The sequence below is a fragment of the Pinus tabuliformis genome, chromosome 1_1 (genome assembly GCF_031772625.1).
Source record: "Pinus tabuliformis cultivar Carrire ecotype Pingquan chromosome 1_1, CPIR1, whole genome shotgun sequence".
In the NCBI taxonomy this organism is placed as follows: Eukaryota; Viridiplantae; Streptophyta; class Pinopsida; order Pinales; family Pinaceae; genus Pinus; species Pinus tabuliformis.
Window position 1 is genome coordinate 597,475,765 of NC_142297.1, and position 144,179 is coordinate 597,619,943.

A 144,179-nucleotide genomic window follows, 5' to 3' on the forward strand; every position below is an offset into this window, starting at 1 on the left:
AATGTTGTATTAATTATTAGTTGATAAAAATTGGCATTGGCAATTTTTATTTTGTCTCTATGGCTCTTGATTCATTATGCTAATGTTTAATGCATTAATTATTAGTTGATAAAAATTGGCATTGGCAGTTTTTATTTTGTCTCTATGGCTCTTGATTCATTATGCTAATGTTTAATAAATTGGCATCTTTATCTGTTATATATTTGATTTTATGTAGAAAACCAATGTTAAAATTCAATTTGAACAAGTTCCATAAATATAAATTACTATATGCTATATTTAGTTACTTGAAATCATTTATCTAATATTTGGGTTTGTTTGTTTCTAATATTTGATAGCCATGTTGCTCATGCTTTACCATCATTCACCATTTTCTATGTACTATATTTAGTTACTTGAACTCATTTCTTTAATAGTTGGATTTGTTTATTTTTAATATTTGTTAACTACATTGAGCATGCTTCACCATCATTCACCATTTTAATGATGATTCACCATTTTGACCATGGATTAGCGAGATGCCCATGCATTAGCATCACAACCATGTTAATTATGATAAACACTTTTTACTATTATTAATCATGATAAACATGCCAATTATAATTAAATTTCAATATCTCTGATCCAATATAAAAATATTGTTATTATTTATTTTTATTTAATTATAATATCACACTCTATCTTTGATGTTTAAATAAATAATGCATTTTATAATTTAAATTAGCGATATAATATTAAATATTGCTTATCCATTCATATTTAATTATAACTAGGTAAACTATTTATAGTTTTAACTAACTATAAATTTCCTATAATATTCTTATTATTCAGTATTCATAATGCAAAGATTACACTTCCAATCACAAAGAAATAAAATTCCTTGAATAAAAAGATTCCCACATTGAAATGAACTCTTATCTATTTTTTAAAACAGTATTAATTGAATATGACTTTCATAATTTATAACATGTAATATCATTTCTCCCAGTTGTGTTAACATGCAATAATTAGCTTATGCCAAGGTAAGCCTTTCTTGTCACCACGTATAAACTTTAATAACATAATAACTTTTAAAAAATCAAGCTGCCAAAACATTATTTCTAACTAAAAAATAGAGTAATTTGAAGTGGTATAGTCAATCTCCATTCTTTTATTATTTTCAATTATCCCAATTTTCATCATTCTATATGTCATCATACCTCCTATGCTTATGCTATGCCAAATAAATGAATTATATTAAACTATACCCCCTTATTAAAATAATCACAAAATAGAAAAACAACTATGTTTAATGGCATCTGTTTATCTGTGATGTAAGTCCTTTCATTATACTTCGGAAAAAATTCAATAAAAAACTAACTTACTTAAATGGAAAACAGATATTACAGAAAGCAAGAGTACACAACACCAAAAGATAATGAATTTTTTCTTGCAGATCATGATCAATTTACATTTCAACTCGTAGAGTTTGAATGTTTTTTTAATTTTAATCTGTTTATTTTAGTTTTTAATTTATAAAATAAACTTATCAAAATTACTTTGTTATTGTACTTAGATCCTATATTTACTAACCCAAAACTATAAAAAAGACCAAAAGTCATGTCCTTTTGCATCACAACAAATTATTAATTAAATGCAACAAATTACTAATTAGAAATTAGATACAGGGTTTATTTTCTTTGCTAATTAGTAATTGGAGAAATTTAAAATTCACACTAAAGTTATGATAAACAATATTTTTAAATAAATATATCTTTTGTTCTTTTGACCATGGAATAATTCCCCAATCATTGACATTAACCTGAATGGTATCACTTATGTCCAAACATGTTACTAGATATCTAATCTTTCAATCATGGGTCCAAGACTCCATAATTTTTAAATGCTTAAGTTCTTCTTTGACTTCCGACAATCGTTTATCTAAATATTGAACACTCTCCACCACGGATTTAATTAACAAATTTATATTCATAATAATGTTTATTTGTTCATTATAATTTTATGAATATTTCCATAATATTCAAATGTAAAAAAATAACAAAATTCTATATTTTGTGCACCATGAATTCATTATTATGCATTTAAATATATTTTATACCCCATGCTTATTAAAATACATAACTTACTTTAACACTCTTTAATTCTTCATACATTATAATGCATTATTATTACCTTTTATAGTTTTTTCCCGTCAAGGTTTCCATGATTCACTCTTAAATTTTATTACATTTTAATTATTAATCTAAACATTTTCTAAATCATGACACATTGGAAAATTACATCTAAAACTAATCTTACATTTATCACAATTCTTACTTAACAAACGCAAAGTTCATTATATTTCACTCTTTGCATAAAGTCAAAAAGTCCATACAACAATTCGCTATTCAATTCACTAAATCTTAATACAAGTAAACATGCCTAAAACACACTAGTAATGCAAACCAACTCTGAAGATAATGCAAATTAAACACAAATTAAATCTCAACCGGCAGGGACTAGCGCCACAACAGTGGCTCCTTGTTTTATATAACTATGTTAAAGATGAACCACACTTTTTAAAAAGTCAACAATATACCACTTATTCATAAAACAAAATATTTCCTTATACCACCGCTTGTCATGAAACAATGAGCCCCAATGATACCTAGATCCTCCGCCCCTTTCTCGGCGTTTTTATATTATATTAGTTTTAATTTTATATTAAAATAATATTTAAAATATTATTATTAATATTAGTAATTGCCCCAAAAAATGTAAGGTGAGGTCAATAAAATTGTTAAATTGAAAAAATTGTATCTAATTTCCATAATCAAGCAATTAATAACTAATATATTAAATTAAGTTTTTTTTAGTGTTCTTTAATTATTATTTTTAAATATATATATATATATATATATATATATATATATATTTAAAGTCCATATGTTTTGTAATATCTACAAGTAAGAAGAGTGGTTTTGTGATGTCTATAAGCAAGAAAAGTTTTAAGAAATATCTATGCAGAAAGAGACCATGTAAAAATATTCAAGAAACCAAATTAACACCTCTTGTTTAAATCTCTAGATTGGAGATTGAATATCAAGTCCACAAATTTCCATCTTCTATCACTACCCCTCTTCAAAAAATACTTTATGTGATATATGTTGTATTGGCCCAAAACATAAATGGCTACAAATCCTATAAGGCTAAAGCTCAAACTATTAATGTCATTTTGTATTTTGATGACTCCTAAAATGCTAAAAATCACTTAACTCTTAGAATACAATACACTAACATATAGTAATTTGGATTTTTGAGCTGAAACTCGTCAACAAATTCAGCGATTTCTTCCAATATTGAATGAAGGAGTAAAAATATCCAAAAGCATGAACTTGATTTGGTTGATTTTTTCCTAGCTTGCCATTATGACATCATAAATGCCCAAATTACAAAGTTGTAAGAAAAAACTAGAACAAAATAATGGTTCTATTACTGAAAAGATGAAGGAACAGAAGAAGACCCTATGGACCATGGAAGTTGAATACCATCGCATGTGGTTGGAAGTGGAAAAATCAAAATGATTACTTTTTCCCTAAGAAGGGGATGATGATGCAAGAACATCCAATTAGAGTAATTAGAGTGTATGTAGAATTGAAATTTAATAAGGAAGAATTGAGGGACTTTATACTTTTGTTTTGAAAAAAGATAGAAGTTGCATATTTCAGCAATATTGGGGACAAAATAAATTGATCATTCCTTCTATTTCTGGATATGTTGTTGTACATTTGGTTGTTTCTTTGGACAACCCTTGATTCAACATCACATATAAAAATAATGTAGATTGTTTCTTTGCGTCAAATTAAAATTAAATAAAATCAACCTTACCTGTGCATGTCACCTAGCCTGCATAATTCTTTCAACAACCAAATAAATCTCTTCCTATCTTTCAAGGAACCATGGAATGTGTACACAATGGAGAAGGTCTAAAACAAATGTTGAAATGGTTCTACAATGTCAACCCTTAAAAAAGGAAAGATCTATCCAATGGCCAATACATAGTAGGTTTATTCTAACAAGTTATCCTTCAAGACTTGTAGATCTTTAAACATTTTCTTAATATAGAAAGCCTTGGTAAACATTAACATTAAAAAGTAGTAACTGCATTTGCATTAAAGAAACTGGATAGCAATTCCATTATCTAGGGGCACTGTAAATTTTATTTTTTTCAATTATGGTTGTTTATTGGCGTAGCTTGCATTTGTTTTCTTTTAAACCTCAATATTTCCACATAGCCACGAAACTAGATTTTTCAAATCAAACCTAGAAAAAATTGGCTTTGTTATATTGGCTCTTTTGTTAACCATGTGGTCGTACATACCATGATGATGTTTCCTTGTTTTCTCCATTGGCTCTTTTGTTAACCATGTGGTCATACATACCATGATGATGTTTCCTTGTTTTCTCCAAAGTTAGAGAGTTGTGCCATATTTCAACATTACTTTTCAATTATCACTACAAAACCACCTCCCGTTGTGATAAAAATGCTCCCTACTGCATTCATTGTTTTTTTCTTTAACCTCTCATTAACTGTTCTTTTTGTTTTTGTATCTCAACAATTTGTGCTTTCAAATAATTTATCCAAGGTTAATGTTCTTGGTAAAGTCAGGAAATCTATTTTTAAATTTTAACTAAAATGATTTACAAAGTTTTTGCAACATCCAAAGCATTTTCAGCCATCAAGGAGAATATTGTTCCAAGAAACTAGGGATAATTCAAAATGGAACATGTATTTGAGATTGACCGAAAAAACATTCATGTATTCAAGAATGATGGAAAATATTTTATGGGGTTTATAGTTCTAAGAAATATAACGTGTCAAATGTATTTGATAAAAATTCATCCAGATCAATCCAATAAATTATAGAAAACAAACCAACAATTGATTGTGTTCATCATCAAAAAAATTGTAACTTATTAAACAATCCCAAAAAATAGTTTTCCGAAGTTGTTATGTAAAAAGAGAACAATTCATATTCCTAGTGGCTTCCAATCTCAAGTTGAAAAGAAAATTTAGAAAATTTCAGGTAATTTTGCATATAAAGTGCATAGCTTAAATTTGTAATTTTCACATACACATTTCATCATTTCTCCTTGCAATAACTTAACTAAATATAGAAGCGATATTCTAGATGGGTATTACCCACAAAAGCTATACAACAATGTCTTCTTGTGCAATAATAACAAAAAAATGGGAAAACTTGTTTCTTCTCCTAAAAGACTGGTAAAGAACATAACAAAAGTACCAGTGAGATGTTTCATAATGGCCATTATTTGATGTGGAGACATTCGTGGTAATGCGTTAAAATAAAACCTACAAAATCTCTAAGATCTAAATAACAAGCCTTGCTTTCTCAAAAACGTCCATGAGTTATCCATTAAACCTTCAGCAACAAAGTTAGGATCTTTCTTAGTTAACCGGACCACTTACTGATATCAGCTCTTCTAGACCATTTGTGATGATTGTCATCCAATTGAATAACCATCTGAGGTTAACATCGGTTATAAAAAGGCTTTTTGTTATGTTGTCTAAAAACCATGCTACACAAAAAAAAATATCGTAATGTAAGAAATCAAGTAACATTACCAATTTTTTCACTTTCAAGTGCGGAGATTAGTAATAAAAAGAATTTTGATTATCAAAATGAGTTATTTCTTCCAAAGAACTAATTTTGTCCCCTTGTTAAAACAACAAGGAGGTCACGAGCTCACAATACCTATTAAATCTATGTATCTGCATAAGTCACATTTGTTGAAATTTGGGGTAGCTATGGGATAAATTTCCCCATGAGAATCCCAATTTCCCCTAGGAAAATTCCTCTTTCTCAAAAGAGAATTCAAATTGGACAAAAGAAATATTATTATTTGATGTGTCAATTTTACTTGGGCAAGTAATCATCAAAGCATGTGGAAAATATATTTAAAGCAAATTTGAATTTATGTTTTCCCTCCATTTATAAATCAATCCCATAATATTCAAGCCGGTCTACCCCAAAGGTCGTGACCTTTTGCATATGGAAACAACTATAAATTGGAATGTATCCTTCTTCATTTTGGCACTGAAAATTCGGACATCTATATGGAATCTTTTGTGGCCTAGAAAGGGTATATTTTGCTACCTAGTATGGCATCTAATGTGGCCTATAGTGGCACACATATGCGGCCTATTTTGTCCATCATTTGTGACCTAACAAAGGCTATCTCTACAACTTTATGGAGGCTTTCTCTGTGGCATAATGGAGGCAATATATGTGGCATATTCTTTGTCTCTATTATGACCTATCCATGTGGATCTAATGTGGCTACCTCTATCTTATTTGCGGCCTATTCTCTATGGCATATGTGGCCTATTCTATGTGGCTTCTGTGGGAAATATCTACGGATATAATGTGGCCTATCTTAGTCTTCACCACTCAAACCAACATGGACCTAAAGGGGTTCCTAAGAGGGAAACTATGGAGACTTAGCCCATTGTCACCACAACTAAGTCTCCCCACTCTTTACGGACTTTCACCAATGGGAGGAGTGTCGGTAGTGTAGGTATTCACTTGTAAAGTATATGTCAATGGATAGGAGAGAAGTGACCCTGAAAACCCTTTCCCACGAATGGAGTGAACGATGGAGCTTGCTTGCTCTTTAATCAAGGGACTTGGTCCACCAGGGATATGGGTTGAGGCTTCAAGGGTTCAGGGAGAAAGAATAGGCTTATGAACAAGTTTCTCAATCCCTATAATCCTTGGGAAACTTGGACTCGCAAATTGTCCTTAACATATAGTATTTATTGAGAAGTGGGAACACATGGGGCCAAGTGGACCTAACCCAGGTTCGGGGATAGAATGTAGCAACCAATGATATTCCTATCCTGGACAAGGTGAAGGGAAAGGACCAAACAAGAATACTTTCTTCAAAAGGTTGAATTGATGCTACTGAGGTCTAGCCTTGGGTATGCTTGGGCATAATTCAATCCTAAAGATAGGGCTTGATATTCCGTGAGACTCGACCATTAGAATTGCCTCAAATTTGGAGGATAGGGAGGGGAACCACCAACGTAGTATCCTATTGGAGATCAAATTTTTTCCTTGGGTCAATTCCTGGGAAATTGATGCCATGGGTGACCTAATGGGGCTAGACTTGGGGAGAAGGGGGAAAATGGTTAAAAGAGGTTTGAAATTATCACCATTTTTTATGGATCGGTGCCTAGTTCACCTGGGGATATGGAGTCAAGGATAATGATGAGTAAGAACTTGGTTTCTTGATCAAGGAGGCCCAGAAATTCAACTTCGTCCAATGTTGAGAGAAAGAAAAGAAAAGTGACCTTCAAGAATCTATAATTCAAAGAAAATGATGCAAACTTCTCAAGATAAATAAATCTATAGGACATTTCATTCATATAACATTGACCCATACATTAAATTAGCTATTTATGCTCAATTCCACATTTCGATAATGCAACAACTAGCCCTAATTTTAGCAGTATGCAACAACAAGAATAATGGCATCAAAATTTACTTACAACATTATAGAGTATATCCAACCATCATTTTGTTTTCTTAATAAAGCTCTAAGACAAGAGAAGTATCCCAAATCCATATATCAAAATTGATCCATCTCCAAAAATATCCACCAAGGAAAAAGTGCGAAAATTCTCTATGATTAGAGAGATCCCAAGTCAAGTGATGATACAAATGAATGTATCTAACATCAATATATAGCCTCCTAAGGAGTTCAAATTAGCCTATAGGCCCCTAATAATGTGCAAATAATAACCCCTAATGGTGACAAGCCCACCATACTAGCTCTTAATGTAAAAACAAGCCTCGCAAGGGGCGAAATAATGATGTATGTATTTCGTAGGGCCCTCCAAAGGCTCAATAACATCTTGAAGTTCCATATTGATGAATAAATTCCTCGGAATATGATGGACAAGGGGGTGACCCCTTGTTCTCCAAGTAATAGACCTATGGTGCTCTCAGTGGATCTAAGGGCACATCAATGACCCCATGGGTCTCCATATGAATTGAAGACGTTTGTAGATCCTCTGCAATGGTCCAGGTGGTGGAATGAATGTTTCCATGAAATTGGACAAGTGTTGGGACACCTGCCAAGGGTGTGGAGCTCCTGTGGGGGCATGTTGGGCATAGTGTACCAATCATGTCACCATGTTCCCAAAAGTGGATCTCTAGTAGTCTCTGAAAATCCATGAAGATCTGTGGAGTGTTGTCTATTGTTGTGGAGGCCCATGGATCTCTATGCACAACTTACATGTGCCAATTTGGACCTCTGGGGGTCAGGATCCCATATAGGCAAGCCAAACCCAAATGGAAACCACCTGCAATCATGCATAAGATCTAATGTGTCCCCTAGGCTTCCAGTACAACCAGTCATTAAAATAATTGAGTAAAAGAGCTGACAAATCATGGATAACAAAGTGGGCACTTCATAACGACATGCCCTTTCATAGTGGGATTTGGTGTGTGCTGGTGTCTCCAGGCTCCAAAGGGGGTTAGCCAAGTACCTTATTAGGTGGTTCAAACCCTTAAAGGGGATAGTATGTCCAAGATAGATCCTTCTAATGGGGGTGGAAAGTGACAAATAGGTGATATGGAATATGGAATGAGAGGGGCAACCCTGGGCCACATAATGGGGCATAGGGGTAGCTAGATAAGGGTAATCCCACACATGGGTATATAATGTATAGGAGGGAGAATTCGTGGTACATGAGGTGCCTCAGCCTTGATTTTTCCACCCTTCTTTATATGCCTTTTTCATTTTATGAATTTTCTTTAATTAACTACTCTGGGTTGAAAGGACAAGAACACGATGTGTATAATATAGAAGTGATTACCCCTTTTGAGGTAGGGTGGTTCATTTCCCTCTAGGGGTTGGGACAATCATGGGTTATTGAATAATAGAGGAGGCTCATCTAAGGCTTATGGAACCAGGATGATGGCCAATTATTGGGGTAGAGCTCATGTAATGGTTTTTACCCACGTGCTAATTATTTTTGTCCCAACCATCTTTTTCATTTTGTGGTATAATTTCCTGTTAAATGTGGTCAATTATGCTTTTCACTTTTTCTTTTAATTGTTTCAACCTTCGGGGCATCATTCTAGGCCTAGCCCAAGGTGTGGGCAAGGGGATAGGGAGGCTAGCCCTTTGTGGACCCAGAATGGGAATGTGGACCAAGTGGGAGAAAATATGAATGGGGCTATAGTGAGTGGAAAGGGAGTAATATGTGTGGGTAAAGGAGCGGGACCATCCACCCAAAGTCAGGGTTTCCCAAGTAGTACCACCCTAGAACCGAATGGTCAATAAAAGAGATCCCAAGGGACTAAGATCTAAGAGTAACAATCAAAATAGATCAAGGGGATAGGAGCACAAACTAAGCCCACTCTTTCCGCCAAATCCCCCATCAATCCATACCCAATAGTATCCATGATCAGTAAACCTAATACTCAATTACAAAATGACAAGATATACCTCTAGATTTGGGAGGCCCACCTTCAAACATACGATCAATACAGGTGGGTGAGGGACCACATGCTTGGCTCAGGTGTAGAGAAATGGCACAACGAGCTAGTAGGAGGCATCAAGGGGTTGTTAGCTACCAGCTGAGGCTCATTAAGGAGAAAAAAATCTCCTAGGGATATCACCCACAAAGTGGTGGGTAACATCTGGCTCCAACTGGGATGTGATCTCTCGAAGAAGTGGAAAAGGCTACTCAAACAGAAGGTCACGAGAACTCCAGCAATCTCTTGGTCACCGTAGACCTGTTATCTACACATATCAATGGCCAGAGCCACAAGGCAACATGCTTTTCACGGTGTCTTATGATCACCCATGCTTAATGTTAGCCCATAAACCACCAAGAAATAAAATATGCAATATATATATATATATATATATTAAATGCAATCTAATCTATCATGAGAAACATCATATATGGTTAGTTCTGATGCAAATATTATCATGTAATGGATCCTACCCTAACATGCATATGATAATGCTAATGCTAAGTGTAATTATAAATCCAATGCAACCAATATATCATTGTATCAATATACATATGCCTACCAGTATGATTACTCATGAAACAAAACCCAAAGTGAATACAGACATAATCAGATGGAGGGTGACGTGGGTGGGAGGTGGGAAAACATCTTGTAGAAATTTTGAATAATTTAACACATATTCACAGAGATTATCCTGATCATACAATTATAAGCGGAACATGTATAATATATAATCTCCTCTACGTTGATCATCAACAATTTACTGAAGAATAAACAAAAACATGAGCACATAGAAGCATCAATCAAACTCATTAACACAGTATGTATCCTCGGGAAAGCATCTCACTAAAAACCCAAACTATCTGTATATTATATTGATTGAATCATGTAACATTACAAATTACAATGCTTATCACAAGCAATCCAGTACCAGCTCCACCTGTTACACACAATACAGCTCAAATCTGCTCTCCAAATCTACCCCACTACTTGCCTGCCTCTATTGCACAATCCTGCAAGAAGAATGAATGAGAATGGTTGAACCAAACTCGTTTTTACCTCAAGAGAATCACCCACACTGGGAATCACGTGAGCAGAGGCTATAATTACATGTTATTGGCCCCATACTGCGCAATTGTCATTGGCATACTCAATCTTGTGCAAATCCCATGCACAACTGATAGTACAACTCACCCTTTCACTTATCTCTACCACATGTCTCCACTAAACTCTGCATGCACTAAGTTAACTAATGTATTCTTCAGTTGCATTATGAGTTAATAACTTGTGAATTAATTAATAACTAATTCACCCAACTCATCTCTAGTCTATTTGTCAGTTAGACTAAATACAACCAGTTTAACAAAGCTAAACTGAACACAACTCCATCAACTGCACCTCTAGTCCATTAAACTCAACTCACTTGAGTTCTAACTGAAGTCCTGCATGCAATAGCTTAGTCACACATAATGAAACTCTTATTTCCTTCTGTCAGCTACATGTGCCACATCTGTAGCTCATCCTGAAGTGCTCCAAGAGAATAAGACAAAATTTATAGTCTAAATATTATTAAGGGCTAATAATATTTGATTGTTCTATATTTAGACTGAGCAGTCACTCCGTTGTGATCTAAAAATAGAAGTCCATCTATTTTTCCCAACATGACCAATCATCCATAAACAGCAATCTGCAATTCATCGACCATGATCCATATGTCTAAAAATAGACTTGCGCCAAAAATAGCCTGTGGGCCCCCTTAGTGAAGGCGACTTCATTTCACTAAGCTCCATCATCTTGTTGCAATCTCAACACTCCCTCTCAACAAGATATGGATTATCAGCAACCCCTATCCTACCTCGGTGGTATTCTAATTTGCTCCTAGTGAGCGCCTTTGTCAAGATATCAGCATCCTGATCCTCCGTTGGAATGTATGAAAGTAACATGACTCTCCGCTACACACAATCTCTGATATGATGATACCTGGTGTCTGCATCCGTTGGACTCCCTGCCCAATCTGCATCCATGAAGCCACATAGCTTCACCTCATCCTCCTGTCTGTACCACAAACCATATCCCGATGTGCCTCTAATATAAGGCAATACATGCTTGCCCACCTTCCAGAAGAGCTTGGTTGGCTTAACCATAGCTTGTGAAAGTTGGCTACCTACATAGCATATATCGGGTCATGTATTGACCAGATACATAAGCGACCCCACCAACTGTCGATAAACAGTGGCATCCACTACTTCCGCCGAAGTAGCATCCTCCTTCCTCCAACCTCCAGGAAGAGGAGTATCAACAGGCTTGCAGCCATGCATGTTGAACTTCTCCAGTATCTCCCGAGCATACTTACCCTCAGAAACAAACAGTCCACCATTGCGCTGCCATATTTCCAATCCCAGGAAATAGTGAAGGAGGCCCAAGTCCTTCATCTCAAACTCTATAGCAAGATCCTTCTTGCATGACAGTATCAACAACTCATCTCCTGTTAGAATCAAATCATCTACATAAAGTACAATGATAAGCAACTTACCCTCCACCACAATCTGGTACAGGTTAGGATCTGCCTCACTCTTGGAGAATCCAAGTCCAGTGAAATCGTTGTCTATCCGTGTATACCAAGCACGTGGTGCTTGTTTCAACCCATACATCACTCTCTTGAGCCTGCACACATGCGACTCACTGCTGAAGATCTCGAAACCTTCGGGCTGCTCTATATACACTTCCTCCTTAATGACTCCATTGAGGAACGTAGTCTTCACATCCATCTGATGAATGTGCCACCCCATCTGCGCTGAGAGAGCAAGAATTGTCTGTTTCGAAGAATACCTTGCGACGGGTGCAAAGGTTTCCTCATAATCGATCCCTTCTATCTGTGAGAAGCCTCGGGCAACAAATCTTGCCTTGTACTTCTCCACACTCCCATCAGCTACCTGCTTAACTTTGTAGATCCATCTCGAACCCACCACTGATTTCCCTTCTGGTCTTGGGACAATCTCCGATGCACTGTTTCTGACAATAGAATCATACTCTTCGACCATGGCGTCTACCCATGCGGGTTCCTCCATAGCTTCCTCGAAAGAGGATGGCTCCATCACGACACATTTGCTCATAAGAGCCATGTATCTGGTGTACCGATCCAGTGATTGTCTCTACCCGCGATCTGTTGTAGGTGGTCCTACAACCTTCTCTGCATCTTGAGCCAGTCGCTCAGCTTCTATCAAGCACTTTCGCCCTCTGATGGTTGGCGCTGCATGAGTGGTCTCTTCCACTCCATGAACTTCATCCTGTGGTTGACCCATGTCCTGAAGCTCATCCTTAGGAACTAATAGCTCCTCATCTGCATGCAAGTGTGGATCCCTCTCAAGCGAACACTTCATGTCTTTCTCCTCCTGAAATTTTATATCCCGTCGCACAACAGTCTTGTGACTGTTTGGCAAATACACACGATAGTTATGGGGCGTATTAGTATACCCCACAAATATCCCAACCTCTGTGGTCGGCTCCAGCTTCTTCCTGGCATCCTTTGTTACATGCATGTAAACGTTAGCACCAAAAATCCTCAAATGAGAAAGATCAGGCTTCTTACCAGAATAAGCCTCCTCGGGTGTACTCATGCCAAGTATCTTGTGAGGACAACGGTTCTGCACATATATTGCAGTATTGCATGCCTCCACCCACAAGTGAAGGGGTAGGCCCTGATCATGCAACATCGCCCGTGCAACACCCACGATCGTTATGTTCTTCCGCTCAGTAACCCCGTTCTGGTGTGGGTTATGGGGAGCTATGAGCTCTCTTCGAATCCCTTCTGCACTGCAAAAGTATTTGAACTTGCCAGAGATAAATTCACCACCATTATCGCTCCTAAGAGCCTTCACCTTCTTCCCTGATTCCTTCTCGACAAGGGCTTTGAACTCACAGAACTTTGAGTATGTCTCTCTCTTCTTCTGCATGAAGAAGATCCAACACTTTCTAGAGAAATCATCAACAAAGATCACATAATACCTGTGCTTTGTTGTCGAAGCGACTGAGAAAGGTCCACACACGTCTGTGTGAATTCTCTCAAGGATCGTCGTGGCGCGACTATCCTTCTCGTGAAAGGTGGCTTTCACAAACTTTCCCAAAATACACCCCTTGCACTGATCTGACTACGCAAGAGTGCCTTTAGGAAGCCCAGTATAAATTTGCTATAGTATCTTCAAGGCTCCATGGTGAAGGTGGCCCAATCTCCAGTGCCACAGCTCGCCCTCATCCCAGCTCACCACTGCTTCTGCCTTACATGCCATTGCTGCGCAACCATCTACATGCAACTGATAAAGGTTCTTGACTCGAACCCCTATCTTCTGGGTTTCTCCAGTTGTCTTACTGCGCAGGAAAGCCTTTCCCTTGTTGAAAACAACATCATACCCCTTGTCTTCTAACATCGCCACAGAGATAAGATTCTTCCTCAATCCTGGAACATACATCACTTCATTCAATACGAAGGGTTTACTAAGACTCCCTCTCAAAGGAAATGGTACCGCTACCGGTCGCACTGTATCTACCATCATCGCCCATCTCGATGTGCACTCCAAGATCTTTCTCATTTAAATCAGTAAACAAATCTCGATCTCTTGTCATGTGAAAAGACGCACCACTGTCCAAGAACCATACTAATCCCATCACACTTGAAACCAAGCATGCGATTAGTGAAAAATCAAGCTCAAACTGAGAAGTTAAGGCATCTCCCCCTGTAGATCCAGCAACTTGCTTGTTCTTCTTCTTCTGTGGACGATTAGTGGCATAGTGCCCGTGTTGGTGACAGTGAAAACACTTCACCTTAGACATGTCCTGCTTCTTGCCTTTCGCACCGGAATGAGAAGCCTTCTTGTTCTTCCCCTTCTTTGCTTTGGCAGCCAAAGCGCAATTTTCTTCATCAGGTCCCTTTGATGAAGATTCATTCTCATACTGGTTGTTTCTAAGTTTATCCTCGAGCGCCAGGTTGCTCTTGCTTTGGAATAACATTCACAATCCATTGAAAGACATTTCAACAACACTGCTGCAAATTCGAATTCCACCAGCACAAAACTCAACCGCTTCCGATCTAGAATTCGTGAGAACAAAGTATTTCTCATACAGAGATTGACTGTACGGGAATTCACCGGATATCTCACCTTCTAAAGAAGGATGAATCGAGAGGCTACATGGCCCGATTACAGACTCTGCCTGAAGAAATAAATGTAAACACTTTCTGAATAATAGATCTGATGATCAATAGCTCTGATACCATGCAGAAATTTTGAATAATTTAACACATATTCACAGAGATTATCCTGATCATACAATTATAAGCGGAACATGTACAATACATAATCTCCTCTACATTGATCATCAACAATTTACTGAAGCATAAACAAAAACATGAGCACACAGAAGCATCAATCAAACTCATTAACACAATATGTATCCCGGGGAAAGCATATCGCTAAAAACCCCAACTATCTGTATATTATATTGATTGAATCATGTAACATTACAAAGTATAATGCTTATCACAAGCAATCCAGTATCAGCTCCACCTGTTACACACAATACAGCTCAGATCTGCTCTCCAAATCTACCCCGCTGCTTACCTGCCTCTATTGCACAATCCTGCAAGAAGAATGAATGAGAATGGTTGAACCAAACTCGTTTTTACCTCAAGAGAATCACCCACACCGGGAATCACGTGAGAAGAGGCTATAATTACATGTTATTTGCCCCATACTGCACAATTTTCATTGGCATACTCAATCTTGTGCAAATCCCATGCACAACTGATAGTACAACTGACCCTTTCACTTATCTCTACCACTTGTCTCCACTGAACTTTGCATGCACTGAGTTAACTAATGTATTATTCAGTTGCATTATGAGTTAATAACTTGTGAATTAATTAATAACTAATTCACCCAACTCATCTCTAGTCTATTTGCCAGTTAGACTAAATACAACTAGTTTAACAAAGCTAAACCGAACACAACTCCATCAACTGCACCTCTAGTCCATTAAACTCAACTCACTTGAGTTCTAACTGAAGTCTTGCATGCAATATCTTAGTCACACATAAGGAAACTCGTATTTCCTTCTATCAGTTGCAAGTGCCACATTCGTAGCTCATCCTGAAGTGCTCCAAGAGAATAAGACAAAGTTTATAATCTAAATATTATTAAGGGCTAATAATATTTGACTGCTCTATATTTAGACTGAGCAGTCACTCCACTGTGATCTAAAAACAGAAGTCCATCTATTTTTCCCAACATGACCAATCATCCATAAACAACAATCTACAATTCATCAACCATGATCCATATATCTAAAAATAGACTTGCGCAAAAAATAGCCTGCGCACCCACTTAGTGAAGACAACTTCATTTCACTAAGCTCCATCATATTGTTGCAATATCAACACATCTCCATTCGAGGTAAAAGGAATCTGTAGGAGAAGGAGAATAGGTCAATCTAAAAGTGTGGGGGTTTCCATCTAAGTACACAATGGTGGAACAAAATATCACTCTCAAGAACTACATATCACAATCATTGCTTACAATCTTATGCTTTGTAGATGCCACAAAGTCGTGATGAAAAGGGAATGAAGGGTGAGGGAAGGGAGGAGTGCAACAAATAGGTTTCTCATGGTGATGGTCACATTAGAGAGGGAGGTTGTGGGGTGATCATAATCCTGAGAGTGTGTGAAAGGAGATAAAGTATATTCAATGAGGGGTTCTTCCTTGACATCATGCTCATAAGGAGGAAAGGGCTCATGGTCACTCGGGGTCATTTGAAAAGGGGCGATGGAATCACTTGTGGAATACTTGAAGTGATGAACAAGAGGATAAGGGGAGGGTGGAGTATTATCTTCAATAAGTTTTCCCTCCTCAAGATCATCCTTTTCATGTAAGGGAAAATAATGATTCTTCTTCTCAAGGTTATCAATGGACATGTCATCATAAATAATGCTTGAGAGAAAAGGGAGACCACTCTCAACCTCATCTTCCTTGTCGGTGTCATAAAAGGGATGACAACCAAATTGAGGACCAAAAATTTCCCAATTACCTTTTTCAATGTCGAAGTAATCTTCAATGTCATCTTCCAAGGGGCTAATGGGATCACCTTCCTCAAGGTTCTCAAAAGGATATTCATCAAGAGTAATATCCTTGAGAAAGGTAAGGTTAGACTCAACTTAACTTTCCATGGATTCATCCTTCCCAACATATGTGTTCTCTAAATCATCATTTTCATCATGTGGGCCCAAGGAGAACTCATCTTCACATTCATTGCTTATATTTTTAGGGTCTTGATGATTCTTGATGAAGGCTTCCTCTTGAATGCTCAATGTGGGTCATGCTTGAAAATGTGTAAGCAAGTCATCAATGAACTCCTCAATAGATGAGATGCTCCTAGGTTCGTGATTTTGCAACCATGAGTTATGACCATAGAGGGAACTAAAGAATAACAACATAAGGACATCCTGATAGACCATTTTCTCCTTTGAAGTATGCACATTAATTTTTTCCACGTGGTCAATTGTAGAGCTTGGGTCACCATCAAATACGGGCATCCCACGTAGCATCCTTCTCGCAACATGATTAGGATGTCCAGGGATGTTAGCAATGTCCATAGCAAGAAATTTATGAAAGAAGGAAAACTTATTTGAGGTATACATGAAACATATGTAGGAGTCACCAGGGTGAAATTAAATATGCCTAGAAAAATGCTTGCTATGACCTACAAGCATCGATCTTAAAGTTCAATGAAGACCTAGGGCTTCATTCTTCCAATGGAGTTGCCAATAATGATATGTCGATATGTCGTACAAGGAACAAAATGCACATCTCGTGTCCCTGGCAACAGCACCAGAAATGTTACCACTCAACCCAACAGGGGACCTAAAGGGGTTCCTAAGATGGCAATTGTGGAGGCTTAGCCCACTATCACCACAGCTAAGTCTCCCTGCTCTTTATGGACTTTCACTGATGGGAGGAGTCCCGGTAGTGTAGGGATTCACTCATAAAGTATATGTCAATGGATAGGTGAGAAGTGACCCTGAAAACCGTTTCTCAAGGATGGAGTGAAGAATGGAGCTTGCTTGCTCTTTAAGTAAGGGACATGGTCCACCAAGGATAAGGGGTGAGGATTGGAGTGTTGAGGGAGAAAGGATAGGATTATGAACAAGTTTCTCAATCCCTATAATCCTTGGGAAACTTGGATTCCCAAATGGTCCTTGAAAAATAGTCTTTTTTGAGAAGTGGGACCACACAGGGCCAAGTGGACCTAGACCAGGTTCGGGGATGGAATGTAGCAACCAATGATGTTCTTATCATAGACAAGGTGAAGGGAAAGGACCAAGCAAGAATACTTTCTTCAAAAGGTTGAATTTATCCTATTGAGATCTAGCCCTGGGAATGCCTAGGCACAAAACTTACAAAAAGGAAGCACGCTCATCCTCCATGAACAACTAAAGGTTTTTGCTTTGAAGCATGAGATCGACTACTTCCAAGTCAAAATCAGAAGCATATCCCAATTTAATCATGTCACATAGTCCCCCAACCAAATCTGGAAATTTCACTAGCAGACCATGTGAGATTAGCTCAGCAAAAGTAGCGGTCGTTGAAGAATGTATCTATTGTTGGTCATTATAATTGTATTTGAGTCATGATGTAATGTGTTTATCAAAAGATAGAAAAATAAATTTTATCACTAAAGAAATTGACTTATCAAAGAATGGGTTTCATGCTTGGGTCAATTGTTTATAGGTCAAAGCCTCTATTGCAGGCTTCTAGGGTTTATGTCAAGTGTCTTTATCCATGTCATAATGTAAAGAACCCTTATTGGGATTTATTTGTCAAGAAAGAAATTTATTTTATTGTAAAATAGGTCTTATAGGCCTCCTCCACCAAGTCGGCCTCAACAAGGGAATTCGGCTACACAAACTCACTATATATTGGAGCAACTCGACTTCATTTGGAGGACACACTCAACAAGTTCGAAATGCAGTAGATGGAAGCAGAAAAAGTGTGAAATTCAAGAAGGAATAAGGAAAGGGATAGCGAAGGAGAAGAAGGTCATTATCTAGCTAAGAAAATTGAAATTACTTCTCTTGTTTCACACGTGCAAAGTATCTAGGTTGCAAGAAAGATCAAAGTTGCAGCCTTGAAGTTGGGCCAAAATTCTGTAGCTGGAGGTCGAAGTTTTATAGCTGGAAAGTCGAAATTCTGGGATATTACTAGGTTGAATCTGCTAGATAAAAAAGACTACTAAATCATCTTAGAAGGCTGACTTGGTGGAGGAGGAAGATATTTTGGTCTACAATGTTTGTCCATCTCATTATGAATTTACTAAAGGAAGGGTTTTGACTGATTTTTCCCCTATACAGGGGTTTTAGCCCTGGTTGAGTTCCTACTTCTAGTGTTCCTGATCTTCATATTTTTGCTTTGATGATTGCTTGATGAGAAGAAGACAAACAAAGAACATAAAGAAGTTAATAAGAACATAATAATATCACAAGTAATTATCAACATAAGAAAATCTTTCTACCTTTCCAATTTTCTAACAGTGATGAACAACATCTTTGCCTTTTGATTGTCACAACCAGGGCTATGTACCAAAAGGCACTTGGGTTTTTTCTCCAATCTTACCACAGTTTCTCTTTCTATATTTTTAATCTCATATGTCAATAAAGAGTATTCCATCTTGAGTGGTTCATCCGCTCCATAAACTAGGCAACCAATAAGAGCCTTGACAAGCTAATGTTTCCTATTAGCAAACAATTTAAAGGAAGGTAAATTTGCAAGATATGCAAGAAGAATTCTAAACAATCCCATCCCTAACAACCCTTCCCCTGGCTGAAGCTTCTAAAAATACATCCTTTGAGACATGCAAATCACGGTTTTTTTAACAACTTGAGATATATTTTGAACCCCCATATGGTTATAAAATGAGAACAAAATGTCCAAAGGTATTTGAGGATGAGAAGGGTTTGGGTGCAAAGTAAATTTTTTAACTCCATTGAATAACACCTTCAATTGCAGGTCGTTGGGAACAAATGCTTAGCCTATGCTACTTACCTAAATATCTCCATTATTTGTGTGGACTGGGACTTTACAGTTGGTTCCAGGATATCGTTTCACTAGGGAAGTGGAGGAGCTCGAGAAATATTGTACAATGTGCTTCTAAACCAAACAACATTTTAATTTAGTTATTTCATGGTAGTCGTTCTCTACCAAACAATGCCACAACAACAGTAGTCCTTAATTCATGGATGGATAGGTACACCAAGAGAATTTGAAAAGAACTCGAGCAATTAATCATCGTACCAATCTTCCATGACCTTTAGCCTTAGTTTAAAAATCCCTTCTACATAATGAATTATACAAGATTCGCTCGACATCCATTTTCGTTCAGATGGAATCCAAATTGGCAACTCCATATTTCCATGAGGCTCCTGGTTTGAAGCCTGGAGATACTTATACAACCTAGTTATGGCTTTGAAATTTGTATGCACTTGAATATGATGATCAAATTTAATGTGACATCCTTCTCTAACCTTCATGATCACTCCCACCTGCTCAAGAACATCTTTGAAATCGTGAATGGATTTTCCATAGAACACCTTGTCAATACAACGAACATCATCTTTTACTAGGGGGATAACTCCACTCATAATCGATCAAAAAGGACTTAGCTGGAGATTCAAAACCCTTAAGTGTGTTAATCCATTTGCCTTCTGATACACTATGTGTAAGAGAAAGAGGAAACTACCAGTTGAAATACAAATACCTTAGCCACACCAACATATCCAATGCATTCTCCTTGGCTAAGGGAGAGGAAGTGACAAAAAAATAGACACTTGGAGGGATTATATTCAAAATATCTAATGTTAGAAGTTGTTGTTTAATGAACGAAACCATAAAATATTGACTTTCACCCATAAAATTCCTTGCACATGGAGGTAATGTAGCATAAGCTTTAGAAAGAGCAACAAAACCTTGCCCGATCCACGTATTATTTCCCATTAGTTTATCCCACTTACTCACTGATGCAGAGAATAGTAGATTCTTTACAACATCACATTGTCTTACATTAGCACAATAGGAACCTTCGATCAGAGATCAAATAGATCTCCATAATTAATGAACTTATTCAAACATGAAAAATGGTGAAAAAGTGTGTCATTTACAACAAGCTTACTATTTATTGAAGCTAGTACGACCTCTAGGAGTTGTTTGGAGAAGCTTGAGATAGAAATTTTTGTAATTTTAGGATACTTTTTTAGCCACTAAAGAAACTTCTCACCTTTGTTATCATCCAAATCTATTATGGCTTTGTGAGTAGATTCAGGCATAAAATAGTATTGGTCTACATTTTGAAGCTCTCCTAACCAATTTAACAGCCACGACATGTGCAACTGCTTCTAAGAAAAAATATTCTTGTGCCCATTTCATCGTTTCATACACTTGTGAAATTTGTGTGGTTGACAAGGTTTTTGAACTTCAAAAACAGAATATTTTGCAGGTGAATACCTATTTTTGACTCCCATTTTTTAGCAATAAAACAAATAACTTCTACATATAAATTTTCAGACAAACTTTTCATCCAACCATATGATTTAATGCAGCTAGCATACCAATATTTTGACGCATATTATAATGACCCACTTAGAGTTATTTGGAACAAAGAAATATTAGCATATTGTAATGACCCACTTCGAGTGATTTGGAACATAGAAATATTAGCATGCATAAGGGATATGTATATGATAACTACATATGCATGTATTACATGTATTGCACTAGTATTTATACTAGCTAATATTGGAAAATGTCTAAATTGAGGGTAATGAATTGATTATCAAAGTAAATTCGTTTCTCACCATAATATAATGAATATATCAAGTAGGGTACTTGATATGTATAGCACTATTGTATATATAATTAATGCATTAATCCAAAAATAATAAATAGAATGGGTTATGAATTAAATTTATTTAATTCATATTTTAATTTAATTAAGTAAATAAAGTAATTTATTTAACTTTTAAGTAAAGTGATTTATTTAAACTTATAAATAAAGTGATTTAATTAAATTATAAATTAAATAACTAAGACAATATTCTTCATAAACCAAACACACAATTATAAGCAACACTCAATTATATTTGATAAATATAACCGCCTTTAAACAAAGGAAAAAGGTGATCCTGGAATGTAGGAGACCGACAACAGAAGAATGGGAGACAATGATAAGTTTTGACAGTGGATTTTTGGGGCATATAAGGGAGTTGAGGAGACCATGAAAAGGGGGGACAGAGACTAAGAGCATGGAAGGAGGGTTTTATTTCTTAATTGTGAGAGAATCAGAGACTATGGGGAGAAATAGAGAGTCTTGAGAAATTGTTCTTGGGGTTTTGGCCACGAGGGCCAGAAGATCTCTATTTCGAAGTCTTCTGGATCCGTGAACCAGTCAGGTTAATCCTAGATAGGCTGGGAGGAAACAATTAGTTGGTAGCAGAAGCAGGAGCAACAACACACCAGAAACACCTTCAAAAGATATTTTTAGGTAAGTACTCGCAAATGAATTGTTAATTTTAGTTTCATTGGTTAAATTGTAAAATTAGGCATCATAATTTGGTGTTAATTGTCAAATTTTAGTTTCTCTCGTTAAATTTCAAAAATTAGGGCTTTACATTATGGTATCAGAGCTTTAAACTCTGTTGGACATGACGAGTTTCTCTTTAATTATTTTGTGATTTTATTAGCTTGTATTGCCTCCACTGCTCATGAAAGTACCTGTAAAATTTTATAAATACTTTACCAACTGCCTTTCAAAGTTTCCAGATCTTAGGGCCTCTCTTGAATCATCTTATGAGTTTCCAAGCTCATATTACATCCTCTCTAATGAAGTAACTCAACGTTATATATACTATTGATATGATCTGGTGTTAGATTCAACGATCAACATGGACAACTAAATGAGCTCCCTAATAAATCGTTCTGCAGTGTATTGGTAAAAAGAAAAGAAGTATGTTTTGTGCAGAACTTCAAGTTAGCTTACAATTCAATATTCACTACAAACTCATAAACGTTGAATGGTGTTGACCTCATGTTGTTGGATGAGTTTTATTTCGCCCCTGCAAACCATTCAATGTGGATTAATATTTTTGTTTTAAAAAAGTCACACACCCAATTTTCGTTTATGGAGATTGACAACAAATAGTTTACTTTTCTCATTAACCTCTGCAGAAAAAGCTTTGCTTAATATAAATCAGTTGTAGTTTTAATAATAAATCCTATGTCGTAGAGCCTAGGTCAGATTGTTTTTCTCTTGTGAGGGGAGGTTTTTTAATTAGTTTCCATAATGAAGTCCATGTAGTTCGTTTATTTAAAAAAAAAAAATAACTTTACTATTGGATGTTCTAGGAAGATGTTGTTCGAGGTTTTGAGAATGACCACCTTTTGGTACTTCACCATGTAGATGTTCTCTTTGAAGAATCCATCGATCCCTGCATTAGATGTCAACTCAATTCTTTAAGGGAGAAAATCTTGTTAGTACATCTTGCAAGTAAAATAATAATAATAATAAGATTTTACAAATTAATTTTGTTGTATTTCAGTTACTTATTTGTTAGTCCCAGATTAAAGAGTAGTATACCCAAAATTATATGACAATCTAAATAAAATCGCTAGATAAATTTCGCAAGTAACAAATCACTAAGGTAAATGCTTTTCAAGGTGACAACATTGAGTTAAATTGTTGACTTAACATAAGGTGACGATGTTGGGTTAAAGCGTTCACATGACCGACTAAGTGTGTGATTCCCTCACTAGTAGCACACTTTTTCATACTATTGAAAAGATAATCCACACTAAATAAAAGATGAAATGATTGGGCTAAAGAATCATTGAGTTCAATTGCGCAGTCACTTGGATGATCATATTTCAATTTGAGCTTGGTCATTTTTTAACTAGGGAAAACTGTAACAACCCCTAGTTGATTTTCAATGTAAAAATATAAGACAAAGGTCATGGGACACATATTCCAAGTTGAATGGTGGGAAAAACATCCTAGTGGATGTCACTTTTAGTTCATTATGGCTATGGAAATTGGCAAAGGCATTAGAAAAGACAAAGTGACAATAATTGGCATTTTATTTATGAAATAAAGGAAAATAGGAGAAAAGGGAGATAAAGGGTCACAAATTTGCATGAGAACAAAATTGAAGGAAAATAAAGGAAAATGAAGAAAATAGAGTCCTCAATGATAACGAATCTTATGAGGATCAGTTCACAAACTTTTTACAATTCATTTTCAGAGCTCTATTCTATTCTCTCATTCTCTCACACTTAGAGCATTATTGGAGCATTCTAGTATTCACTTGGATTTGGAGAAAGAAGAAAAATGAAAACTTGAAAGTGTAAGGGAAGAGTTGGATCAACAACTACAACTGGATTGCTTTACAGGTATCAAGTTGCATGTATGATTTTCTTACTAGTTTTGGCTTGCATGGTATATGCATGTTGTTTCTTGGTTATGTGTTGCCATTGACATGGAGATTTGTCTGGATTGACAATGGTTTTAGTCTTTCCTTGCCATTTCATAGATAGTCATGGTATTGTGAGTTTTTCCACCTATTTTTTTAATGATTTGTGCTTAGGTTCCTTATGGATGTGGCTTGAGTTACTAGTTCCTAGAGCCATTAGTTGGGACAAACACTCTGGAAACCCTAGAACAACTTGGGTTGAGTTACTAGTCCTAAAGCCTAGGTTGGGACAAACACTTTAGATCCCTTGGTGGGTTGAGATACTTGTCCTTGGAGCTGGGTTGAACAAATGCTCTATAGCCCTAGAAGGTTATGGGTTGAGTTATTAGTTCCTGGAGCTGCAATTGGAACAAACACTCTAAAGCCCTAGACAACTTGGGTAGAGAACGATCTGGTTGGGTTTAGTGATGTCTGACCGTGAGGTGGAATCATTTGTTGAGGGTTGAGGTGGTTTGACCTATGGAAACCCTAGTTTGGTTTTGTTTGGTTTATTCCATGATATTACACATTCATGCTTGGAATATGGTGTGAGGGTGATTGGCTGAAAGAAAGATTTGGTTCAGCCCAACCTATGCTCAGGTGGTATGTGGAAGTCCTTGACTTGGTTCACATTTTCATATGTTAATAAGAGGTATTTTCCATTATGATCTATGAGCATATGCATTGATTATGATGGTGATATTATGGCTGAGTTTCCATGGTTTATACATTGGTTATTAGTTGGTTTCTATGTTGGTTATTTGTTGGTTATGCGATGTATATTACTTATGACTCTTGACATGTTTTGGTGAATGTATGAATGGTTGATGAATGCATGGACTAACAAATTTTATCAGAGCTATTGTGAGAGGGAATTATACCTTCTTGGTGATTAAGTTTCAGACCCCTATGTTCAGCTATACATTCATGACCTATAGATTACATGTTCACCATATGTTAGACAAAATGATTGTCATGGTTAGGTCAAGTTCTTGATCAAGTTTTGTATTAATGGCCTCGTCCTAATGTTATTTATCATTCAAGAAAGTCTCAATGAGTTTTGGGCAGTGGTCTAGAGGCTATTCTGAAATGGTGGCTCAAAATTCGAGACCAGACCCTCTGAATTGGAAGTTTTGGACTATAACCACACCCTTACAGGCTTATACATGCGGTTGGAGGCCTATAACTGCAAGGAGACCTTGCCATGCATGCGGTTGTGGGCCCATATCATTAAAAAAACAATCTAGTTTACGGTTTGGGCACTTGAGTGGTTGTTTAGCTCCTGGGTGTCCTGTAAGCCATATAGGATGTCAGTTTGTGGTTGATAAGTTCCAGTTGTTGACCCCACTTCCTTAATTGGATCTAGGAGGTCGGGTCATGTCATAGTAACTATTCATCTCATATTTAACCTTACAAACCAATTAAAGTGGGTAAATGTGGAAGGGGTGGTTACAAAAACAAATCGTTGTTTATAAATTGTTTTTCATCATGACGAGTTCCACACAAGGTCGATTACCTAAACAATCCACAAAAAGCTCGTTGGTAAAATTATTTCCAGTTTTCCTTCATACCTTTAATTATATTCACGGCGAAAAAAAGTTCATTGACAATAACTTTAAGAGTATTTTAGTAAATCTTATTTTATTACATAGGTATGTAAAGTGAAAATCAAGTCCATCTCTGATTTGGTTCCTACCTTTTGGGTTTGGCAGCCAATGGTAGTCTTTTGTTTTAGATACTATCATCTACTTTTAAGTATGTTACTCGTTGTTAGATTGTAAAATTTGTTATGTTAGTACACTATGGATATTTTGTCTTGTTGGAAATCCACTACGTCAAGTATTATTTTTGCCATTATAGGGATTACCCACTAATTTTACTCCTTGGAATGTATCAATGTTAACAACTGGGTTGTTGCTCTTTTGTAGAATAAGTGTGAGTCATGTGGGACTTGGCTTGAATTTGTACAAATGGTAAATTAATATCTTATATTGAAGTTGGATATGTGGTTTTTGATTGGTCATCTTTTCATTAATAAGGACTTTTTATTATTATTATCTTGTCGCTGGGAGTATAACGTATTGGATATATCGTTGACCCCAATTAATCTTTGTTTGACTAAAAAATTAAACAATTTTTTGTAAAGTTAACATTAGAAATTAATTCAATTTATTTTAAAAATATTTTTTTTAATTTTTTTTTACTGCATTTTGATTGGTTAAACAAGTTTATGTCTTATTGTGTAATGATGCTAGTGTACCAACCATTGTGAGTTCATAAATGTTGTTAAAGGTACTTATCATTTAAATCTAACCAAAATGGTTGTATACTATGCATACCTTACAAGTGTTTGCAGTGCACTTTTGTCGAGTTTCTATATTTAGCTGCCTTAACTCGTTTCTATATCTGTTAGGTACGCAGAGGCAATATTCCTTTCCCATAAATTGTTTGCAATGCAAGGAGATGAGATAAGATGCGGGAAGAGAGAGAAGTTGATTACACCCTGTCTTTTCTTATTATTATTTTGTGTGGACATATACAGGTTTGATTGATTGTTGAGATCATTTGTATATGCCATTGCATACTTACTTTTAAAAGTGTTTCGAGTGCTCGTTCCCCAGGAGGAGCAAGAGGAAACTACGATGGCAATACATTAAAAACAAACCTAATTTTTGAGGTTGATTTACATTCATCTCAGCTCTTTCATTGTTTACGAGGTCATGTTTGACACTTGTTAAGGTCATTGACTAATGATGTATAGTTATTGAGTTTACATTAATACATTCATCTCCTTTGGAGAAAGGACTAGTATCCTCATTGCTAGTACACTCATGTACATAATTCACATAATGCATAAGTTTTTGGATATTATTTTTGGTACTAGTTTTTTTTTTTTTTACTATGAGAATATTCTAAAGTATAAGTTTGATCCTTAGTTTTTCATGATGGTATTTTGTAATTTCTGATGGGATTTTTCACTATTTACTTATTTTAAGTGTTTCAAACTTTGGAAGGTTATAAAGTACATAATTTAATCACTATAAATGGAGGATATTTTGTTCTCATAGTTTAAGCCAATATTTAATATTGGCATGTTAAGAAATAAATAATAAAATAAAAGGACACAAATTTTTAAGTGTATTTCTTTGCCATTCATTAAATGGAAATCGTAAGTGGAAAGGGGTTATATTTTAGAAGGACCTAAAAATAGTATATATTATGTTCTCATATTTTCAGCCAAAATTTTACATTCTAGAAAGCAAGTAAACTAGAAAAGCGCATTCAAAGCTGGCCAAGGACATGGTAATGCCATATCTAGTGAAAGGAAAAAATGGTTGTGAATGTAAACAACACTATTGGATTGCTAGCTCTTTCTCTCTATCACTAGATAAGTGTGAGATTAAACTATTTTCCTTGCTTTTTGGAAACCCATCTTTTCAAAAATATTATGATTACAATTTTCCTTGCTTTTTGGAAACCCGTCTTTTCAAAAATATTATGATCACAATTTTCCTTGCTTTTTGGAAACCCATCTCTTCAAAAATATTATGAAAAGCCAATTAATAAAATTATAAAACAAGCTATTCATTTCTTTGTGATTTTTCTTAAAGTCTATACACCAGTAAATAGTAATAATCATAATAGTTGTCGTCATCAATATTCATATAATTAGTATAATCTTGAAATAGGTAAAGGGATGATTGAAGTGAATTGAGGATGCACATGTAAGTTGAGTTGAGAAATAGATTTTGTTATTTTCACTTGTATAAGATTGCAAATTAATGACTAAATTCTTATTTGTTGTTATTGGAGCAATTGACTAGTTATCATTGAAGACCTCATCCTTAGTTGCATTTAATGAGTTAGGACTTGAATTTGCTAGAGTAAAATGCAACCCCTTTCTTTGCTATCAACGTCTACTTAAATAAACATTAACATGACACTTGAGAGATTGTTGCCTTTGCTCCTAGAAAAGAAGTGATGAAGAGGAATTTCTATAGTCAATAATGGCATATATTACACCATGGAGAGTGAGGGTGACAAGGGCCCATGTGGTCTCACTTATTCTTAATTTCATTCATTATCAAAATATATGCATTTTCCAGTTGTGACATGTTCAAAAGGTAGTGAAGTAAAACATGACTTACTAACAAATATCATCTACCATGATTCTTCAATACATATACAACAAGTAGCATGTTTTTAGAGGGGAAATGTGGCATATATTCTTCCCTAAGTCAAATGACTCAATGCTTGAAACCGAGTCAAAACAACCCACTAACTCAACATTGCATTACATGGTATCTTATTTCAATTCTCTTTTTGTTTTGGACAACACTTTATTATACATATACGAGGAACTTATAATTGAGAGAAAATTCAAAATTGAAATGTCTCAATATTATCCAAATACTTAGTCATTCAAGTAAAAAATAATGCTATTTAAAACTAATTTATTTTACTCTAATCAAAAGTTTAGATCTTTTACATTTTAAATTTACATATGAATAAAAATAATTAAATAACAATCACAATTAACCAATAATAAACCATTTAATCAATTAATATATTAAATTAAAGTAAAATAATAGACTATTTTTATTTTATAAATATATAAGTGAAATTAGTCAATTTCAATTAAAATAAAAAAATGCAAAACAATTCCATATTTTAATTATTCTAGTTTAATTGTCCAAACAGTCTTGAATAGACCAGAATTAAGTGTCTTGTTAAAGCATTCCTACATGTTAAGTCACTAGTTCAATTTCCCACCCTATTTAAATTGGATGTTATATTGGATGTTATATGATAATTATATAGCTTCAATATTGTTAAGCTCATATATATATATAATGCCTCCTAAATTATTAATATCGTGAAGTGAATAAAAAATTTACACTTCAAATACTCACCGGCATTAAAGACCTCAAGTCGTGAGTGCTCATAACCGCATCAGGGGCCTTCAGAACTTCAAATGTGAAAAATAGTAATGAAGATTGGTAAATGGTGATATTTAGTATTCATTTAAATTGATTTTTTAAAGAATTAAATTATTAAATATTTCACATTCATATATATAATGAATTAATATTAATATAGAATACATAAATTATTAAATAAAATTGTGATGTTTTAATACGGATTTTGTACATAAACATGAAGCTTGAGGGTAGATGTAGACCTTTAGTTAAGTATAAAGTAGCAAATGAGTGTCAAATATTTTACTTATATTTTTATTTCATTATTGAAATGGGTTGTAATATTTTTTAATTAAAAATTGTATAGTAAGAATATAAAAAAAAAATTTATGAAAGTAAAATTTTATATATAATAATATAAAAAATTATAATCATTAATTTATATAAATTTTAATATTTATAATTTCTATAAAAATTGATATATAAATATAATTTCTATAAAATTTGATATATAATTTTATATAAAATCTAAAAATCATAAATTTGAAAAATAAATTATAATTCTCATTTTTTTATTTTTATTTAAGACAAAGTAAATATAAAATTCCAAATACAATATCTATAATTTTTTAAATTTGACTTTTTAATGTGATATCTATAACAAAGATTGTATATTCACATATTTATTAACTATATTTTAAAATAAAGTTTTGAAATAATATAATTGAGATTATTATCATTTAAATTTATTTTAATGTAATATGTATATTATGATTGAGTTTGAGGTATTAATGTATCTTTTGTTTGATTTTATTTACAATATCATTCAACACCAGTAGCCTAGGGTGATTGCTCTAAAAGTTCCTCTCCATCCATGCATAATCTTTCATTCACATGCATGGATGGGGTTTGTCTAAAAACTTATAGATTTTCCATACAAATCTATACAAATAATAGATTTAAATAAACAAATATGGTATTAAAGTTTATTCAAAAAATCATCCACAAATAGAGTTATTATTATCTCCCTCCATCCATGCATAATTTTCCATTCACATGCATAGATGGGGTTTGTCTAAAAAAATTATAAATTTGCATATAAATCTAAAAATCATCCACAAATAGAGTTATTATTATCTCCTCTCCATCCATGCATAATTTTCCATTCACATGCATAGATGGGGTTTGTCTATTTTTTTTTTAATTTGCATACAAATCTATACAAATAATAAATTAAGATAAACAAATATGGTATTAAAGTTTATTAAAAAAATCATCTACAAATAGAGTTATTATTATCTCTACCTGCCCAAAGATAATGCAATCATCACTTATCTTGTTATTTTAATTGTAATTTTTATTAATATAAAGTTGTATGTTTTATTGTTTTTTACTCTAATTTAACCTTGTTCAAATGTGGGACCAAAGATCAATAATTAAACTAAACAGCAAGAACGCTAACTATATGGTATTGTTAATATTCATTATAATATAATGTTAAATATGTTTATTATTATATTAAAAAGTATAATTTAAAAAGAATATATGTTGGAATGAAAATAGACTTTCTTAGTGTAAGTTACTTACTTGGTAATACATTTTACAAATTACCATTTTACATATTTATAAAAGGTAATTTGAAAAAAAAAAATATAATAATAATAAAAGGTTGCACATTTAATTTTATATACATATGAAATATGGGTTTTTATATATGTTAAAGTACATATATTTAGTGAAGTATAAGAGATAGTGAAACCAATGATACTAATATTTTCCCTACTCGAAAACTATATTTTATCTAGATATTAATTTGATCGTCACAAAAGCTCTCATTGGATTTTTGGGAAATACATTTATATCTAATAAGTATAATTTTATATTGACATTTTTTTGGTATATGAACGATCATTGAGAAAATTAAGTTAAACTTTAGGTATTGTCTCTCCTAACCCATGAAAATAGGAATGGTAAAGGAATGGATATATATTAGGTGTATTTTAATTGGAACCAATAAGTAAAATCTATATGTACTCATAAATTGAACCCATGTATGTTATATTAACACTTTATAAAACAACCCATGGTTAACTTCAATCCAAAAAATAAAATTCGCACGGTATATTTGGTTAATTGAATAATTAATATATATATATATATATATATATATATATATATATATATATATATATATTAATTTTTATATAATTTATGGAGTTGTTTTTAGTATGATTTTTTGGACTTTTTGGTGTTGGAATCTGGTGGAAAAATTTAAGTGAAATCTTGATTTGTGTTATTTAAACTAGTTTTTTTACTGTATTTATGGATTCAACACCTTCGAAAACCCCTAGGGCACTTTGATTGCACAGGATTACCCATCAAGCTTGTGATTTCAATAAATTCCTGCCGGATTTTAGAGAAATTTGACCGGAAAAACCCATCATAAAAGCTTCCAAAAAGTCGCACTAAAGACAGCTCCATAATTTATAAGCAATTATCCTATATTTAGGACAAGGAGGTAGCGATACCACCCTCCTTGACCTCAGTATCAGTAACACTTGCATGCAGGTAATAATAACAAAAAAAATATACTCACATAAAAGCCTGAATTTATAAAATTGTATTTATTAATCTAAATTGTACCTCAGATACTTATAACCTTATTGTGTAATAAAAATAAATAAATAAATAAAATTGTAATGGTAAAGACATATCAACGACGACGTTGTCTAGCAGCATCACCATCACCATCACCACCACCAACACCATCATCACCACCAATCGCTTAGGTGCCTGAACTAACAATTATAATGCGCTCATTAAAAGCAATCCTAGAAACAATAAACGGGTCGCTGACAACCAGTGCCAAGGAAGAATGACCTCACCATGAGGGAGTAAATCCAAAGGGGTCCAAAGTTTTAGATGATAGATAACCATAGGAGGATATTTCTAAGGGACTACAAAATATTAAGCTTCCAAAATTTTTAGGAGGGCAAGCCGGAGAGGTTGTTGAAGCATGGCTCAAAGGAATAACAAGGTGTTTCACGCTGAGAGAATATTCTTCTACCTCTAAGACAAAGATCGCTATATTTCAGCCATGGGAAAGTGCTTTGATTTGGTGGGGAAATGTAGAAAAACAATTACATCTCACATCAACAACATTCCCTGGGAGTTGTTCGAGGAAAGATTCCACGCAAAATACTTGCCACCTTACTTTTAAGAGTAGCAAGTCAAAGCTTTCCACATGTTAGTCCAAGGTAACAAAACAATGGAAGAATATGAGACGAGGTTTATGGAACTCGTAAAATATGTTACTTATCTAGATACTGATGAACGCCAAGTTGAGTGTTTTGTGTATGGATTAAATCCTTGAATCAGAGTCATGGTTAGAATGTGGAGACCATCATTAGTAGCAGAGGCAGTTGAATGTACCCTCTATGCAAAAGAGCATCTAGGGATAAAAAGAGATGTCAATCCGACAAGACCCCATAGTCGGATTTCCAAGGACTTGAAACTTCTTTAGGGGGAGTAGTTTGAGACCACATGTTTATGGTAATAGATTTACTCCAAGAGGAGTAGGAGCAAGGGATCCTATGACAGTTAATACTATATATGCAGAATCATCAATATCTAATGCAAGTCATTGGAACCCTTGAGGAACTAATAATAGAGGGAGAAGCGCCAAAGGAAGTAGCGCAAGAGGATGGAGCTCATTTTCAAGAAACTCACAGTCTGACACAAGGGGATCACCCCATGTTAATTGTTAGGATGTGGAGGACCGCATTTTCAACGTGAGTGTCTAGAGGCCTCGTCAAATGTAATGCAGTGAGAAGGAAAAGAGTCATTATCAAATACCAAAGGCAAACATAGAATCCATGCAGTAGTCAACAACAACTAGGCAGAACATCAGTCCACTGTAGTGGAGTCTTCAGGTACTATTAATGGCATAAAACTCAAAATCTTATTTGATACCAGTGCTACTAATAGTTTCATTTTGTCATTTGCATTAAATAAATGTGGGTTGGCAGCCCACAAGCAAAATGATTTCAGACATGTAGAAATGGCTTCAGGGTAACTTCAGTCCGTTGATCTAAGGGTTTGTTCAACTAAGTTAATAGTATATGTCACAACCTTGGGAATTTATGATATCATCAGAGGGATGGATTGGTTAGAAGCTCATCGAGCTTGGGTAGACTATTACAAAAAAAGAATTCTCTGCATAAATGATGAAGGAGAGACGATCCAAATCCAAGGTATTAAGAGGAGGTTATATTTACGCTTCATATCAACAATGCAAATGAAGCGTTGCCTAAGAAAAGGTTGTCAGATATATGTAGTTAAGGAAGTAATCAAGGAAAAAGGGCCATCTCTAAAGCAATATTTGTTTTTATCGGAATTTCTTGATGTTTTTTGAAGGAACTACTAGGATTACCTCCTAAAAGGGAGCTTGATCTCATAATAGAATTGAAAGCTAGTACATAACCAATCTCTAAAACACCCTACAGAATGACGGATCTGGAACTTCAAGAGTTACAAATCCAGCTAAAGGAACTACTAGATATAGGACATATTCGACCTAGTATTTCACCTTGGGGAGCTCTTGTAATTTTTGTCAAGAAGAAGGATGTTGGACATTGGACAAGCCAACACTCTCTCTGTGTTTCGCAACATGGAATAACCACCTCTTGTGGATCCGATTGTTGACTAACCCCTGCAGGTTTTTGTCTAACAATAATCATGATTCCCAACAAGTGGTATCAAAGCGTAAGTCACGAGTTCGATACACACCCAGCTTGCTTTGGGGGGTATATTGTTGGACATTGGATAAGCCAACGCTCCCCGTGTGTTTTGCGACATGGACTAACCACCTCTCGTGGATCCTTATCTCTGGCGATGCGATTGTTGACTAACACCTGTGGGTTTTGGTCTAACAATAATCGTGATTCCCAACAAAGGATGGTTCCTTATGGTTATGCATAGATTATTGAGACTTAAATCAAGCTATAATAAAGAATAGGTATCCAATGCCTCGAATTAATGACCTCTTCGACCAAATGAAAGGAGCTTCAGTCTTTTCAAAAATTTATTTATGGTCAGGTTATCATCAATTAAGAATCAAGGAAAGTGACATCTCTAAGATTGCATTCTGAACATGTTTTGGGCATTATGAGTTCATGATGGTAACATTTGGGTTGACCAATGCACCAACAATATTCATGAATCTTATGAATAATGTTTTTGGCAAGTATCTCAACTGTTTTTTGCAAGTCTTCTTAGATGATATTCTCATCTACTCCGAAAATGAGAAGGAGCGTGAAGAACACTTGCGGATAGTATTATCTTGCCTCAGGGAGCACAAATTATATGGAAAGTTATCCAAGTGTTCCTTCTTTCAGAGGAAGATTCATTACCTAGGTCATATTATATCTGGTGAAGGGATCTCAGTAGATCCTGAGAAGGTAAAATCAATCACGGAGTGGCCGATATCGAAGAATGTGCAAGAAGTCTGAAGTTTTATGGGTTTAGCCAAATACTATCGAAGGTTTGTAGAAGGGTTCTCAAAAATTGCGAAGCTTGTCACAACTCTCCAATGTAAAGGAGTTAAGTATGAGTGGAACGAGGAATGTCACAGGGCATTCTTTGAACTAAAAATATTGTTGACTAGTGCACCAATCTTGCGAGTACCTGATATGGACAAAGAATTTATAGTATATATTGATGCATCCAAGCATGATTAGGTACAATATTAATGAAATATAAGGGAGTAATAGTGTATGCCTCAAGGAAGTTAAAGTCTCATGAAGGACTATACGCTACACGTGATTTAGAATTGGTCACTGTAGTACTAGCATTAAAGATATGGAGACAATATCTTGTAAGGAGAAGCTTTGTGCTTAAAAGCGACCACCAAAGTTTGCAATATTTGTTTACCCAAAGGGACTTGAATGCTAGGCAAAGACGATGGTGTGAATTTTTAGGCAAGTATGACTTTGGGATTTCTTACATTAAAGGAAAGGAAAATGTAGTGGAAGATGCCCTAAGTAGAAGACCAAGAATCTTTTCCCCTGTACCCATCAAGTTTGACTTGAGAGAGCAAGTGCTAACTTCGCTTTGAAGAGTAAGATCTGAGCTTGAGTAAAGGTCCAAAAGAACCTAAGTTTGAGGGGTATGAACTAGAGGGTGATGGATTGTTACAATCCCATGGAAGGATGTACATCTGTGATAGTGTGGATCTTCGAAACAACATCCTTAAGGAAGCCCACAGAACATTGTATTATGTGCATCCAAGTGTAAATAAAATGTATGGTGACACAAGGAAACTCTTCTTGGGTAGGAATGAAGTGTGATATTGTCCAATTTGTTACAAAATGTCTTGAATGCTAGAAAGTGAAGGCTGACCATCATCGTCCAATAGGTCTCCTGCATCCTTGTGACATTCCTATGACCAAATGGGAGGTGATTTTTATGGATTTTATTGTCGAGCTACCTCTTACACCATAAATGCATAATGTCATTATGGTTGTGGTAGATAAATTAACAAAAAGTGCTCATTTTATTCCCGTAAGAGATACTTATGAAGTTGTTGATGTAACTCGAGTATTTATAAATAAAATCATTTGATTTCATGGAGTTCCTAAGAAAATCATATCATATGAAGATTCACGATTGACTTCAAGATTATGGAATTGTATACAAAAAACATTAGGAACTCAACTAAATTTAAGTACAACATATCATCCTGAGATTGATGGACAAATCGAAAGGGTTAACCAAGTAATAGAAGATATGTTGAGGATGTACGTTATGAATCAACAACACAATGGGAAAAGTACTTACGCTTGGTTGATTTACATACAATAACAACTACCACAACTCAATTAGAATGCCTCCATTTGAAGCATTATATGGCAGAACTTGTAGAACACCATTAAGTTGGGACATGTTAGAGGATCAAGTGATAGTGGGGCCAGAGCTAATTCAAGAGATGGAAGAATAAGTAAAAAAAATAGACAACAATTAAAGGAGGCACTAGATAGACAAAAAGTTATGTTGATGCTCGCAGGACAAATAGGAATTATGAAGTAGAGGATTGAGTTTTCATCCACATTAGACCAAACAAAAGCATTATTTGGTTTGGAAAAGGAACAAAGTTGTCACCTCGGTTTATTGGGCAAATCAAAGTTCTGGAAAAAGTTGGACCTATTGCCTATCGTCTTGCACTGCCACCCCACTTGCATAAAGTTCATAATGTTTTTCATGTATATGTACTAAGACATTATATAGCTGACAAATCACATAACCTTCAATAGAAGAAACTGCAGGTATCAGATGAGGGAACCATGTTGGTTGAACCATTATGTATAATAGAACGTAGGGTTCAACTTCTCAGGACAACTTGGTAGAGCAATTTAAGGTCCAATGGGACAAGTATAGTCCTGGATCGACTACCTGGGAAGACAAAGAGGCCATATGCCAAACATAACCCAACTTGTTTTGATTTTAAAGCACTTAAAAACCTTATTTTATATATCTTTACTTTATTTTGGCTAGATACTTAAGAATATCTTTTTCCATTGTTCTATAACTATGAAAGGTTACACGTAAGAATGATTTAAAATTATTTTCTTAACACTGTTGGGAAATGGATACCAATATGAAGTATGTTATTTTCTTAACATTGTTATTACATGGATACTGATATAAATTATGAATTATGTTATGGATGTGGTATCTATAATTTTACATATCAACATGAACGATGAGATGGAAATAAAAGAATGGCTACACTTGACTATTAAACGTGAAAAATAACTTACAAATATATTGGCTAGATAGAGCCAAGTATTTTATATGAACTCAAAGATCAATATCATAGATGCCAACATATTGGGAATGCATATAAATTGTTTTATGAATATAATTAGTTTTGCATATATTGATGCATATGTTATAATGTGTGGACAAGTGTTTAGATTGTAGATAATATCATTACCAAACCAACCACGTTATGAAAAAACTCCAAGAACACTTGAGGCTCAATAAGATCCCATGATAGGCTATTGGTCCTAGTTTTACTAGGAGGGGTGGAGATGTTTCCCACTATTTATCATCAAAAAATTAGAGTCATGGGAGCACTGTGCGAGTCACACTCCCCTAGACGTGTGATGATGTCTTTTAGATGCCTACTTGGAAATTAGGTTGATATAGTCGACTTTCTCACCCTTGAGATTTATGAATGATTAGATCAGTATAGCTGACACCATGACATATTCCAGTAGATGATGGATAAGATGGGAGTGGAAGAGATTAGGAAGGATAAGATGATTCTAGAATAACTTGAGAGCTCGGTTGGATAGGGCATGACTATTAATATCGTAAACCTATAAATGTTTAAAACACAAATAAAATAAAAAATGTCCTCACATTAAATAAGTATTCAATCACGAGACATAATCCTTACATGATTACACTAATTGCTAAAATAATTATTGATATACTATATAAACTTTAACTTCAGGATGAAATTTTCTGAGGAAGGGGTGTATGTAATAACCCACCTCGAGTTATAGGGAACATAGAAATATTAACATGCATACGACACATGCATATGATAACTACATATGCATGTATTGCATGTACTACACTAGTATTTATACTTGCTAATATTGGAAAATGTCTAAGTTGAAGGTAATGAATTGATTATCAAAGTAAATTCCTAACTCACCAAAATATAATGAATATATCGAGTGAGGTACTTGATATGTCTACCACTATTATATATATAATTAATTTAATTAAAGTAAATAAAGTAATTTATTTAATATATGAATAAAGTAATTTACTTAAATTTTAAATAAGTGATTTATTTAAACTTATAGATAAAGTAATTTAATTAAATAAAATAAGACAATATAGTTCATAAACTAAACAAACAATTATAAGCAACACTCCATTACATTTGATAAATATAACTACCTCTAAACAAAGGAAAAAGATGACTATGGAATGTAGGATACCAATAACAAAAGAATGAGAGATGATGGATTTTTGGGGCATACAAGGGAGTCAAGGAGACCATGAGAAGGGGGGACAAAGGACGAAGAGTGTGAAAGGGGGGTTTTATTTCTTAACTATGGGAGAAGCAGAGATTGTGACGAGAAACACAAAGTATTGTGCAATTGTTCTTGGGGTTTTGGGCATGAGGGCTAGAAGACCTCTATTTCAAAGTCTTCTGGATCTGGAAACCAGATAGGTTAATCCCAGATAGGCTAGGAGGAAACAATCGACTTGGTAGCAGGAGTAGGAGCAACAACATACCAGAAATGCCTTCAAACAATATTTTGAGGTAAGTACTTGCAAATGAGTTGTTAATTTTGGTTTCTCTGGTTAAATTGTAAAATTAGGCATTAGAATTTGATGTCAATTGTCAAATTTTAGTTTCTCTGGTTAAATTTAAAAAATTAGGGCTTTACACATATTCCACTTTTAAGAAATTCATGACACTAGGGAATTCATCCTTGTCAAGACAATGATGAACTATCTTGACATCACCAACAAATAAAGAATCTAGGTCGCTTTGTTGACCTTCTTGTCTTGCTCTCTCCAAAATGCTTCTAAAGGTTGGCAGTATTCTCCAAGTCTCTGTTGGCCTACCCAAATCTCTACCAACAAAGTTGGAATCACACAAAACTATTTCCTCCATTCTTAAATGGACTTGAATATAATCTCTAACTTGTGTCAACTACTAATAATGAGGGCTATCAGTGGGATGATATTTATAACAATCACAATTTGATGAAGGGGGCGAATTTGCATAGACTAGCAAACTAAACGTTGAACATAAAGCTAACAGAATGTGGCAAAGTATTCCCTGTTTCCATTTGTTGTAAAAGACAATGCTTTCTCTTGAGGAAACCAATTAAAAGTTTGCTTGTATTACAAATGGAAAACCATGTACCATTTATGTAAGAAGAAAAGAATACATACTAGGGGCTAGTTTGTCTTCTTTAGTAAGACGTTTATCTCGGGGAAAAGCTAGTGTAATCACCCATTTTTCCACATCTTTCCTCTGCTCAACCTTACACTCATTTTTCACATCAAAACGTTGCCTACATATGTAATAATTAGATTGTCCAATGGAATGTTTGCCTTCAACAACAGATAAATGCAGAGTGAACGATTCACTATCTTCGCTCTTGGAATTTCGAAATTTTGTCTCCCTTGAAATAGAGATTCTGTTTATTTTGTTAAAACTGACATTCACATGGACCTCATAGACATAAAGCTTCTTGATCTTAGACATAAATAAAAGAATTTCAAGTTGAATACTTGAGAGTTCTTTCTGCACAGCTTCAACCTTCTCTGCACACAAAGGAAGAACCATAAAAGTATTGGGAAGCCTTCCATCATAAAATTCTTCAAGTTTAGAAATGTTGGGCCTACTTTCAACCCATTTTGGGACTATATATCCAATGTCAAAGTCCACAGGATAGACTTCATCGAATCTTATCTTGCATCCTTTGCTAAAAATGTAAGGCTAACTTGTCACTAAAAAGGCACTCTTAAACTTAACGCCTGCAATGAAAAGAGAGGATGCTACCTATATTATTGGTACTATAATAGTCATAGATAAATTGGGAAAATGAGTTGGTTTCCCATAAAATTGTCATTGTAATCACCATAAATTAACAAAGAGATAATGATTCTTGTTAACTAATTCATACCTTTATAAGGATTAGAAATTTAGATTTAACTATTTTAATATGATTGAATCCATACCTTTTTCTCCGATATAACCTCCTTCCCTTTTATTTATTTTGGTCGATCATCCTGCATTGCTTATAGAATTGATATGAAGTTTCTGAAATCCAATCTTGTCGTTCGAAACCAGCAGCGTAGTAGTAGCACCCACATCAGTGACATCCTTAGTCGTAAACACAAAATCCAACATCAAATTCACATTTCGTGCATAGTTGTTATCCATTCTGCAACAAAGTCACCAAAATTATCATGATAACAAAAATAATAAACAAAGAAGATAAGCTTGATTGGCACTTTCAATCCAACTGATGAGTCACTTGAATTAGCACTATAACAAAATGAACATGTTTGTTGTATAATTCTATAGACAAAAGTTTGACTATTTGGTGCAATTCTTTTGTAAGAGGATTCTCTTTGAACTTGGTTTTCTGAATCTCTTCAATGTGCTCTCTTGGTGTTTCCATCCATGCAAAGGCAGTGAAGTCCAATTCCAATGGTGAGAAAACAATACAAATTTTGAAGCGAGTCCCTCTGACAACAAATTTATTGAGGGTGTATCCCTATGGTTAAGAAGATTGAACTTCAAATTTACATAATCAAACCATCGATTTCAAATTCCAATATTAGAATTTGTGAAGCCAATCTGATAGCAACTCAAAACTAATGAATTTGGACCACTAGATGCGTTAAATAATTGAAAAGTGTTGTTGGTGAATGTACAAAGGACAATTGGCGGGACTTAGAATTAGATTTGGGAATACTAAAAATCTTTGATTGTGCACAGATATGATCTTTCCTTTGTACAATGTATATTGAAGGTTGCATTGGAGTGATAGTTTGACAATCGATATGCCCTTACAATGAAAAAAGCATTTAAACCCCCAAGGTAGAGCTCACCACTGCATCGTGCTATGTAGCTTTGATGTGGCGGTGGTGCTGAGACCACTGCATAGAAAAATGAAATCCTAAGGTGAACTATGTAACGCCATGGTTTTCTTTGCAATTTTTTTGTACATATATGAATAATACAAATCCATGGATCATAGATGTCATTGCTATGCAATGACATAATAAGGGGAAAGAAAATTCTTGTTTTACATTTCACGTCTGACCTTTTGGTGGACATTGTATTTCAATTATTGTTACCTGTATTGATAGTACGAACCACATATCGTATCAAACATAATGCACATGTCAGATAATTTTGGTTCTTGGCGTACTTGCTCATTGCTCATTGACGCATATCCATGTCATATTTTCTAGAGAGTAGTCTAACGAGGCAACAATTTTGCCTGCAAAGTGGAAATTCCAACAAGATTTTGACAAAATTTAGGCAGAAATTTTGAGAAATATGGGTTATAACTGTAAAGCATAAGGATTTTCGGTGCCCTAAGGGTTTTTGATCGTGCTGAATCTGTTTCTATCATAAAAAAATGACTTAAGCACTCCTATGGTTGGATTTTTTTGAGAAAAAATGGTTGAAGGCTCTCTGTGGTCCCTGATGATGGATGGAGTCACCATCCGAAACATTGGACATATCACACATTTTACATAGTATGATTTCGAAAATTACTAACAATATGACAAACTGTGGAAGTCTCCAATCACTCATCAATATTTTTCTAGGCAAAAGTGTGGCCTCAGTAGCTAATGCCTATTTTCTAGTGAAAGATGGAAGGAACAACTTGTATTTTATGACAAAATATGGAAAAAAATCAATTTCGACATAACAAAAGTAGTCAATTTTTTGATAAAAACTATATTAACCTGAAATTAAATTATATTAGCGTGTACTATACAAAAAGTTTGATGATAAATATGATTATGGCAGATTTCACATTAAAACACTTGGTGATACTATATTTTTTGATTTTTCATATATTTTTTAATAATTTTAATTTGTGACAATTCTATATAAAACCAAATGATCATTTGTTATATATGTCCAATAAAAATAAAAATTTTAAAATTATTTTTGAATTTTCAAAATATTTAATTTAATATTTAAATTGTAATTATTTTAATAAATTTTAAGGTTTCTTTTAACTAATTGAATTCAACTTAGTTTAACTTCTTCTTTTTTTTTTTACATGTGGGAAACCTAAGACAACCATCTCTAGCTGTTATCTGCAAATGGAGACTGACTCATCAACTTTATTATTCAAAGAAAACCACGCCACTGGAATAACCTGCTAGTGGTCCATAAAGAGGTAGACTTTCACTCATCAACTTTATTATTCAAAGAAAAACACGGCACCTGGAATAACCTGCTAGTAGTTTGTAAAGAGACAAACTTTCACTCCTACCAGATACTTCTCGGTCTTGAGCAGTACTCTCTTTTCTTGCATGTCCTTACATCTCAAAAAACAAACTCTTAATCAAACAAAAACAAAAATAATTTTAAAACATACTTGGCATCCATTTTTAATTTAACTTACCATATATAAACTCAATAAATATATAATTATAATTTTCTTTTTATAATGTATCTTTACATTAAATTTCCAATTTCTTTTTATAATGTATCTTTACATTAAATTTACATTAAATTTCCAATGAATGGGATAATAATTCTTTCTTAAAAACTATCATGCCAATGCTAAGTGAGAAAAGCTTTACCCGAATTGTCAATCCTTAGCTTCCAATGAATGAGAGAGCTTTCATTAAACAGCAAATCATATTTATTGAATCATGGCTAAAGGCTTCAAGTGGGAAGAGGCTGCTAAACCCTCCCTTAAACCTCAACTCGATTCCTTTCGCGGGGACAAAACCATGAGCGACGGGCCGAACGAGCGATCAGTCAAGCACAGTGTCACATGATCACTTCTCTGAAAGGTTTGCTACAAATTTCTGAGATTTTTTTGACCAAACATAGCAGGGGAAAAACACGAGAGAAAAGCTATATATGGCACGAATTAGATCTATATACCCCGTAAAATTTTATCAGAATACCCTAACGAGAGTCATTTCCTCGCATTTTTCGGCACTTCCACAACCCTTTTTCGATGAGCCAACAAGTAATTTGCCTTCAGAGAATGCGAGGGGATCAAAACACAAAGGCCAACATGCGAAAACATCGCAGAAGGACGTCATTAATGCGCTTTTGAATGAGACCAGGGTTACTGAAGCCAAGCGAATGTATGACAAAATGGTACGTAGTAATTTCATCCCAGATACTTCTACCCACAACACAGTGATTAATGGGTTTGCAAAGGCTGGACGAGTTGAAGATGCCTTGAGCGTCCTTCAGCACATGAAACAGAAGGGTGGATTTTCACCAAATACAGTGACTTTCAATGTTTTGCTCGGTGAACCCAGCAAATTAGGCCATGTGGGTCGTATTGAAAATATACTAGATCTGATGATTGATGATGGTTGTGCACCTGATCATGTCACTTCTGATTTGTTAGTTCGTGCATTCTGTAATGCAGGTAGAGATGGGGAAGCCTGCAATATTTTTATTGAAATGGTGAGATATGTTGTTAACCCAGATATGAGTACTCTCAATTTTCTCATCAGGCATTTGTGTAAGGCTGGGAAGATTGACACAGCATATACGTTTCTGGAGGAAATGAAGGGTCTAAACTGCAAGATGGGTCTAAATTGCAAGCCTGATATTGTCACTTGTAGCATTCTGATGGATGCTCTCTGCAATGGCAAACATATGAGAAAAGCAAGAAATTTGTTGGATGAGATGTTAGAGTCCGGGTGCAAGCCTGATAGCTTCTTATACAACACCCTAATGAAGGGCTACTGTAAAATCGATAAGACCAATGAAGCCTTGGAGGTTTATAAGAAGATGGACGCAGAGGGGTGTGCTCCTGATGTCGTAACATTTAACACTCTCATATTTGGGTTGTCCAAGGCTGGGAAAATAGATGAAGCCAAGAAGTTTCTGAAGCTCATGGTCAGGAAAGGGCATTCTCCTGATGTCATTACTTACACTTCACTTATGAATGGGATGTGTAGAAAAGGCGATGCCATGGGAGCTCTTGCGTTGTTAGAGGAAATGGAACAATCTATGTGTCAGCCTGATGGTTGCACGTACAACACCCTTATGCATGGCCTTTGTATGTGTCAGCACTTACATCAGGCCTTGAAGCTGTACGAGGTGCTGAAGTCGAAGGAAGTTGATCTTGAGAGTGGCACCTATGCCGCGTTTCTCAAGGCACTTTGTAGAGCAGGGAAAGTGGCTGAAGCATATGAAGTCTTTGATTACGTGTTAAACAGGAAAACATTACCAGATGTTGTAGCATATTCTGTTTTGGAAAATTCTCTCAAGTTTTTTAAGAAACCTCGTTTTTCGAGGTAATTCCTTCAAGTTTGTTCTCTCTGGTCAAGGTTATCTTGAGAGTGGTACCTATGCGGCATTTCTTAAGGCGTTTTGTAGGGCAGGGAAAGTGGCTGAAGCATATCAAATTTTCGATTACATGTTAAACTGGAAATCATTGCCAGATGTTGTAGCATATTATGTGTTGGAAAATTCAATGGGGTTTTTTAAGCAACCTCGTTTATCTAGGTAATTCCTTCAGTTTATTCTTTCTGGTCAAGGGTTTGCTTGAGAGTAGTACCTATGCTTGCCAGATTTTGTAGCTTATTCTGTGTTGGAAAATTCTCTGAAGTTTTTTAAGAAGCCTCATCTATCTGGGTAATTCCTTCAGTTTATTCTCCCTGGTCAAGGGTTATCAAAGGAGTTCAAATTTTGTGCATCTGATTTGATAGCACTTTGCCCTCTGGTCCACCTCATCCAAGGTAATTCCTTGTTATCTATTTGATTGCTGTTGCTTTTCTGGCATGCCTAATGGCAATATACCTCTCTATTTGGAATTTCTGAGTCTTGATTGCTGATCAGTCTATATTGTTTGAGTTTGAGTCCCACGTATAGCTGACCAGCAATTGCGAAAAAATAAAAGTCTGACATTTTGTTTTAATGCATTAACTTTTTGGTTAAACTGTTGTCAATATGTTGCAATTGTACTGTTTTTTCTTCACTTTGGTACGGACCACAAGCAATGGCAGTAGTCTAACCCAATGTTTTAAAACTCCAACTCTGACTCCGACTCGGCCGAGGGTCGACTCCGACTCCGACTCTGACTCGGTATTGACTCGGCCGGCTCGATTTCAATGACTTGGTCGTTGTAAAAAATACATTAAATATTTATTTTTTATAAAAACACATAATTTTAAAGATTTTCATTCATGTTTCCAAACACACAGCATTAGAATATAGATAGAAGACAACATATGATCAAAGTAGGCTCATGAATATATCCATTATATCAAAATGGCACCTAGTGCACTGTCCAATACATACACGATGTTGATATAGAGATCAAAACAAAAACACATAACTGAGGAGGCTATAAATGGCCTCTACAACAAAAGTTTGTGACCAGTACTATTGGCAACTGCTAGAGTTGCCAACATCATCTGGCTCAGTGTTACTTGGGAGCGGGAGCGAAAGTGGGGAGCGAGAGCGAAAACGGGAGTGGGAGTGACATTTTCAGAAGCTCTTGGTTTGGGAGCGAATCCCGGAGGAGTTCGACAAGCAATGTCACTAACATCAAGGTACACAGAGGGATTGGTGCTCTTGATTAAATACGAGTTCCATACCCTAATACATGACAAAATTCAATGGAAACATTGCAATTCTCCAATCTTGAAATCCTGAAAAACTGATAAGTCTGCTGGATTTTGAATGAAATCTAAAATTCTACTTTCTCCATATGAAATCCAATGAGGCCGGAACCACTCTCAAACATCTTGAATCATTTCATGGTAATGTTAAAAATTTAAGTAAAAGGATGAAAATGAAGATTAAGGAGAATAACATTACCATGAAATTTGAATAGCATATGAATACTAGGAGAGGGGAATGGACCCCAAATAGCACTTAACCAATTTAGAAAACACCTTGGAGTCCCCAACAATTAGCTAAATGTTAAAAAGTTAAAAAAAATTAGAAAAATCCCTTTTTTTTTTGGGTGACTGGCCGGATTTAATGACTCGGCCGAGTAGATGTGGAAACGGCCGAGTTGGCCGAGTCATGGCTGACTCGGCCTCCCGAACCGTTTGCTCCACCGAGTCATATTTCTGGGCAATCAAACGGATCAACTCGGCCGTTTCCGTTTCGAATCGGCCGAATTTTAAAACTATGGGACTCTAACCAGACTGTTTTTTTTCCCTGAAAATCATAGAATTTCCGGCAATATTTTGATAAAATCGGGCAGGGATTTTTGTAAATCGAGGTTAAAGTTGTCAATTTTCAATATTTTGGTTTCCCCAGACGTTTTTGATGGTGCTGAATTCATTTCCCCCATCAAAAACATGATTCAAACACTGCTATTGCAAGATTTCTTGAATTTTTTTCGCCCGGATTCCAGCCACTTTTGGCTGTCTGGGCAAATCCTCCACCTCTGTAGACGCCCAAGCCATGTGGCTAAGGGAGTAGTCTTGTTTTGTGGGTCAGCTAGACAAGAAGACAGGACTATAGTCAAAGCTATATAAGATAAGAAAAAGAGTTACATTATTTAGCCTCAGTTATACCTGGTGGGTGAACTGCTACTGGAAAACGTGACAAAGAGACAAAAATAAACTTAAAGATCACATCTGTTTTCCCATCCTTTCGCAATCAACAAACTGGGCTACCTTCTGTTTGAGAAGCTTCTTCATGAGACTCATGTCGGATGAAACTTGTTCACTTTTCTCAGCTATCTCTTTATAGCTTTTTCTGTTTGCTTCTTCACAACAATCCATTATCCGTGTGTCTCTTCTTCATAGGGAAGAGGCAGGGAAGGGGCCTTTGACATTGGAGCCATGAACATTGGATTCGTCTCCACCTTAGCTCCAGCTTATGTTGCCCATTATTTTACTTCAATAAGTTAGTGGTGATCTTCCACTCCTTTCCACCAACTAGGTTCCTTGCTTCTCTTTTTTTTAATGGTCTTTCCATCCTCACCCTTCACGACCTTTTGGCAAGAAGATGCTAAATGGCCATATTTGAAGCAAGAGCAAGATCTACACTTGAAGGCCACCTGTTCATACTTGAGCTTTTGCTTCCAGGTCATGTCTGCCACTTTTATGCCCTATTATGATGTCTTCTGGCAAACCAGAAGCAAAGTCCATCTCAATGCAGTGTGCACAAACTTGATTAAGTTGAGATCAGTCCATTATTGGTTTTTGGGGCGCAAAAGTGAAATCTTCCAAAAGCGTTATCTATGGAGGTTAGGGATTATGTCCCTAGAAATGCAATGGCAGTTTTAGCAACCTTACCTATAGTGTTGTTGATGAAAAAGCCTGAGGAGGGATAAAAAAGTGGAGACCATGGTTTTACTACTATTTAGGCACAAGCCTTGTTTACCCATAAACCTATTAATTTTTTTACCTTTGTTGCTCAGTTAGTTTTGTCCAGCAGTGATGGTGCTACAGCTTCATTGTTCTTGGTTCCTGTGCGCAGCAGCAGAGAGAGGGCAGTGTGTATGAGGGTGCAGCTCTAGTGGAATAAATGAGGTGCACAACAGTTATGTATGAGAGATATGGAGAGGATGCTTGCATGCATGCATCAACCTTACAACAATTCCAGAATTATATTGCTGTTCAGATTTATCACTTTAGTTAGCTTTTATTTTTGGAGTATGTTTTTTGCATGGATTATCATTTTTAGATTGGGTGCATATCCCTAGGACTTCTAGGGTGCTTTCATGACAACTTGAGGAGGGCTTAGATCCCAAGGAGGAGTGTGCATACATGTGACAGTTATCCTCTTGGCACTTCTATGCATGTAGGATGGTTAAGATTGGATTGAGTCACATTGGGTGCTTCATGCATGTGACCATATACCTTGTGTCTTCCCTCAGTCTCTTGTATAATGAAAGAGATCCGGAGCTCACCATTTTGTTGGTTGGCAAGTTTAAGTTCTAAGCTATAACTGTAATTTTCCTTCTTTTGGTAAATAGAAGATAGTTGCAGTATTGAATGTTGTGCATTATGCATTAGTGCAGAAGTTGCTTACCGTCGTCTGGGTATTGATTGAAGAACATGCTCTATCATTTGTGTAATCAAATGTCACGATGACAAAACCTGAGTATATGGCTAAATGGCAGCTTTCTTGTGAAGAGAAGTTTTCCAAGTTTGAGAAATCTAGAGGATGGATATCTGAGAGCCACCACCAAAACACAAGAAATTTGCAAACCAATGCATGAGAAACTTTTGGAAAAACAATAACCTTTTCAACTAAAAAGCGACCTTTAGGAGCTATGAGAACAACGAAGCTCAGAGCTATGAGGGCCTGCTTAAAAGATGTACCACTCACAAGGGCTAAAGGAAGAATTGACGAAACAAAGATTTTTACTCTTGAAAAAACTGAGGGATTTATGAGGAATGCACCAAAAACCTTGGCAACAAACACCTTGGCCACAACAGACGAAGAAGAGGAAGGAGCCACGAGGACAATGAGGTGGTTAGGTAAAGCCCTAGCCTAGGCAAAGCATCTAACATAAAGTCCTAGCAAAGTGCTTCCTAGAGCATAGGTAGTGAACTCAAAATGGGTGACCTGAAGGAGGACTTGGGGGTGGGCTTTGATCTGCTTATGTGTGCATGGGTACTGCAATGCAAGATTCACGCATTCAACCATTACCTCTAGGTGCCCACGTGGCTACATAAATAGGGCAGAAAAGCCCCAATGAGAATTGAACATTGGCCAATGGTCACCATTGCATCTAGCCCACTTGGGCTGATAATTTGTAGAAAATCCACGAAGTTTTGCAACTATTAATATAAACAATTTGAAACTAATTTGTTTTCATATAGACACATAATTTCTCTACTTATTTTTGCAGTGGAGTAGAAACATAAATAAATACACAATCACACAATTCAACAACACAATTTTTCTAGGAACCCAATTGGGAAAACCCTTTGCTTGATTGAGAATATTATTGAAGAAGAATAAGCAATAGATCCCTTACAATACAATATAATTTCAATAGAGAATACAATGATCTCCTTGCTTGAACTAAGTTTGAAACAATTTGTAAGACCCTTGCTCTGCTTGCCTTCTTGCCTTGCCTGGATGAGCTTTGAAATCCTTGCACAAATCCTAGGAAATAAGGCCCTATTTCCTAGCGCATTCCAAAGGCAATTCTTCATTCTTCAATACTCGCACCAGCTCCTCTTGTTCTTGTTACTCTTACAAGCTCATGCACAATACTTGTGCTCAAGAAGAATGATTACAATTGTGCCTGCGTCCTCCTTATAAGCAATTCGAATGGCTAAGTCTAGCAAATTATATTTTAGGAATTGATTTTGTGATTGATGAGTTAACCGAGTTAACTAACTCATGCAACTCGTCTCATCTCAATTCTAGAACTTGATATTCGGTGACTTGTCCTTTTTCCAAATTAACTCGCACTACAAGACAATAAACTTGACCTTCCACTTATGCACATTAGTTAACTGCTTCATAACTCCCCTAACTTTTAGGCACTGATCCTAAATTATAGGAAATTGTCCTAATTTATATTGACTCATGCTAAATCATAGGAATTCATCATAATTTATAGGAATTAGCTCCTAACTTATAGGAATTGGTTCCTAACTTATAGGAACTCGAGCATGCTAAGGAAGAACTCGTTGAGGTCCCTTTGATTAAGGCACAAATCAAGGAACCCTTTCTTGCTATCATTTTCAACATAATCCAAGATTTTGGAAGGTAGATTGGCATTTAAGTATTTACCTTATGGCTTCCTTAAATCCATTTTCAATAAGCGTTTGGCTAATATGTTGAAGCTTGTCCTAGAGTAAAGGGTGTGGAGCTTATGTAACTTGAGCCAAATAATTTTATTTTTTGATTTTTCTTCAAGAAACATGCCATGATGTTGGAGTTTACACCATGTAAGATGAACTTCTTGTGCCTTATGTAGAATTTTTTTACAATTTTGTAGCCCACCTAGTTTCAAGGAATTAGCATAATGTTTAATGCGCACAACCTCGAAGTGTTAGCTGATATAAAAACTGATAATGCTAATTAACTCAAAACATACAAAACTATTCTACTCCATTTAGTTTTCAGCTGATAAAGAAGAAATAACACAAGCTCACACAAAGTTTACACAGTGGTTTTTGGTCAGCTAGACCCTGGATAAACCCTACAATGGGGCAAACCAGTTTAAGGAGGATTTATATTTCCTTCTCAGGAAATTAATTACACAACAATAAAACAACAGGGTACTTATCTCCCCTTTCTTTGCCATTGTTCAACCTTTTGTCATAGAAATTTGTGCCCCACAGCTGTGTTGGAAAATGTAACTAGGTTCGGTCTTCATTAATGTATATGAGTCATCATGAAATGTACTTGTCAAAAGAATAAAGAAAATAATTTTTATTATTGTATCAATGACTTATTAAAGCATGGGTTTCATGTTTGGGTCATCATTATATTAGTCAAAGTTCCATTGTGGACTTCTAGGATTAATATTGAGTCTATAAAGTCATTGTACATTTAAAGAGACCCTTCTTGGGCTTTTGAATCATGTAAAAATGTTTACTGTTGAGTAAAATATAATTTATGTAACCTCCACACCAAGTCAGCCTAGAAGAAGTCAAGTCAGCATAAGGACACCAATTCGACCTCACTTGGAGCCTATAAATAGAAGGAAGTCGAATTCATTTGGAGCATCTCATCTCAAGCTAGTTTGATATCTCTAAGGAAGCTAGAGAAGTGCGAAGTGGGTAAACGGAAAGCTAAAGGAAGTGTGAGTTGGGTGAAGTCTAAGGAAGAGAAGAAAATTGAAATTTTGGAGCTACTCTCTCTTTGTTTCATGCCCTGGTTTGGGAGATCGAAGTCTTCCAAGTTTTGTTGTTGCCATTTGTTGCCTAATGCTGTAAGTTGATGCATAGTCGAAGTTGCTGGGGTGAAAGTGCCGCTGCAAAGGGGTCGAATATCTGGAAGGCTGACTTGGTGTGGAGGGAAGGTTTGGTCTTTGTCTAGGTTGAAGAATCTCAAAGAATACTATTGAAGGAAGATAAATTTTGATTGGGTTTTCCCCTCGAGGGGGGTTTTGACCTGGCATAGTGCCTATATCTTGTATCTCTTGTTTTGCGATCTTCATACACACATAATATGGTAATTGCTTGATGAAAGATAAGATAATAAAGAAGTAAAAGAAGCCAACATAACTCACAAGTAATTATCAAGAAAGAGGAATCAAACCCTGATCTACTTGCATTGATTTCTCAACATGGTATTGGAGCTAAGGTCAAGAAAAGTTGAAGATCACTTTGTTGGCATGCATTCTCCCTCTTTGATAAACTACATGAAGATGGATATCAACATTGCTGGAAGCTAGATCAAGAAGGTCATCTACTACTTATTCAACAAAGTCAAAAGTCAAGGGTTCTTGGATGCTCTTACAGGTTCTCTTAGTGATGACAATGCATGGATCATTGATAATGGAGCATCAAGACACATGACAGGAGAAAGTAAACAACTCCATACACTATCAAAAGAGCCATCTTCTCATGCAGCGGAATTGGGTGACAACAAAAGCTCCGCTGTTAGAGGCCTGGGATCAACATCGTTGAAGATGGAAAATGGATCGAAGGTGCACGTCAACAACATTCTATATGTTCCAGGTTTGAAAAAGAACTTTCTTTTTTATTTCTTGTTTAGAAGATAAAGGGGATAGAGTTGCTTCTGTTGATGGAAAAGTATTGGTTTGGGGAAAAGACTCTAGCATTGATAAAGCTAGGGTTATTGGAGTTCATGAAGGAAGCCTCTATAGGGTTATTACACCACCTCCTCAAGCTTTGGTTCACATGGAAATCAATCCCATTGAGCTATGGCATAGGAGGTATGGTCATCTATATCGTAAGGTTATCCCTACTCTTAGTCAATTAGTTCATGGCATCCCTAATATGAAGTTAGATCATGAAGGAGTGTGCAAGGGATGCTCTTTGGGAAAACATAAAACATACAAGAAAGCCATTTCCAAATAGTGAAACTAGGTCTAAAGAGATATTAGACCTCATCCATTCTGATGTGTGTGGGCCCATGTCTGACAAATCACTTGTAGGTCATCTCTACTATGTAACATTCATTGATGACCATTCTAGAAAGACATGGCTCTACCTTCTCAAAACAAAAGATGAAGTCTTTGAAAAGTTCAAGGAGTTTAGGTCCAAAGTGGAAACCCTAACCGAAAGAAAGATAAAAACTCTAAGGTCCAACAATGGTGGGGAATACACTTCTAAGGAATTGATTGCATATTGTAAGAAAGCATCAATTAAGAGGGAGCTCATTGTTCCCTATTATCTCGAACAAATTGAAGTCTCTGAAAGGAAGAATAGGTCAATTGAAGGCGGCATTCGAACAATGCTCCTTGATCAAGACCTACCAAAATTCTTATGGGGAGAAGCAACAATGACAACCGTGTACATTCAAAATAGAAGTCCTCATAGAAGTCTTAATAATATAACACCCGAAGAAGTATTCATAGGAAAGAAGCCAAGTGTGGATCACCTCTGAATCTTTGGAAGTCCAACATACATCCATGTTCCAAAGGACAAGCAAAAGAAGTTGGATTCTACAAGTATCAAGGGAATATTCGTTGGATATAGTCTCTCCTCAAAAGCATATAGAATCTACATTAAGGAAGGAAGACATATTGAAGTAAGCAGGGATGTCATATTCGATGAAAATCAAGCCTACAAGAAATCAAAGGATATTCCTATTGATTTTGATGATGAAGAAGTTCCAATATTTGAAGAAGAAGATCATCATGAAAACCGTACTACAAATCAAGAAGAAGGACCAAGTGAGCCTATTCAATAGGTAATCATCCCAACCATAAGGAAAAGGCCAAATTGGTTAAAAGCTACATTAGAAGATGCTAAAGGACATGAAGTTGTGAAAGGAACCTTAAGGGAAGGTAAGAGACCAAAAATATATTCTGGTTATGCTGCATACATGACAAAATTGAAGCCGAACCATCTACATTCAATGAAGCTGCTCATCAAGAGGTTTGGAAGAAAGCGATGCAGGAAGAATATCAATCCATCATGAAGAATGGGGTTTGGGAAATCGTTCATAAACCTAGTGACAAATTGGTTTTCACCTCCAAATGGATCTATAAGATCAAACACGCTGTTGATGGAAGTATAGACAAGTACAAAGCTAGATTCGTTGTAAGGGGTTTCTCTCAAACAGAAGGCATTGATTATGAAGAAACCTTTGCACCCACAACAAGGTACACTACCATTAGATCCTTGGTTTCATTGGCTGCTACAATGGGTTGGAGTATCCATCAAATGGATGGGAAGATTGCATTTCTGAATGGGACCATTGCTGAGGAAGTGTATATCGAACGACTTGAAGGTTTTGAAGTTAATAGTAGGAACTCTCATGTTTGTAGACTTAAGAAGGCCATATATGGTTTGAAGCAAGCACCTAGGGCATGGTATGCAAGGATGAAGGCATATTTACTTAGAATTGGGTTTGTAAAGAGTTTTGCTGATTCGAATCTCTACATCAAGGTCATGAGTAATGAGCCCACCATTATTCTACTATATGTGGATGATCTATTCATCACAGGGTGGAGCGAAGAATTCAAGAATGCAAGAAGATGTTGGCAGTTGAATTTGAAATGAAGGATCTAGGATTGATGCACTATTACTTGGGTCTAGAAGTATGGCAGAGACCTGCGGAGATATAATTGGGGCAAGGAAAGTACATCATCAAGTTGTTGCAGAAATTCGGGATGATGGATTCCAAGCCGATTACTCCTATGATCACCAATCTCAAGAAGTTGAGGGGCTCTGACTCTAGTCTCGTGGATCCTACCTCCTATTGTTAGTTGGTGGGTTCCCTAATGTATCTGGTCAATACTAGGCCAAATATATTTTTTGCAGTAAACATTCTTAGTCAGTTTCAGTTGGAGCCTCGTCACAATAATTGGATAACTGCCAAACACATGTTGAGATATCTTCGTGGCACTATACATCACTGCCTAAAGTATGATAATAAGGAAGTCAAGCTAATTAGCTTCACAAATTCTGATTGGGGTGGTAGTGAGACCGATGGAAGGAGCACTACTGGAGGATGTTTTAGTCTGGGAGCTGCTATGATCTCATGGATGAGTAGGAAGCAAGATCTCGTTGCTTTAAGTAGTGTTGAGGCAGAATATGTGGCTGCATGTGAAGTAGGAAAGGAGGCTGTTTGGTTAAGGAAGCTTCTGACAGATTTGGTTGAGAAGTCTCTGGGTCCTACTGTGATTAATTTTCACAATCAAAGCTGTATCAAGATATCTGGAGATCCCATGTTTCATGCTAGAACGAAACATATCAACAATAAGTTCCACTTTATTAGGAAATTGGTGCAGGATGGGATCGTGAAGTTAGAGTATGTCTCGACAAATGAACAGGTAGCAAACATATTAACAAAGGCTCTTCCTAATAAGAAGTTTGAATATCTAAGGAACATGCTTGGTTTAGTAGATATTGCTGATTGTATTGATGTTAAGAGATTGGAAGAGATTTGTTGAGGCTTTGCGAGTGAAGCATTGTCTGGGAGGAAATTTGGTCAACACTTTGTGTTGATGTCTAGGTCCCAAAGTAGGGAGGGTGGGGTGGGTTGTAGAGCTCTAACCATGGATACACACCTAGGTCCCTGGGTTAGTGTTTAGCAAGTAAGCCTGATGGTACCTAGAGAGGCTGAAAGCTTGAGTCCACTGTATTCCCACTTGGATAGATTGCCCTGGTCAGGAATCTAGTCCATGGCATTGCGGTGCCTAAATTGATGAGATACCAATGGATAGATTGCTCTGGTTAGGAATCTAGTCCATGGCACTGCGGTGCCTAAATTCTTCATTGTTCATATAGTATGAGATCTTCCATTGTATTTGTATATTATGAATACCTCCCTAGTTAAGAGGGAGTGTTGGAAAATGTAACCATGTTCGGTCTTTATTAATGTATTTGAGTCATCATGAAATGTACTTGTCAAAAGAATAAAGATTTTATTATTATTATTGTATCAATGACTTATTAAAGCATGGGTTTCATGCTTGGGTCATCATTATATTAGTCAAAGTCCCCATTGTGGACTTCTAGGATTAATATTGAGTCTAGAGTCATTGTACATTTAAAGAGACCCTTCTTGGGCTTTTGAATCATGTAAAAAGGTTTACTATTGAGTCAAATATAATTTATGTAACCTCCACACCAAGTCGACTTACAAGAGATCAAGTCGGCCTAAGGACACCAATTTGACCTCACTTGTTTTGAAAAGTGTAACTAGGTTCGGTCTTCATAATGACATGTAATTATGATTTTATGTAATGAAATGTAAAGAAGGAAAATAAAATTATTGTATTGCTTGCTTCATGGGTTTCATGAGCAAGAGATTTTATTTTTGAGTCAAGACTCCCATTGAGAGTCTTTAGGAATTATTTGTCATCTAGTCATAAAATGTTAGAGTCATTGCCATGTAATGAAGTCAAACTTGTCTATGTAAAGTATCCTCCAAGATCTTGTCACTTATCCTTTTCAAGTCAGCCTACAACGATGGAGGAACATGCTAGAAGAAGTCGGCCTCACTACTTGTCAATATGTTAGCCTAAGGGTCATGGATTGATGTGTATAAGTAGCCTCACTCAACCTCACTTAGAGGCAAGCAATTCGACTTGCATTCGATCAAGCAGAAGCACAAAGAAGAGGTCAAACAGAAGTGCGAAGAAGAGGTCAAGATGAAGTGCAAAGGAGATTCTTCTGGGCAAGCAAAGGAGAGCTTTCCTCTGGGCAAGCGAAGGAGAGGATTCTTTTGTGCAAGCAAAGACAGTTTCTTCTGGGGCAGCGAAGGGGGTTTCCCCTGGGTTAGCGAAGGAGTATTTCTTCTGGGGTACTTGTTCTGGGTAACCAAGATAGAGATCTAGACTAGAGACCGAGATTCTCTAGAGGAAGCTAGTAAGATCATAAAGTCTAAAATTCTCTAGGAGAAGTCGAGAAGAAACAGGGTGAAGGATAGAGATTCTCGAGGAGAGTAGTTCAAGATCAAGAAGAAAATCGAGATAGGGAAGAGCCAGAGCATCAAGGTTAGTGACAAGGTTCTTGGGAGGATACTAGAGTCAAAGGTCTTTGCTATGATCTTAGTACTCATCAATTGAAGATCTAGAAGAAGAATTTTGATCTGTTTTTCCTCTCAAGAGGTGAGAGGTTTTGGCCTTGGCTGACAAGCCTACATATTGTGTCACTTGTCTTTTATTGTGCATTTTTGGTAATTGTCTTGATAAAAAGAACACAATAATAACATAATGGAGAAAAGACTATAAGCTAAGAAGTAAAAGTATATCACAAGCAATTATCAAGCAGAGAAGTATTTTAACTTTTCATGGTCTAGATTTTTCAACAACTTGGAGCCTATAAATAGAAGGAAGTCGAATTCATTTGGAGTATCTCATCTCAAGCTAGTTTGATATCTCTAAGGAAGTTGGAGAAGTGCAAAGTGGTTAAAAGGAAGCTAAAGGAAGTGCGAGTTGGGTCAAATCTAAGGAAGAGAAGAAAATCGAAATTTTGGCGCTGCTCTCTCTGTTTTGTGCCCTAGTTTTGGAGATCAAAGTCTTCCAAGTGTTGCTACTATTAATTGCTGTCTGATACCGTAAGTTGCTGCATAGTCGAAGTTGCTGGGGTGAAAGTGTTGCTGCAAAGGGGTCGAATATCTGGAAGGTTGACTTGGTGTGGAGGGAAGGTTTGGTCTTTTCCCGGGTTGAAGAGTCTCAAAGATTACTATTGAAGGAAGAAAAATTTTGATTGGGTTTTCCCCTTGAGGGGGGCTTTGCCCTGGCATAGTGCCTACATCTTGTGTCTCTTGTTTTGTGGTCTTCATACACGCATAATATGGTAATTGCTTGATGAAAGATAAGATAATAAAGAAGTAAAAGAAGCCAACATAACTCACAAGTAATTATCAAGAAAGAGGAATCAAACCCTAATATACTTGCATTGATTTCTCAACAAGTTGACTTTTGACAGCCACAATAAATGCATTATCAACTGGTTGATATGCCTTGAATTTCGTGCTCTTTCACTGACAAAATTCCCTCGAACTTTGTGCTTGAGATCTGCCGCTTTTTTGGAAAATTGGGCCTGCAAATAACTACCCTCTCCTTAGAATTTCGGGCCTATAAATATCAGTCCTCTTCCTTGAAATTCAGGCCTATAGCAGATAGACGTCTTTCTCAATTTTCGAGCCAGGAATCAACGGTTCTACTCCTTGAAATTTGTGCTGGTTCTCTTCAGAAAATTCGAGCTCAGCCATTCTAGAACTCATGTTGAGACAACTCCCTAGAATTTCGGGCCAGTAGCGTTGAAGCAACTCCCTGGAATTTCGGGCTAGCAGTGCTGAAGCAGCTCCCTAGAATTTCGGGCCAGCAATGTTGAAGTGGCTCTCTAGAATTTCGGGCCAGCAGTGTTGAAGTGGCTCTCTATAATTTTGGGCTTGGGTGTGATCTCTTTGCTGCAGTTGGTCTCTCTCCCTTAGCAAACTTGTTCTCAGAGCCTCCTCCTCTTCTCTTTGCTCCCTCTCTTTTCCAAATGCTCATGTGAAGAATGAATGAGCTTCTCTTGCCTTTTTCTCACTTTTTGTTTTTCATTAGATAGGAGAACCCTAACCCTAGTGATCAATGGTTGAGATTAGATCTCAGCCCATGAGATCAATGTGGAGATCATTCCCTCACTTGACCCCCTTTTAATGTGGCCCCCTTGACTAATGACTCCAAGTCACTTTATAACTTCAGTTTTGTATCTTGTACGTTCTCCCTACATAAAGTCACCTTTAAAATATAGTGACTTCAATATTAGGAAGTACTTGAGTACTTTTCTCAAAAAGTCAGTTTAATACATAATGTGACATTAATATAAAGTACCTAGTAGTTGTACCACATAAAGTGATATTTTCCTCATGACTTTAATATAACCCATAAAGTCACCTGCCAAAAAGGTAATTAAAGTGTCTTCCTAGGAAAAAAGGCTAAAGCACTGGGAAACACTTCCTTGGTACCTTAAAATTTTTAACACTCCCTCTTATCGAGGAAGGTGTTTCTCACCACTCCCATTCTGTCTCTTAAATACACATGCTTGCACCTTGGCAATGATTTGTTGAGAATATCTGCAACCTGTTCATCAGAGGATATATACTGAAGCCTCATTGCTCCTCTCTGAACCCAATCCTTGATGAAGTGGTACTTGATCTCTATGTGCTTTATCCGTTCATGAAATATTGGATCATCTGTGGGTTTGATACAACTCTAATTATCACAATATATCGTAGTTGGTCTAAGCCTCTGACCAAATAAGCCACATATCGTCTTCCGAAACCAAATAGCCTCGCAGCTGGCCTGACTAGTTGCAATATACTCAACTTCTGTTGAGTCAGTGCCATTGATTTCTGCTTCCTGCTGAACCATGACACAACTGCTGAACCCAACATGAAACAAACATCCAGAAGTATTCCTATGGTCACCAGGACTTCTTGCCCAGTCTGAGTCTATACGACGTGTCAACCTGACTCCATCCCCTCAGATATAGTCCAGACCGTAGTCCACTACGCCTTGAAGGTACCTCAACACATGTTTCGCAACCACCCAATGTACTCTCCCAGGCTCCATCCTAAATTGACTCAATGTGTTGATTGTGAAACATATATCTTGTCTAGTGTTGACCAGATACATCAAAGAACTGATCAAATGATGATACAAGGTGGGGTTCACCAACTCGGAATCTGAAGCATGCATCTTCTTCCAATTGGTGATCATATGAATAGCCATAGGCATGCAACCCTCCATACGAAATCTCTCCAATATGTCCTCTGCATACTTGCCCTGGCCCATGAAGATATGCCCATCCTCCTGCCAAACCTCCAACTTGAAAAAGTAATGCATCAATCCTAGATCAGTCATGTCAAACTCTGAAGCAAGGTCCCTCTTGCAGTGCTGGATGAGTCTGTCCTCTCCTGTAATAAACAAGTTATCTACATACAGAACCTGAATGAGTGGATCGTCACCAACCATGATAAAGTATAGGTTCGGATTTGCATCACTTTTCTGGAAACCCATCTGCTGCAAGTAGGAATTGATCCTCTCGTACCATGCTCTCGGCCCCTTCTTCAGTCCATATAAGGCTTTCTTAAGCGTACACACATGAGACTTTCTCCCGTGCACCTTAAAGCCCTGTGGTTGTTTAATGTACACCTCCTCTTGTATAACCCCATTGAGAAAGGCAATGTTCACATCCATTCGATGAATCCTCCAACCCATCTCAACTGCTATAGATATCACTGCTCTAATGGAGGTATATCGAGCAATTGGTGCGAAGGTCTCCTCATAGTCAACTCCCTCTACTTGTGAGAACCCTCACACCAGAAAACAAGCTTTGAACTTCTCCATGCTGCCATTCGCAACATTTTTGATCTTGTAGAGCCACCTGGAAGTTACCACTAACTTCCCCTTAGGTCTTGGCACTATCTCCCACACATCATTCTTCATGATAGAGGCATACTCCTCCACCATGGCATCCCTCCAGATCTGCTAACTAGCTGCCTCCTTGTAACTACTTGGCTCAGTCTCCACAACATCTACCACATAGCCACCCAACCTCTTTGGTGATCTGCTCTCCCTAACTAACCACTTGGGTTTCCCTACTGCATCTTGTGCTTTCTTCAGGGTCTCTCAAAGCCATTTTGGCTTCCTCTTCCCTTTAGTAGGCTCCTCTACTAGTATGGGAAAATCCTCCATTGGAGTCTCTCCTCCTGAAAAGGAAGCCACACTTGTGGTTTGTGTAAACATGCACTCTGAGATTTTGTGCTTGGTGGTACTGGACTCTGTGAACCTATCACCCCAGATGTAGGTGATCCTCCTGACCCTGGTGTACCGCTTGAAGATCCTGATACCTGTGGTGTGCCCCCCTGCTGAGGAGTATGCTGCTCTACTTGATCAACCTCCTGAGACCTCCTCAAATCTCACATCCCGCCTCAGGACGACTTTCCTTTGCGCAAGAATGTTTATATGGTAGGCCTTGCTGGTTTCACTATAAACCACAAAGATACCCTTCTCTGTGGTTGGTTCCAACTTCGTCCTCTTCTCTTGAGGGACGTGTGAATATGTAAGGCACCCAAAAATCCTGATGTGCCCAATCTCAGGCTTCTTCCTAGGAAAAGCCTCCTCGGGAGTCTTACTCCCCAAGACTCTATATGGGATCCTGTTTTATAGATACATTGTAGTGTTACATTCCTCGGTCCACAAAAATAAAGGTAGCCTCTGATCATGCAACATAGCTCTAACTGCACTCACTATGCCTTTGTTCTTCTTCGTCTCCACCCCATTATGCTAGGGGTTATAAGGCACTATGTACTATCTTGATTTCCACACTCGTATAAAACTCCTTCATCTCCTTGGAGCTATACTCACCCCCATTGTCTAATCTCAACACCTTGATCTTCCACAAGAGCCTTAAACTCTTGGAACCTCTTGAAGACCTCATCCTTGGTCTTTAGAAAGAAAATCCAAGTCTTCTTGGAGTAGTCATCAATGAAAGTCACATAATACTCGTGTCCGCTCAATGATACATGAGGCATAGGACCACACACATCAAAGTGTACCAAGTCTAGGATACCTGTTGCTCTGTTGTCACTGCTTGGGAAAGTTTTCTTAGTGTAATTTCCCAAACCACACCTCCTGTAGACATCATGATGCTTAGTGCTGAACTCAGGTAAACCTGCAACCATCTACCTCAACATCTTGAATGCTCCATGGTGCAAGTGGGCCATCCCCATGTGCCAAATATCGCACAAATCACTACTGCTGGTTTGTGCCACTAAGGCTCTAGTAGGATGAAACATAAACCTATAGAGTGACCCACTGTGGACTCCAATCACTCTAGCAGACTCAATACTGGATCCCCTAGGATATATGAGCACCTGTCCTCGGAACACCGCCTCATATCCCCTGCCCTCAATACTGGAGACTGAAAACATGCTGTTCTTCAACCTGGGAACATAAAGAACATTCGTCACTTTTAGAGGAGGTGAAGACTCCCTCTGAAAGGATACTGTCCACACTCCTACTGCTTTGACCTTGGAGTTATCTCCAAGTACAACCTCCAAGTCAATATCATCCTTTGTCAGACTCATGGAGTGCTCTCTCATTCCAGTATTTTGGCAGGAAGCTCCATTGTCCACAAACCACTCACCAGAAGACGTGACACTCGTGGCAAGACTCGCCACTAAGGCAAACTCTGTGTCAAATATGGAGGCGAACTCATCCACCTCTGCCGAAGCTGCTACACTCTTCTTATTCTTCTTGTTGGGACACTGAACAACTTAGTGGTGCAACTTCCCACAAGCAAAGCATTTCACTTTGCTCATTTCCTTTTCCTTGGCCTCCTGCTCCCCCTTCTGCTGCTTGGCTCCATTAGCAGAGACCTTCATGGCCTTCTTCTTTCCCTTAGCTGCAAGGGCAAGATTCTTTTCCTCACTTACCGCACCACACTCACTGCCACTCTTGGCACTCCTCCTAGATGAAATCATCCCACATCCTCCTCCAGTTTGGAAAATGCTCTTTGGCAACAATGCCATCTATGAATCCATCCCACTGTTTGGGAAAACCATCTAGTGCTGTCTTGACTAACTGGTCCTCAAGGATAGCCTCTCCCATGACAGCCAACTCATCTCTCACTTGTGTGATCTTGGTGAGGTATGAGGTCACTATGTCAGTCTTGGTCATTTTGGTGTTTCTTAACCTTTGTCTCAACACCATCTTCCCATTCTCATTAGAACTTTGGTGTAGTGCGAGTCATGGCCAGTCTTCATAATTGATATCTTAGCCCTCCAAATATATGTAATAATAAATACAAGACATGTTCTTCATGTCAACTTCAAAGAGAGGGAATTTTGAATTTTTGCCTACAGTTGTAAGGTCGGCTTCAAGTTTGGCCCCAGTGAAGGGACATGCCAATTTGGCCTCCTAGGATCACTATATATGTGCCATTTGATTTCCTCCTCTTGGCCAATTTGGATCTCACACACAACAAATTATCTTCTGGTCATCCATGTGAAGGAGACAAAGAAAAGGAGGTTGAAATTGATTAGAAGAAGACCGAGCTCTCTCTCCCCTCATTTGATCTCACACGTGTAGCAGATTGACAGAGTTTTTTCTGGGCATCTTCATTGGGAACCATCCATATTTTTTTATGGAAGGAGTAGGTCCAAGTTTCGGTCTGTTTGACTGGCTCTGACCGAATCTTCAAGTAGCATCTTATCTCATCTTGTGGATAGTCTAACCAAGTTTGACTTGGGAATATTGCTGGTCAGTTTGATCTTGTTTTGACTACAAGGATTAGATGTATTTCTTGATGAATTCATTAATTTCTCTAAGGAAAAGGTTGTTGGGTTTTTACCCCAAGTGGGCTTTCCCAGGGTGAAATACTTGTATCTCTTGTTTGGTTGTCTCTTTATGACCTTATTGGCATTTTTGTTTCTATTGTTGAGATCTTTTGTGTAACTTCTTTTTGATGAATATGAATACAATAAAGATCAACTTAAGAAATCATAAGAAGTAATTATTAAATTAGAATATACGTGAAAAATCAACACTTTGCCCTTAGAAAAGGTGACATAGAGCACATTTGTGATGACATCATGGATTTGGAGGCACTTTTGAAGGCATTACCAATATACTTGAGCTTTTCCTTGGAGTATTGAGCACTCATGACCCATTTGTTACTTGTAGCATATTAAGCCTTAATGGAGGATGATGTCTTAGTGGAGGACATAATTTCCCCACATGTGTGGGATTTTTGGCATTTATTGTTATGTTTTTGAGCTATATTAAGGTTGGCTTGTAACCTCACACTTGTTGAACACTCAAACAACCTTGTTTTAGGGTATTGCTTGTAAAATTAGTGAAAACAAGGGTTGTTAGGCCTCATACAAATAAAGGTAACCTTATTTCCTTTTCATCCTCACACATCCATTCAATTTTCTCTTCAAAAGAGTGTGAATTAGTCTCCTTGTTTCAACCTGGGCAAAATGTGATCTTTTTATGGTGTGAGTTTCTCTTGGAGATGGTTTCTTGCTTGGAGATGATTTTCTGAGATTGATTGAAGTTTTTTCTTTTGGAAAATTTTGTAAGTTTACCGCAAATTTTCTATATTTTGCACATTGTATTTGTGTAGTAGGGTTTTTAATTGTGCCATGATATAATTGCTAAATTTATCTTGAAATCTTGCTCCTCTATGATATGTAAGATTGCTTTTTCGGGGAACCTTCTAAGGGAACTTTGAGTGTGCATCCCTTAATTTAAAATCTCCCTCACATGGAAATCACTAGGGTTTTAAGTGGATGTCCTAATCATTCTCCCCTTACTTCAACAAGGCCATTCTCAGAGATTTAGCCCTAAAAGACTCCATTTTCCCATTTAGGACAAAGGCACTAATAATTGTTGTGTTAATCAACCCCCTTATATATTAATTTTTCCTTCTTTTTTTCCTAGATATCTAGGCTTAGGGCTAGGGTTTTGTTATGTACCTAGGGGGGATAATATGGGGTACCAAGGGAGGTACCCAAGGTAATAATGTAATAATGGGATGGGCCATAGTAATAAATAAGGTGGTTAACCCATGTCATGTAAGGGACCACAAGTAATTAATAATAATGTAATGGGCCCATGGTATTAGTTGATGGTATGAGGAAACCATGGTAATGATGCATGGTATTGTATGTATGAGGCCTATATAGAGGCCAGAGACTCCACATGGAGAGATATGAAGATGAAGGGAAGTATTCTTGTATGAACAGGCATATGGCTTGTGGAGTGTTCTCCTTCCTTAAGGAGTGAATGTATGGTGTTGCCCTACCTTAAAGGTCTTGATCAATAAAGAAGCTTTTATATCTATTTCTCTCTTATTGTTTCTGGGTTTATTTCCATTATCTTATACTTTTATATCTGATTTATAATATTCTGGGGTTAGATCTACAACAAGTGGTATCAGAGCACTTTCTTGGGCACCAAAGTGGAATTTTTTTTTTCATTTTTGCAGGGTTTCTGGGGCGGCGAATTTGCAGATCCGATCTGTACGTTTTGGTGCTAGATCTACAAAATCTAATTGCAGATCTGGATTCTTTGGGAAAAATACCCAAATTCAAAAAAAAAATCAGTTGAATCGGAGTCCGGATGAAGGAGATATCACTTATCTAAAAATCAGTGGGGTTGCAGACAATTTTCAGGGCAGTGATTTTGTGGCGCAGATCTAGACGTCCTGGTACAAGATATGCAAAATCTATATGCAGATCTGGATTCTTTGGGAAAAAATACCCAACTTCAAAAAAAATATCAGTCGAATCAGAGTCTGGATGAGGGAGATATCGCTGATTTAAAATCAGCTCTTTTTGCAGAAATTTTGGGTGATGCCGGGAGAGTAGCAGCGCAGATCTGAAATTCTAGTGCCTGGATCAAAATTTTTATCACATGGGCAGATGCAGAATGGTTGTTCCATTTCCAAAAATAGGTCATAATAAGGATTCTGAGCAATATTGACTAAACTGTGACAATTTCAAATTTTCGCCACGTAAGTGTTTTTTTTTCAAAACTCTCTTCATGGCTTCTATCGAGTATCTTTATTTTACAGGAAAAGATAGTGGTCCTACTATTGAAGAATACATAAAACAAAAGAAGTGGGTATGGAAAAACAATTGGAAATTGTGGGCAGTGCAAGATTTTAGAGATGAGGCGGCCACATGGTGGGGATTACTTAACCAAAAGAAGTGTTCCAACCTGCCCGATGAAGAATTTGAAAAATTACTTTTAGACAGATGGTCTCATGCTAGAAAACAAGATAAGGAGAAACATGTGGGGTTATTTCCTACTGGTATATCCTTATTGCAGGTTCATGGATTGATTCAGAAGGAGAAAATCATTGTGTCTATAAGTCCGAGTTGCAAGCAAAATCTCATAAATGTCAACTTGGCAAAAAAATTGCAAGTCCCAGCAAAACAAATTGAAAATACACAGGTTGAGGATAAGGATGTTCAAATTTATAAGGATTTGAAGCTTTCTATGGATAAGTATGTGTTTCATGGTGATTTTTATGCTTCAGATATGGATAATATGGATGTTGTTTTGGGATATCCTTGGATGGAATCCGTGGGTACTATCAATATTAATGTGCAGAAGAAATTCCTGAAGCTATGGTATAAAAAGAAGAAAATTACATTACAGGATATTTCCATCCATAAACAGGTAGAGCACATGGAGACTGAAGCAGAAGATGTTCAAGGGACTGACATATCAGATGATGAGCCTTTGATGATCGACAATCAAACACAAACAGAGGCTGCAGAAGAAAAGGTTACAGGTGATGATACATCAGAGGAGGGCTCAGTGGTTGAAGTCATATTGAAAAAGAAGACACCACAACAGGGTGAAGTCAAGCAAAAGCCATCGTGGGTTAAAACTTCAACATATCATCACCCACATCACCCCGCAAGACAACCATCATGGAAACCAAGTAGTCACATGATGGATAGAAAGGAGAGACGATCCACCTACTACACATCAACACAGAAGAGCTGCCACGGTCAACTTCCATCTCAAGCGAGCGAGGCACCAGCGAGATCGAGGGTTCACCTTTCTCTTGGATGGCTAGATGCACGTGCATGGTATCAGTGGACTACTCTTTTGAGTAGATCTTATTATTTATGTTCTTCCCATGTTTCGGGGACGAAACATGTTTAGGGGGGTGGAATGTTATGTACCTAGGGGGGATAATATGGCGTACCAAGGGAGGTACCCAAGGTAATAATGTAATAATGGGATGGGCCATAGTAATACATAAGGTGGTTAACCCATGTCATGTAAGGGACCACAAGTAATTAATAATAATGTAATGGGCCCATGGTATTAGTTGATGGTATGAGGAAACCATGGTAATGATGCATGGTATTGTATGTATGAGGCCTATATAGAGGCTAGAGACTCCACATGGAGAGATATGAAGATGAAGAGAAGTATTCTTGTATGAACAGACATATGGCTTGTGGAGTGTTCTCCTTCCTTAAGGAGTGAACGTATGGTGTTGCCCTACCTTAAGGGTTTGATCAATAAAGAAGCTTTTATATCTATTTCTCTCTTATTGTTTCTGGGTTTATTTCCATTATCTTATACATTTATATCTGATCTATAATATTCTGGGGTTAGATCTACAACAGGTTTTATGTGGAAAATTGCTAAAAAGTAAAATTATATTTGGTGTTTTATTGCTCTTAAAGTAGAAAATGCATTAACAATAAATATAAAAGCAAAATCTAGCATTATTGCATGTTGAACCCTCCTCTATAGGGCTTGATGTCTTCCCTAATTTGTTGTTTATGCATGTTTTCAACCATAGAACTCCATTAAAAACCCTTAAACCCCGATATCTATGTGAAGGCCTGGCATCTGTTATTCACATGAGAAGGTCTTTGCCCTTGGCCGATATATGATAGTGTTCAACTTATCGTTGAAAATATGCAAAACCCTTATTTATACAACCCTCTAACTGGTCTAGGAATAGGGTTTTTGAACATTAGCATAAAACACTTTAGCCTTCTAGGCTATGCTAGTACAATATCCCATTTAGTAGATCTCATATGAATCACCTTGAGCCATTATCATTGGATATCCTTTAGATAAGTTTATAGAAGCCTCCCTTGTGATTAAATACCATTAAAGAGCAAGAGAAAGGTTGATGAGGTGACAATGGCAACCCTTTTTCTTGTTGCCCTAAGGTCTAGTTTTGCCTAGTAGGGTTTTGCACTAGGTTTGCTAGATTTCGTGGCAACAATGCACAATAATTGTTCCAAGGTGATGTGGCTACGTGAGGCAAGTTCACATCCCTCCATTAGAAGCCTCCATGAATTCCATCAAACAACCTAAGTAATGACATTGGGTCAGTTGCCCCTACAAGAACATTGTAGAAGCCCCATTCGTCTTCGAGCCATCCTTAATTCTTTGAAGGGGTATCCAAACCGCCACATGCCAACTAGGGGTTGATGGCCTTCTCCAGGTTGCACAATGTTCCTCAATCCATATAGTGTGCTCTCCTAGCAAGTGGATTCTTTAAGGGGCCCCAATGAAGGGCACCCATTAAATTGTGAAGATAAGTCCAATGCCTAAGGGAATAACATAAACATGTTACGATTAGAATTAAAGCATCCACTGAGCAATCCATTTCACCTGTGCAAATCCATCAAGGATTATTTCTAATATGCCAACGCATCTTGGACCATTTAGGAGTTGAACATACACCATGTACCCAAATCTCAAGAAGCACCCCAGGCATGGTGTAAACACTTTCAAAGTAACCTTGAAAGTCAACATTCCCTCTTTACAAGGAAAGTGTTTACGTTGACAACTATCGACTCCCTTTGCAATTCTACCAAATCTGTTCCTTATTGGGGTCTTGGAATCAAACACTGTCATTTTCGAAGAATTTGTCACCCATGCTATCCCAACTTCCTGAGTCAAAATCAACATAGAACACATTATGAGCTATTTAGGACATTTTAAAGAGAGGATCACATTTCTATACAGATCAAGATAGGTGTATTGCATCTATCAAAGTCACAAATATAGAGATCCATACATGTTAACTACTCGATCCTAGAATATGAAGCTTGTGGTAAAGGCAATAATCCATGTAGGGTCATCATCTTGTGAATATGAGAGTCTCTCTCATACATCTCAAATCTTTTGGCAATTGGACCAAGATGAACTAGATCGATCCCCTCACGTAGAGAAAATCCTATAGTAAGAGTAATATCATGGTGAATTTCTTCTGTACAAGAGAGTCCATGATCCTTGGAAAGAGTATCATCATGGGAAACTCCCTTCATCTGAGAGAATCCATGATTCCTAGTTTTATACGCTTTAATACTCCCATTAGTTTGCAACTTTGGAATCAATCTCAACATCATCCTCCCTCAAAGTGTGATACTTCTTCTTTAGTGTACAATTAGAAGTCTCACGGATGGAAGAAACCAATGCAACATAACTAGCATATGTACTAGGAGGAACAATTGCCACTAGGAATTCCTACATGCTCTTGAGCCTCTAAATTTGGAACCCCGAACTTCTCATCCTCCTTGATCATTGAAGGAGAATCTTGCGAATTGAAGGTTCTTGCATCCTAATCAACACCATATGCTATTAGAGCATTTGCGGTTGGTGTTGAACTTGGATCTATGATCTCTCACCATTCATGTGCCTCCTCAAAGCTGGAAAGCTCTTCTAGTGTCCCAGTGGAATATACACGTGCCACGGATCAACAAGTAGTCCTTGGACTAGCAAGACTACAATCATTGATGGTGCAATATTGTCCCTCAAAGGAAACTGTCCAATGTTTATATATCATACAAGACACTGAAAGGAGGTTCTTTGTCAATCGAGGAACCAACAAAATGTGATCCAGCGTAAGACGTCACTTGAAGGCATTTGAAATGAAATGGACCCAATTTCTCTCACATGGTAAGTGGCATCATTGCCAAGCTCCACAGTTATGCTTCCTTGCTCCTAAGTTGTACTGAACAAAGACCTCTCATATATCATGTGTCTTGAAGCTCCATTATTGTTAAAATTGACAACTAGGGCCAAACTCCATGTGGGTCATCTGATTTATGGCAACTGATATTTTTCTTGGATCCCTTTCATCGAGAGGTGTAGGATTGATCTAAAGATCATCCGATTCCGATAAGTATTCATGAAGTTATGGGTTTATTTGTGTTATAAGACAATTCATCAAGTTCGGCTAGCAACCAAATAACCCCCACATGTGCTCAACGTTTTAGTATAAAAGGAGGTGACTTGATAGTCATTTCTACATTCACTTCACTCTTGATTTCTCTCCACTTGTTCTGGGTTTTAGTGGCAAGAGAAATTTAGATGATGAAGCCCTAGATGCAAGAGGAAAGGATACTAAGGGAGCTGCCTTAGAGATGATGCCCTAGCAAGGAAAACACGGTCCTAAGGAGGATGCCCTAGCTGCAGTCCTAAGGAGGATGACCTAGCCGCAGTCTGCCCTAATCCAAGAAGACGCAATCATGTTGTGAAGGAGATAGCCCTAAGTTGGAGGCAAGGGAACTCTGTCTTAGCCGCAACAAAGGAGAGCTGAACAACATGGTTATAGAGGCCCGTTTCATGATATTTTGGAGGGCCAAGTTTGTTGTAAGGGATGCTAAGATTACTCCCTAAAGGGCCGAGACAAGGAAACGTTGTTGCAGCCTGCGTGGAGGAGTTCTTAGGTGTCTAACTCATGGTGACAGGCTGTGTAGGTTGTTGTGGGTAAGCTGCAAACCCTACGAGCAGTTTAGAGGGCAACGTAAGGTGTTTTGAATGGGTTGTTGGTGGTAGTAGAGGTCTGTGGTAGGCCGCAGGGCTAGCCACTCCAAAATAGGCCAACGTGGAAGTGTTAGGGGTTGCTATATGCCCAAAATAATAGCATGTGGAGGCAGCTATCTACCTTGATTAGGCCGCAGTTTATTGAGGTTGTTCAAACTATGTTTTGGGCATGATTGTTGGGTTGCTGTAGGTTACTATGGGACAACAACAACAAGGTGCAACAAGCACATGGGACAATAGTGGCAAGCATGGTGCAATAATCACATGGGACAACAATAGTAAGCATGGTGCTGCAAGCACATGGGACAGTAGTGGCAAGCATGGTGCTGCAAGCACATGGGACAACAGTGGCAAGCATGGTGCTGCAAGCACATGGGACAACATGTACAACATGCCACATGGGACAACAGTGTGGCAACATGAGGCAGCAATGGCACATGGGACAACAATGGTACATGATGCAGTATAGTGATGGGTACAATCATGATTAGTGAAGCATGATGAGATGCAACATAGTGATGATGGGTGCAGCATGGTGCAGCTTAGTGAGGTACAACATGATGATGAGGAGCAACACAATGATAGTTGCAGCATGGTGATGGAGTCCCCTAGGAGTAGTGTTGTTTAAATCATGATATTATCGTATAATCGAGATTTTTCAACAAAAAGATAAAATCGCGCTTAGTACTTGGATAAAAATTTTTTTGCTCGATTTTTTTTCGAAAAAATCGCGATTTTTTGGGAAAAATCGTGGGAATATATATATATATATTTGAGGAGGAGGTGACCCAAGCTACCCCTGTCACAAGTAGAGGACATGGTCTACCTCCTGTAGCTCCTAGTTCTTCAGTTTCTAGAGCACAATAGACTCCATAGTCTCATGTAGCCTGCCAACTCCACTGACATCTACATCTAGAGGGGCAAAGGAAATCAGTAGTATTAGACTTTAGTTATTTGGTTTATTTCATTGTATATGACATTATGACTCATGATATGAGATACATTATTATATTTTTTGTTGATATTTTGAGGTTGAGTTGGGACTCAGGAGTCAAGACTTACTATTCAGGACATGATTCACTGTTATGTGCGATTTTAGCACTAGAAATGATATTAAACATCTTATATATTAGTTCTTTTATCATATTTATTTGTCAATATATTTATTTTATGTTGTAGATGGTTTAGATATTAAAAAAATTAAAAAAAAAAGGAATATTTTTATACCAAACAATTTTTTCTCGATTATTAAGATTTTTTTTTCCGATTTTTTCCTTGCGCCGATATTATCCCAACAACGATTAGTGCAACATTGCCTGGGAGAATCAGTTGAAGCAACATGTCTTCAACTGAGTTCAACTACCTCATGTATCATCTACTTAGAGATGACCTATGCTCTTATTTAGATAAGTCAAAGTGTTGACTTTTGTTGTATATGTACTATCTCTCTCTCTGCTGAACTATTGAAGAACTTATAAGAAGAATTGATCAAGGGTTTCCCCACATTGGAGTTTGTCCTTGACTAGCGCCACATCTTGTGTCCTCTTGTCTTGGCTTGTCTTCTGTGATTTATGTTTATGTTCTATTTGCGATTTACTATTACGCTGATGTGATTGCTAATCTGGAGAAGATATTGAGCTAACTGTGAAAATTGAAATAAATTGCTCTAAGCATAGAACATACCTAAAATTAACATGGGATCAGAGCTGAGGTGAAGACAAAGCCCAAGCAAGAGTGAAAGAGCAATCACCAAAGACAGTTGGGAAAGGACAAAAGGATCAAGGATTCCTCATGCCTCTTCAAATTCACTAAGAGTGAAGTCGAAGCAGAGAATATTATCAGAATGGCGCAGTAGAAGCTTCTGATGACTTACCTAAAGATCACTTCAATGGGAAGTTTGGATCTAAGGGTAGAAGGAGAGGTAGATGCCTTGGTTGTAATAAGTTCGACCATTATGTGAAGGAGTGTCTGAATGGTAGGGACACATCACTTGATGATGATAACAATCATTCCAGGGACATCTTCAATGATCGGAGGAATGACAGGTAATGCAGGTCATCAAGGAAATAGCCGACTCTTCAAAGAAAGCAAGGAACCCCAGGTATGAAGAATCAAATGTTGTTTCTGATAAGATAAAGAAGCATTATCTTATATTGGCCCTCTCCTCTAGACTCTTTGGGAATCTAGCTTATTGTAGTGCTTCAAGGTACTTCATCGAATAGAAGGGTGCACTCTCTAATTTGGTAGGGATGGAAACAATCGTGGGATTATACTTGGAGTCACTGCCACCTATCCAGGAAAGGGTGTAGGGAATGTTACCCTCAAGTGAATGAGGGTAACTCTATTCATTTATGAGAATCTCTTTATGTACTTGATCGCAAGAAGAACCAAATGTCCATTTCGGCAATGGAAATCAAAGGTTTCAGGGTGGCATTCATCGATGGAAAGGTACGTGTTTGAAAATAGAATTTTCAAAGATGCTTTTACTCATGGGTTTAGGATTGGGAATTTGTATGGTCTCATATTGACACCTTTTGAGGACGACTTCTTTCTAACAGGTGCAGACACTCTCATTTGCAAAAGTAAGAGGGCGTTGGATTCCGGATTTGGAATGGTAAACTGTAAGCCCGTGACTACCTCGATGGATCTTAACTTTCAGAAGTTATGTGGTAGGGATGACGGACTTGATTTGGGAAATGCCTCTGAGTTTCATAAACTCATTCTAGCATTGATGTTCTTGGTGAACTCCTGTCCGGATATGTGTTTTGTAGTTAGCATGTTGAGCCTCACTAGATTGGTGCCAAGAATCTTCTGAGATATCTTCGAGGCACAATCTCTCATGGATTGAAATACACTACTGGAAATGTGAAGCTGCATGACTATTCAAATTCACTGGGCAGGCAGAGTGGAGGATCCCAATAACACTTCTGGGTGCTGGTTCTCTTTGGGTTCTGCTCGATATCTTAAATGAGTAGGAAGTAGAAGACGGTTGCTTTGAGCACCGTTGAGATCGAATACATAGCTACGAGTATGACCTCGTGTGAAGCTACCTGGTTGAGGAAGCTCTTCAGTGAGCTATTTGACACATGATGGATACCACTGTGATCTTTTGTGTCAACCAGAGGGCATTCGATTGTTGAAGAATCCCGTATCCTATGATTGCTCCAGCATATAGACATCAGGTACTACCTTATTTGGGATATGGTACATCGATGAGTAAGAAGGCTCCATCACATTGGGACTGATGTGCAAGTTGTAGACATTCTATCAAAGCCCCGAGGAAAGGTCAAATTTGTGACTTTCCAGAACGCTTGGAGTCGTTGAGAGACCCTCTTATGAGGGTCTTGTATGATGCATGCATTGAGCTCTAGGAGCTCCAGGGGGCTTCGGGTACTTCTTGGAGCAATAAGCGACCATAGGGGGATTCACCCTCCCCTAATGGTGCACTGTGTACAAGGTGAATGGTTCATCCTTCCCCTGTGATACCCCGTGGCAACTTATGGACAGAATGAGTGGTTCTTCTATCGAGGTATCCTACCATGTAGTTTGGGATTCATGGGAAGTACCTCTCATCCAGCCAATGAGTAGGGAAATGGGGTTAGGGACCATAGAAGTACTATCGATGGACGCGTCATTGTATCTATCATACTCCCTATGCTAGGATGACCTACACTGATCTGGGACCAGTAAGAGTGATATAGCTCACTCTCTTTTGATATTGATCTGGGATCAATGAAACTGACTTTGGGTTAGTATGAGGGGTTTGAGACACTTTCTTGTGATGTTGATCTTGGATCAATGAAATTGACTTTAGGTCAGTAAGAGTGATATAACTCTCTCTTTTGGAACTGATTTGGGATCAGTAAGAGTGGTATGACACACTCTCTTCTTATGGGACTGAGTCAGTAAAGAACGATATGAGACATTCTTGATGAATTCTTCTTTTTCATGGTTCAGCAGAGCAGAGAAGTGCAGGGCACTGATGGAAAAGATAGTACAGTCTGGCATATGGATCAATAGATGGAGTTCTCCCTAGTTGAGAGGGAGTGTTAAAATTGGCAAATAGGGCTAAACTCGATGCGGGTCATCTGATTTATGGCAACTAATATTTTTCTTGGATCCTTCTCATCGAGAGGTGTAGGATTGATCTAAAGATCATTTGATTCCGATAAGTATTCATGAAGTTATGAATTTATTTGTGTTATAAGGCAATTCGTCAAGGTCGGCCAACAACCAAATAACCCCCACATGTGCTTAACGTTTTAGTATAAAAGGAGGTGACTTGATAGTCATTTCTACACACACTTCACTCTTGATTTCTCTCCACTTGTTCCAGGTTTTAGTGGCAAGAGAAATTTAGATGATGAAGCCCTAGACGCAGGAGGAAAGGAGACTAAGGGAGCTTCCCTAGAGATGATACCTTAGCAAGGAAAAAATAGTCCTAAGTAGGAAGCCCTAGCCGCAGTCCTAAAGGATGTCTAGCCGCAATCTGCCCTAATCCAAGAAGACGCAGCCATGTTGTGAAGGAGATAGCCCTAAGTTGGAGGCAAGGGAACTCTGTCTTAGCCGCAATAAAGGAGAGTTGAATAGCGTGGTTATAGAGGCTTGTTTCATGATCTTTTGGAGGGCCGAGTTTGCTATAAGGGAGGCCGAGATTACTCCCTAAAGGGCCAAGACAAGGAAACGCTGTTGCAACCTGCGTGGAGGAGTTCTTAGGTGTCTAACTCATGGTGACGGGGTGTGTAGGTTGCTGTGGGTAAGTCGCAAGTCCTACGAGCAGTTTAGATGGCAACATAAGGTGTTTTGAATGGGCTGTAGGTGGCAGCGGAGGTCTGTGGTAGGGCGCAGGCCTAGCCACTCCAAAACAGGTGAGTGTGGAAGTGTTAGGGGCTGCCATATGCCCAGAACAACAACATGTGGAGGCAGTTATCTACCTTCACTAGTCTGCAGTTTATTGAGGTTGTTCAAGTTATGTTTTGGGCATGATTGTTGGGTTGCTGTAGCTTACTATGGGATAACAACGACAAAAAGGTGCAACAAGCACACGGTAGGAAGAATGGTGGTGCAAGCACATTGGGACAACGGTATGGCAAGCACATGGAACAATAGTGGCAAGCATGGTGCAACAAGCACATGGGACAACAGTGGCAAGCATGGTGCTGCAAGCACATGGGACAACAGTGGCAAGCATGGTGTTGCAAGCACATGGGACAACAATATGGCAACATGGTACAACATGCCACATGGGATAGTAGTGTGGCAACATGGTGCAGCAATGGCACATGGGATAGCAATGGTACATGATGCAGTACAGTGATGGGTACAACCATGATTAGTGAAGCATGATGAGATGCAGCATAATGATGATGGGTGCAACTCAGTGAGGTGCAACATGATGATGAGGAGCAACACAATGATAGGTGTAGCATGGTGATGGAGTCACGTGGGAGAATCAGTTGAAGCAACATGTCTTCAACTGAGTTCAGCTACCTCATGTATCATCTACTTAGAGATGATCTATGCTCTTAGTTAGATAAGTCAAAGTGTTGACTTCTATTGTATATGTACTATTCTCTCTCTCTACTGAACTATTGAAGAACATATAATAAGAATTGATCAAGGGTTTCCCCACATTGGGGTTTGTCCTTCGCTAGCGCCACATCTTGTGTCCTCTTGTCTTGGCTGCCTTCTATGATTTATGTTTATGTTCTATCTGCAATTTACTATTATGTTGACGTGATTGCTAATTTGGAAAAGATATTGAGCTAACTGTGAAAATTGAAATATATTGCTCTAAGCATAGAACATACCTAAAATTAACAATTATCCACATATTGACTAGCAATCGATACAATGTTAGAAGATAAACAAGAAGTCATGGAATAGGTAGTCTGAAATTGAGATCACATCTCCTCTAGTCTTGCAATAGTCCCATCTACAACCTATCTTGCATCCCTTGCCTTTTTTAGTGGACTCTAGCTTGCATAATGTCTCATCTTGTGACATCGGAAGCACATCACCTTACTCAAGTGTTTTTCCCTGTATTTGTCCCATCCTTCTTCTTGAATCCTTTCTTGCTATTCTTGCTTTCCTTTTCGACAAGACCAAATAGCATTTACTTTCCACATGTTTTTCCAAACAGGATTGCAATTTGATTTCTTCCTGTTCAAGATCAACTCAAAGCCTAGGAAACTTTGGTATATTTTTTTGAGCACAAATACCTTGAAGAAAAGGAATTCAAGAAGGAGCAAGCCATTTTAGGGAAGTGACCACCAACTCTTGATCCTTTACTTTATTGATTCTAGTCAAGTACCTCATTATAGTATTTATCTTGCTCATGCAAACAGCTAAGAGCTAGTTTCACAAAGTCATCTATGTTGAGAAGCGCAAGAGTTCTGAAACAACTCAACCAAAGAATCAAACATCTTTTTACCTATGTCTTATCTAAAATGTGTGAGATGAAGTGATTCTTCATAGGATCAAGAATGATTCTCTTCACTTTCGCTTCCTTCTTTCAATTAGGAGCTAAAGTTGTTGGATCAACATATTTTGAAATCTCCTTCTCAACTTGCTCCCAAAGTTTTGGCCGCCTCCACAAAAAATTGAAGTCTAAGCTTCAATGGAACAAAGTTAGAGACTCCATTTAATTTGTCACACCCTCTGATATTGAGAGTCACCCTGCACATCTTGAACAAGTCTCAAGTGCATGAAGTCAGTATTATATGAAGTAGACAAAACCCTTTCTAGGGTACTAATACTTCTCCCAAGCAACTTGGGTTTCTCACACGACATCAACTTGGTCAAGTACCTATCCTAAGTAAACTCCAATTGAAATACAAAATCAACAGTACATTAAGTACACTGTTAAAATTGGCAACTAGGGCCAAACTCCATGCGGGTCACCTCATTTATGCCAACTGATATTTTTCCTAGATTCCTCTTGTTGATACGTGTAGGATTGATCTAAAGATCATCGAATTCCGACAAGTATTTATGGAGATATTAAAAGTGTGGCACACATGTCTAGGGAATCATATTAATATAAGAGGTTGATTTATTTACTCATCATCTCATCTCACTCATTCTTCTCTCTCTCCTTAGCTTTTGGTTATACCACACATGTGGGAAGAAGGAGGACGCTCAAACTGCTGAAGGTTCATCCACAGGTTTGACCAGCGTTGACTGCCCTAGTTTTGGGAAGCAAGTTGACTTCAGTCAACAATAGTTTGACTGTGCTTTTGGGGCTGTTCAAGGGTTGTTCGAGGGCTAGTTGACCGGAAATTGACCAAGCATATTGGAGGTCAATTTCAACTCGTTTGACCAAGTTTGACTTTGCTGATATAGGGTTTGCTGCTGCTGATATAAAATTACAGAATTCTGATTTTGTATTATTTATCTCTGCTGAACTATTGAAGATAAAAGAAGATCTGATCAAAGGGGAAACATTGGGGTTTGTCCCTGGCTAGTTGCCACATTTTGTGTCTCTTGTCTTGGCTTGTTTCCTGTTGATCGTTTAATGTTCTATCTACACTTTACTTAATTTATATGTGATTGCTAATCTGTGGCTAATAAGAAGAAAAGAAGTAAACTGATGTAAGCATAGAACATACCATAATTTAACATGGTATCAGAGCTGAGGTGAAGACAAAGCCCAAGCAAGAGCAAGAGCAAGAGCAATCACCGAAGAGAAGGTTGGCAGGGCTATCGTAGAAACTTCATGGGGTCCTCAACACACTTCTCTACCGAAGACAAGCTCCATGAGAAGTTTGACTATCACGGATGGAACATGTCTCTCGATCTAACTATAGAGTATCAAGAAGTGTTGGACCATGTGAGAGGCAGTATTGTTTCGCCTCCATCAAATGCATCTGCTGCTGCCAAAAGCAAGTGGTCCAAGGAAGAATTCAAAGCAAGGAAGATCATCCAGGACTCTATCGACAAGCGCCTGGTGGCCTATGTTTCCGACCTAACAATCTCTAAGGAAATCTACGATAGACTGGTGAGTTTATTTAAAGTTAATAATGCAAATCAAGTTTTTGTTCCTTAGAAATAAGCTGAAGGAAATTAAGAAGGGCAAAGATGAGAGTATGCAAGCATATTTCTTAAGGATCACCGAGATCAAGAATGATCTCCTATCTGTCGGGGAAGTAGTTCCTCACAGGGAAATGACTATCACAACTCTTGGAGGACTGCCACTTGAATGATATATATTCAGGACTACTATTCTCAACAATAATGCCATCCTAGGATTTGAGGAATTGATGGCTAGCTGTATTCAAGAAGAGACAACGATGGAAGAACAAGAAATGCCCACACTTAAAGGCCATCCCTCTGCCTTTTCTTCTCATGCTAAAAAAAGAAACAATTATGGGGTTAAATCCAAAGGAAAGGTTGGACCAAAGGGTGGAAGAAAAGGTGGATGTTACAACTGCCACAAAATGGGTCACTATGCGAGGGAGTGCCCTGATAAAAGGGACTCACACCATGACGATGAACAAAATCACTCTCAAGGCAATCAAAGGAATGGCAGGTCCAATGGTAGAGGTAAAAGAAATGCCGGAAATCAAGGAAGAGGGCAACCCTTCAAGAAGGCAAGAAACTCCAAGTATGAATCTAAGGTTGTTAACAATAAGCAAGATGAATATTGTCTACTAGCAACACTCTCTACTATTGCTCCCCCGGACACGCTGGAAATTGGCTTATTGATAGTGGTGCCTCAAGGCACTTCACTGGTTTCAAAGAAGCTCTCTCTAAACTGATAGAAAATGAGACCACCCTGGAAATTGTTCTTGGGGACAACGCAAATATCCCATGAAAGGCATAGGTAATGTCACTCTTTAGTTGAATCAGGGTAATACAATTCATTTGCAAGAAGTCCTATATGTACCTGATCTCAAAAAGAACCCGGTGTTCGTTTCGGCAATGGAGGACAAAGGCTACAAGGTAACCTTCATTGATGGCAAGGTACGTGTATGGAAAAAGAATTTTAAGGAAGCTTTCACTCTTGGGTTTCGAGTCGCTTCATTATATCAGGTCGGAGGAAGTCCGCTGGGTGTCATGTCTTGTGACACATCACTTCAGTTCGAACTATGGCATCGGAGGTTTGCTCACCTTCATTATAAAGCTCTACCCAATGCAAGACAAATGGTGACAGGGATGCCCGAGTTCCAAGTAGAGCAAGAAGGTGTATGTCTTGGATGTGTTGAAGGGAAGTTCAAAAGGGGACTATTCCCCTCAAGCCAACCTCCGATATATTGCAGTTGGTTCACTTAGACATATCTGGTATGATGCCTGTGAACTCTTTGGGAGGATATCTATATTACCTCACTTTTATAGATGATTTTTCTTGCAAGACTTGGATATACTTCTTGAAAAAGAAGGATGAAGTGTTCACTTGGTTTCGTCACTTCAAAGCCTTGATCGAAAATCAAACTGAAAAGAAGATCAAGATCTTAAGGACTGATAATGAGACTGAATATGAATCTAATGAGTTCTATGACTTTTGCAAAGAGGTTGGCATTAAGAGGGAGACTACAACACCATATACTCCTGAGCAGAATGGTGTGGTGGAAAGGAAGAATTGTACGATTGTGGAAGCTGTCCGTGCTATGCTCCATGATCAAAGACTTCCAAAGTTTCTATGGGTCGAAGCTGCAAATACCGCCGTATATGTGTAAAATCAATGCCCTCATCAAGCATTGGATTCCAAGACTCCCGAAGAGATGTTCACTGGTAAGAAACTTTACGTATCTCATTTTAGAATTTTTGGAAGTCTGGTATATTTTCATGTGCCGAAGGAGAAGAGGAATAAATTGGGTGCATCTGGAAAGAAAGGAATCTTCATGGGCTATAGCGAAAACACTAAGGGCTATAGAATCTATGTGACTGGTCAAAGGGAAATCGAGATTAGCCATGATGTCACCTTTGACGAAGATATGGCTCTAAGCAAAGTTGACAATCTTCCTACTCAAAGGGGATCTAAAGAAGCTGACACCAAGGAACCAAAGGAAAAGGAAGATGAGACGATGCCCGATGTGGAAGAACTTATGGATCCTATTGATCCCCCTTCGCAAGAGCCTTCCTCTTCTAGGAAGAGGCCTTCATGGCTTAGGGGGACACTTGATGATGCTGAAGGGCACGTTGCACCCAGGGGAACCTTCCGAGAAAGTAAGAAGTCGACCAGGTATCAGGGATACTTGACCATCATGAGCATGATCATCCAAAATGAGCCTTCGTCATTCGCAGAAGTTGTCAAGCATCAAGTATGGAAGGATGCCATGATTGAGGAATATGAATCCATCATGAAAAACAATGTCTGGGATGTGGTCCCCAAACCTTAGGACAAAGCAATTGTCACTTCGAAATGGCTTTACAAGATAAAGCATGCAGTTGATGGAAGTGTGCAAAAGTATAAGGCTCGTTTTGTCGCTCGTGGCTTCTCTTAGAAGGAAGGTATAGACTATGACGAGATGTTTGCACTTGTTGCCCGATATACCACCATCCGCTCGATCATAGCCCTTGCTGCTTCGCAAGGATGGAACCTGCATCAGATGGATGTCAAGACCGCGTTCTTGCATGGTTCGATCAAAGAGGAGGTCTATGTGGAGCAACCTGAAGGATTTGAAACTCATGATCGAGAATATCATGTGTGCAGGTTGAAGAAAGCCCTCTATGGGTTGAAGCAGGCACCCCGAGCATGGTATAAGAGGATCGATAGCTACTTGATGAAGCTGGGATTCACTAGGAGTGAAGTCGACCTTGACATTTACTTTAAGGTTGAAGATGACAAACCTCTCTTACTAGTGTTGTACGTCGACGACCTCTTTCTAACAGGGCAGACCCTCTCATTCTCAAATGTAAGAGGGAGTTGGCTTTCGATTTCGAGATAAAAGACCTAGGACTGATGCACTATTTCCTAGGACTGGAAGTCTAGCAGAAACTAGGGGAGATTTTCCTATCTCAAGGAAAATACAGGGTGAAAATATTGGAGAGATTTGGTATGGTGGACTGCAAGCCCATGACTACCCCGATGGAGCTTGAATTCAAGAAGTTAAGCGGTAGTGTTGTCGGGCCTGTTTTACGAAATGCTACCGAGTATCGTCAACTCATTAGAGCATTGATGTTCTTGGTGAACTCTTGTCCAAATATATGCTTTGCAGTCAACATATGGTTGAGCCTCACCACTCACATTGGATTGGTGCCAACAATCTGTTGAGATATCTTCATGGCACAATCACTCATGGGTTGAGATACACTGCCAGAGATGTGAGACTACTTGGATATACTGATATTGATTGGGCAGGCAGTGTGGTGGACCGAAAGAGCACTTCTGGGTGTTGTTTCTCTTTGGATTTGTCTCGATATCCTGGATGAGCAGGAAGCAGAAGTCGACGACTTTGAGCACTGCCGAGGCAGAGTACATTGTTGCTAGTATGGCCTCTTGTGAGGCGGTCTAGTTGTGAAAGCTCTTCAGTGAGCTGTTTGATTTACATTGGATACCACCGTGATCCTGTGTGATAACCAGAGCGGGATTTGTTTATCAGAGAATCCCGTATTTCATGATTGCTCCAAGCATATCGATATCAAGTACCACTATATTCGGGATATGGTGCAATGGGGAGCAATAAGGCTCCAACATATCGGTACAGATGAACAGGTTGCTAACATTTTGACAAAGCCCCTAGGAAAGGTCAAATTCTTGACTTTTCGAGAACGAGTTGGTGTCGTTCAGAGACCCTCTTATGAGGGTCGAGTATGATGTATTGAGCTTTGGGAGCTCCAGGGGGGCACAAGGTACTTCTTGGAGCGACATGCGACCACAGAGCGACTCACCATCCCCTGGGGTGCACTATGTATAGGGTGAAAGGTTCAACTTTCCCCTCTGACACCCCGTGGCGACTGTAGGACAGGATGATTAGTTCTCCTATGGGCTAGGATGATTAGTTCTTTGTGGCGATTGTGGAACAGGATGATTAGTTCTCCTGTGGGCCAGGATGATTAGTTCTCTGTGGCGACTGTGGAACAGGATGATTAGTTCTCCTGTGGGCCAGGATGATTAGTTCTTTTGTGGCATTGTTGGATAGGATGATTCATTCTCCTGTGGATAGGATGATTAGTTCTTTTGTCGAGGCATCCTACCCATGCAGTCTGGGACTCATGGGAAGTACCTCTTATCTGATCAATGAGTAGGGAAATGGGGTTAGGGACCATTAGTAGTACTATCGATGGATGCATCGTTGTATCTACCGTACTCCCTATGCTAGGATGACCTCCATTAATCTGGGATCAATGATACTGATATGGGATCAGTGAGAGTGGTATGACACACTTTGAGACTGACTTCAGGTCAGTGGAGGATGGTATGATACATCCTCGAACATCTCTTCTTCTTCATAGTTCGAGCAGAGCAGGGCCAAGCAGTGCAGGGCAGTGCATTTGATCGTTGGGATAGTAGCGACGGTCAGACGGATTGCAGATGGAGTTCTCCCTAGTTGAGAGGGAGTGTTAAAATTGACAACTAGGGCCAAACTCCATGTGGGTCACCTCATTTATGGCAGCTGATATTTTTCCTAGATTCCTCTTGTCGAGAGATGTAGGATTGATCTAAAGATCATCCGATTCCGACAAGTATTTATGGAGATATGAATTTATTTGTATTTACTTGACAAATTATCAAGGTCGTCAACAGTTAAAAGTGTGGCACACATGCCCAGTGAATCATATAAATACAAGAGAGGTTGATTCATTTTCTCATCATCTCATCTCACTCATTCTTCTCTCTCTCCCCTTAGCTTTGGGTTATACAAGGAGCAACTCACACGTGGGAAGGAGGATGCATTAGGGCAAGGAAGACGCTCAAACTGCTGAAGGTCTCTTTGACCTGTGTTGACTAAGTGTTGACTCATCAAGGGTGCGTTTTGGTGTGGCTGCCTCTCCTAGGTTGGCCGCAGATTTTGGCACAAAAATCGAGGCAATCCGTCCACAGGTTTGACCAGTGTTGACTGCCCTAGTTTTGGGCAGCAGGTTGACATCAGTCAACAGTAGTTTGATTGTGTTTTTGTGGCTGTTCAAGGGCTGTTCGAAGGCTAGTTGACCGGAAATTGACCAAGCATATTGGAGGTCAATTTCAACTCGTTTGGCCAAGTTTGACTTTGCTGATCTAGGGTTTGCTGCTGCTGATATAAAATTACAGAATCCTAATTTTGTACTATTTCTCTCTGCTGAACTATTGAAGATAAAAGAAGATTTGATCAAAGGGTTTCTTCGCATTGGGGTTTGTCCTTGGCTAGCCGCCACATCTTGTGTATCTTGTCTTGACTTGTTTTTTGTTGATCGTTTAATGTTCTATCTGTACTTAATGTATATGTGATTACTAATCTGTGGCTAATAAGAAGAAAAGAAGTAAACTGATGTAAGCATAGAACACACCATAATTTAACATAGACGAAACGATTTATAGGGTATAAATGCTTCTCCCAAGCAACCCAGGGTTTCTCACCCACTGACTTCAACTTGGTCAAGTACTTATCCTAGGTAAACTCCAGCTGAAATACAAACTTCCTCTTACTCAAGAGTGATATCAACCATAGCAAGATCTGGTACCATGTTGAAATTTCTCAAAATTCAAAATTCAATGCAAACAAAGGTTTCATCTTCAACCTAGAAGGTTTCTTAGATCTTAGTTTTGTAAATTTTCGGCCGTAGGGCTGCTGTAAAAGAAAGTACAGAACAACAGCAGAAAGAGTACAACGTTTCATTCCAAAAGCCCAAACTTCCTGGCAATTCAAGGAAAAATGATACCAAACCACAGGGATAAGTTTCAGCCCTTTTAGGGCAATTTATCTGCTACGTATCTGAAAAATTCTTTTACAGGATACATCAGTAAAATCAGCCCCTTATATTTGTTTCTTAGATGTCATCGCTTAATTATTGTCCTTTTACTTATATCAAATCAGCAAGACATTTTTTTTTCCATGTTACTGAGCACCCGACCCTCCAACTTGTAGGCAAGGGTGAAATATTCTTCAGGGCTCAAGGCCATTCAACAACAAAGTTAACAAGGTTTGAAGGCATTACAACAATATGCTTGGTATGAACTCAACATGCCACTTGTGGAAATTGAAGCTAGGTGGGGAGAAGGACAATCATTCCTCCCAACCACCCGAGATAAGCTCAATTGACAGTGAAATCAACAAGACATATATGGCTGTAAATAGCAATGCATAAAGAACATATATAGCTGACAATTGCACAAGTCTTGAAAGATGGAAACTTTATTTATCTGCTCAAAGTGAAGTACATGTACATCTCATAGCCTTCTCTCAAGGCTAGTACAAATCGTCTTATCTCTTCAAGACCTGGTTAGGGCAACTCAACAAACCCCTAGCAACCAAGAAAATCCAATACATGAGAATCACTTCAACACATTCTCCAAGGCATGACATCCTCTCCTGTTCTTTTTTACAATTCAACCATATGTTTTTATCACAAAACGCTAATCTCCAATCTCCAAGTGATAAACCCTAACCCTCCAAAATGCTCCAAGAAGACCAAGGAACCAAGGAACTTGAGAGAGAGAGGCTAGTGATTGAAGTAGACAATACCCAATTCTAGGTCACATCTCATCACAAGAATAAAAATGAGGGAATAAATGCATACTAATGGAATGACTCTTTCCTTCCTCTATATAAAGGTAAGGGAGGCCAACAATACAATGTGGATCTTAGCCCTTACAAGCAACCTACAATAAGGACTTGTAGACCAACACAAGTGAGACACTACACTTAAGAGTAAAGGTGTCCTGCTCCAATATGATCCTGTGCACAATAATGCTTCCAAGGTGATGTAGCTATGGAAGGCAAGTCCACATGTGCCCATCAGAAACCTCCATGGAATCCATTGATCCTCCTAAGCAATGTATTCCATTTGTCATCTGCCCTACAATAATTCTGTCAAATCCCTAGGTGCCCTTGAGCCATCTCCAATCCTCTAAATAAGAATCCAAGGTACCACATGCCAACTAGGGTATAATGCTCTCCTTCATGTTGCACAACGTTCGTCATCCCATGTAGGGCATTCTCCAAACAAATGGATCTCTTTCATGGGTCTCCAATGTAGTGTGTCCACCAAATTGTCAAGAGAAGTCCAACACCTAAGGGAAGAACACTAATCAAGCAACCATCTAATGTCAACCATCCACTAAGCATGCTATCTCAATTATGCAAACCCATCAAGGGTGATTTCTCATGTGCCAGTCCATCTTGGACCATCTAAGGGTTGAACACATACCATGTACCCCAAATCTCATGAAGCACCACAAACATAGTGTATACACTCTCAAACTAACCCTGCAAGTAATAGATTCTCAGGTTTAGACTACCATCCATGGGTGTTTGTTCCTGCCTTGAATTCTCTAGGGGGATTCACCTCTATCTTTCTCGCTATCCAATCAACTCTGGGTGATGAATGACAACCATAGTTCCAAACTTCTTTAGCTATCAGATTCGTGAGACCTTGGATCTCTACTTGCCCCTACCCCTCCTCTCTGACGGGTTATGCTTCTTATGACAGAATTTTGAGGAGCTCTTGTCCCTGACCTTGGAATAAACTTCATTGGAGTGATAGATAGGGGAGCTCTAGGAGAAGGTCTAGAGCCAAATACAGACTCTGTTGGCCCAAAATACCAGCCTAGAGCCAGAGGCAGAGTCTGTTGGCTCAAAGTACCTTTCTCCAGGCTCCATTGAATGACTGGTTTTTTATTTAGAGTTTCTTGCCCCACATGTTGAGTGTTAGGAGTGGTGAGTATTCTCATTCTATGTGTCACCATAGGTTCCTTAACCACGATTACATAATTGGCCCTCCTCAATTCCATGCCCTTTTTGGATGACCTTCTTAGATAGTGCATTGACTCCATGGTGATTGGGGTCAGAGGAGTCACATAAAGAGACTGTTTCTTCTTTCCCTTTTCTTTGAGTCCCAGTTTCTAGTTGCAGCCCCAATTGACATGCTCTTATTGAGTTTGAGATTTCATTTTGTGTCTGTCCCTTTCTCTTTTGGATTAGTTTCTCAGTCTTATTGTGGCTATGTCCTTAGATCTTAGTTCTTTTCATGTTGCTGTTAGCGTAGATATAGGTTGCTTTTGTACTCCCACTTGTTTAAACTGATTGTACCCTTTTAGTTCCACTGACCTACTTTTTGTGGTCATTCTTTGGTAATATAATTAGCTTATCAAATGTCTGAGGTTTATTTTTTGCTTGGTTTTTTGTGTGCCACATTTCAAAATAGTCAAGGAAGGATATGTATAGGAAGAGAACTGGACATGACAGGTCACAGAAACTACATTAATCATTTGAAATTTCTCTTGATAAATGGAAAATACTTCAACTCTGATTTGCAGGCATTGAGACTGAGGGCTAAGATCATCAAAAGGAGCCCAAAACGAGGGCCTTATCCCCTTTGAATTTGGTTAATCTCAAATGTTGTACACAGTATTACTGGATCTACTTATGGAGGATCCAGGATTTGCATTTCCTTTGATTCGGATCTGGATGTGTTTTTGGTTTAGAAATACTAGAGCATCTGCTTGAGATCCATTTCCAGTCTTTCAGAAATGGCAAAGCTGACAGTTCCTTCAAAAAGACTATTTGTAAAAGATACTAGAACACATTTATATATTATTGGCATTCTAATTTTTGCCTATCAAACACACAAACCTGTTTTTTCATAACTGTCTGCATTTTTGAGTTTGTTAGCGCAATCTGGAGTGAAATATATTTGGAGCTCTGATTTTCCTTTGTTTTCACTATTCTCTTAATGAATTATTTTTTAGTTGTTTTTGATGGAAATGATGTGTGTGTGTGTGTTGTTTCCCCATATCTGGATTCTGACTTTTCAAAAATATGGGGGATCTTGTTTTCTTGGAAAAAATCATAATTTTATTGAACTTGCAACAAGGAAGAAAGTTACATTTTGTAGATGCTGAAAACATTTGGTTAGATAAGCCTTTTGGGTTATGAGCAATAAAAAAGAAACTGTAAAAATTACATAAAATATGCCAAAGTTAAGCATGATAAAAATCCCTTAACTTCTACTTTTTTCCTTTCTTTTTCTAAACCTTTTGCTAACCCCCAGGACTGGGATCAACCGGTACCATTGCCAATTCCTTTCCAACTGTCTGCAAGGGGACTTCTTTATCTGAGTCTGAACTCTCTGAGACATGGGTTCTCTTTATACCCCCCATGCCCTTTTTTGTTATGTGTTTCCTTTTATTTGCTGCTATGATGCTTGGATATCTACTAATTCGGTACCCTTTTGAATGTGGGTTGCGATTCCGGACTGAGCCACAACACCCTCTTCTGCGTGGTTACCATGTTGAACTTGTGCATCCACATTTGGATGGTTCTCCATGGTTTCTTCTTCTTCTTCTTCTTCAAGATGAGGGTCAGATACCTGCCACCCCTTGGGCTTATGGGTTTGTTTCTTTTTATTTTTTGGGACTTTTTTGCTAGTGGGCATGTGTTCTACAAATGCCCTGTTTGAAAGCATATTCAACATCTAAATGCCGTGTTCTCGTAATCTAATACTTGCGTCCAGTGAAAGTTTTTATGTTTCAATTGAATGCAGTCAGGTAGACTTTTGCTGAGGTCTATCTTTACACAAATTCTAGCGAAAGTAAAGATACCTTTTCCTATTCTTTCAAAGTCCATCTTTTTGAATTTTCCTAGAGTATTTCCAATATCCTCTAGGACCTTATGGTGCCAGGAAGGAAGAGGGAGATTGGGTAGTCTTTCCCATACTACCATTGTTGAGACCACCATATTTGTAGCATCAAAATCTGGGAACCATGGAGTAATGAAGAGCCCAACTCTGCCCCAAAACCATCGCCCATCATGTAGGACATACTCCAGATCTTTTTGTGTATCAAATCGAACGGTGAAGAAACCTTTAGAACAGAAATAGATATCACAGTTGGGGGTCCAAGTAGAGAAAACCCACTGGTGTAATGTGCCAAATCTAGGCCAGAAACCATTGAATTTGCATATAGCAGCCTTGGATTGGAGAACAGAAAAAAGAGAATTTACTTCTGGAAGATTAACTTCCATGGCTAGTGTTTGTTCCATTTGTTCTACAATGTAGGGTCTTGGGTTGTTTTGGATCTGATGTGATGTGATGTAAGCCTTCCCTTGCACTGCATCCTTGAAAGAGACAAATTCACTGGGGTTTTTGCAGCTTTGAGCTCGACCACACAGCTTCAGATTTAAAATGATGGTGGAGTTCCACACAATGCCATAGTCCTCCATCTGGAAGGAGTCATGTAGCATTTTCCCTTCGAAAAACAAGCAAATTGCATATATATCAAGACTATTCTGAATGCTCTGTTTCAAGTTTTCCACCAGGTTTGAGTCCCTGATTCAAAAAATAGAGGTCTTACCATCAATATTTTTTAAGAAAATCTGAAATGTTTCCTTTTCTGTCTCGGCCTACCTTTTGGCCAGATCAGAGAGGGAAAAACGATGGGGATTTCCATGGGAAGATAGGTCCCTCATGTACACAGGCTGCTTCAAATCTGCAGACCCCAAATCAACCACAAGGGGTTGCTTCTTCGACGGATCCAGATCTCTAGAGACAGCATAAACATAAGATCCCTGTGCATGGAGAGAAGGATGTTCAATAAACATCTCTGTAGGGCACACCTGACGCAACCACTCCAAACAAGCCACGCCGCCACCAGAGATATAAGCTTTGGACTCCTTTTTGATACTCTGTTCTTTATCTGCAGTTTCATGAGGAGCCCATTCACAAAATATTTTAACAGGGCAGAGCATTTGCTTACCCTCAAGGACTGTTTGCGAACAATAGCAGAAATTGTACCATTCCATGACAGATTTAACCATAACCTCCCATCGGTCTTCGTCTCGAAGGATGCAAAGGACAATGTCTCCACTCCATTGCTTGCCTTCGTTGCACCTTACCAGTTTGAGACTAGTGATGACACCTGGCAAAAGACTGCATGAAAACCTAACCCTAGAGCAGCACGAAAAATCTATCTTGAATTGAAAAATCTGGTGGATCTACATCTGGAAGCAATATTTATTTTTCATGTAACTAAGGCCTGACATTGGATAGAGAATCTCCAAGATTAGTGTAAGGGCTGATAGATTCAGGGTCATCAATATGGCATATTCTGATTATTTGCCTGCCCTTACCAGCGAAATGACTGAGAAACTTAGCAGAGAAATGACTCTGGCTGTATCAAACAAGTGTTTACTCGTGAACATAAAATCCTGAGTAATATTCTTTCAACAATCTATTTGTATAATGGTGGATAAAGACAAAGTCACGGATCCTAATTCATAATTAGGATATACGCCTTTATCCATCTCAACAGAATATCAGTACCAAATTGATGTCATTACATATGCAGTAGTTTCTATTTATGCAGTCTCCCAGAACCATGCCTTCTTAACTGATCACACCCCCAGTTATATCATGACATTTCTATCGTGTGGCTCTTCTGAGGATGGCTGTGAGCCTGTGACAGTTGTGAATCTGACAAGAGGTCTTCTGCATTGCTTCAGTTGCTTTCACAGCTTTCACAGCATCAAGAAACATGCATGACTCTTGAAGCTAAACAAGTTTTGCAAGTGTGATTGAGTTCATATCTTGCAAAAGAAGTAAGATTTAAGAACAATTGAATTGGGTGAAGGCTAAATATCTTTTTTAAACCTGAAGGAATGTTGTACAAGCTCTATTATATTGCTGAATTTTATTTTGTCCTTTTTGTGTAACCAACAATCAGTTTTTGTTTATGCTAGTTAAGTATTTCGTAGTTTTTTAACAATTTTTTCCCAAACAAAGGAAACATCATGCCATATTAGTAGTTGTGCTAAATTTTCCAGAAGTACACGAAAAATGACTTGAGTTGTTCTGATTGAGTGAATAAAACAGTTGCTTGACATTACACCAATTACATGAGCTTTATCTAGAAATATCAAGTGGTCTTCTGAACTCTTTTGTGGATTTTTTTGGTTTCTTCATACAAAGTTTAGAGTTTGAGAAAATTCTCCTCTCTCTCTCTCTCTCTCTCTCTATATATATATATATATATAATGTCAATTATCATGTCTCTGCACCACATTATTTGGAGGACATGCATGGCAAGCAACAAAAGCCGAGAGCTGTCTCTACCTGTCAATTTTACTGTATTAAGGTGATGTTTGACATGAGGTGGGTGTGATATTCCCTCTTTTAGGTGACTATGGTATAGCCTATGGGCTTCTTGCCAAAGCACAAATAAGGTTTTCAACAAATTACTAGATTCACCTTAGGGCACCTTGCACCCCGATCTGAATCTCCTCAGAATTGTGGAATCTTGGGTTCTTGTTTTTTTCTTTTGTGTATCTGTTTCCTGACATAGGATCAGTTTATGGTATTTGGGTCGTGGCAAATTTACCCCCCTAGGTGCATGTTTTGAACAATCTCTACTATCATCATTTCCAGGAACAGCGAGCACACAATTTACATAATAATATTTTTCTAACTTTGTCAAAATTTGAGCAATTTGTTCCCAGTGCTCTGGTTGAGCACTTTAGGGTTGGCATAAGATTTGTTGTGATCATCATGTTTATACGAATGCCATATTTTAGTAGTTATGTACAGTAAGTTGGCATCACTGTAGTCTGTCTTCTAGAGAACTGTAGTTCTCATCTGAAAGGTTAAAGTTCACTGCAGTGTGTCATTCTCTATTTAATGGACCTCTCTTTGTATTTAGCCATCAACACTCGTAGTTTGGTAATATGAATTAGAAGTGTTCACACCGCACAGAGTTCCACTACTAGATCTTGCAAGTAGAGGAATTGATTTTACTTCTTTCCACCATTTTCCATCTTGGCTCGTATTATTTTGGTGTTCTAGCCTGAATATTTGATGATGTTATTTGTTAATTGCTAGGAATTGCAGTCATTTAATAGTCAGCAAACTTGGTGGTCTTGTCCCATTCCCCAATTAGCACTATGAGCATGAAGGCTACAAAGCTGATATGCTTTAATTCGGATTTCAATTTTCTTTTTAAATGTCTATTTATTACAAAAAAATAGGGCTAGGTCTCTGATCATACAATCCCTAATTTCCAAACAAGTGCAACACCCACACTGGATTCTTTTGCCAATTGTGATTGCACCCATGGTTTTTGTAACCATGGTTTTCAATGGTCATCTTACTAGCCTTGTGTCTGTTCATTCAGATATGTACAGTTGTAGTTTTGAGGATTCAAATTAGAGGCTTGTGAAGAAATGAAACCAGTGTTGCATTGGTGCGATTGGGTGGCTAGTATAGTTGAACGTGTGTGTTTAGGACAAGTGGAGCAATGCAGATATTTTTATTTTGTAGAGGAAGTTGTTTGGATGTGGGTGCAACAGGTATGGGTGCGGCTTATACAGGAATAGAAAAATCCGTGCAACTCCTGGTGAAATATGTTAACCATGAGTCTTCTGCTCTGGCCATGTGTGTTAAAAGGGCTCATGAAAAAAACAACAGGTGCTCAAGACACATTTCAACCTTAACCTTTTTTCCGAGGAGAAAATCCCTAATTTCCATTAATTTCAGAAAATTACATGTTGTAGATGCTTAATGCATATGCAGAAGTGTGGGCAGAGCCACATACAATAACAATACTTAAAGAGAAGTATTCCAGAAAAGCCCACAAGCTGGGCAACAAGTAAAGGGTATGTAAACCCCGAAACGAAGAATACCCATACTCGTCACAACAAAAAACAGCAAATAAAGCAAGAACATAGCTTCTGAGGTAGATAATGAAACAATAAAACATCTAAATCTGGCTGCCCAAGCAAGTAGGAGAGGCACGAAATGAGGAAAGTGCAGCCATGGTAGCCACGCCTCCCCCGCCCCCTCAAAACTCTCCTCCTGAAAACCAGAGGTAGATACCAAACTGCCAAAACTTCCTCAGCCGCCTGTAGAAACCCCAACAAATAAAACGGCTATGATGCGGCACGAAACAATGCCTGTTCCCTCAACGCGTCAAAAAACCGCAATGTATTGCTAGCGAGCCATCAAAAAACACCCACTGCCCCAGCAGAGGAACCCATCCGGTCCCAACCAGAGCAAAGGCAGGTCCGGGGGCAGAGGCGGCTAGGGTAGCCACCTCGCCCCCACGAAGAGTGATCTGAAGACCAAAATAATCTTGAGCCCGCTCCGCCGCGCAGTCAAAAAACCCAAGAGAATCAATACCTTTGCTTGACCGCCAAGCAGAGCCGCACGGAAGGTGCGAGCAGGGGTCGCCGAAGTCTACAAGGCGCGCCGCAACCGCCCGACAGATGCGATGCAAGGAGCCTCGGATCTCTACCGATCAGTGCCCAAGACGAGCGGGCCGCCAAACTAGAATCACAGAGCCGAAAGGATCAGGGCAGCAAGAATGGGTGAAGCGCCGCCTCAGGCAGAGCGGGAACTGTCGCTCAAAACCCCAACAGAAAAACCAACCAGACCTCCAGCAGCTCGGCAATGGCGACTATGTCAAAACAAAGGTGTCCAGAAGGGCCGCTAGAACCAGGGGCGGCCCTGCCGCCACTTCCCAACGGCTGTAGCAGGGGCAGTAGAAACCATATCTCTGCGCGCAACCCGATCCGCCTAAACTCTTTTGTTCTCATTTCAACCTTAACCTATACTTCCGTGCATGCAAATTAATTTTTCCATTCAACAATTCTTATCCTGATTCTGATCAAATATTGAAGATGGAGAATGACAATTGTACAAAATTAGTTGAGATAGTATACATTCGCTCTTATAGTAAAAGTTTACATATGTTGTTAAATGGACTATTTTCCACGGCTTAGGCATGGTTCAGGATACAACAAATCCAATATTTATGAACGTATGCTCCTGATGACATCCCTGTGTATTATCAAGATGCAATTGTTGTAGCAAATACAAGCTCACCCAGTTAGGGTTGAGCATCTTGCCTACAACACTTGAGCGTAATCATATTAAATCCCCATTAAAGTCTAGGTTGCAATGTGACAAGGATGATGCATATTTGATTCTGATGCAAGGCCATATGTTTTTTAGAAACTACCGTTCTTACCATGTGCTTAGTCTTTCCTTATTTCTGGTTTGTCAAATCCATAAGGTTCAGTTTTATCTTCATTACATCATTCTTCTGAGAATTTTTTGTCTTATATGTGGTAAAAATGCATGAGTTTTATGGCAAGGGTCAAGACTCAAGACAAACTTCCTATTCTTGGGTCGCACATACGTTGGCTCAGTAGTCTTCTTTGTGCTTGAAGCTCTGTGGTACGCATAACAATGGACAGTGCACACCATAGAAAAGATGTCTGAAATCTTGGCCAGGGCCAGTCATGTTTGTCTGCCAAATGCCGTCTCGCTGGATGATGTGGTAGTGACTTCTATTATGTAAAGTAACATATTTGATGGAGATAATATGTCAAATGTTTCTAATGAGGCAAGGCCATATTTTTCATTTATGGATGGATGATTTTGTGAATTATAACAATGTTGTTCCTATTTTAGATCCTTAATGACTTTGGGGCATGCTACCTCCCAAGCCATTTCTCTAAATTCTACAAAGTCCTTTAACAAAGTGCAACCTAGGGAAACTTGGGAAGATTGCCCATTGTCACCTCAACAATTCTTCCACTCATTTTAGGCTGGTATTTTAGGCACATGGTGGGAAGCCCTGGAAAATGTTGCCTCCCAAGCCATCTCTCCAAATGCTACTAAGTCCTTTAACAAAGTGCAACCTAGGGAAACTTAGGAAGATTGCCCATTGTCACCTCAACAATTCTTCCACTCATTTTAGGCTAGTATTTTTAGGCACATGGTGGGAAACCCTAGAAAATATATGTTTTATGATGTTTTGTAAAGAAGTAAGTGGATGGTGGAACCAAGATAAGTGCCTATATTGTTGGGTTATGAAGTCAAGATCATTGAACAAGAGGGTTTGAATATGATGAAAAAGGCATAGTTAGGCTAGTTACAATATTCTCTGAACTATCGAAAAACAATATGCTCTAACCACATGGATCTTCTTCAATATGCATAAATATAGAGGGTCATTCTGATGAGCACCTTACAATACTTGCAAAATAACCAAGTAACAAGGTGCAAGCATGAATAGGAAATGGGCATCCATGGTCTCTCAATATGTAGGACAACAACAATATCCATAGAATGCACAATTATTACAACACAAGATAGGGAGGGTGAAACCAAGGCCATATGTTTTTTAGAAACCACCGTTCTTACCATTTGCTTAGTCTTTCCCTATTTTTGGTTTGTCAAAGCCATAAGGTTCAATTTTATCTTCATTACATCATTCTTCTGAGTATTTTGTCTTATATGTGGTAAAAATGCATGAGTTTTATGGCAAGGGTCAAGACTCAAGATAAACTTCCTATTCTTGGGTTGCACATACATTGGCTAAGCAATGTTCTTTGTGCTTGAAGCTCTATGGTATGCATAACAATGGACAATGCACACCAAAGAAAAGATGTCCGAAATCTTGGCCAGGGCCAGTCATGCTTGTCTGCCAAATGTCGTCTTCCTGGAAGATATGGTAGTGAATTCTATTATGTAAAGTAATATATTTGATGGAGATAGTATGCCAAATGTTTCTAATGACGCAGGGCCATATTTTCCATTTATGGACGGAGGATTTTGTGAATCATAACAATGTTGTTCCTATTTTAGATCCTTGCTGACTTTGGGGCATGTTACCTCCCAAGCCATCTCTCCAAATGCTACTAAGTACTTTAACAAAGTGCAACCTAGCTAAACTTGGGAAGATTGCCCTTTGTCACCTCCCAAGCCATCTGTCCAAATGCTACTAAGTCCTTTAACAAAGTGCAACCTAGGGAAACTTGGGAAGATTGCCCATTGTCACCTCAACAATTCTTCCACTCATTTTAGGCTAGTATTTTTAGGCACATGGTGGGAAACGCTAGAAAATATATGTTTTATGATGTTTTGTAAAGAAGAAAGTGGATGGTGGAATCAAGATAAGTGCCTATATTGTTGGGTTATGAAGTCAAGATCAATGAACAAGAGGGTTTGAATATGATGAAAACGACATAGTTAGGTTATTTAAAATATTCTCTGAACTATCAAAAAACAATATGCTCTAACCACATGGATCTTCTTCAATATGCATAAATATAGAGGGTCATTTTAATGAGCACTGCACAATACTTGCAAAATAACCAAGTAATAAGGTGCAAGCATGAATAGGAAATGGGCATCCACGACCTCTTAGTATGTAGGACAACAACAATATCGATAGCATGAACAATGTTTACAACACAAGCTAGGGAGGGTGAAACCAAGGCCATATGTTTTTTAGAAACCACCGTTCTTACCATGTGCTTAGTCTTTCCCTATTTCCGGTTTGTCAAATCCATAAGATTCAATTTTATCTTCAATGCATCGTTCTTCTGAGAATTTTTTATCTTATATGTGGTAAAAATGCATGAGTTTTATGGCAAGGGTCAAGACTCAAGACAAACTTCCTATTCTTGGGTTGTACATACGTTGGCTAAGTAGTCTTCTAAGTGCTTGAAGCTCTGTGGTATGCATAACAATGGACAATTCACACCATAGAAAAGATGTCCGAAATCTTGGCTAGGGCTAGTCATGTTTGTTTGCCAAACGTGGTCTTCCTGGATGATGTGGTAGTGACTTCTATTATGTAAACTAACATATTTGATGGAGAGAATATGTCAAATGTTTCTAATGAGGTAAGGCAATATTTTCCATTTATGGATGGAGGATTTTGTGAATCATAACAATGTTGTTCCTATTTTAGATCCTTACTGACTCTGGGGCATGTTACCTCCCAAGCCATCTCTCCAAATGCTACTAAGTCCTTTAACAAAGTGCAATCTGGGGAAACCTGGGAAGATTTCCCATTGTCACCTCAACAATTCTTCCACTCATTTTAGGCTAGTATTTTAGGCACATGGTGGGAAAGCCTAGAAAATGTTACCTCCCAAGCCATCTGCCCAAATGATACTAAGTCCTTTAGCAAAGTGCAAGCTAGGGAAACCTGGGAAGATTGCCCATTATCACCTCAACAATTCTTCCACTCATATTAGGCTAGTATTTTTAGGCAAATGGTGGGAAACCCTAGAAATGTGTGCTTTATGATGTTTTCTAACGAAGAAAGTGGACGATGGAACCAAGATAAGTGCTTATATTGTTGGGTTATGACGTCAAGATCAATGAACAAGAGGGTTTAAATATGATGAAAAAGGCATAGTTAGGCTATTTACAATATTCTCTGAACTATCAAAAAACAATATGTTCTAACCACATGGATCTTCTTCAATATGCATAAATATAGAGGGTCATTCTAATGAGCACCTCACAATACTTGCAAAATAATAAAGTAACAACGTGCAAGCATGAATAGGAAATGGGCATCCATGGCCTCTCAATATGTAGGAAAACACCAATATCCATAGAATGAACAATGATTACAATAGAAGATAGGGAGTGTGAAACCAAGGCCATATGTTTTTTAGAAACCACCGTTCTTACCATGTGCTTAGTCTTTGCCTATTTCTGGATTGTCAAATCCATAAGGTTCAGTTTTCATTACATCATTCTTCTGAGAATTTTGTCTTATATGTTGTAAAAATGCATGAGTTTTATGGCAAGGCTCAAGACTCAAGATAAATTTCCTATTCTTGGGTTGCACATATGTTGGCTAAGCAGTGTTCTTTGCGCTTGAAGCTCTGTGGTCCGCATAACAATGGACAATGCACGCCATAGAAAAGATATCTGAAATCTTGGCTAGGGCCAGTCATGTTTGTCTGCCAAATGCCGTCTTCCAGGATGATGTTGTAGTGACTTCTATTATGTAAAGTAACATATTTGATGGAGAGAATATGTCAAATGTTTCTAATGAGGCAGGGCCATATTTTCCGTTTATGGATGAATGATTTTGTGAATCATAACAATGTTGTTCCTATTTTAGATCCTTACTGACTTTGGGGCATGTTACCTCCCAAACCATCTCTCCAAATGCTACTAAGTCCTTTAACAAAGCGCAACCTAGGGAAATCTGTGAAAATTGCTCATTGTCACCTCAACAATTCTTCCACTCATTTTAGGTTGGTATTTTAGGCACATGGCGGGAAACCCTAGAAAATGTTACCTCCCAAGGCATCTGGCCAAATGCTACTAAGTCCTTTAACAAAGTGCAACCTAGGGAAACTTGGGAAGATTGCACATTGTCACCTCAATAATTCTTCCACTCATTTTAGGCTGGTATTTTTAGGCACATGGTGGGAAACCCTAGAAAATATATGTTTTATGATGTTTTGTAAAGAAGAAAGTGGATGGTGGAACCAAGATAAGTGCCTATATTGTTGGGTTATGAAGTCAAGATCAATGAACAAGAGGGTTTGAGTATGATGAAGGAGGCATAGTTAGACTAGTTACAACATTCTTTGAACTATAAAAAAAATTAATAATGTCTAACCACATGGATCTTCCTCAATATTATGCATAAATATAAAGGGTCATTCTAATGAGCACCTCACAATACTTGCAAAATAACCAAGTAACAACATGCAAGCATGAATAGGAAATGGGTATCCATGGCCTCTCAATACGTAGAACAACAACAATATCCATAGAATGAATGGTGATTACAACACAAGATAGGGTGGGTGAAACGAAGGCCATATGTTTTTTAGAAACCACCATTCTTACCGTGTGCTTAGTCTTTCCCTATTTCTGGTTTGTCAAATCCATAAGGTTTAGTTTTATCTTCATTACATCATTCTTTTGAGAATTTTTTGTCCTATACGTGGTAAAAATGCACGAGTTTATGGCATGGGTCAAGACTCAAGACAAACTTACTATTCTTGGGTTGCACATACATTGGCTAAGAAGTTTTCTTTGTGCTTGAAGCTCTGTGGTACGCATAACAATGGACAATGCACACCATAGAAAAGATGTCTGAAATCTTGGCCAGGGCCAGTTATGTTTGTCTTCCAAACGCTGTCTTCCAGGATGATGTGGTAGTGACTTCTATTATGTAAAGTAACATATTTGATGGAGAGAATATGTCAAATGTTTCTAATGAGGCAGGGCCATATTTTCCATTTATTGATGGAGGATTTTGTGAATCATAACAATGTTGTTCCTATTTTAGATCCCTACTGACTTTGGGGCATGTTACCTCCCAAGCTATCTCTCCAAATGCTACTAAGTCCTTTAACAAAGTGCAACCTAGGGAAACCTGGGAAGATTGCCCAATATCGCCTCAACAATTCTTCCACTCATTTTAGGCAGGTATTTTAGGCACATGGGGAAACCCTTGAAAAAGTTACCTCCCAAGCCATCTCTCCAAATGCTACTAAGTCCTTTAACAAAGTGCAACCTAGGGAAACTTGGGAAGATTGCCCATTGTCACCTCAACAATTCATCCACTCATTTTAGGCTAGTTTTTTTAGGCACATGGTGGGAAACCCTAGAAAATATATGTTTTATGATGTTTTGTAAAGAAGAAAGTGGATGGTGGAACCAAGATAAGTGCCCATATTGTTGGGTTGTGAAGTCAAGATCAATGAACAAGAGGGTTTGAATATGATGAAAAAGGCATAGTTAGGTTATTTACAATATTCTCTGAACTATCGAAAAACAATATGCTCTAAACACATGGATCTTCTTCAATATGCATAAATATAGAGGGGCATTCTAATGAGCACCTCACAATTCTTGTAAAATAACCAAGTAACAACGTGCAAGCATGAATAGGAAATGGGCATCCATGGCCTCTCAATATGTAGGAAAACAACAATATCCATAGTATGAACAATGATTACAACACAAGATAGGGATAGTGAAACCAAGGCCATATGTTTTTTAGAAAGCACCGTTCTTACTGTAGGAATTTACAGGGTAAGTTCCTCAGACAGAACACCAAAGGACACCGCTCACAACCAGATCACAGATCAATACACCAGTGTTTTTGACGTGGTTAAAACCCTCAAAGAGGGAAACAGTCCACGGCCTGAGCCAACGCGGCCACTTCAGGAAATTTATTAATAAAAGAATGAAAATTTACATAAGCTTCTCTCATAGACGGATTACCCTACAAATGACCCTCCATGCGCTTTAAATAGAAATCATGGACCAATCGGGTGTCAAGCCACGGATCAAGTGTCGGTAATACCGAGGAGAGAATGAACCGTCGGATCACTACATATCGTGACCGTCGGATTGTAAGTTACAAAATGTACATAGTAAAGAAACACACTTTACCTAACCCTAGACCAAGTTGTACTTAACTATTTCCTATGTGTCGGAATATCCTAACATCCCCCCTTAAGAACAACTTGGGATAGGATTGAAGGATTTACAAATATGACACAATAGGAGAAGGAAGGAGGCACTAGAGCCTATCCCCCCTTAGTGACAACTTCCTGAACTCCAACCATGAATCGAAGTTTAGTGAACTTCGCCTCTGTGAGAGCCTTTGTAAAGATGTCTGCAACTTGATCATCTGTTGAACAATATTGCACTTCAAGAACATGGTCGTGAATGAGCTTTCTGATGAAGTGCATGTGCAGTTCAATGTGTTTGATGTGCTGATGTTGGACTGGATCTTTGCATAGTTGAATGGCACTTTGATTATCACACCAAAGTGTAGTAGGATGCTGCTGCTGAAAGCCAAACTCTGACAGGATCTGACGAAGCCACAAGGCTTCCTTACTAGCTTCTACGGCACCACGATACTCTGCTTCTGCTGAAGAAAGAGAAATGGCACCTTGTTTCTTGCAAGCCCATGTAATAGGTCCTGAACCAAGAGTGAACACATAACCGGCAGTAGACTTCCGATCATCAGGGTCACCAGCCCAATCAGAATCAGTGAAACCAACCAATAGAGGAGCTGCTTCGGCACTGTAATGAATCCCAAACTGAACTGTACCTCGAACATAACGAAGTATTCTTTTAGCTGCTTTCCAATGACTTTCATGTGGTTTTTGCATAAACCGAGCAACAAGGCCAACATCAAAGGAAAGGTCAGGACGAGTATGGGTTAGATACAAAAGTTTTCCTACAAGTTGACGGTATAAGGTAGCATCAACTTCAGGAGAAGTACAAGTGACTGAAAGTTTGACTCCAGACTGAAAGGGAGAAGGGGCTGGCTTACAGTCTTCCATGTGAAAATGACGTAGAATATCACAAGCATACTTGGACTGGGAAAGGGAAATACCCTCCTTGGATTGCAAGACTTGAAGACCGAGAAAATAATGTAAGTGTCCTAAGTCTGTCATTTCAAATTTCCTTTTAAGGCTGGACTTCACATGGTTTATAAGGTTGGGATCACTACCAGTAAGGATAAGATCATCAACATAAAGAACAAGAATGATAAGAGACTTGCCCACTTTCTTGGTGTAGACAGTATTGTCAGAATGACACCTAGAAAAGCCAGATTCTAAAAGAAAGCTATCCATTTTGGCATACCAAGCTCGAGGAGCTTGCTTGAGACCATAAAGGGATTTCTTAAGCCGACATACAAGGCTGGAGTCTGTTTTTATGAAGCCAATGGGTTGTTCCATATAGATTTCTTCATGCAAGTCCCCATGCAAGAAGGCAGATTTAACATCCATCTGATGGACTTCCCATTTGAAAGAGGCAGCAAGGGAAAGAACAAGGCGGATAGAGTTCATTTTGGCAACAAGGGAGAAGGTTTCAGTGTAGTCAATGCCTTCAACCTGTGAAAAACCCTTAGCAACAAGACGAGCTTTATGTTTATCAACTTTTCCATCTGGTCCATACTTGGTTCTGTAAACCCATTTGCATCTAACAAGTTTTCGTCCCTTTGGTAGAGGAACAAGATCCCATGTATCATTTGCCAACAATGAATGATATTCTTCATTCATAGCTGCTTCCCAATCTGGATGGCCTGAAGCTTCTGCAAAGGTGTCAGGATCATAATTCACTGGAGCTTGAGCCAGTAAAGAAGAGGCTCTGTCAAACTGAGAACGTGTGCGTCGCTGATCTGTAGGATCACCGACAAGATCACCTGCTGCATCCCGAGTAGCACAGACCCATCTTGGAAGCTGAGGAGCTGAAGGAGGATCCTGAGAAGGTGGGGGAGGATTGTCATCCTCACTTTCATCATCTGAAGAAGAAATGTTTTCAAAAGTAGAAGAGATAGGGAGAGGTGGCACATCCGCCGGACTAGGCTCGCAGGCCGATATATTTTCATCAAATTTTACATCTCTTCTAATGATAACATTTTTGGACTTAAGTGGAATAAGTCTATAGCCTTTGACATCTTCAGAATATCCAACAAAAGTACATTTTTCACTCTTAGGTTCTAAAGCTTTATGCTTTTCATCTGGAATATGGGCCCATGCTTCACTTCCAAAAACACGAAAGTGACTTACATCTGGTTTGATTGAGCTCCATGCTTCTTCTGGAGTGATATTCTTTAAAGCCTTAGTAGGAGTGCGATTTATTATGTAATTTGCACAGTTAATTGCTTCTGCCCAAAAACTAAGACCAAGTCCTTTAGATTGTAGCATACAATTAGCCATTTCCTTTAAGGTGCGATTCTTCCTTTCAGCTACACCATTTTGTTGTGGAGTATATGGAACAGTATGTTGCATTTGAATTCCATTCTCAGTGCAAAAGTTGATGAATGTGTTTTTAACATATTCTCCGCCATTATCAGATCTTAGCTTAAGAATTTGATGTCCAGATTGTTTTTCAACAAAGGCCTTTAAGGCCAAAAATGTGTTAAATACTTCACTCTTGAGTTTTAAGAAGTATACCCAAGTGCGTCTGGAGAAATCATCAATGAAAGTTAAGAAATACTTGTAGCCAGAGAATGAAACAACTGGAAGTGGACCACATAAATCACTATGCACAAGCTGTAAAGGGGCTGAGGCGTGCCAAGAGGCACGTTTTTCAAAACTGTCCCGATGATGTTTTCCGAGTACACATCCGGAACAAACACCATCTCTGCAAGATACCATTGGAAGACCTGTCACCATATTTTCTTTACATAGATTGTGAAGGGAGCGATAGTTTAAGTGACCAAATCGCTCATGCCAAAGTTTGCTCACTTCATCGTTATGAGCAACAAATATGGAGGGAAGATTTGATGACCCAAAGTTGTGAAACTTATACAACCTTGTAGAATCATCAACAATGCCAGTAGCTAAAATCTGTTTAGGATCTCTTAGGTCCTTGATTACAACATCATGAGGTGAAAATTCAACAATTTTACCTTCACCTGAATGAGTTATCTGATATACAGATAGAAGGTTGCAGGATAAGGTTGGAACACATAATACATCATTAAACTGACCATTGTCTAGATGAACAGTTCCAGTCCCTACAACATTAAGAGATCTATCATCACCAACATATATATTTTTGGTGTTACAATCATTTAAAGAAGAAAACATGGCTTTGTTTTTGGCCATGTGATAAGAAGCTCCAGAATCAATGAGCCACTCATGAGAATGAGAAGAAGAAGATACATTTAGTGCATAACCAGACCGAGATGATTGACAACCACATGCAGAAAGTGCCATTCCTGAAGATGAAGTTGAAGTTGAAGAGTGCTCCAAATGGATGTTATGTTTCTTCATTGCTGCTTCCAAGGCTTCCATCTTCTTAAAGCATTTGGATTCTAAGTGGCCATCTCGATTACAAAAGTTGCAATGTCTATCAATCTTCTTCCATTTGTTTTTATTTGTCTTATCATTTTGCTGAAATGATTTTTCATTTTGAGGCTGAGATTGCTTAGGACCCTTGTTTGGTTTAGGACCATTCTTTTTAGGATATGACTTCTTAGGATTCTTTGAATTTGGTTGCTTCTGGGCGGCTAACGCTTTCTTGGAAGAGTTTCCAAGATTAAGAAGACCAAGGTGTAAGAGTTTTTCTTGTTCTCTTATTAAAGAATCACAAAAAGAGTCAAAGGAAGGGGACTTGTAGTCTGTTCCTTGAGAAATGAAGGCTTCTCTTGTAGAATGGAAGGTGGAAACAAACACAGAATAGGCTGGTCCCAACTTAGTAAGAATGGAATAGATAAGGTTACTATCTTCTTTCTTAACCTTAACACCTTCCAAGAGATATCTAAGGGTCTTGAACTTGGACAAGAAATCTTCAATGCAAGAAAAATTATTAGGGTCCAATGTAAGCAACTCATTTTCAAGTTGATGGGCTCTAAGTTCATTTTTAATCCCAAAAACTTTATTGATTTGTTTCATTGCTTCATCAGGAGTATCAAGTTCTGCAATATGGAATCTAAGATCTGGAGAAATAGACATCCCTATCAATCCACGTGCTTGATCTTGCCTATTTTCCCATTTAGCAGCCTTATCTTCATCCTTCGGTTTCTTTTCTTGGCCTGAGATTATTCTGTAGAGACCTTTACTTCTAAGTAAATCCTCAATGTAGGACAACCATTGGAAGTAGTTGGTGCTGTCAAGGGTAACTTGGTATTGACTTTCCATTTCAACGGAAACTGAAGCTAAAGATGCTGAAAGTAAGTGTTCCAATGGATAGATCTCGAAAAATTACGCTGTTTTAAAAAAAATGGCTCTGAAAATGGCTTCCGGATGAAGAAGTTATGGCTTTTTGAAAAAAAGTTGTTGAAGATGCTGACGAAGTGCGGGAATGTGCGGAAATGAAAAATCCGCCTTCACAAAAGGGAGATTTGAACCCAAGACCTCTACTCTCTTAAAATAGCTTTGAACCAATTGAGCTATACAAAAAATTAGAGAGAGAGAGAGAGAGGGGGGGGTGATGCTTTGGGTTGCGTGCTTGCTTTGAGAAAGCTCTTTTTCCCTACAAAACAAAAAACAAAAAACCCAACACGGACATACAAAGAAAACGAACCTTACGGCTCGAAGTTAGCTTTAGCCGGAAACTAAATATTTTCCTCAATGTTTCTGATTTTCCGAGATCACACTAAGGCGCAGGGAAAATAACATACGCATGAGAAAAATCCTTCCTTTTTGTTTCTGATTTGCCCAGATCGTACAGAGTCGAAGGGCAAAGAGAATACGCAGAAATGAAAGGTATAGATCCGGTAATAAAAAAAGGCTAAATAAACCGAAACCGAAATAAACAGAGAGAAAATAACTGTAAACTGCAAATAAACACTATATACCTCTAGATCTTAAAAATGACGCAGCTAGGGCTACCGGAAACCTTTTCGCATGAAACGAAAGGGGTTCCTCATTGGAACAGATGCTCCCAAAACAATAGAGCAGTCCTCTCGGCCCGAAAGTAGTTAGAAACAATAGATCTAGGAAACAACAGTCGCATGCAGTTCTACCAGCTTCAGATTTGGATCACCAACGGACGCGGCCCTCAAATAGCTCTGATACCATGTAGGAATTTACAGGGTAAGTTCCTTAGACAGAACACAAAAGGACACCGCTCACAACCAGATCACAGATCAATACACCAATATTTTTGACGTGGTTAAAACCCTCAAAGAGGGAAACAGTCCACGGCCTGAGCCAACACGACCACTTCAGGCAAATTATTAATAAAAGAATGAAAATTTACATAAGCTTCTCTCATAGACGGATTACCCTACAAATGACCCTCCATGCGCTTTAAATAGAAATCATGGACCAATCGGGTGTCAAGCCATGGATCAAGTGTCGGTAATACCGAGGAGAGAATGAACCGTCGAATCACTACATATCGTGACCGTCGGATTGTAAGTTACAAAATGTACATAGTAAAGAAACACACTTTACCTAACCCTAGACCAAGTTGTACTTAACTATTTCCTATGTGTCAGAATATCCTAACACTTACCATGTGCTTAGTCTTTCACTATTTCTGGTTTGTCAAATCCATAAGGTTCAGTTTTATCTTCATTACATCATTCTTCTGAGAGTTTTGTCTTATATGTGGTAAAAATGCATGAATTTTATGGCAAGGGTCATGACTCAAGATAAACTTTCTATTCTTGGGTTGCACATATGTTGGCTAAGTAGTCTTCTTTGTGCTTGAAGCTCTGTGGTACGCATAAAAATGGACAGTGCACACCATAGAAAAGATGTTTGAAATCATGGCTAGGGCTAGTCATGTTTGTTTGCCAAACGCTGTCTTCCAGGATGTAGTGACTTCTATTATGTAAAGTAACATATTTCATGGATAGAATATGTCAAATGTTTACAATGAGGTAGGGCCAAATTTTCCATTGATGGACAGAGGATTTTGTGAATCATAACAATGTTGTTCCTATTTTATATCCTTACTGACTTTAGGCACATGGCAGGAAATCCTAGAAAATGTTACCTCCCAAGCCATCTCTCCAAATGTTACTAAGTCCTTTAACAAATGAAACCTAGGGAAACTTGGGAAGATTGCCCGTTGTCACACAAATCTTCCCCTCATTTTAGGCTAGTATTTTTAGGCACATGGTGGGAAACCCTAGAAAATATATGTTTTATGATGTTTTGTAAAGAAGAAAGTGGATGGTGGAACCAAGATAAGTGCCTATATTATTGGGTTATGAAGTCAAGATCAATGAACAAGAGGGTTTGAATATGATGAAAAAGGCATAGTTCTTGTTCGAATATGATGAAAAAGGCATAGTTAGGTTTACAATATTCTCTGAACTATTGAAAAACAATATGCTCTAACCACATGGATCTTCTTCAATATGCATAAATATATAGGCCCTAAGGTCATTCTAATGAGCACCTCACTATACTTGCAAAATAAACAAGTAACAACGTGCAAGCATGAATAGGAAATGGGCATCCATGGCCTCTCAATATGTAGGACAACAAAAATATCCATAGAATGAACAATGATCACAACACAAGATAGGGTGGGTGAAACCAAGGCCATATGTTTTTTAGAAACCATGGTTCTTACCATGTGCTTAGTCTTTCCCTATTTCTGGTTTGTCAAATCCATAAGGTTTAGTTTTATCTTCATTGCATCATTCTTCTGAGAATTTTTTGTCTTGTATGTGGTAAAAATGCATTAGTTTTATGGCAAGGGTTAAGACTCAAGACAAACTTCCTATTCTTGGGTTGCACATACATTGGCTAAGCAGTCTTCTTTGTGCTTGAGGTTTTGTGATATGCATAACAATGGACAATGCACACCATAGAAAAGATGTCTGAAATCTTGGCCCGAGCCAGTCATGTTTCTTTGCCAAATGATGTGGTAGTGACTTCTATTATGTAAAGTAACATATTTGATGGGGAGAATATGTCAAATGTTTCTAATGAGGCAGGGCCATATTTTCCATTTATGGACGGGGGATTTTTTGAATCATAACAATGTTGTTCCTATTTTAGATCTTTACTGACTTTGGGGCATGTTACCTCCCAAGCCATCTCTCCAAATGCTACAAAGTCCTTTAACAAAGTGCAACCTAGGGAAACCTAGGAAGATTGCCCATAGTCACCTCAACAATTCTTCCACTCATTTTAGGTTGGTATTTTAGGCACATGGTGGGAAAGCCTAGAAAATGTTACCTCCGAAGCCATCTCTCCAAATGCTACTAAGTCCTTTAACAAAGTGCAACCTAGGGAAACTTGGGAAGATTGCCCATTGTCACCTCAACAATTCTTCCACTCATTTTAGGCTAGTATTTTTAGGCACATGGTGGGAAACCCAAAAAAATATATGTTTTATGATGTTTTGTGAAGAAGAAAGTGGATGGTGGAACCAAGATAAGTGCCTATATTGTTGGGTTATGAAGTCAAGATCAATGAACAAGAGGGTTTGAATATGATGAAAAAGGCATAGTTAGGCTATTTACAATATTCTCTAACCGATCAAAAAACAATATGATCTCACCACATGGATCTTCTTCAATATGCATAAATATAGAGGGTCATTCTAGTGAGCACCTCACAATACATTAAAAATAACCAAGTAACAACGTGCAAGAATGAATAGGAAATGGGCATCCATGGCCTCTCAATATGTAGGACAACAACAATATCCATAGAATGAACAATGATTATAAAACAAGATACAAGATAGGGAGGGTGAAACCAAGGCCATATGTTTTTAGAAACCACCGTTCTTACCATGTGCTTAGTCTTTCCCTATTTTTGGTTTGTCAAATCCATGAGGTTCAATTTTATCTTCATTACATCGCTCTTCTGAGAATTTTGTCTTAAATGTGGTAAAAATGCATGAGTTTTATGGCAAGTGTCAAGACTCAAGATAAACTTTATATTTCTTGGGTTTCACATACGTTGGCTAAGTAGTCTTCTTTGTTCTTGAAGCTCTATGGCACGCATAGCAATGGACAATGCACACCATAGAAAAGATGTTTGAATTCTTGGCCAGGGCCAGTCATGTTTGTCTGTCAAATGTCGTCTTCCAGGATGATGTGGTAGTGACTTCTATTATGTAAAGTAACATATTTGATGGAGAGAATATGTCAAATGTTTCTAATGAGGCAGGGCCAAATTTTCCATTTATGGGCGAAAGATTTTGTGAATCATAACAATTTTGTTCCTATTTTAGATCCTCATTGACTTTGGGGCATGTTACCTCCCAAGTCATCTCTCCAAATGCTACTAAGTCCTTTAACAAAGTGCAACATCGAGAAATCTCGGAAGATTTCCCATTGTCACCTAAACAATTCTTCCACTCATTTTAGGCTAGTATTTTAGGCACATGGTGGGAAACCCTAGAAAATGTTACCTCCCAAGCCATCTGTCTAAATGCTACAGTCCTTTAACAAAGTGCAACCTAGGGAAACATGGGAAGATTGCACATTGTCACCTCAAGAATTCTTCCACTCATTTTAGGCTAGTATTTTTAGGCACATGGTGGGAAATCCTAGAAAATATATGTTTTATGATGTTTTGTAAAGAAGAAAGTGGATGGTGGAACCAAGATAAGTGCCTATATTGTTGGGTTATGAAGTTAAGATCAATGAAAAAGAGGGTTTGAATATGATGAAAAAGGCATAGTTAGGCTAGTTACAATATTCTCTGAACTATCAAAAAACAATAATGTCTAACCACATGGATCTTCTTCAATATGCATAAATATGGAGGGTCATTCTAATGAGCACCTCACAATACTTGCAAAATAACCAACAAACAACATGTAAGCATGAATAGGAAATGGGTATCCATGTTCTCTCAATATGTAGAACAACAACAATATCCATAGAATGAACAATGATTACAACACAAGATAGGGAGGTTGAAACTTCTACCCTAATGTCTTCTTTTTGGATCAAAATGTCGATTCTTCGAGGATTACACTAGCCCTTTGTAAGAGTAATTTACAGTCATCAAATCAACCCATTAAAAGTGGAAAAAATAAGAAAAACCTCACTCTGACTTTTCCTTGTTCCAATCCTCCAAAGATATCCAACTAAGTGCTTGGGGGAATTCCTTATCTTCCAACCATGCCTTAAGCAATTGAATCCTCTTTTATATTTACCTTTCAAAGCAAACCTAATCAATAAAATAATAATAAAAGAGCGCTAGAAACCCTAGAGTTAGGGGGTTCCTCATAGAGTAGCTGTTAGGGTTTGATAATTATAGGTTGATACATGTCAACTTCTCTTAGGGGGTTCTATAAATATGTGAACAACTTACCTCCAATGATTTGTGGTGCTAGATAAAAAGCCCTAAGAATGCATTAGGTGCCTTGTCGAACAATACATCCCTTTTTTAAGGGTAAATTCATGATCAAGCAACAAAAGGTCTTCTTATTCATCCTTGGAGTGGAGTGGTCCTCATCAAGTGATCCTTTTTTGACCGTACAAATCCTACTAGTGCCACATGGCACTTTTCTAAATAGGTGTTCCTCTTTTGGCGTCTTTCCCTACCAATTTATTTGCTTTGAGCTTCCTCCAAGGTAGGGAATTTGCTCCTTTTCCATTTGTGTGAAAAGGAATACACCTACACCTTGATTTCAATCCATTGAATACTTTACCATTCATTCATCTTTGTAAACTCTCTTTTGAATTCTTTGAATAGTCTATCTTTACAATCCTATCTTGCAACTATACACTCGAACTTGCAATACATATAGATCTAAGCTCTCTTCAACCTTTTCAATGTTGATATTTGTTTGCATATAGAAAAATGTTTAATGTAAAGAGCTTAAGTGACATCTCTAACATTGCTCAAGAGATATTTGCTACTTACTATCACTTAAGTGATGCCTATCAGGGGAAAAGTTAAAAGAATAGACATATTTACTATTTCTAATTGATTTTCAACATAAAAAACGTCTTTTTCATTAAAGCTCAAGTTCAAATGTTGAATTTATACCCCAAATGTAGTAGTGAGTTACATATCTAAAACTTCTCATCTTTAGATTTTTATGTAATTGATGGTGACCCCTTACATATTAATATTAATATTATTATTGTTTTTTAATAGAGAAATATATAAAGTCCAATCTGTTAACTACTAAATCTTTATGCACAAGTTGCCCCTTTAACTTTTGCTAGCACAACAACAAATTATGGATTAAGGTTTTGTTTAATGAACAATCTATCCTTGAAATCTTATCTTGCAATTGTACACTTGAGTTTGCAATACATCTAGATCTATTCTCCCTTCCACCTTTTCCATACCATTATCTATTTGTATATAGAAAAATGTTTAATGGAATGTGCTTAGGTGACATTTCTAACATTACTTAAGAGATATTTTTTGCCTATCGTCACTTAAGCGATTTTTATCAAGGATAAAAAGAAGAAAATACAAAATTTATATTCTTTTCACTATATATATATATATATATATATATATATATATATATATGTTCTTTTTCATTCAACAAACATCAGTTCAAACATTGAATTTTAACCCTAAATGTTGTGGTGAGTTACATGCCTACAACTTCCCCTCTTTACATTCGTATGTGATCCATGGTGACCCCTTATAAATCCTTTTTTTTTTATAGAAAAATCTATTGACTCTAATCTCTTACCTGATAAATCTCTATGCATAATTTTCTCCTTTAACGTTTTCTTGCATCAAGGATTAAGGTTTTGTTTAACTTATGTTTATAAAATTAAAGGCTATTTATTTTTTCCAATTGATTTTACAATACATTGATGAAAGTCATGCAACCTATTTTTCAATTATCTATTTTGTTCAAAATGTGATGTGCTTGTCAAGTTTAAGCACATAGGTGCTCTACATTACTATAATTCCACCATACTAACCATTTTCAACAAAAATAATAGAAGTGAAAACCTTTGGAATTAGTACTTTAAGGAGGTTTTAGTGTAGGTATTTTTTTGGTGGGCATCAAATTGTAGTGCACTTGTGGGTCTAGTAGAAGAATGTGCATTGGTTTGCCAATGTAAACTAGGCACACTACCTACTTAAAAATGGCCTAAAAATATTTGTTTGAAGTTAGAGTGCTACAAGCGTGCCAAACTTTCTTTTATGGATACATACATACTGATTGTGTTTTGGGCTCAAATGCAAGAAAAATAGTGACAATATCAAATGGATGATTCCTTACATTTCTCATTCCATATCAAGCTCCCCTTTGTTATTTGTAGTATGCCATATTTTATTTATATTTTGATTATCTAATTGAATTTATGCCATCCTTGCATGCACATTTAAATAATTTCACATTGAATCTTGTAGAATCCTGGTTCAAGATTGAGTTCAAATGCACGAGATATTCCACCAAGACATAAAAGTCACAAGCTCTTATCTGAAACAAGATATCTTACATAAATGGTAGATGAAAATTAGGAGCCACTTGTTGATCATTTATCCTTGCACTGGAAAAATATTAAACATTGAGGACAATCTTCTGGGAAACAAGAAAATTTCTCCATTTTTATTGAAGTAATATTTGTCAGTATCTTGAAAGGTGTCTTCTTGACTTTCTTCAAAAAATGGAAATGTGAGTGCTATATAAAAAACCTCTTGAGTTCTTTTCTTATTGGATTTTTTTTTAATAAAGAAATTTTCTTTAACAACCAAATTTTTCTTTCACACACAACTATGCTACTAGATGGGCTAGATAACTTAGAAGAATGAAATATAAATAGATATGATGTTATCAAGAAAGATACTTGTTGTTGAACACAACATGCCTCTGTAATATCTGCAAGTATGAGATACAACTAGATATCATTGTAGAGTAAGCCAAACTCTGATATTGATACTATCCAAAACCTCTCTACTTGGAGGTTTGAAAAGTTGTATGAGTTGAGAAAAAAATGTCCAAGTACAAATCAAAATCAATTCAATTGCTCGAGCATGGTGATGACTTATTTCTTCTCAACCATCTATAGATTAAATAACAAAGTTGTTATAAGTGTGCCTTGCATGTCACTTGGTCACCTTCCCTAACTATGTGGAATATTGGAATCAAAATCTCCTTTTGTGGTAATCATCACATGTTTTCCAAAGTCTAAAATAGATGCTACAATCTTGTGTGGTTTATCCTTTCACATGTGTTTGATTCTCTCAAAAAATAACTAACACTTATTTCATTTGATGATTCTATTTATATTTAGTATGATTTCTTGAATATTGTTAATTATAGATATAACATTTCCATATATAGTATGTGCACGAATGATTATTATTCTGAAAACTTTAATAGGAAGAGCCTATTATATATCAATGGTGATCCACACACTCATGGAAACATTAAGATTATAATAACTATAGTTTTGCAATGTTCAATGCAAAATGCTTGTTTGAGGAACACTCTAGTGACAAACAATTCTTTCTGAAAAGGAAGACATCCACATTTTCTATTGTGCATGCGACACCTAGTTTATCTCATAGCAATGAGTTGTTAATAAACTACAACTTTCAAACCACTAACTACTTTTGAAAGGTTGCTTGACTTGGGACTATATTTAGACATCCCCATTTGGGGCAGAAGAAAAAAGTTTAGAGTAATTGTATTTATAGATTTTCAATGGAATAATGTAAATTTAGTGCTTAATTCAACATTTGCTTTTTCAAGTGGTTGATTGCACGTGTACTGAATGTTTTTTTTTGGTGCTTTTAGTAAATTTTTGAACATAGTAAATGCATTACAATCATTGATATTATTAATTTAACGTTTAATATTTGTATAGTTAGGATTCATAATGCGAATGACATGTCTACCATCTATGGTTTGCACCCCACAATGATATCAACTCGAGAGAGGGATATTGAATGACCACAACTCATAGAGGAAACATACCAAACATGGTTGAATCAACCACCGATTCACTTTCCACTTCATCCTGAGTTATAATTTCATAACATCTATAGCAACACTAGTTATTTACACGTTGGAAATGAAAACAATGACACCAAGGTTGGTATGGATGGTTTCTTATGAGATACACATGCCATAAAGGGAATGTTGTTAACACATTCTTGTGAGATGAGATGTGGGGCGATGGTCATATCACTAATACCTTCTTGCAAATCTTAAAATATATGTCCACCACCCTTCTCTTTGGAAATGGGTCAATGTCTACCCAACTAGGGATAACAATTCTACTGTACAACTTGAAAGTAATGTAGGTATGTCAGATACATGTTTATTAACATTAATAGACTAACTAACCATTAATTTCCCTATAGTTTAATGAATATTTTCACACAGTCATCAATGATAATACATTCATATTTCCCATTAATTGTAGGTTATTCAAAGATAAGGTGCTTCTAGGTTGAAATGGCCTCCTTGATAGCTCCAAAAGGGCAAATAAAACACTGAAAGGATGGTTGAATAGTGACTCTTAGATCACGCTTGCATGAATGATTGTATTCTTAATAGAGGAAAATTCAAAGACAAGGAGATATACTTAGAATTTGGACATGACAAGTACCGGAAAACTAAAAAAGGGTGAGACACATGGTCCTCTCATAATATATTGAGCCATCTGCTTTTATTAATTCCAAGGATTCAAAAGATATCTTATTGCAAATAATTAACGATGTTGCAGGAGTGGTATGTCTCACATAAAGTGATTCATAAGTGATGCGTATCCCAATAGATCAATAACCATGAATCATATAAAGGATGCATGGCACAATAAATTCAAGGATGAAATATAAATCGTCTTATTGAGCATAGCCATGGATGGTGCTAACACACATTCCCTCCAAACCAACATTTATTCTATTTGGCCAGTGGTAGTGATTAATATCAATATTCTTGGTATGGTTGTTCATGAAGAATAAACATCTTATGTTGACTCTTATAGTTCACATAGTAAAAGACAAATTAAGGGAATTGATGTCTACCTCCAATGGTTGATTGATGGATTGAAGGACTAATGGGAATACATGCAATTATGCAATGTATCAAGACCCATCCCAATAATAATAGAGCTCTTTTATATTGTATGACATATGCACATACACCATGCATGGTTTTCTAGGATTGAGTTCGCTCTAGTAAGCATGCTTATTGGTTTGTTTACAACTGCAACATTATTTGGCATACATAAATTGGTACAATTGTTGTCATTGGTGCTAACATGTTCTATATACAATAACATCACAAGCTTGTAACAAAGGATATCATGGATGTAAATATTATTAGGACCTTCTATAAAGGTTAAGTGGTCCAGTGGTCTAAGAAAGACAATGTATAACTACTCAAAATTATTCCTCCCAAAAGACACCCTTATAAAAGAGTAGCATTTACCTTCAATGATAAACTAGAGAGAATCTAGGGACTTGAAATAAGGACATCGAAATACTAACTTAGGCCATATGAAATAGAGAAAGAGAAGTGAATTATAGAATTGTTCAATTCAAACAAGGAACCTATGTTTGATGATCCTAAATTTTTCAACACTTATGTTGAGAAAATTCCCATTGGTATGAAAAGGAAATTTGATTTTATGAATTTCCATATCGGGACCATCTTAATATTTCCCACTTAATAGACCCCATGCATACATTCAAAATGTTTCATCTTCTTTGCATGGGCTCATCTCATTGACAAAAAGTAACACATTAGGTGTTATGAGGTATCTTATTTGAGTACTAGAAATAAAAATCGCCCAAGAAAAATAAATAGAGGAGAGGTCAATCCCTCAGTATTTTGAAGAAGCTAATGTATATGATTTATTTATGGCAAATGATGTTATATTCAGTGTGAAAATGCTTTATTTATATGGGTTGACTCTACAATGCAACTTATTTATAGGACATTTGTTGGGATTGAATTCACATGGACATTCAAGCTTTCTAAAGGCATACATGTGGATTAAATGCTTCTTTTCTATAGGGTAGTTTATATGCTTTGTACTAATTTTATTATGCCAATTAATTTTGTACGTATTAATTTTGTAGTGTCCTTATCCTTTACTTATATGTGGTTGTATGAACCATGATTTACCCTATGACCTATGATGTGCCATATCTAAATTATCAACATCTGCATGTTGGATTGCATCAGAGGATATCCATGTGGTCAACATTCCAAGTGTTGGCATTGTGAGATAACTGAGATTGTTTATATGTTTTAGGAGTTGCTCACAAATTTCATGGACCTGAAAGTTCATCTTTCAATTCACTTAGCTATTGAGTTTGAATTAGTTCAGGTGGAGTGATATTCTTGGACAACATGAGAAAGTTGAAGGTTTTTCTTTGATAAAGGGAAAAACACGAGGGGTCTATGGCTACTAGTTAAATAGTATATGAGGTGTTCCACTATGATAATGAGTACATCAAGTAAATAAATGACACACCCAACAACAAAATTTAGGATGACAATCAAGATGAGGACGAAAGGGAAAGAGAGCTACTTGAAACCAATGAATAAAGGCACATGATAAAGAGGAAGTCACTTTTCATGTGTCAATTGTATATAGAGAAATTCTTTACTCCAACTTGGTAATATATATTTCTTTTTTTGTTTGTCAAGTGGTATGAGTTCATCAGGCTTGATCTGTGGTTTGAGAAACTGTGACCCAGGGGCATCTAAGCCATCAAAATCACTCGGGAAACACACCTGACCTAGGGCACACTAGCTCCTAACATGATTGTATTTTTGCCCAAGGATTTTGAAACCGGTGACCTTCACATCTCAGAGTGACTTATTAATAAACCCCATCATTATCTATTCTACACTCCATGAGCTTGGAAATATATATTTAATGTCATACTATTTATTTTGATTTCATGAATACATTAACACATGTAGAGATTGATGCTAGTAATGAATTTATTCTTACAACCTAGAGGCAACACAACCTCCGGCTACATTGTATGAGAAGAGAAGGAAATGGGACAATGACATGAACAAATACAAATAATTGAAAGGTAGAAACATGCCTTGTCTTGAAAATTTTAAAGAAAATATACCAATGATATGCCACAATAGCTAGGTGGTTGACCAAAAAGAAAAATGAGACATCCAATCATTAACCTCATGGTGAAGAGGATGTACTAAACATAGGGATTAGATGCAATAACTCTATACTAATATTTGTATGTCAATTATTCTTCTTATAATGCACATTTGAAGTATAACAAGCACTTTTATATTAACGTTTGGGTTACTAAACATATTACACCATTTTTTTTTAACATTTTTATAGCTGCATTTGTTTCCATCTACATGGGCATATGTACATCATTTTTGCACTGAGGATGCCAATGATGGGCGTGTCACACTTGATTATGGAGTGGAGGTTGAATTTAACTAATATAGTGTTTCTAGCCACAATGATTTGAACTTATTAAAAGAGTGTTTAGGTTATGTTGGAAAGATACAAAAGATCATACAAGTGGACTTGTCATCTTTATGATATGCTAAATTTAGCTGCAAATGGTGGATACCTTCAATTGAAGTAATGTAAAGGAATATTATGATAGTGGGCTCACATATATTAACTCTAAAAAGATGTGGGATGAAATGAAGGAGCTTTATTGGTCCATTAAATGTTGTGGATATTCCACTAGAATAAATTGAATTGTATACTAAGAGGGTTAATTTCATAGATTCCAAATTCATTAATTATTTCTTTCTGCTTATGCATGTAATAGATAAATGTGGAAAATAGAGAAAAATAAAATACAATAACACATGCACCCTAATTAACACAATATATTGGATGGTGAACCATTACAGGAGAAAACCTAGTTGGAAGGTGAGGATGCTCTGCTCTTTTTTTTTTATTGAATGGAAATAGTGCAAGTACAAAGAAGAAATAACTCTCCATGGAGTTGTCTGAGACCCGTGGAATGATAAGATATTATAGAACATTAAACTCCCTTTGTTATTCTATCTCACCCCCACTCCCTATTGCTTTGCTCCTATGGAACAAGATACAATCAAAATGACTGAAACCCCTTCTCCTCCTAGTGGCCCAATTTTAACACAACTCAATAGCCAACTAGGGGTCAATTTGACTCTTTCAACTCTCAAAAAGAGTTACAAATTTGACCCTTCTAGAGCCTTATGCATAGTACTCTTGTGGTTAACTGATTTTCCATGAGTAATAGGGGTTGATGTGGCATTCTCTTGAATCATGGTGGTCAAACATGGTACGTCAATTCATGAGAGACATAACTTTCTTGTATGAGCTCCAATTGAGTCAATTATTGTGTCGTTGGGAATGTATCGATGTGTAGAATATGGAATATTGATTTATAGTAAGTTTGGGACCACAAAAGGTTGTAATTTAATGCCTCAAAATGGTTTAAGAAGTTTTTTAACCTGAATTTTCCAAACTAGGATTGTTCATAAAAATGACCCTACAAGTTGATTCCTCCAATTTTCCCACTCTAGAAGCATCAAGATGAATAAAAAATAATATAATTATTCTATCCAGATAACTTATGTTTTTCTAAACATCACTTTATAATAAGTTTGGGACCACAAAAGGTTGTAATTTAATGCCTCAAAATGGCTTAAGAAGTTTTCAACCCGAATTTTTGCAAACTAGGAATGTTCATAAAAATGACCCTACAAGTTGATTCCTCCAATTTTCCCACTTTAGAAGCATCAAGATGAATAAAAAATAATATAATTAGTCTATCAATATAACTCATGTTTTTCTAAACATCACAAACAAATGTTTTTTAACCAGAATGTGTTGGATAGAGATTAGTGGTTCATACTAAGACATAATAAACAACATTATATCTTGCTAAGTAGGAAGATATTTAGGGCGATGGAAATGAAGGGTGATATGTACACGTTTTATTTCAAAATTATCTTGTGGACATGCCATTTTATTAGAGTTTCTATAAACTAGCCAATTATGTATATATTCTTTTTTTTTGTGAATTATATTTGTATTACATCAAAATTTCGAAGTACATCAAAATCATCAAAATTCACCCGATGTTTATAGTATTCAATCTCAATTGCCTCGAGGGAAACTAGATTTGTTGACCATTAATTGAAAATCAAGTCTACCAAAAATAGACAACGACTGCCAATAACAACCCAAACTACCATGTATTGAACTACACATAGGAAGAAAACAACTGCTAAAAGCCATATCATGATATCAAGAGTCTGAAGAGGTCACTAGGATTGGATCCTAAGCATTGACACTTGTAGGATCCATAGGCTTAAGTTCATATTGAATGTGGCTTTCTAGGTAGGTTGGTCAGGCATCCAAACTCACCAAGCGAGAATGTTGATATTGTTACACTGACTTAATTTCATTCGAGGAAGAGATGATGTCATCATGATCCTCATGCTTATGTTTCAAGATCCTGCCCAAAAGGGTTTTCATCTGCTAATGAAGGGTGATGGAGTTCAGGTATTGGATCTGTCTTCCCATGGTACAAATAGGGTCAGGAACCCAATAGTTTACCTCCAGGATTTTAGAGTCATAATAAGCTTGACAATGATTGGTAGTGAGGGTCTCGAGTTGGAAGATTTCTTCGTGAATTTTGTGAGGGTAGTGGAATGAAAGTTAACATTATCTTCCTGGGCCTGGGCTTGGGTGCACGACCTGCATTGAGGGTTTAGGTCACCATCTTCGCAATGATTGTGTATATTTTTCCGGGGCATAATGCACTAAGAAATACAAAATCATTCAAGACAACTATGCCACAACAACTTAAGAATGATAGGAATGAGGTTGAGAAAGTTGAAATGAAAGCAGAGCCAAGAGTTACTGGGGGTTTTGGGCAACTCGAGCAACTTGAAAATTAAAGAGATCGGTAAAAAACTTTGGGTAGGGGTCACACACTAACCAGGAGACACAAAGATGCTAGCGTTAATGTAGACCATTAGAAAATATGGCAAATCCACCTGATTTGCACTAGTGAGACATAAAACCAGTAAAGAAAAGAACTAAGCTAGATGGGAGAGACAATACCTTGTTGAATTTGGTCAATGATGCTCGAGCCGTCGAATTCACTTGCATTGAAGGCAGATGGTGTTGTCTACAGTTGTAACCTCTGACTTTAGAGAAATCCACATATGCCACCATTGTGCCTCTGGACCCAGTTGCTAGTCCAATACTCAACTTCCGCTACAAGCACCAGGTACCTCCAGATAAGTAAGCCAGATTAGGTTGCATGCATGTACAATTCACATCGACACCATTGTCAGAGGCAAGAGACCTCCCCTAAGGAAGAGAGAGTGAAGTTAGCCATGTTTCTACAAACTTCTCACTACAGATAGACCCGCCATACCAGATAGCTAAGAGAATAGTCCCACTTGTGGCAGGAAACAAGCCTAAACACACCACAAAATTCAGAGGGCAGGGTCCATCCTCATAAAGCAATTGAATAGACACCGGTTTGCCATGGTAATGAATTGGGAAGGAGTGTTTCACATGTGCAGTGCATGGGGTGGGTTGGCGATGCCACCCCGATCTTAAATGTAGTTGGAGGCGATGGGGTGGCGACCTTCCCCCAACCTCCAAGTTCACTTCACCGAACACCCCAATCAGGGGAACTATGTATATATTCTTAATTATCATAGTTTTAATTAAATTTTGCATTTAAGTAATAATTAGTGAGATTTTATAAACATATTTAACAAATGTATTTAAGCATTATTAATTATTGCCAAGTTTCAATAATTCCAAAAAGTTAATACATATCAAAGTCATTTATACACGAAGTTAACCATTTACAACTATCATCTTGGATTTTTTTTTGAAATTCCAATTTATTTAAGGAATTGTGAATAATTTTTATTAAATGACATTAATATTAACAACTGAAATTGTCAAAGCCACTTTGGTGGAAAACCTTTCAATCTCTTTATATATTTTCAAGTTTTATTTTCTGTGAAGGCCACTTCGGTGTAAAACCTTTCAATCTCTTTATATATTTATCATAAAAATTCAAAAATATTTTTATGAATTAAATCAAGCAAATTGATAAAAATTGATTTAGAATTATTTTCATGATTGGATATGCAATATATCATCACTATTGGTAAGATTAATATTAATGACTATTATTTTTATGATCATTTTAGTTGAAGGTTTTTTTCTTAAATCTATTTATATATTTAATATGAAACATTAGATGTATTTTTATGATTTAATGGAAGATGTAATCAAATAAATTGATTCAAAAATCTAATCCATTTTGATTTAAAATTTTCTTCATCATTTAATATGGCAATATATTTATTTGTAAGATTAACAATAACAACTATTATTATCTGTCATTTTAGTTGATTTTTTATTTTATTTTTATAGAATTGATGATAAAATATTTTCTTATAGTGAAATATCTATCATGATATTAATGGTTTGTGGTGAAATATTTGTCTTGAAACTACTTTTCTAACACATAGATAAGAGAATATGGTTTTTAAAAACTTATTTGCATTCATATTAAATGGTCCATGGTGAAATATCTATCTCAATATTAAATAGTTTGTGGTGACATATTTGTCTTTACTAAATACTATTATGTTGTTAGTTATTCACTTTTGTCTCTGGCTTTGTTTTGTGGGACTACAAACATAAGCACAAAAATCCCAACAACATATATATAAAGAAAATCAAAAGAAACATAGATATAGAGATGACCTATCCAATCCAATAAACATATACATAGAAACTACACACAAAATAGAGATCGCTAGGTAGACATGAGAACAAGTTTTTTTGTAGAGTATATATGCTTTGCAAAAGAGAGGTTTCCCTAGAAATAAAACAATTTTTTGGAGATAGATCAATGGTGAAATATCTATGTGATGAAATTCCTAGCATATTGAATTCTAAGGCAACTACAATGAGCTATGGTTTGTGGTGATTTCTTGGTATGTCATGGATTGAGTTCAAAGATGGATTAAATTCAAAAGGATCTCTAATTGATGCTATGGTGAGGTATATTTGAGCTCCATTCTAGTTGTTTTGCTGCTATTCAAACCCCATGGTAAATTAGGTGCACAAGTTCCTTCTATAATTTTTATTTATTATTCATGCTTTCCAATATGAGTAATTCAGCATAGATAAAAAAACTTTCCATTGAAGGCTTATATTAAGTTGATGGATTATGAGGGGAAATTTATATTATATTCGTAGTTGAAACTTGGAAGAATGAATAATATAAGGTCCCTAACATATAATTATTTGTATTGTGGTTGGCATGGAAAAATATATCCCCACAATAGAGGGATTGGTGGAAAGAAAAGAAAAATAAAAGAAAAAGAAAACCATTTCTTTTCACGAATTTGTAAGAAAGACTTTCTCAAACAATACAATTTTATGAAGTTTTCAGATATTAATACAAATAAGATATATATATCAACTTTTTTATTTCATGCATATTAACTATACATTTTATAAGAAAGAAGTCTAGATTAAAATGGTCCCTACAAAAGCCTAAGAACAAACTATTTATAGTTTAAGAAATGAAGATAGTACCCTCCTGGTACGAGACTTTAATTATATAACTGCAACCAATCAAGCTACTTGTTTAAGTAATGATTCCAACCCTAATCCTGCATGGCTAGATGAGGAAATTATTTTAGCTTAATTGATATGAAAGAAACTTTAAATGAAGAGGGATGAGTGTTTGTGAGGGGGCGGAATGGCTAGGGCTCTGAAGTCTTGTAGTGTCGCGAGAGCTAGCGACAGTCTAGGGCACGGTTAGGGTCCGTGGAATCCGATTCCCGCGGACAGAGGCAACACGCGACGAGGAAAGCTAAAAAAATCTCGGGGAAGGCGAAGGACGCGACATTGTTTCTAGGCAGTGACTCTGATGGTAGACAACAACTACACTCTCAACGAAACTCTTTTGTGATCATTTTTGGCAACTCTGTTGATATGGATGAGGAAATTGTTGAGTACTCCACAGACTCAATGGATCACACATTGATTTGGACTAAGGATCCACCTCAACATCTCTCTTTGCACTCACTGGAGATCTCTCGGGTACCTGCTGACCATGTCGAGCCCTATATTACTGATATGGAAGATGGTGTGACCTACCTCAATACCCTAGGGTTTTCTCATCCTACCTCTATAGTTCAAGCGGGTATTGACCTCATTTTACCATACTATCAATCCCAATTGAAACTTATGATCTCGTCTTTGTTAGAATTATAGATATGGGAGCTTGAGCAACTTTCAAAGTTGCATCCGGACAAGGTGAGAAATGAGCGGTGACAGTAGGGTTTCCTATATCTGAATAAGAAACTATTGGTTTTGAGAGATTGGGGCTTAATGTATCAAGGGTTGTAAACCTTGGATCCCGGGTACCACAATTGACACATACTATAAAAACCTTGGGCTGCTTTGAAGGCATCCCCCATCAGATATTGGATGAAGAAGACATTAGGGTTTCTGACTCTGATGAAGCTCACTAAGAGGAGATAGGGAAAACATGTGAAGAACAATAAAAAAAATAGGGGGGAAAGTCTAAGTGCACAAAGGTCAGGGAACTCATACGATTATTAGTTTTTGGCGAAGGCATTAGCATGTCACAGGTTACAGAAACAGAGAGCTCAGTGTTGGTCGGTAGGCTCAGAGGACGTAACTATTCCACAACAAGGCTCAAGAGACGGGTGATGAAAATCTAGGGCAATACCCTTGACCAGTTATCAACGGTCCTCATTGTGACAAGAGGGTGGGTTTCCCTCATTTTCGCTCTCCTTGAATATGTGAATTGGGTCCTTTCCAAATTTTGGCATATCGAAATGACTCTGGTTCTTCTAAAGCGTTGGATGCCTATCTTTGACCCAAACAAAGAAAAATTGGGGGCAGGTCCTATATGGGTCAGAATGCTAGGATTACCACTCCATTTCTGGTCTAAGGATGTGTTCAGATGCATCGAAGATGATCTTGGGTCTATTTAGACCATGAAAAGTCCTTCATGGAAACGGGGAATGTAGCTATAACTAGAATTCTGGTTCACTTGGACACCAGGGAAGGTCTCATGGAGAGTTTTCGTCTCCAATACCATGGTCACATAAGATGAAAGATTCTGGACTATGAAGGGGTCCCTTCCCATGAAGTGGGAAATCTCTATAAGGATTTCCTGATGTGATTTGAAAATGGGGAACTTAGGCTTCTTTTCTATCTTATAAGAACCTCTACCACTTCCAAAGCTTTAAATATTCCCAAGTCTATTTGATTAACCAATGCAGAATTAAGAAACGCTTGAGAACATGGGTGTATGTTGGTATTTGTTTTAAATTGATTACATGCTTTAATTTCTGTTGTTGTGCTGTAAGTGGATATGCTTAAACTGATATATAAATTCATTTAACAGTAAATAAAACGACAGAGACAATGCAACAATAAACAATCACACAGAAATAGAAATTTAATTAGGAGTTCACCCAAAACTCTTGGGCTATGTCTCCGTGAGCTCTAGTCAACTCAACTAGGCTCTCTGGGATTATGGTGTAATTCCTTTTTACAAGCTCTTGGCTTAACTCCTGCTATTCTACACAAAAATAGTGGGTTCAGACACCATTTTATCCCCTGGCACTTCAAGCTCTGGCTCTTAGCTCTGGCTTTTGGCTCTTGGTTCTAGCTCTTGGCTCTGACTTTGGCTCTTTGGCTCTGACTCTGGCTCTTTGGCTCTGATTTTGGCTCTTTAGCTCTTGGTTTTGGCTCTTGGCTCTAACTTTGGCTCTTTGGCTCCGGCTCTTCGTCTCTTTGGCTCTTCGGCTCTGGCTTCTTGGTCCTCTGGCTGTTTACAACTCTCTTTGGGCTTTTCACTTGAATTCCAAGTGACTCCCTTGGCTTTTGCGCTGCCTCTTTTGCCTTAGCTTCCTGCTTTGGCTTGGCTTTCAACAACCAACAGTCTCAGAAGCCTCCAACAACCACTGTCTCTGTCGTTCTGTGGCTTTTAAGCCAAATCACACTGCCTATTCATTTTCCCTCTCAGGCTCTCTGTCTTCCCGCTTTGGTCCGCTCAAATCCCTTCTCTGAGCATTCAATAATCATTGCATAACGCCTTTAGGGCAGGCGACCACCTGTTCCGTAACGGATGAGGGCGTTGGCGCTTGAAATCCTTCAAAAACAGTCATTTTGTGTTTTACACAGAGAACGCTGTAAAGCACAAGAAAATTCCATAGAGAACACTGTTTCGAACTTCAAATTTTCATATCTGCGCTTTAATTTTCTATCGGGTCCGCCCGTAAGTCGCCATCGCATGTTGCAATTGGCCTGTTCCAAGGTTTCTCTTTGTATTTCAAAATTAAATTAAAACATGGAAAATATCGCTAAATGGCTCATGACGGATTCCAAATATCATGTATTTTCATTTCGGAACCCTTTCGGGTCCGGTTTTCATCGCATCACGCTTCCCCTTTGTATTTCGTTTAATAACGAAATATACAAAAATACATAAAGAAATGCCTTTTGGCGGATTTCAAAATATATTAAATCCAGTTCATATCGCTGTCGGGTCTGGCTATCGCATTGGGCATATATCTATCTATCTATATATATATATATGTATATATGTATATTTGTATATGTATACATACACACATATATATATATATATATATATATATATATATATATATATATAATCCCTACTCTGTTGTGTTCGAAGATTGCAATTTGCTGATATCAGCGATCGCAGTATCGCATCGGCTCGGTCCCGTTGCATCAGGGAAAATTTTAAGAACCCCCCCTAAATTTATAAATATAATAAATGGGTGAATCTCCATGGTATATAGGAAAAATGGAAGGCAATTTTATCAATAATATAATATGTATATATAATTTTTTGGCGAATCTCTCACCAGGCATGGAGAATATTTTACTCAATTATAAAATCTTGTAAGATCTTGGCGAGTCTTTCACTAAATAATAAAACTTTGTAAAGTCCTAGTGAATCTTAGCATAGGCTACATGCTGGTTTAATTCCCCCATTTAAATAGGCTACATTCCAGGTGAATACCATGGGTCAATACCATGTGCCATTTTGGTGAATACTATGGGTCAATACCATGTGCCATTTTTATTTTTATTAATTCTAATATTAGGGTTAATAATGGTTTTTTGCATGGTATTAATAACAATCTAGTCCATGGTATTTGTCCCATAGTATTTTGGCCATAGGTTTAATCTAAATATAACCCATTTTTTGGGTGTTCGTAAATATAAGGTGACTTATGGAATAAATGTAAAAAAAATGTTTTATTTGTTTACCATACCTCTCGTTTATTTATATTTTTATTAATTTACCATACCTCTTTTACAAATATGGTATTTGGCCCATAGGATTCACTTAAATAAAACCTCTTTCTTGAGCCTTCATAAATAGAACGAGGGTTATGGACTAAATATAAAAAGAGGTTTTATTTATTTACGATACGTCTAGTTTATTTATATTTTTATTTATTTACCATACCTTTTGAGTAAGTATAAAAATACGTTTTATTTATTTACCATACCTCTCATTTGTTTATATTTTTATTAATTTACCATACCTCTTTTATAAATATGGTATTTGGCCCATAGGATTCACTTAAATAAAACTTATTCTTGAAAATGGGCAAATGGATTCACTTAAATAAAACCTATTCTTGAAAATGGGCGAATGGAAGGTTGTAAGTCCTAATTTCAAGGGCTAAATTTACCTTTTTTACCCTCTACTTAAAATAAGGTGGGCTATTTAAGGTGATTTGTAAAAATGTACTATGATACAAAATATTCGCCCACTAAAAATTTAAAACCCCTTAATTTCGCCAAAGGGCGAACATTCGCCCCTAAAATCATCCTTGCGTTGCATGTTCTGCCTTGTGGTATCGTCGATTGCGATCCGCCAATTTTGGCGATCGCACCATTGCATCGGTCCGAGACCTTTGCCTGGGGTATACACTGCTTGCCTTCGGTTCGATTCACCAATCCGATCATTGGAGGTCACTGATTGGGGGTGCCTTCCGCTTGAATTTAAGTCTTGGCCTCATGCGATGCGAGTTTCCCTTATAAGGGTCTTTTGCCCATTTTAAAAGGATTTTTGCCTCTTTTCCCAAAGAACAAGGGGAGCTTCTCTTTGTGATAACTCCTTCATTTGAAGTCCGTTTTCACCCATTCAAGTTGCGTTGGATTCAGAATGAGCAGATCTATGCAATGAGAGTATTTCTGAGAGCAGCCTGCGATTTTTATTTTCCTCTAATTTACAAAGGATTTGTGCCATTTGGCACATTTTAACTCTTATATAAAGTCTTTTAGATTTAGAGGTTTATCCAGGATCCTTTTTTAGATCACGATGAACAATATGGTGAACAAGTAATCAAAAGAATGACAAGAATTTGTAGGAACACAAACTCATGTCGATGAAGAAGCGACTGCTCAAACAAATGTGACCACCAAACCGCTAAGGTGACATAAGGACACTAGAAAGAACACACAACATTTGACAACTCAGACACCTTCAACAAGGGTTACTCGCTCACACTCTTCTGGATCTGGTCCGCTTCCAGGTAATGTTCTCTCTTCTTCTCCCCCTATAACATCTCATGAATTTATTTTTGAATGTGCCAACATATCTTTATCTTTTTCCAGTTCTTTTTTGTCTACTTGCAATTTGAATCTGATCCCTTGTCATGTGCCCACAACTCCCCTTTGCAACTGTTAAAAAAATATTATATATGTTAGAGAAATGCAAGACATATAATATGTGGAAAAACACAAACACATAAAACCATAGAGACACAGATATACATGGTTCACCCAGTTTGGGCTACATCCACCCCAAACAACTAGTCCTTCCTTTCTATTATCCTGCAAAATGAAGAGACACAACCTACAATAGATCCGTTGTAATATCCTTTGTTTTCTCTCATAGTCTCACCTCTCTATTTCTCGCTCTGAGAATACACACATATTTCACAACCTCAATACAATACCCTCATACCAAGGGAGGGGTTTCCTTCTAGGCAAAAAAACCCTAAACTAAACATAAATTCTACTGTCAGATCATCTGCCTAATGAACGGCTCAGATTGACTAGAAATTACTATATTTTTACAAGGCAATTTTACATCTGTTTTTAGCTTCGGGGGCATTGCCCCTAAAACCCTCGCAGGGGGACCGCTGACCCCCGGACCCCCCAGCCGGGGGGATTAGCCCCCCTGGACCCCCGCGGGGCGGACTAATCCCCCTGGACCCCCGCAGGGGGGACAAGTCCCCCCCGCACTCCCTCGCGGGGGGGGGGAGGACAAGTCCCCCCCGCACCCCCCTGTGTGGAGGAGTGTACAATCTTCCTGGGGTATACATCCGGCTAAAACAAAGACCTCTAAATAATCATGCTCCACACCCAACAAAAACTCTTCCCCCAACCCTACTACCATGGAAGGGGTCTCCTTACCGTATCCTGTTGGAGGCGCAAATTCATCGGACAATAGCTCCAACCATATGTACAATATTTGATCCCATCCTCAACCTAAGTATTCCCCCCTATTGAATTGATGAACTCTCCCCCCCTGAAACTTCCGAGAACTACCAGAGGAAGACACTCAAACATATTAAAAGCTATGCATCAGGCTGGAATCGAGGTGGCATCTAGAAAAAAATTCTCCATTGACTGGGTTCTTATAGCAAAAGGAAACCCTAATTTGGTTACCTCATGAAGTGCCTATCCTTCAATTCTAGGAGTCTGGACTACCCTGATAAAAAAATGGCCCTTAGGTGGCTGTCTGGAGTAGAGAGGTTGAATGTTATATATTTTCAAGAGACCTTGGGAGATGGAGAAAATATCAACAATTTCTAAACTCTATCCTACCTGGTTGAACCTTTCATTCCTTGGATGTGAGAGGGTGGTCCAGAGGCTGTGCTATTGGCTTCAACAAAAGAAATATGAAGCTTGAAAATTACTTGGGGAGGGAAGGAATCCTGGGAGCAGATTTCATATCTATAGATCTAGGTATCCCTCTTCGTTTACTCAATATATAAGGGCCCTACCATAACTGTGAAGCTTTTTGGGATGACCTGATGTCAAATTCCATTATGAATAATGATAATATTATCGTTGGTGGAGATATGAATTTCTCCCTGGGTCATGCAGAATCTTGGGGAAATCATGCTCAGAATGACCCTCTCACGGAATGTTTTGAGCATCTATTAGATCATCACAATTTCTTGAATATTGACATGGCCAGGATACAACCAACTTGGCGTAATCAGAGGATTAGGGAAGATTCACTAACTAGAAGACTGGGTCGCTTTCTCATAAAGTTTTAGTTGGTGGATCACCTGGACAGAATCAGACAATGGATAGGTTCTGGGGGTATATCATATCATTCCCCCATCTTCTTATAAATTCTGAACTCCTCCTGTAAGCCAAAATCCCCGTTCAAATTCAATTCTGCCTGGCTTAAGGAGGATGACTTCGATAAAATTGTTAAGGAGTCATGGATTCACTGCTGTCAATATAGAAATTCCCCACATCCCTCTACCATTGCAAATAATATCTCTCGCCTTAAGCACAAAATGATAAAATGGGCCAAGGAAAAGAAGAAAAGGGATGAATCCATCTTGATGAATATTGAAGCTGAACTCGCTATACTGATGGACTCAGAGAACTCTAGATTCTGATCCTTAGAAAAAAACCATCTAACAAGATTGGAAGCATAAAATATTAGACTATTATGACAAAAAGAGGAAGCATGGAGATTAAAAGGAAGAGCCATATGGCTCCAAGAAGGGGATGAAAATACAAAATTCTTTCAGCAATGTGCGAGGGGGAGGCAGATAACCAACACCATATGGACACTTAGAGATCAAGTTGGAAGGGAGCCCTCTACTTTCAGTCAACTAGCAGGCACGGGTATTAGACACTTTGGTCATTTATTCAGAGCCCCTCGAGAATCAACCATATCAGAGGTTCTCCACATTGCCAAAATATTGCCTCAGTTTGTGGATGATGATGACTTGGAGAAATTGAACAAACTTGTCACTTTGGGGGGACTAGAAGAAGTCCTGAAATGGTTTAAAAAAGACAAAAATCCGGGACTAGATTGATGGCTCATTGAATTCTATCTTACCTTCTTTGAATTAATTGGCAAGGACTTTCTCCTGGCTATCGATGATTGCAGACTGTCTGTAAATATGTAGGAGGGTTTCAATTCTACTTTTATTGCTCTCATCCCAAAAGCCGACAATCCCCTGACTTTTGATGACTATCGACCTATCTCTTCATGCAACTATATCTACAAAATCATTGCCAATCATATCAAACTTATCTTATCCCATGATATCTCCAAAGAACAATTTGCTTTCATTAACCACAAATAGATACATGAATCCATAGGCACTGCATAAGAAGGCCTCCACTCCATTAAACTCAAGAGCCTCAAAAGCATCATTCTCAAAATTGATTTGTCCAAAGCTTTTGATTGGCCCAACTAGACCTACCTCCACCTAATCCTCACCCACATCGGCTTCCCTCACTCATTCATTAATTGGATCATGTAATGTATTGTTGAAGGAAATGTAACTAGGTCCAGTCTTTATAAATGTACTTTTGATATTTGTATTTATTCAAGAAAAGAAATATTATTCTTATAATATATGTCAATGAGTTTCTTGCTCATTGAAATAGGTCTAGCACTAGTTAAAGTGCTATAAGTGAGTCAAATAGTCAAAAGAAAAGATTGAAGACCTTAAGGTCTTGTTACACCATGTAATAATATGTATTAGGATCATAAGAAGACCTCCAAGAAAATTCATAAGCCTCCTCCAAGAAATGGCACCATCAAAAGAAGCAACCCAAATTATATAAAGCAAGTTGGCCTCAAGTCTTCATGTCGGCCTCTAGTCAGCCTAAAAGAAGGAGAAAAACTCCTATATAAGAAGTCATTCAACCTCCTCAAAGGACAATGATATCATCTTCGAAATCAGTGAGAAAGAGGATGAGTAAAGGGTACAAAAAAGTCAACGAAATTCGTCTCCAAGTATAGCGAAGAAGGAGGAAGAAATACTGAAGCTTTGAAGTCTGTTCTAGGGCTAAAAGACAGTCACATGTGCGAAGAAGGAGAGGGTATCTTTGCTGCCATAGCAAGCCTCTATCACATTCACACAAAATTCATTATTTGGGCTAAGATCATAGGCCTAAAGTGAATCCCACTCAAGCGAAGAAGAAAGGAAGAATAACGAAGTTAATATGGCTGATATGAAGCATACTACAGTCACACACGCGAAGGAAAAGAAGGCTATTCTACTGTCATATCAAACTCTCCTATTGCAGTGATAAAGGAGAAGTGTTTGGGCTAGAAAAGAGTGCATATAAGGTCACCCACTCAATCAAGGAAAAAGGCTATACAAGTGAAGGAATAAGGAAAGTCTAACAAAGTTCTTGTGAGGGCATTCCCTCACGCATGCGAAGAACTCGGGCTGCATCATTGTTGCCATAAGCCTGTAACCTTTGTGAAAGAGAAGAAGGCTTGGTTGGGAGGAAACAAGGTCATGTTCTCAAGTTAGGAAGGCTCCATCTCAAGTGAAGGAATGTTAGGTCCCTATACTACTAGTTTCACTCCTTATTGTTATTAGTACAACCCCCTTATTATATTGTTGTGCCCATCTAGTCCCCATATTGTTATTTTTGTGCCCCATAGAAGCCCACTATTGTTATTATTGTGCCCTTACATTATTATTGTTAGGTCAACTCTGATTATATTATGTCCCTTTAGACTCCGATATATAGAAAGGAGGTCTTGTCATTTGTATCATCCAATAATTGTTCATTTGTGTAATGTAAAGGAGGTTTCCCCCTCAAAGAGACTGAATTCTAAGGTGTTGATCTATTTTTTCTATCTTTTTGTGAGCCGGTTTCATAACATTTGGTATCAGAGCTTTGGATTCTAGGGTTTCGCTGCTCCAAACAGGTCATCGTGGAATTTTTACTATCACTTTTTTCTGTGATGTTTCAGAAGATAAAAGAAAAACCCATTTGAGATGAAATCTTGCTAAACGTCACGTTCGAATTTCAAATATTGTCTTGCTATATATCCAGAGATATGACCCGAGAAAGATAGAGTCTTTGCAAGCTCCAGAATTTCATCTAAAACAGGGCATCATAGAATGTTCACTATAATGTTTTTTCTATGAGGTTTTAGAAGCTAAAAAAAAACCAATTTGAGAAGACATTGGTCTGAACCTCAAGTTCGAATTTCAGATCTTGTCTCGCTATAGTTTCAGATATATGATCTGAGGAAGTTAGGGTTTTTGCATACTTCCAAATTACATCCTAAACAGGCGACCTTGGGAAAATGGTCATAACTTTCTCTTTGAGCATCTGATTGAAAATTCGTAAGAAGTTACAGAAAGAGGATGGACTGTGTTTTGTTTGGGCATGATTTTTATAACCTACGGTTGAAATAGTGACACATGGCATGTCGTACAAGGTAACTCTACTGAACTAGTATATAATTAGGTCATCGCAGGAGATTGGGAATAGATCTTTCTTTGGGAATCCAATTTCAATTAGACTCGTGGAGTTAGAAAGAGAGCTCAGAGGGCCGTTACAGGCTGAAATTTCAGAACTTAGAGATATGAAATTACAGAGTTACAGTTGTTTCAAGATCGAGCTCCTAAAATCAAGACAAAGCAAGATGAGGAAGTTTGATGGCAAGGATCTAGTAAATTGGGTACTACAGATGGAGAAATATTTTGATCTACATGGTGTACCACTATTACAAAAGGTACGTATTGCATCTAATTATTTAGAACCGAATCAAGTTTATGGTATAAAAGGCTTTGTTATTGTAAACCACTTGTTACGTGGTCAATTTTCACGTAGGAAATGATAACACATAGAGAAACACCTTCCTTAGCCCATTGATAAATCTCAAACAAAAGTGCTCAATGGTAGAGAACATTGAGGACTTTCAAAAATTGAATATAAGGGAAAATGATATTCGATAGAAGCAGAGGATTAATGTCTCCATAGGGAGTTTAAAGGATAACATTCAACATGAGGTTCGTCTTTGGGAACCTGATTCATTGGAGAAGGAATTCAGGCTGGCAAGAAAAGTGGAAAGAAAAATTATGGATACAAGGAAGTCTACCCCTCACAACTATAAAGATGGAAGTGTTGTTTCTCCTAGCCTTCCACAACCTACAATGTTGACACCACAACAGTTGGAAGAAAAAAGAGTAAAAGGAATTTGTTACAATTGTGATAAAAAATACATTAAAAGTTATAAGTGTGTTGTGAAGAAATTATTTTACATAGATTATGAAGAGGAGGAAGAAAATGATCAAGAAACATCAAAAGAAGAGGATATACACCAGGAACCAACCCCAAATGAAGAAGAAATGAATCCGACCATATCTTTTAAAGCATTGGCAACAATTACCACTTCTCAAACTCTCAAGATAGAAGGACATATCAAGAAGAAAAAGGTTCAAGAAGTGAAAGATCACATCAAGAAAGAGGAAATGAATCCGACTGTATCTTTTAATGCATTGGCTAGAATTACCACTCCTCAAACTATCAAGGTAGAAGGACATATCAAGAAGAAAAATGTTCAAGAAGTGGAAGATCACATTGAGCATTAAGAAATGAATCTGACCATATCTTGTAATGCATTGGAAGAAACTACCACTCCTCAAACTATCAAGATAGAAAGACATATCAAGAAGAAAAAGGCAATAATGTTGATTGATTCGGGCAGTATCCATAATTTCATTCATTGTAAAATAGCCGAGGAATTGAATTTCTTCCTTTATCCAGCACTAGAGTGTCAAGTGATGGTTGCAAGTGGAGGAACCATAAATTTCTCTAGAAAGTGCCATAATATCAAGCTATCCATGAGAGAATATGTATTGAATAGCCCAATGCTTTTCATTCCAATGGGTGGTGCTGATGTTTTACTAGGAGTCCAATGGCTACAATCTTTGGGTACGATAGTTTTTAATTTTCAAGAATTTTTCTTGAATTTTTTTTGGGAATGAAAGGAAGTTGAATTAAGGGGTATCAAAGGGAAACTGGGAAATATAATCAACTCTAATAGCATGACAAAGCTTCTAAAAAAAGAACAACGGGGTGTAATTTCACAATTATTTTCACTAGAGGATCCCACATCGAAATCATCTATTTCTCCAGATCTCCAAAACATTCTGGACAATCATTCCAAGATATTTAAGACTCCAAAATGCCTCCCACCTATTTGTGATCATGATCATGCTATTCATTTGATTCCAGGAAGTGTTCCTCCAAACATAAGGCCTTAAATATATCCATATGCCCAAAAGAGTGGGAACTCATTCAAAAGTTGCAGAAGATCCCAGTTCAAACAATATTGCGAGAACTTGACAAGGAAGGAAAAATCATATTGGAACCTGAAGCAGTCACATAATTGAGAAAATGATAGCTATGAAATACATCAATTTCAGAGTATCTCATCAAGTGGAAGAACTTACCCACTGAAGATTCCACATGGGAGAATGATAATTTTATACAACAGAATCCAAAACTACTCAAGCATTGAGGACAACACATTTTAAAGGAGAGGGGCATGTTAGGTCCCTATACTACTAGTTTAACCCCTTATTGTTATCAGTACAACCCCCTTATTATATTGTTGTGCCCATCTAGTCCCCATATTGTTATTATTGTGCCCCATAGAAGCCCACTATTGTTATTATTGTGCCCTTACATTATTATTGTTAGGTCGGCTCTAATTATATTATGTCCCTTTAGACTCCTATATATAAAAAGGAGGTCTTGTTATTTTTATCATCCAAGAATTGTTAATTGTGTAATGTAAAGGAGGTTTACCCCTCAAAGAGGTTGAATTCTAAGGTGTTGATCTATCTTTTCTATCTTTCTGTGAGCTAGTTTCATAACAAGGAAGAAAAAGTCAAGGTTCATCCTAGAGCATACAATCTAAGGTCTATACAGTTGCCAGAAGAAGTGTCGAAGGGAGGAAGACAAAGTAATGGAAAGATAAGGACGAAGTGTTGCAAGAGGAAGTAATTTTGAAAGGACTTGACTTGTGCTTGGAGGATCTTATTATCAAGGATCTAAAATAAGATATCAACTTCAAGAGCTTGGGTAGTCATGTATGATAGAGAGATGACAACTATAGTACTTAATGCTCTACTGGAGGATTGGGGCAAATTCACATCAAGCATATATGCCAATAAGGAAGCAACCACACTCAGTGAAATGTCGTCTCTATGCATGACATAGGAAACCCGACTTAAAGCAAAGGTAGATGTGGGATCAAAGGAGAAAGAATTTGCTACCATGGCCAAGAGAAAGGGAAAATTTGGCAAATTTGTTCCACGAAGAACAAACAACAAAGGCATGTCCAAAATTCAATGTTTTGGATGCCAAGAATATGGACACTACAAAAGGAATTGTCCTATGCTTAAGAAGGACAACAACAACAAAATAAAGAGGGAAGAAACTCACATGAATCAAGAGGTGAAAGAAGAATAAAAAAAGCAAAATAAGGAAGATCCATTGGATATCTACTATGACTAAGAAAAACTATTTAGTTCAAGTCTTGTTTCAAGGTTTTGAGTAGGATAGGAGCATGTAGGAATAAAATAAAATTTCATGACTAGAAACATCTTCTAGAATCTAGAAGCATGAATTACATAGAGTTCTAGATACTCATGAAGATGTAGCATTTATAATGAGAATTAAAATGCATGGGTAGAAATATCTTCTAGAATATAGGAGCATGGTAGATATAGCTCAAGATATTCATATAGAAGGAGCATACCTAGTATAGGACCTCATCCATGATAAAGAAGATTGATCATGATTAAGAATCTTAGAAGACCTCCATCATCAAAAGAAAATAAATGTTTGCAAGGAAAGGGTCTTTAAGATCCTATAATGGAATCTTCAAAATAAGGTTCATGAACCAAAGTAGATGTCTCATCGGGAATCCAATTCATGGGATTCAAGAGAAGAATGATATGTAGGTAAGCTAAGATGATCAAAGAAAGAAGAAATGATGACTAGTCCAAGAAGAAAGCAATAAAGAAGAAATGGTGACTAGTCCAAGAAGAAAGCAATAAAGAAGAAATGGTGACTAGTCCAAGAAGAAAGAAATAAAGAAATGCTCTCACAAGAAGCATAAGATGGTTGACCTATCTATCTAAGAAGAAGGAAATGAAGAAAAAGATCAAGCATGTGAAGAACACCATGATCACCAAGAATCACTATCTGATAAGATACTTTGAAGATATCTCCTAAAATAAGGCAAGACAACTCTGACAAAGGAAGTAAGGACCCTTGAAACCTATGAAGGCCTTGGAGATATGAAATATATAGATAACTGATTCTACTCTACAAATATGTTACAATGAAGAAGCCATCCAACAAAAGAAAAAAAAATGTTGAAGCAATATCATGATGAAGTCATGATGGGATACTAGGTTGAAGCATGTAAACAAGAAAATACAATGAAGCATCTATGAGAAGAGTATTTCAAAGCATGGACAAATGACAAAGGAGTAGCCAGATGACAAGAAAACCTGATGTACGGTAAGAAAGACACTTTCCACGAAGGAAGTAATGACATGAAAAAATATGAAGGAAAGTGATCGATGGATGGTGCCCTACCTAGAAGAAGTTCGAACAAAGACTTCATGACATCAAAGAAAGGAAGGAGATCAAGCAGCTGAAGGAACCATGAAGAAGAAGTTGTTGATGAATGAAAGAGTCCCTAGCTAAGAGGGAGCTCTGACAAGTCCCTGATCAAGAGGGAGTTTTAGATCACCCCTAATTACAAAGGAGTGACATTTGTGTTTTTCCCATTTCATGGGTCATGCACTAAACCAAGACTGGCAACCATAAGTACAGATGAAGGCCATGAATGGAAATGTAGACACAAGATAGACACAAAATTCTTGTCTTCACTCGGGAAGAAATAATGGGAGGATTAGGTAATCATCTAGCATTCGATACTCTTTGAGGATGTGTAGGGAATCCAAGACAAGAGTAGGCAAGAGGACTGATATTATTTGAGGGTTGGGAACCCAAGATAAGAATAGTCCTAGAAGGTCATACTTAGAGAACACCCGGTTGACTATGTACCTTGAGATACAATGATCAAGGTGTCTATAAATCATTGGTATCGCCAACATTGTAGCTCATGATATCATGAAGAGATGGGGCTGTTAGTCAAGGTTTTGCACTATGAAAATGATGATTAATATGATGTTATAACAGATGGATTGCAAATATGATCTCTCTTATATGAATTCTTCAGAGATTGATAGTAGCCAAACACCTTGTAATTTTATATGAATACCTCCCTAATTAAGAGGGAGTGTTGAAGGAAATGTAACTAGGTTCGATATTCATAAATGTACTTTTAATAATTGTATTTATTCAAGAAAAGAAATATTATTCTTATAATATATGTCAATGAGTTTCTTGCTCATTGAAATAGGTCTAACACTAGTTAAAGTGCTATAGGTGAGTCAAATAGTTAAAATAAAAGGTTTAATACCTTAAGGGCTTGTTACACCATGCAATAATATGTATTAGGGTCATAAGAAGACCTCCAAGAAAAGTCATAAGCCTCCTCCAAACAATGGCACCATCAAAAGAAGAAATAAAAAGTATATCAAGCAAGTCGACCTAAAGTCTTCACGTCAGCTAGTCAACCTAAAAGAAGGAGATCGACTCCTATATAAGGAGCCATTCGACCTCCTCAAAGGACAACGATATCATATTTGAAATCAGTGAGAAAGAGGATGAGTAAAGGGTAGGGAAAAGTCAAGGAAAGAGGTCTCCAAGTATAGCGAATAAGGAGGAAGAAATATCGAAGCTTTGGAAGTCTATTCTAGGGCTAAAAGATAGTGACACGTGCGAAGAAGGAGAGGTTCTCTCTGCTATCACAACAACCCTCTATCACAGTCACACAAACTTCATTATTTGGGCTAATATCATAGGCCTAAAGGGCCTCCCATTCAAGCGAATAAGCAAGGAAGAATAGTGAAGTTAATAGGGTTGATTTGAAGCATACTACAGTCACACGTGCGAAGGAAAAGAAGGCTATTCTACTGTAATATCGAACTCTCCTATTGCAGGCATAAAGGAGAAGTGTTTGGGCTAGAAAATAATGCCTATAAGGTCACCCACTCAAGCAAGGGAAAAGGCTATACAAGCGAAGGAAGAAGGAGAAGTCTAACAGAGTTCTTGTGAGGGTATTCCCTCACACATGCGAAGAACTAGGGCTGCATTACTGCTGCTCTAAGTCTGCAATCTTTGTAAAAGAGAAGAAGGCTCGGTTGGGAGGAAACAAGGTCATCTTCTCAAGTTAGGAAGGCTCCATCTCAAGTGAAGGAAGAAAAGGTCAAGGTTCATCCTAGAGCATACAATCTAAGGTCTCTACAGTTGTCAGAAGAAGTGTTGAAGGGAGGAAGACAAAGTAGTGGAAGGAGAAGGATGAAGTGTTGCAAGAGGAAGTAATCTTGAAAGGACTTGACTTGTGCTTGGAGGATATTCTTATCAAGGGTCTAGGGTTTGACATTGATCAATAGAAGCTTCAATAAGAGAAATTCATGAAAGGGTTTTCCTCTCAAGAGAAGAGAGGTTTTGGCCTTGATAGAAAGCCAACATCTTGTGTTCTTGTTCTTATGTTTTGGTAGAAGTTTGATGAAGTACACACACATGCATTAATAATAATAATAATAAGATAAAGTTAACAAGAGAAAGTAAAAATACTCCACAAATTGTTATCAAGTGATGAAGAATCATAGTACACTACTTTGCCATATATTCTTCAACATGTATTGCATCTATTTCCTACAACATTCTCATCAATGGGGCTACTTCTAATTTATTTCACGCTGAGAGGGGACTTTACCTCCCTTACTATTCCTTTTGATCATGGAAGGTTTTAGTAGGCTAATTTCCACTGTTAGATCGTCTATATATTTACATGGGGTTAAAACGATTGCTGTTAATTTTCATCGTATCTATTATTTGTTGACGATCTCCTAATTTTTCTTGATGGATCCATTAGAGATTCTAAAAATTTCATGAAAGTTCTATCCCTTTTTTGCAAAGCTACCAGAATGACTTCGAATCACATCAGGTATTCCATCATGGCTGTAAATCTCTCTCTCAATGAATGGAGATACACACTGCACCAATTTCAATACAAACATCTGGACCTGGAGGAGGGTATAAAGTATCTAGGTTATAGATTAAAGCCAAACAATTACTGTATTTTGGATTGGACTTGGTTGATAGAAAAATTTGAGCGTCGTATTAACATATGGCAGCAGCGATGGCTATCACGAGCATGCATATTAGTCCTCATTAAATCAGTGTTAGAAGCCATACTAGTATACTGGATGGCACTAGCTTAGATCCCTAAAGGTATCACCTACATAATACAACAAATATGTCATAGATTCTTATGGAGAGGGAATCATGATGGTAGGAATTTCACTTGTGTCAAATGGGAGTGTATAGAAAAACCTAAAAAATGGGGCGATTGGGGATTAAAGGATCTAAACTGCTTTGCAAAATCACTTGCAACAAAAATGGGCTGGTAGATTCTCTCAACCACCAGTTTATGGAAAGAGGTGGTATATCAAAAGTACATTTACCCCCAATTGATACTTGAATGGATTCGTAGCTCGATAAGGAATAGAATTGGAGTCTCCACCATTTGGAAATAAATCACACAATCCATATTAGTTATAAAAAAGGATTGGCCTGGCGAATCAGATCAGGTGAACAAGTATGTATTGGCCAAGATGCTTGGTTGGGTTGTGGTAACGCCCACCTCCTTCCACTCGACCTCAAACAATTCCTTGATTCAGTTGGCATAAGAAATCTATCCTAGATTGTAGAAGGAAATACAACTTGGCTCTCATAGGCTTGGAATCAGCACACAATCTCATGATCTCGGACAATTGGACAAATGATATGGAACATATATATTTGTGCTATCAAAGAATCCCATGTTAGAATTATAGAACATGAGGATGAATTAATATGGGATGCTTCTCCTTGTGGTGAATACACCCCAAGAAAGGATACTCTTTCATAGTTTCTGAGCATGAACCTGAGATTTCTGAGTGGTGGTGGCAACCCCTCTAGAAATTAAAGGCGCCTGCCAAATAAATATTTTTCATGTGGTGCCTGTTAACCAAGAAAGCTCCTACTAATGACAACTTACATAATAGATCTATGTATGGCCCCTCTCATTGCTGTCTCTGTAAGAAACAATCTAAATTCATAAACCACCTATTTATGTCATGTCCAGTGACCCAGCTGGTTTGGAAACAACTTTACATCTCCCTTGACATTACTAGTAGATGTGTAAGCCCTTATTGTTATTAGTACAACTCCCTTATTATATTGTTGTGCCCATGTAGTCCCCATATTGTTATTATTGTGCCCCATAGAAGCCCACTATTGTTATTATTGTGCCCTTACATTATTATTGTTATGTCGGTTGTAATTATATTATGACCCCTTAGACTCCTATATATAGAAAGGAGGTCTTGTCATTTGTATCATCCAAGAATTATTCATTTGTGGAATTTATAGGAGGTTGCCCCCTCGAAGAGGCTTATTTCTAAGGCGTTTATCTATATTTTCTATCTTTTTGTGAGCTAGTTTAATAAAATTTGGTATCAAAGCTGTGGATTCTAGGGTTTCGCTGCTCCAAACAGGTCATCATGGAATTTTTGCTATGAAGTTTTAGAAGCTAAAAAAACCCATTTGATAAGAAATCGGTCTAAACCTCGCGTCCGAATTTGAGATATTGTCTCACTATATTTTCGGAGATACGATCTAAGTAAGTTAGGGTTTTTGCAAGCTCCAGAAATTCATTTCAAATAGGTCATCGTGGAATTTTCTCTATAATATTTGTTCTACGAAGGTTTAGACTCTGAAAGTAATTTAAACTGAAATCTTGGTGAAACTCGGGTCCAAATTTCAGATCTTGTCTCGCTATATTTTCGGAGATATAATCTGAGACATTTAGGGTTTCTGCAGGGACTTGAATTATGTCCTAAACAGGTGACCTTGGGAAAATCGTCATAACTTTCTCTTTGAGCATCAAATTGAAATTTAGTAAGAAGTTGCAGAAAGAAGACAGTCTGTAGTTTTTTGTGTATCGGTTTCAGGTCTTGAGGTTGAAACAATGACACGTGGCACTTCGTACAAGCTCACTCTATTGAACGAGTCTATAATCAAGTCATCATGAGAGATTTGATATAACGTTTCCTTACAAAATCCAATATTGATAAGACTTTCAGGGTTAGAAAGAGGAATCAGAGGCTACTGTAGGATGAAATTTTAGAACTTGGAGATCTGAAATTACAGAGTTACAATCGTTTCAAGATCGAACTCCTAAAATCAAGAAAAATTGAGATGAGGAAGTTTGATGGCAAGGATCCGGTAAATTGGATACTATACATGGAGAAATATTTTGATCTACATGGCGTACCACTATTATGAAAGGTACGTATTGCATCTAATTGTTTAGAACCAGATCAATTTTTATGGTATAAAGGGCTTTGTTCTCGTAAACCACTTGTTACGTGGTCAATTTTCATGAAGGAAATGAGAACACATTATGATGATACAAAGAGCAATGCCTTCTTTAGCCTATTGATAAATCTCAAACAAAAGTGTTCAGTGGCAGAGAACATTGAGGAATTTCAAAAATTGAATATAAGGGAAAATGATATTCGAGAGAAGTAGGGGATTGATGTCTCCACAATGACTTTAAAGGATAACATTCAACATGAGGTTCGTCATTGGGAACCTGATTCATTGGAGAGGGCAAGAAAAGTGCAAAGCAAAATTATGGCAACAAGGAAGTCTACCCCTCACAACTATAAAGATGGAAGTATTGTTTCTCCTATCCTTCCACAACCTACAAGGTTGACACCACAACAGTTGGAAGAAAAAAGAGAAAAAGGGCTTTGTTACAATTGCGATAAAAAATACACTAAAGGTCATAAATGTGCTGAGAAGAAATTATTTTACATAGATTATGAAGAGGAGGAAGAAAAGGATCAAGAAACATCAAAATAAGAGGATATACACCAGGAACCAACCCTAGAGAAAGAAGAAATGAATCTGACCATATCTTGTGAAGCATTGGCAAGAATTACCACTCCTCAAACTCTCAAGATAGAAGGACACATCAATAAGAAAAATGTTCAAGAAGTTAAATATCACATCGAGAAAGAAGAAATGAATCTGACCATATCTTGTAATGCATTAGCTGGAATTACCACTCCTCAAAATATCAAGATAGAAGGACATATCAAGAAGGAAAATGTTCAATAAGTGAAAGATCGCATCGAGCATCAAGAAATGAATCCGACAATATCTTGTAATGCATTCGAAGAAATTACCACTCCTCAAACTGTCAAGATAGAAGGACATATCAAGAAGAAAATATTCAAGGAGTGAAAGATCACATCGGCATCAACAACAAGTTCTCCAACTTTTAAAGGATAATGCCACTTTGGTGCATAATCGAATGAAACAACAGGCATATCAACATCACAATGAAATAAGTTTTGATGTAGGCGACGGGGTATTTTTACAGCTACATCTCAAGCAAGCAATTTATGAGAAGGAAATGTTGGCAATATTACATGCACTTAAGAAATGGCGACCTTAACTAATGGGAAGACACTTCATGGTAAAAATGGATCATGATAGTCTTAAATACTTTTTAGAACAAAGATTATCTTTAGAAGAACAAAAAAAATGGGTCCCAAATATGTTGGGTTATGACTTTGAAATCATCTGCAAAAAATGGAAGCAAAATGTTGTTGCAGATGCACTCTCAAGAAAGGATGAGGATGTGGAAGCATTGTTTTGTGCTATTTCTATTATCCAATTAGATTGGATACACGAAGCAAGGGATGAATGGAAAAAGGACGAAGAAGTGTGGCCACTCATTCAAAAGTTGCAGAAGATCCCAATTCAAACAATATTGCTAGAACTTTACGAGGAAGGAAAAATCATATTGGAACCTATAGCATTCATAGAAACAAGAACCCGACAACTACGAGATCGATCAATTTTAAAGTATCTCATCAAGTGGAAGAACTTACCCACTAAAGATTCCACATGGGAGGACAATACTTTTGTACAGAAGCATCAAGAACTACTCAAGCATTGAGGACAACATTTTTTGAAGGAGAGGGGCATGTTAGATCCCTATACTACCACTGTAACCCCTTATTGTTATTAGTGCAACCCCCTTATTATATTGTTGTGCCCATGTAGTCCCCATATTGTTATTATTGTGCCCCATAGAAGCCCACTATTGTTATCATTATGCCCTTACATTATTAATGTTATGTCGGCTTTGATTGTATTATGACCCCTTAGACTCTTATATATAGAAAGGAGGTCTTGTCATTTGTATCATCCAAGAGTTGTTCATTTGTGTAATGTAAATGAGGTTTCCCCCTTGAAGAGGCTTATTTCTAAGGCGTTTATCTATCTTTTCTATCTTTTTGTGAGCTGGTTTCATAACAAATTTTATTTTTCATCGCATATATTATTTGTTGACGATGTCCTAATTTTTCTTAATGGATCCATTAGAGATTCTAAAAATGTCATGCAAGTTCTATCTCTTTTCTTCAATGCTACCAGAATGACTTCGAATCATAGTAGGTATTCCATCATGACTGTAAATTTCTCTCTCAATGAATGAAGATACGCACTACACCAATTTCAATATAGACATCTGGCCCTGGAGCAGGGTGTAAAGTATCTAGGTTATAGACTAAAGCCAAAAAATTACCGTATTGCGGATTGGTCTTAATTGATAGAAAAATTCGAGTGTTGTATTAACATATGGCAGCATCAATGGCTATCTCGAGCATATTAGTCCTCATTAAATCAGTGTTAGAAGCCATACCAGTATACTGGATGGCACTGGCTTGGATCCCTAAAGGTATCACCTACAGAATACAACAAATATGCCGTAGATTCTTATGGAGAGGGAATCATGATGGTAGGACTTTCGCTTGGGTCAAATGGGAGTGTATAGAAAAACCTAAAAAATGGGGCGGTTGGGGATTAAAGGATCTAAACTGCTTTGCAAAATCACTTGCAGCAAAAATGGGCTGGTAGATTCTCTCAACCACCAGTTTATGGAAAGAGGTGGTATATCACAAGTACATTTACCCCCAATCGATACTTGAATGGATTTGTAGCTCGATAAGGAATAGAACTGGAGTCTCCACCATTTGGAAATAAATCACACAATCCATATTAGTTATCAAAAAAGGATTGGCCTGACGAATCTGATCAGGCGAACAAGTATGTATTGGCCAAGATGCTTGGTCGGGTTGTGGGAACGCCCACCTCTTTCGCTCGACCTCAAGTAGTTCCTTGATTTAGTTGGCATAAGATATCTATCCTAGATTGCAGATGAAGGAAATGCAACTTGGCTTTCACAGGCTTGGAATCAACACATGATCTCATGATCCCAGACAATTGGACAAATGATTGGAACGTATATATTTGTGCTATTAAAGAATCCCATGTCAGAATTATAGAACACGAGGATGAATTAATATGGGATGCTTCTCCCCGTGGTCAATACACCCCCAAGGAAGGATACTATTTCATAGTTTCTAAGCATGAACCTGAGATTTCTGAGTGGTGGTGGCGACCCCTCTGGAAATTAGAGGCGCCTCCCACCTATTTGTGATCATGATCATGCTATTCATTTGATTCCAGGAAGTGTTCCTCCAAACATAAGGCCTTAAATATATCCATATGCCCAAAAGAGTGGGAACTCATTCAAAAGTTGCAGAAGATCCCAGTTCAAACAATATTGCGAGAACTTGACAAGGAAGGAAAAATCATATTGGAACCTGAAGCAGTCACATAATTGAGAAAATGACAGCTATGAAATACATCAATTTCAGAGTATCTCATCAAGTGGAAGAACTTACCCACTGAAGATTCCACATGGGAGAATGATAATTTTATACAGCAGAATCCAAAACTACTCAAGCATTGAGGACAACACATTTTAAAGGAGAGGGGCATGTTAGGTCCCTATACTACTAGTTTAACCCCTTATTGTTATCAGTACAACCCCCTTATTATATTGTTGTGCCCATCTAGTCCCCATATTGTTATTATTGTGCCCCATAGAAGCCCACTATTGTTATTATTGTGCCCTTACATTATTATTGTTAGGTCGGCTCTAATTATATTATGTCCCTTTAGACTCCTATATATAAAAAGGAGGTCTTGTTATTTTTATCATCCAAGAATTGTTAATTGTGTAATGTAAAGGAGGTTTACCCCTCAAAGAGGTTGAATTCTAAGGTGTTGATCTATCTTTTCTATCTTTCTGTGAGCTGGTTTCATAACAAGGAAGAAAAAGTCAAGGTTCATCCTAGAGCATACAATCTAAGGTCTCTACAGTTGCCAGAAGAAGTGTCGAAGGGAGGAAGACAAAGTAATGGAAAGATAAGGACGAAGTGTTGCAAGAGGAAGTAATTTTGAAAGGACTTGACTTGTGCTTGGAGGATCTTATTATCAAGGATCTAAAATAAGATATCAACTTCAAGAGCTTGGGTAGTCATGTATGATAGAGAGATGACAACTATAGTACTTAATGCTCTACTTGAGGATTGGGGCAAATTCACATCAAGCATATATGCCAATAAGGAAGCAACCACACTCAGTGAAATGTCGTCTCTATGCATGACATAGGAAACCCGACTTAAAGCAAAGGTAGATGTGGGATCAAAGGAGAAAGAATTTGCTACCATGGCCAAGAGAAAGGGAAAATTTGGCAAATTTGTTCCACGAAGAACAAACAACAAAGGCATGTCCAAAATTCAATGTTTTGGATGCCAAGAATATGGACACTACAAAAGGAATTGTCCTATGCTTAAGAAGGACAACAACAACAAAATAAAGAGGGAAGAAACTCACATGAATCAAGAGGTGAAAGAAGAATAAAAAAAGCAAAATAAGGAAGATCCATTGGATATCTACTATGACTAAGAAAAACTATTTAGTTCAAGTCTTGTTTCAAGGTTTTGAGTAGGATAGGAGCATGTAGGAATAAAATAAAATTTCATGACTAGAAACATCTTCTAGAATCTAGAAGCATGAATTACATAGAGTTCTAGATACTCATGAAGATGTAGCATTTATAATGAGAATTAAAATGCATGGGTAGAAATATCTTCTAGAATATAGGAGCATGGTAGATATAGCTCAAGATATTCATATAGAAGGAGCATACCTAGTATAGGACCTCATCCATGATAAAGAAGATTGATCATGATTAAGAATCTTAGAAGACCTCCATCATCAAAAGAAAATAAATGTTTGCAAGGAAAGGGTCTTTAAGATCCTATAATGGAATCTTCAAAATAAGGTTCATGAACCAAAGTAGATGTCTCATCGGGAATCCGATTCATGGGATTCAAGAGAAGAATGATATGTAGGCAAGCTAAGATGATCAAAGAAAGAAGAAATGATGACTAGTCCAAGAAGAAAGCAATAAAGAAGAAATGGTGACTAGTCCAAGAAGAAAGCAATAAAGAAGAAATGGTGACTAGTCCAAGAAGAAAGAAATAAAGAAATGCTCTCACAAGAAGCATAAGATGGTTGACCTATCTA

General features: G+C 37.4%; 1 protein-coding gene across 1 annotated transcript; it reads left to right on the forward strand.

The window, feature by feature from the left end:
* Positions 1-42,383: 42,383 nt before the first annotated feature.
* On the forward strand, positions 42,384-44,594 carry LOC149214685 (uncharacterized). Its single transcript, XM_089392371.1, has one exon. It carries the CDS (start codon positions 42,673-42,675, stop codon positions 44,077-44,079), a length of 1,407 nt encoding a protein of 468 aa, XP_089248497.1. The 5' UTR covers positions 42,384-42,672; the 3' UTR covers positions 44,080-44,594.
* Positions 44,595-144,179: the final 99,585 nt, after the last annotated feature.

Coding starts and splice junctions, on each gene's coding strand:
- LOC149214685 (XM_089392371.1), top strand. CDS start 42,673: ATGGCACGAATTAGATCTATATACCCCGTAAAATTTTATCAGAATACC.